The sequence below is a fragment of the Bos grunniens genome, chromosome 6 (genome assembly GCF_055505025.1).
Source record: "Bos grunniens cultivar Pamir isolate PY7600 chromosome 6, Bosgru_T2T1.0, whole genome shotgun sequence".
Taxonomy (NCBI): Eukaryota; Metazoa; Chordata; class Mammalia; order Artiodactyla; family Bovidae; genus Bos; species Bos grunniens.
Window position 1 is genome coordinate 97,025,620 of NC_141170.1, and position 144,179 is coordinate 97,169,798.

General features: G+C 38.0%; 1 protein-coding gene and 1 pseudogene across 1 annotated transcript; one reads left to right on the plus strand and one right to left on the minus strand.

The window, feature by feature from the left end:
• Nucleotides 1-993: 993 nt before the first annotated feature.
• Nucleotides 994-87,858, minus strand: TACR3 (tachykinin receptor 3). The gene is made up of 5 exons (XM_086407800.1): nucleotides 87,176-87,858; nucleotides 51,971-52,159; nucleotides 49,740-49,890; nucleotides 3,349-3,545; nucleotides 994-1,721 (listed from the first exon to the last, which is right to left on the minus strand). The coding sequence occupies exons 1-5, from the start codon at nucleotides 87,715-87,717 to the stop codon at nucleotides 1,409-1,411; spliced, it is 1,392 nt and encodes a 463-aa protein (XP_086263926.1). The 5' UTR covers nucleotides 87,718-87,858; the 3' UTR covers nucleotides 994-1,408.
• Nucleotides 56,006-58,988, plus strand: LOC147371061 (14-3-3 protein epsilon pseudogene; annotated as a pseudogene).
• Nucleotides 87,859-144,179: the final 56,321 nt, after the last annotated feature.

Sequence of the window (144,179 nt, forward strand, 5' to 3'; positions counted from 1 at the left end):
TTAGCATACACTCAAACAAGTACTTATAAGTAGTACATAGACTTTTGTCCTAAGGCTTTGCATTTAAGTGTATTTTCTGGTACCTTCTCCTAGTCCTTACTCTTTTTTTTTTTTTTTTCCAGTGGGGGAAGGGGAGAGAATAAGGGCACCGTACAGTTGTTAATACTCACCTTAAACTTTTCCCTTGGGTTATGAAGGAAAAATACATTTTCCTTTGGAGCTAATAGATGCTCTTGTCTGCTATCATAGCTATAAATTAGTATCTTTAATTCTTGCCTAAAAATTGGTAGTCAGTTTCAGAGATAAATGAGATTCTTCCCTTCTTCATTAGAAAGCCTCTTTACTATTATGTAATCTATTTTTTTCTTAAACCTACAAATATTTGTGAAAAATAAAATAAGGAGGCACTTTGGCCACCTCATGTGAAGAGTTGACTCATTGGAAAAGACTCTGATGCTGGGAGGGATTGGGGGCAGGAGGAGAAGGGGACAACAGAGGATGAGATGGCTGGATGGCATCACCAACTCGATGGACGTGAATTTGAGTGAACTCCGGGAGATGGTGATGGACAGGGAGGCCTGGCGTGTTGCGGTTCATGGGGTTGCAAAGAGTCGGACATGACTGAGTGACTGAACTGAACTGAACTGAGGGATTTGCTTTGTCATTTTAAAGTTCTATCTTTGACTATTTCTTAGTTTGGCTCTTTAAAATATGTAATAGTCAAAAACTAAATGATTATGTTTTTCTTTTGAAAACACTTTCCCAGAAAAATAAAGAGAATAATGTGTGCAGCTACCTAATAATTTGATCAGGTTTCTTTTTCAATTATATTTCATGGCGAATATCTTTAAATCTCAAAAAACTTTTATCCTACAGAGTTAATTCTCTTTAGCGAAGATTTTCATCAATTTTTACTCTAAGAGGTTAATTTCCCATCATTTTAGTTGTAAAATAAGTCATATAACTTTTTTCTTTAATAGCTATAGATGAAAATTTTCATTTTATATAGATTTTATTTTTATTCACTCACATCATTGTATTTTTATGGTTCTTTAATCTTTTGGGGAAATCATATGTCACCTTAATGTCATAAATATATATTGCAATTTTTCAATGAGAAAAATGAAACTCTTTACAAATACTTGTCAGAAATATTTTTCTGTTACATACAATTACTAAATTTTTCAAAGAATAAATTTAAAGCCCATTTTATTTTTGAGAGGGCAAATACCTTAATAGTGTCTTTGCTAAACTCAAATGCTACCTTTCTCAGTTGAAACACAGTTGCCTAAAAATTGCCCTCTTTTTTACAGAGACTATGTAGGACAGGGCTGACAATCAGGAGAGTGTGGACACTATGGTGACGCCTTGATGGCCTCACTCTACTCTTTCTGCTCAAGAAATGAATTTAAGAATATTCATCCACAGAAGTATAGGGTGAGCTTATGAAACTTGAAGTGGTGGAGCCAGATTTGGAATTCTGGCGGGAGCAACCATTGAAGCTTGGGTCTCTTGGAGGCACTCTCTTCTTCCGACTGGATCTGGTGTTATCTGCATCACTGGGGTCAAACACCACCGTCATGGACTCCATCCTGGTCACAGTGTACAGGCTGCTTTGCCGAGTCGGGTGAAACCTGGTAGTCTTGAGCTCCAGCTCATCATAGCTAGAAACTTCAATGAAAGGACACCAGCGGAATGCTCTCTTGAAGCCTGCTCGAAATCTGAGGAGAAGCAGGCCACAAGAAGAAAAAGTCATATTTTCAAGTGGACATTTCCTTCAACTTCTACAGAAAGCTCTGCTTAATGCAATTAAGCCAACTCATTTTTTATATTTAATTTTCTAGTCTAACTTTTAGAATTTATGCCACAGTATTGGTACTAGTTTTCTAAGTCCTTTTTGTTTGAATTGAATCTTAATTTCTCATTGATCAAAAGCAAGTTGTCAAAGAGTAAAAGTGCAGTATCAGTAATCAATATGCCAAAGAAGCAGTGTAGGTTTCTTCAATAACTTTATACATTTGCATAAGTGAATTAAGCTTTCTGGGTACCGCCCTGAAAAATGACATAGTTTGAAATAGATTCTTATGGTAATAATTACACATTTATAAATTAGTCTCATTTAATATTAAAATTAATTGCTCAGCTGGATGTTTTTATCTAATTGCATATGAAAGTGAAAAATCCTTGGCTTTGTAAGCCATTAAATGAAGTTGATTAAAAACATATGCTCTGCTTTTGGGTTATTTGAATTGATATATGGCTTGTGCAATTAGTGAAAAAAAGTAAGAATTAAATAATATTTTTAAGAAACTTAAGGAATGGTGTGGTAGAGGTCTAACTTAAAATAGAGCTGAGAATTTAGGTTGAGTAGTTACTTACACGAAGTCCCGTTTCTACTTGTGTACCATATTGGTTTATTAAGGAAATTATTCACCTTATGAAATTTAACACTACCCCCTCCATGTGCTAACCTTACAACTAAGGTGTTTTTAATCTGGAAACCAAAGTTTACCTTTTTTTTCCCAGTCTTAAATTTAATTGTGAATATTTCTCATTTTCTTTCCAACTTCACTTAAAAACTAGCTTCCCCTCTTCCAGAGGTTGCACCCTGTCTTACTCACTGACTTCATCATACTGGAGGGAGGTTTGGGATTCTTCTCTTTAGTGTTGCTTCTGTTACTCTTATGACACTTTCTATTTTGAAGTCTATTTACAAAACACCCTTCTTAATAGGGTCCACTCACATATGCCATCATCTCTCCATCTGTGCATTTTTACAAAGTGTCTTCATTTCTTTGAGGACTTGAGCACACCTTCACCTCACCTCCTTTAATAATAGGACATTTCTTTTTCTTTGACAAGTAAAATTCTGAAGAATTTGAAGAGAGAATTTGGCCTATATAGAAATCAGCCGTTTAGAACCCCCAAGAGCATTGTTTTGAGGGGGGAATTGTTAAGGTGAGATAGTTCATTAAATAGGGAGGAGTTGGGCTTCCCTGGTGTCTCAGCTGGTAAAGAATCTGCCAGCAATGCAGGAGCCCTGGGTTCGATTCCTGGGTTGGAAAGATCCCCTGGAAAAGGGAATGGCTACCCACTCCAGTATTCTGGCCTGGAGAATTCCATGGACTATGTAGTCCACAGGGTTGCAAAGAGTCAGATATGACTGAGTGACTTCCACTTTCACTTTTTCACTAGAAAAATACCTAGCTCTGTGCTTCTCTCAGTGAATTTTTCAATTTTCCATTCCTTTTGAATTTTAACTGGTTACCAAGAAGCTTAAACAATATTATATGCTTTCAGTGAAGCCAAAAGTGACACGGAACTTGCATTTGGTAATCTTGTTTTTACCTCTTATTCAGACAGCAGTAGATGATGGGGTTGTACATGGTTGAGCTCATTGCCAGCCAAAAGCTAGCCAGATAGACCTGCTGAATGTATTTCCACCTGTTTAGTTGTTGATAGATTGCAGTGAGGATGAAATAAATATGATAAGGCAGCCAGCAGATGGCAAATGTCACCACAACAATAATCATCATTTTTACAACCTGGAAAGAAAGAAAGAGGTCATTTTTGGCAAATATGGAAGTCATTATATTAGTTCTGATAGCTTACCGCAAATCATATTTTGCTACCGATACAGTTAAATATATGGCTTGCCTAAGAAATAGTCAATAAGTTAAAAAATGGCAAGGTAATATCGGGAGAGTTACCTAAGTTTCAAGAAAGCATTCTTGTGTCACCTCGTGAATGGGTGGCACTCACTCAAATATAAATATATTTTAATTGGCTTGAAGAAAATAAGTGTTTATAAAACAACAAAGAGCCTGGGAGCAGAAAGGAGAAAGAACTAGGATTTGGCTGTGCTAGCCCACACTATAAAAGACTGAAGACATTCTATCTAGAGAAACAGACTGTTGAGTGACAGTTGGGGTGTATCAGACTGTAGGGGTTGAGCAAGTTCCTCCGTATTTATTATTGCCTGAGTATAGCTCATGACTATTCAGATTTCTTTACTTTAATGCCATGCTCACTGGGAAACCTTCAGAATGTTAATTTGGTTTCTTTTGTAATTGGATATTGGGAGAGGTTTCTCTCGATAGTGATAAAGGATATTCACGTTAGTCTGAGAAAATATCACTAACTTTAAATTTGTAAGTAGGCAGTTGGCTTATACACCTGGTCTATATATCGACTTCTGTGATTTTGGCAAGCATGGATTATTTCCTCTTTCCACACTTTTGAACTACAATATGTTTGAAAGCTCCTGTCAAAGTAGAATACAATCTCTCCTCCACTAGTCTTTAAATTCCTAAAAAGCATAGAGAATTCTTAATTATCTTAATATCCCTAGCATCTAGCACAGTGTCTAGTATATTGCTAGAGATAGATAATTAGATATAAGATGAATGAATAAGGAACGACTATACAATTTGTAACAGGAAGTTGAGTGGGAGGATGTTTTGTATGTCTCTAAATAGGATAAAATAGGATAAAATTTGCTAGACTCAAAGTAATCAACACAGTGATTACTGTGATCACAGTGATCAATACAGTGATTAAGTGCATAGAAAGCCAAGTGGCTTGGCTTGGCTTTCTAAGTGAAAGGGAAAAGTTAGTAACAACATTCTAGAATAACCTCATTTAATATTTCTCACTTACTCAACCAATCTGTTGAGTAAATTTGTTCATACTTCTTTTGGGAATTTGTAAAAAGTTTAAAATAATGCATATTAAACAAAATAATTTTGAGGTTTACCCATAGTCATATTAGAACACAAATCAGAGAAAGTCCTGATGTAAATGACCTATGTAGCATCTTGAAAATATGAAAATACATTATTTAAGTACTGGGTTTATCATTTGATTGCAAGTGGGGTTCAGATGAAAGTTGACAAGGTTAAAAATCATGAGAGACAGGATTCTAGAAATAGACAAAGCATGAAATGGGTCAGGGTGGAAGGCAAAGCTTTCCCAAGGGTCTAATCATGGTAACATCTAGGTATCTAGTATTAGGTGATAAAAATTGGCCATCAGAGCTGAAAATCCAGATCAGTTCAGTCAGTTCAGCTGCTCAGTCATGTCCAACTCATTGCGACCCCATGAACCATAGCATGCCAGGCCTCCCTGTCCATCACCAACTCCCAGAGTCCACCCAAACCCATGTCCATCGAGTCGGTGATGCCATTCAGCCATCTCGTCCTCTGTCGTCACCTTCTCCTTCTGCCCTCAATCTTTCCCAACGTCAGGGTCTTTTCCAATGAGTCAGCTCTTCCCATCAGGTGGCCAAAGTATTGGAGTTTCAGCTTCAACATCAGTCCTTCCAATGAACACCCAGGACTGATCTCCTTTAGGACGGACTGGATAGATCTCCTTGAAGTCCAAGGGACTCTCAAGAGTCTTCTCCAACACCACAGTTCAAAAGCATCCCTTCTTTGGCGCGCAGCTTTCTTCACAGTCCAACTCTCACATCCATACATGACCACTGGAAAAACCATAGCCTTGACTAGATGGACATTTGTTGGCAAGGTAATGTCTCTGCTTTGTAAAATGCTGTCTAGGTTGGTCATAACTTTCCTTCCAAGGAGCAAGCATCTTTTAATTTCATCTTTTAATCACCATCTGTGGTGATTTTGGAGCCCCCAAAAATAAAGTCTGATACTGTTTCCACGGTTTCCCCATCTATTTGCCATGAAGTGATGGGCCCAGATGCCATGATCTTCGTTTTCTGAATGTTGAGCTTTAAGCCAAATTTTTCACTCTCCTCTTTCACTTTCATCAAGAGGCTCATCAGTTCTTCTTCACTTTCTGCCATAAGGGTGGTGTCATCTGCATATCTGAGGTTACTGATATTTCTCCTGGCAATCTTGACTCCAGCTTGTGCTTCCTCCAGCCCAGTGTTTCTCATGATGTACTCTGCATATAAGTTAAATAAGCAGGGTGACAATATACAGCCTTGACATACTCCTTTTCTTATTTGGAACCAGTCTGTTGTTCCATGTCCAGTTCTAACTGTTGCTTCCTGACCTGCATATAGGTTTCTCAAGAGGCAGGTCAGGTGCTCTGGTATTCCCATCTCTTGAAGAATTTTCCACAGTTTATTGTGATCCACACAGTCAAAGGCTTTGGCATAGTCAATAAAGCAGAAATAGATGTTTTTCTGGAACTCTCTTGCTTTTTCCATGATCCAGCGGATGTTGGCAATTTGATCTCTGGTTCCTCTGCCTTTTCTAAATACAGCTTGAACATCTGGAAGTGGGCAGTTCACGTATTGCTGAAGCCTGGCTTAGAAAATTTTAAGCATTACTTTATTAGTGTGTGAGATGAGTGCAATTGTGTGGTAGTTTGAGCATTCTTTGGCATTGCCTTTCTTTGGGATTGGAATGAAAACTGACCTTTTCCAGTCCTGTGGCCACTGCTGAGTTTTCCAAATGTGCTGGCATATTGAGTGCAGCACTTTCACAGCATCGTCTTTCAGGATTTGAAATAGCTCAACTGGAATTCTATCACCTCCACTAGCTTTGTTCATAGTGATGGTTCCTAAGGCCCATTTGACTTCACATTCCAAGATGTCAGGCTCTAGGTGAGTGATCACACCATCGTGATTATCTGGGTCATGAAGATCTTTTTTGTACAGTTCTTCTGTGTATTCTTGCCACCTCTTCCTAATATGCTTCTGTTAGGTCCATACCATTTCTGTCCTTTATCAAGCCCATCTTTGCATGAAATGTTCCCTTGGTACCTCTAATTTTCTTGGAGAGATCTCTGGTCTTTCCCATTCTGTTGTTTTCCTCTATTTCTTTGCATTGATTGCTGAGGAAGGCTTTCTTATCTCTCCTTGCTAGTCTTTGGAACTCTGCATTCAAATGGGTATATCTTTCCTTTTCTCCTTTGCTTTTTGCTTCCCTTCTTTTCACGGCTATTTGTAAGGCCTCCTCAGACAGCCATTTTGCTTTTCCAGATCAGTAGCTCACAAAATGTCATCATTAGCTACATTATGTAAAATGTTTTTATTTTTTCCTATTTTTTCAATTGCATTTTTTTTTCTGAATAACTGTGTTCAGAATCTGCATTTTATCTCTCTCATTTTAATTTATATATTTGTAGAATACAAGTAAGGGGCATATTTAAATATAATTTACATTTATACAATGCTTCACACATCTAACAACTTACTAACTGGTTTTCAGTTGGACTTTAGGAAACTAAGGCAAAGGCCAAAAGACTTGACCACTGTGATTCATGAAATCTAAGTTATATTTTTTAAAACCCAGACTCTTAAGTCTGTTTTTTCTGCTTGCAATTAATAACACTTACTGAATGTCTACTGGGTCTAAAAAAACATAATAGAGAAAGATAATGGGTAGAGAACCAATTCCTTATCCTGAAATAGATTATGATATAATGAAAAATATTGAAATATAAATTAAAGTACTTAGAAATCTGAATACAAACATGTGTAAATAAAGTAAAAAATAATATTTATGAGACCTTGAGAATGAAAGTCACTCAGTCCTGTCAGACTCTTTGCGACCCCATGGACTATACAGTCCATGGAATTCTTCAGGCCAGAATACTGGAATAGGTAGCCTTTCTCTTCTCCAGGGGATATTCAATCCAGGGATTGAACCCAGGTCTCCCATATTGCAAGCAGATTCTTTATCAGCTGAGCCACAAGGGAAGCCCAAGAATACTGGTGTGGGTAGCCTATCCCTTCTCCAGCGGATCTTCCTAACTCAGGAATTGAACTGGGGTCGCCTGCATTGCAGGCAGATTCTTTACCAACTGAGCTATCAGGGAAGCCCATTTAATCGTTTATTATAAGCAGGAATGACTCAATGCATGTTACCTGTAGATTAGGGGAGATTAGGCTGAATGACATGGGTTTGGTTGATTTTTTTTCGTTCTTGAGTATGTGAACGTCATACTGTTCTTCCAACATGGCGCACAGAAGTCCTGTCCAAGATTATTCTCCCTAGCTCCTCCCTGTCCCTAGTTTTCCCCACTCTCCCTAGCTCCTCCCTTCCCTCTTGCCCCAATTATTCTCATTGACTAACAACCTCTTCTCCCACAAACTTTTGCACAATTATCACTTTTTCTATGACCAGCCTATTCAAAATTGCAATCTGTCCTCCCAACACTCCCTAAACCCCTTAGCCTGTTCTTTATTTTCAGTGTATGTCATGTATATTCTTTACTTTGTGTCTCCTTATGCTAGAATACTAAAAAAAAAAAAAAAGCAAGTATTTTCTGCTTGTCTTATTTACTTACATATTTCAGTCATGTAGACTAGACTGCACACAAAATTGGTGTTCAGAGTTTTGAAAAATAAGTTAATTAAACTGAATAAAAAAAGAAAGAAACTAAAAGACATATAGTTGATTAGGTGATGCTCATGATTTTACTCCATCATGAATTACTCATATCATTTGTCCTCCAACTTTAGATGATCATATGTAATATATATAATAAAATGAGTTATTTCCTATTCCAGGCAAACAAATTCAAGTAATGTGTATGAGTGCACAAGTAATATTATCAATATATTATTTTTGATGCACGAATGCATTGCATTTCATTCTGAATAAATGTTAAGAGCAAGAAAAACTATTTATGACAGTGTGAACATGGTTCAAGCTACTATGTTAAATACAGTATCAGCAAATATACATAAAATTGCTTTTATACAGATTAACCGAAAACTCCCTTTGCATGAAATTGTTTTCCAACAATAGCTGAAGAGCTGCAAAGGCTATCAGAATCTTTTAATGTAACTGCCAACCATCAATGCAGAAGAAGTCCAAAAAGAAGGAAAATTAAAGTGCATGTGTAGAAACAGTATCAGATAACTTATAATTCACATACACATGGCCTTAAGGATTCTGTTGCAAGACATTTAGAAGCTTATTTGAAGATTTTTAGGAAAAATCTAAAAGAATCTAAGAGAATGGATCTTTTACAGTGAAACAACTGCTATATTTTATTTATTGCTATACAATGTTTCAATCATTACTGTGGGTCTCTGCTCATAAAATTTTGTGAAATGATTTCAGATATCAAACTCTCAGTCCTCCAGGTTTGATGTAAATGCAAAAGTAGTCTCTCAGGTGGACAGAATTATTTTGCTTTATGAAATACTGAAATCATGAAACTGTAATCATCTCCCTCATAAAAAGGCAAGGGAAAGAGCACTTGGAAGCACAAACCTTGAGGAATGATAGATGTGTAACTGCTCAGTTCCCCCCATGTCTCATGGCTAGAGAGTGGCACTAGCTCAGATAGGCTCTAAATGCTCTTCAGGAAAGTTGGTAGACTTAATATGTTTTAGGCAAGATAAGAGACTGGGATGGAGATTACTCAAATCTCTCACCATGTCTTAACAAATTTTATTGTGACTTGATACAAAGATGGGTTGGTGTGGGTATTTCTTGAAGTGGAAAGACATATCCAGCTTCTGAGGCAATGGGATTTATTTTCCATGGCAACATGGACACTTGTGGCCACCCTGCCCTTGGTAGGGGCACTTACTAGCAGAAGAAAAAGGGAGGTGGGACAAGTAGCTCTTGTAACAACACTGCCCCTCTTTAATAGTTTAGAATCCACTTGACTCACATAGGCAGGATTGAATGCGTATCAAAAGTTAGTGAGGATAAGCTTTGGGCACCTTTTATTCATGTATCTAAGGGAAAAATATTCTTTGATTTTCATATCTTGTGCAGGTTAGACTGGAATGCCTGCAGCTGTTCTTATCTATCATATTAAATTAATGCAGGATGGATGATTTTGAGGTTTTTAGTTGTAAAAGAAAAATGGATCAGGCTAGGAGATTAAATGAAATATTGCCAATGTTAAAAAAATCTGGGAATTATACTCTTCAAGGCAGAATTTATTCTTTGTAAATGTCTAGATTGGAAATGGTCAACCTGTAGTGAGAAGAAACATCCTGTTTTGATTAAAATCTCAGAGCATGTTTTAAAGAACCATCCCATGACTATACCCTACTACTTCTCTGTAACTTTTGCCTGCACAAATGTTCTTAAATTACAAATGTATCTCTTTAGGTCAAAATTACATGCTTGCTTATTCTAGCTTCATATTAGCAAATTATAATATTCTCAAGAATAATATACGGAAAAAATTAATGACAAACATCAAAATATAAAGTACTGCATCTTGGATTATTTAGGTGGGCTTTTCTGTGATTTCAAAGAACACATTTTAAAATGTCAATCCCAAGTGAGAAAATAAAACTAAGTAGTAACACTTGTGAAAAAAGTTGAGGGTAGTCCAGAAGATGAGTTGAATTTTCTCAATAATTTCAGAATTAAATGAGAATATTGTGTTAGTGTCATCCAAGAAATTTGACACTGTTGCCAAATCCAGCTACGTGACTATCCAGTTAACATTAGCTTAGAGCAATGATTGTATGGAATTATGTTGAGGCCAAACAAAAAACCATGTATGTATATGCATGCAAATGTGTAAAATGCTTCTCTGTGTGTGTGTATGTTTGTGTGTATGTGTGGTATTGTGTTTAGATTCCACTTCTTTACATTTCATTGGTTGTTTCACTTTTAATGTAATTTTAGTTTTCCAATGGAAACAGCCTTTTAAAGTATTATTAATTTCAGGTTAATGATGTTCTGAAGCCAAAACAAAAGGGAATGTCACATAAAGGAAGGCAAGAAGACATTAGAGAATAAAGTAAATTAAGGCAAGAGGGATAAAGACTGATGTTATGGGATCATGGCTAGAGATAGAACTTATAGAGGCTTACTAGGGACTGAATTATGTCCCCACCCCCACATTTTTAAAGTTTACTTATCCTTTAATTTATTAAATTTTTTCTAGATTTATTGAGATATAATTAGCTCATAACATTATGCAAGTTAAATTGTACAGCGTGATGATTTGATGCATGTACATATTGTGTCACCTCACACAGTTACTTGTGTGTATATGTGTGTATGTGTGTGTGTGTGCTTGTTGAGAACATTTAATATCTACTCTGGTGTAACATCTATGAGGCATCCCCAGTGGCTTGTGAACTGGCTTCCTGATGGGATCCATGATGGGTTAGTAGGATCTGAATGGCTTTGACATGTTCGGTTTGGAGCCCTGCCTACTTCTCTCCCAGCTCTCTCCATCCCCTAGTTGTGCAGATCTCCACAGTCCTCTGGATAGAGGGAGACAGAGATGGGCTCTTTGGCAGGGCTCCGCACATCTGAGAAAGCTGAGAACTCATCCCTGACATCCTCTTATCACCACCACCCCCTCCCTCAGGGAGAAATCACAGCTCAGAAGACCCTCTTGGTACCAAGTTGCCTTGCCATGGGAAGGATGTGATGTGTACAAAGTCAGTTTGTTCCTCTTACTCTTTCCAGGACATCCAATCTCAGATTTTTTTTTTTTTTGTACTGCAACTTCTCTATTGGAATCCCGGACTTCCACAAAGGTTCTCTGATCCATGGGTGACCATCTAAGTCAGTTTTTTCGAGGGACTCCTGGTTCACAGCTAAGGGCCACTCCAGGGTTCATGGAGTGAACAGGGTGCGAGGTCTGTATGTTTATTATCTGACTCCCAGTGGGCAAGACTCTTCCCAGGTTTGGTGCTGGTGACAGAACCAAAGCCAGATGGGGATGTGGCCAAGTCCTCTGAGGTGTGGAGTTGTTTCTGGGTCTATAGCTGGGACCATGGTAGGTAAGCCATCCTCCAGGGTGTAGGTCTAACTTCTCAAAGTGATTCTGCTCATTCTTGTACCGCACTGTGGTTTTAGTCTCCTACCTGGATCCCCCAGCTACCAGAAAGGCACTATTGTTTATGGATAGATTTCCAATTGTTGTTGTTGAGGGGGGTATGATGAGGGACATCTTATTTGGCCATCTTTCGGATGTCACTCCCCCAAATTCATATGTTGAAGTCCTAATCCTCAGTACCTCAGCATGTGACTGTATGTGGAGACAGGTCTTCTTTAAAGAGATAATTAAGTTAAAATAAGGTCATTAGGGCAGGACTTAAACCGATATAACTGGTGTTCTAAAAGGAAAAGACAATTAGAACACAGACACACAGAATGAAGACCATGTAAAGACAGAGGTTTGCAGCCATCTTCAAACATGGCTGACAAGTCTTAGAAAAACCACTCTTGATGACACTTGAACTTATACTTCTAGCCCCTGAATTGTGAGAAAATATTTCTGTTGTTTAAATAGCAGTCTATGTTATTTTGTTATGGCAACCTGAGCAGATTAATATTATGTTTGAAATGCTGAGGACAGTTTAATATGTATGGCTTCATTCCAGCAAAGTAGGAGGCAAAATACTATACATTTTCCCAGTGAAAATAGAGATTTCCAGAGAGATTCTGATTGCCTGAGAATTGCTTTCAGGGAAGTAAAGGACAGATCAGGATCTTTATTTCCATCAGTTGAGCCTCTCTTAGGTTATATATGGCCTTCCTCACAAGCGCTGTTTTCCATGATAATTCCTTTGCAACAGAAATGACAAGCACACAGAAAGCTTACTTGCTGGGCAAGGTGATGGGTTTTTCGTGGTTGTTATACAAATCAAAAATCCAATTGAATCTGTCACTTGAGCTTAGACTGAAGAGTGATTCCTTTGTTTAAGGCAAAAGCCTTCTTTGTTATACACTTAGATATTCTCTTCTGAAGGAGCAGATCTGGCTTGTTAGTATTTAGAGGAAAATAATCAAAATAGAAAATAGCCATAAAAAATTCTATGGTTTATAAAACAATAGAAGTAGATCTATTTGCCAATATTTCAGCTATTCAATTAAGCAAGATCAATTTCAACAGGGATTAACAAAAAACAAATTGTCACCTATTATGAATATTGGGGCCAAGTCATGTTTTTGAGGCTTCTTTTATGGTAGAATAGGGAAGAATGTTAAAATATGGTTTAAAATGTGGTTTACTTTAAAGGCATACATCCAGCAAATAACACAAAAATGTTATGAAATTAAAAGTGTGTGTGTGCTCGGTCTGTCCAATTCTTTGAGGCCCCATGGACTGTAGACTGCAGTGCTTCTCTATCCATTGAATTTCCCAAGAATACTGCAGTGGGTTGCCATTTCCTGCTCCAGTAAAGGTTTAGGATCTTTTGACAAACAGAAGGGGAGAGACTCAAGAAAATTTCTGCCTCAATTACCCTTCTATGGAAGAGGGTTTAAGAGAGGAAAGAACTGAAATCAACTGCCAGGTCACCTCATCTTTCTGTGTTCTAGAAGTTGCAAGGAGAGATCTGTTTTCTTGAGAATGGGCCTGGCCAGAAAAAGGACTAGGCTGATATCATTTGCAAAAAAAAAAAAAAAAAAACAAAAACAGATTTCATGTCTTGCTATGTGTTGACATAGCTTGTCCTTTAAAATATATTATTAATATGTTATTATTAATATATTGTGGTCCAAAATGTTGAGCCAGCCAGTGTCTTTTGCAGTTGACTTTTTATCTTGAAGGTGTGCATACTTTGTTTTTGTGAAATGGCATAGATCTGGAATATTTGAGATTACTCTTTTCTGTATTTCTGTAGAAAATATGATCAGTCACTGAAAATTAATTTTTTCTCTACAGTATATGACACACTAAAAAATATGATTTGTAAATGATGCTGTCCTTATTTGTAGTTACCTTGAAACAAATCTGCATGATTTGTACATGCTTACCCCTGGAAAGTCCCAATCCAGTTTCTTTCCCTGTAAAAATTTCTACCGAACCTTTGGGAGAGTAGTACCTCAAGCTCACTCTTGGAGTAGCTTCCCTCATATTTCTTCATGCAGGTAGGGTTTAGATACTTCCTAATTAGACCTAGTGAGCTTCCCAGGTGGCACTAGTGGTAAAGAACCTGTCTGCCAATGCAGGAGGTGTAAGAGAGGCAGGTTCGATCCCTGGGTCAGGAAGATCCCTTGAGAGGACATGGCAGCCCACTCCAATATTCTTATCTGGAGAATCCCATGGACAGAGGAGCCTGGTGGGCTACAGTCCATAGGGTTGCAAAGAGTTGAACACAACTGAAGTGACTTAGCACACATACATGCAGTTAATCCTAGCATATTATATCTTATAACACAGATACATATTATAGTCAAGCCTGTTTCTATTTCCTTCTCTCTGGATATGGGCACGTACATTATTAATCTTTGTGTCTCCAAAACTTAACATAGTACTTGACATTCAATAAATACCTTTTGATTGAGGATATCTTAACTTTACCATCCATGTTATGAAAATTTTGATTGCAAGAAATATCATTTATCTTTTTCTTACCAGTGTTTTGCCCTATCATGCACATAATAAGAATTCAAAAATAGTATTTAAGTAAACTTAAAAGCAAAAATTATTTCAAATGTTTTAAACCTAATTAAAATAATTGTTATTGCCCTTGGTCTTGATATTTAGCTGGACGTTTGGAAAGAACAGTTATATGAACCATGTAAAGGTAGAACCTTAAGAAAGAAGTTCAGTTATCTTTGTTTACTTAATCAATTATATCCTTAAATTAAAATTGTTCTACAATAATGCCATTTTTTCTAGAGAAACCTAGGCCCTACGCTCTAGAGATACAGTGCTAAATTAAAAAGAAAATATATTTTCTATTTTCACAACACTTACATTATACTAAGTTCAGTTCAGTTGCTCAGTCGTGTCCGACTCTTTGTGACCCCATGAATCGCAGCACGCCAGGCCTCCCTTCCATCACCAACTCCCAGAGTTTACCCAAACTCATGTCCATCAAGTTGGCGATGCCATCCAGTCATCTCATCCTCTGTCGTCCCCTTCTCCTCCTGCCCCCAATCCCTCCCAGCATCAGAGTCTTTTCCAATGAGTCAACTCTTCGCATGAGGTGGCCAAAGTATTGGAGTTTCAGCTTCAGCATCAGTCCTTCCAATGAACACCCAGGACTGATCTCCTTTAGGATGGACTGGTTGGATCTCCTTGCAGTCCAAGGGACTCTCAAGAGTCTTCTCCAACACCACAGTTCAAAAGCATCAATTCTTCAGTTCTCAGCTTTCTTCACAGTCCAACTCTCACATCCATACATGACCACTGGAAAAACCATAGCCTTGACTAGATGGACCTTTGTTGTCAAAGTAATGTCTCTGCTTTTGAATATGATATCTAGGTTGGTCATAACTTTCCTTCCAAGGAGTAAACGTCAATTTCATGGCTGCAATCACCACCTGCAGTTATTTTGGAACCCCCCAAAATAAAGTCTGACACTGTTTCCATTGTTTCCACATTTATTTCCCATGAAGTGATGGGACCAGATGCCATGATCTTCATTTTCTGAATGTTGAGCTTTAAGCCAACTTTTTCACTCTTCATTTTCACTTTCATCAAGAAGCTTTTTAGTTCCTCTTCACTTTCTTCCATAAGGGTGGTATCATCTGCATATCTGACGTTATTAATATTTCTCCCGGCAATCTTAATTCCATCTTATGCTTCCTCCAGCCCAGTGTTTCTCAAGATGTACTCTGGATATAAGTTAAACAACCAGGGTGACAATATACAGCCTTGACACACTCCTTTTCCTATTTGGAACCAGTCTGTTGTTCCATGTCCAGTTCTAACTGTTGCTTCCTGACCTGCATATGGTTTCTCAAGAGACAGTACAGGTGGTCTGGTATTCCCATCTCTTTCAGAATTTTCCACAGTTTATTGTGATCCACACAGTCAAAGGCTTTGGCATAGTCAATAAAACAGAAATAGATGTTTTTTCTGGAACTCTCTTGCTTTTTCCATGATCCAGAGGATGTTGGCAATTTGATTTCTGGTTCCTCTGCCTTTTCTAAAACCAGATTGAACATCTGGAAGTTCACGGTTCACATATTGCTGAAGCCTGGCTTGGAGAATTTTGAGCATTACTTTACGAGCATGTGAAATGAGTGCAATTGTGCGGTAGTTTGAGCATTCTTTGGCATTGCCTTTCTTTGGGATTGGAATGGCGGAGCATGTAGGAAGCATGGCCGAGAGGACCTACCCCATGCCCAGAATCAGGGGTGGTGACCCAGACTGCCAGGCTGGGAAGGTGCAGGGGTGGCTGAGAGGAGCTACCCCACGCCCCAGGAGTGGTGGCTGATATGGCGCAGGAGGGCTGAGAGGAGCTACTTCACATTTAGGTCAGGAGGGGTGGTGACTCCTCCAAGGTAAGGAGCAGCAGCTGCGCTTTGCTGGAGCAGCCGTGAAGAGACACACGTCCAAGGTAAGAGAAATCCAAGTAAGATGGTAGGTGTTGCAAGAGGGCATCAGAGGGCAGACACACTAAAACCATAATCACAGAAAACTAGCCAATCTGATCATATGGACCACAGCCTTGTCTAACTCAGTGAAACTAAGCCAAGCCATGTGGGGCTACCCAAGACGAACGGGTCATGGTGGAGAGGTCTGACAGAATGTGGTCCACTGGAGAAGGGAATGGCAAACCACTTCAGTATTCTTGCCTTGAGAACCCCATGAACAGTATGAAAAGGCAAAATGATAGGATACTGAAAGAGGAACTCCCCAGGTCAGTAGGTGCCCAATATGCTACTGGAGATCAGTGGAAAAATAACTCCAGAAAGAATGAAGGGATGGAGCCAAAGCAAAAACAATACCCAGCTGTGGATGTGACTGGTGATAGAAGCAAGGTCCAATGCTGTAAAGAGCAATATTGCATAGGAACCTGGAATGTTAGGTCCATGAATCAAGGCAAATTGGAAGTGGTTGAAAAGGAGATGGCAAGAGTGAACATCGACATTCTAGGAATCAGCAAACTAAAATGGACTGGAATGGGTGAATTTAACTTAGATGACCATTGTATCTACTACTGTGGGCAGGAATACCTTAGAAGAAATGGAGTAGCCATCATGGTCAACAAAAGAGTCCAAAATGCAGTACTTGGATGCAATCTCAAAAACGACAGAATGATCTCTGTTCATTTCCAAGGCAAACCATTCAATACCACAGTAATCCAAGTCTATGCCCCAACCAGTAACACTGAAGAAGCTGAAGTTGAACGGTTCTATGAAGTCCTACAAGACCTTTTAGAACTAATATGCAAAAAAGATGTCTTTTTCATTATAGGGGCCTGGAATGCAAAAATAGGAATTCGAGAAACACCTGGAGTAACAGGCAAATCTGGCCTTGGAGTACAGAATGAAGCAGGGCAAAGGCTAATAGAGTTTTGCCAAGAGAACGCACCAGTCATAGCAAACACCCTCTTCCAACAACACAAGAGAAGACTCTACACATGGACATCGCCAGATGGTCAACACCAAAATCAGATTGAGTATATTCTTTGCAGCCAAAGATGGAGAAGCTCTATACAGTCAGCAAAAACAAGACCAGGAGTTGACTGTGGCTCAGACCATGAACTCCTTATTGCCAAATTCAGACTTAAATTGAAGAAAGTAGGGAAAACCACTAGATCATTCAGGTATGACCTAAATCAAATGCCTTATGATTATACAGGGGAAGTGATAAATAGATTTAAGGGACTAGATCTGATAGAGTGCCTGATGAACTATGGATGGAGGTTCATGACATTGTACAGGAGACAGGGATCAAGACCATCCCCAAGAAAGAGAAATGCAAAAAAGCAAAATGGCTGTCTGGGGAGGTCTTACAGATAGCTGTGAAAAGAAGAGAAGCAAAAAGCAAAGGAGAAAAGGAAAGATATACCCATCTGAATGCAGAGTTCCAAAGAATAGCAAGGAGAGATAAGAAAACCTTCCTCAGTGATCAATGCAAATAAATAGAGGAAAACAACAGAATGGGAAAGACTAGAGATCTCTTCAAGAAAATCAGAGATACCAAGGGAACATTTCATGCAAAGATGGGCTCGATAAAGGATAGAAATGGTATGGACCTAACGGATCAGATCAGATCAGATCAGTCGCTCAGTTGTGTCCGACTCTTTGCGACCCCATGAATTGCAGCACACCAGGCCTCCCTGTCCATCACCAACTCCCGGAGTTCACTCAGACTCACGTCCATCGAGTCAGTGATGCCATCCAGCCATCTCATCCTCTGTCGTCCCCTTCTCCTCCTGCCCCCAATCCCTCCCAGCATCAGAGTCTTTTCCAATGAGTCAACTCTTTGCATGAGGTGGCCAAAGTACTGGAGTTTCAGCTTTAGCATCGTTCCTTCCAAAGAAATCCCAGGGCTGATCTCCTTCAGAAAGGACTGGTTGGATCTCCTTGCAGTCCAAGGGACTCTCAAGAGTCTTCTCCAACACCACAGTTCAAAAGCATCAATTCTTCGGCACTCAGCCTTCTTCACAGTCCAACTCTCACATCCATACATGACCACAGGAAAAACCATAGCCTTGACTAGACGAGCCTTTGTTGGCAAAGTAATGTCTCTGCTTTTGAACATGCTATCTAGGTTGGTCATAACTTTCCTTCCAAGGAGTAAGCGTCTTTTAATTTCATGGCTGCAGTCACCATCTGTAGTGATTTTGGAGCCCCCCAAAATAAAGTCTGACACTGTTTCCACTGTTTCCCCATCTATTTCCCATGAGCTGAAGATATTAGGAAGAGGTGGCAAGAATATACAGAAGAACTGTACAAAAAAGATCTTCACAACCCAGATAATCACGATGGTGTGATCATTGACCTAGAGCCAGACATCCTGGAATGTGAAGTCAAGTGGGCCTTAGAAAGCATCACTATGAACAAAGCTAGTGGAGGTGATAGAATTCCAGTTGAACTATTCCAAATCCTAAAAGATGATATTGTGAAAGTGCTGCACTCAATATGCCAGCAAATTTGGAAAACTCAGCAGTGACCACAGGACTGGAAAAGGTCAGTTTTCATTCCAATCCCAAAGAAAGGCAATGCCAAAGAATGCTCAAACTACTGCACAATTGCAAACTATACTAAAGAGGTAATTATTAAATAATAAATAGACATATATGTATAAAACTACAAATTATGATGAATTCTATAGAGAAAAAGAATGTCTAGGTTATAGAATACAATGGAAACTCTATTTGAAGAAGTAATATTTCATCTGGAATCCAGAAGATGTGCAGAGAGAAGTATCAAGTGTCTATGTCCTGATAACAGTGTGAATGAAGGAAAGGGCAGCTGAAAGCAAGCATCATTGGAACATACTATGGGAATAATGCAGCTGCATAGGATTAGAATGAGAATAAATAGTAAGATTTGCAAGATTCTGCAGGACCCCATAAATTGTTTTTGGAGTTCGCTATTTTTTAAATCTATTTTTCTTAGATATATTGGGGAACCACTATAAAGCTAAGCAGATTGCAAGAGTTGATTTAGAATTTTAAAACATCATTTTTCACAGCATGATGACTACTGTTAATAATACTGTATTGAATATTTAAAAACTGCTAGGAGAGTAGGATCTTTGAGATTCCCATAAAAAGAAAAAATTATATGTACCAATGGACTTATTGTGGTATCATATAGTGATATATACAAATATTGAATTTTATGTTGTACACCTGAAACTAATATAATGTTATATTATAAATTACATCTCAATAAAAATTCTTGGATGCTGAATAGAGAATAAATCTGAAGAGAACAGGTGGAGATCTGGGGAAATGTTGGAAAGGCTGCTCTAGTGGACCTAGTGGCTGTTGTAGTGATAGTATCTTGGAGAGTTTCAGTGGAAGTAGAGAGAAGTACAGAGATGGGAGGTATTTTTAGGGAGGAGAATCAATAGGATTTAGTGATGCATTAGGTGACAGTGAGAGGGATAGGGAAGTTTCAAGGATGACTCTTTGCAGAATTTAACATCTGGGTAAATGGAAGTAACAAGTACTAATATTTGGATGACTGGAGGAAGACTCTCCTTTATGCCAGATATGAAGACAAACTCAAAGATCAGTTTTGTATACTATAATTTAAAAATAGCTCAGAAATAACAAAAGCAAGGACATCAATTACGCAGCTGATTATTGTATAAACTTAGAGCTAATGGAGGAAGAACTGACTTGGAATAGACACATCAGAGTCAGTGATCTACAGATGATATTTAATGTCATGGAAATGAATGAGTATAGGAATGAATATAAAAATAGAATAATGAATATATTTTATATAATTGGTTCTCTTTCTATGGAGAACTCTAATATAGCTATAATATACTTCACAGTTCCCTATTATATACTCTATATGTTTCGCCATTCTAGAAGTAGTCCAATTTCTGGGCACTTTCATTTTAATATAAAAATATATTTGATCTAGGGGAGAATATATATTTTTCTGATCATCTATTCTATTGCTCATCAGTAGCTAATGCCATTTAGTTACTGCCTTTATAGCATTGCTTCATACTTTGTTAATCCATTGATTCTGCAAATGTTTATTGACCATTATATATATATTATTATATTAATTATATTATTTTAATTATTATAATTTATAATTATAATAATAATATAATTAACAATTAATTATATTATTATATTAATATATATTATATTATATTATTATATTATTATTATTATATATATATAGTATTGCCTCAAACAATTAGGAAGCCTGAGAATTTCCACAATTTGCCATCTGCAAGGTGGAGACCCAAGAAGGCTGGTGAGGAAAATTGATATAGCAACTCAAGTAGTCAGAGAGAGCAAATTCAACCTTCTTCTGCTTTTTAGTTGTATTCAGGCTCAATATGATGTCCACCTACACTGGGAAGGACCATCTGCTTTACTTAGTCTACCAATTCAAATGCTAATCTCTTCTGGAAATATCCTCACAGACACACCTAGAAATAATATTTAACCAACTCTCTGGGTACCCAGTGTCCCAGTCAAACTGACACATAAAATTAACCATTGCAATAGCATAGGGTTCCTTTATGCCATTGAATTGAATTTTAGTATATTACTGATCAGTTCAGTTTAGGCTCTCAGTCTTGTCTGACTTTTTCTGACCCCATGGACTGCAGCATACCAGGCTTTCCTGTCCATCACCAACTCCCAGAGTTTACTCAAACTCATGTTCATCACATCAGTGATGCCATGCAACCATCTCATCCTCTGTCGTCACCTTCTCCTCCCAACTTCGATATTTCCAAGCATCAGGGTCTTTTCCAATGAGTCAGTTCTTCACGTCAGGTGGCCAAAGTATTGGAGCTTCAGCTTCAGCATCAGTCCTTCCAGTGAATATTCAGGACTGATTTCCTTTAGGATGGACTGCAGTCCAAGGGACTCTCAAGAGTCTTCTCCAACACCACAGTTCAAAAGCATCAATTCTTTGGTGCTCTGCTTTCTTTATAGTCCAACTCTCACATCCAACCATGACTACTGGAAAAACCATAGCTTTGACTAGACAGACCTTTGTTGTCAAAGTAATGTCTCTGCTTTTTAATATGCTGTCTAGGTTGGTCATAGGAGCAAGCGTCTTTTAATTTCATGGGTGCAGTCACCATCTGCAGTGATTTTGGAGCCCCCCCCCCCAAAAAAAATAAAGTCTGCCACTATTTCCACTGTTTCTCCATCCATTTGCTATGAAATGATGGGACTGGATGCCATGATCTTAGTTTTCTGAATGTTGAGCTTTAAGCCAACTTTTTCAGTCTCCTCCTTCACTTTTTATCAAGAGGCTCTTTGGTTCTTCTTCACCTTCTGTCATAAGAGTGGTGTCATCTGCATAACTGAGGTTACTGATATTTCTCCTGGCAATCTTGATTCCATCTTGTGCTTCATCCAGCCTGGCATTTCGTATGATGTACTCTGCATATACATTAAATAAGCAGGGTGACAATATACAGCCTTGACGTACTCCTTTTCCTATTTGGAACCAGTCTGTTGTTCCATGTCCAGTTCTGACTGTTGCTCCTTGACCTGCATACAGATTTCTCAGGAGGCAGGTCAGGTGGTCTGGTATTCCCATCTTTTTAAGGATTTTCCATAGTTTGTTTTGATTCACACAGTCAAAGGCTTTGGCGTAGTCAATAAAGCATAAGTAGATATTTTTCTGGAACTCTTGCTTTTTCGATGATCCAACGGATGTTGGCAATTTGATCTCTGGTTCCTCTGCCTTTTCTAAATCCAGCTTGAATATCTAGAAGGTCATACTTCATGTACTGTTGAATCCTGGCTTGTAGAATTTTGAGCATTACTTTGCTAGAGTGTGAGATGAGTGCAATTGTGTGGTAGTTTGAACATTCTTTGCCATTATCTTTATTTGGGATTGGAATGAAAACTGATCTTTTCCAGTTCTGTGGCCGTAAGATAGATATTTGTCTGCATTGCTCATTGCATTCTATTTCAATGGTGGCCAGAGAAACTATTTCCATACACAAACTTACTTTTATAACATGTGTGATTGTGTCAGTGAAGATTTATTTATACCCTAGGGTAAATATAAGTCAAAAATACATATTCTAGAAGCTTGTACTTTCTTCTCTTAATAGAAGCAATGGTAAAAAAGAAAGAACTTGCTTTTTTATTTTTTAATTTTTGCAATGCTGTGTTGGTTTCTGATTGCAAATCAAAACTACAGTGAGGTATCAGCTCACAGCAGTCAGAATGGCCATCATCAAAAAATCTACAAACAGTAGATGCTGGAGAGGATGTGGAGAAAAGGGAATCCTGCTGCACGGTTGGTGGGAATGTAAACTGATACAGCCATTACAGAGAAGATTATGGAAATTCCTCAAAAAACTAGACCTTGCTTTTTATTGAAAGGAGTAACTCAGAAAAGAATAACACTATGTAGGTACATTTATTGTTATAAGACTATTTAAGAAAGAGGATAACAGATAGATAAATAAATAAATGATAAATAAAACCTCAAAAAGTAAAAGTAAGGGACAAACACTTGCTTCCTGAAGCAGAAGGGAAACTAAAACTTGTTGAGGCCCTTTTATGTGCAAGATGCTCTGCTTGCATTGTATGCATTATATGCTCATTTTAATTAATGCTACTGGTATATATTAGCAGTGCCTAGCTAGCCATGTTTTAATTAAATTGAAATGTCTAGTAGGTACAAATTTATTTTCTAATAGAGAGTGTTGTCAAGGAGTTGCAGAGGCTGATTCTGGCGGTAAAGGTAAATAGAGCATTTTTCTGTACATGAAATTCTATTCAAGTGAGTGACTCCACATTGCTAAGCTAGACCTCTCTTCTAACCTGTTATTTTTTGCCTTGTGATCCTTAGATACTTTGCAAATCTGTTTGTGTTTTGAAGTATTTCTTCACTTTTCCATGGTAACATCTTTCAACAACTGGAATTTTAAATTTGAAAATGATACATGTAATCTCCTTATTTTCATGCCATAATTAAGAGATCTTATCTTTTCTGTTTTAGTCCATGAAGTAAACTTAATCTAGGTACTCTTGTTCTTTGTCTTGTTTCTAGCAGGTAGATTCCTCAAGGCTTGTTTTTATTTCCTTTTTGTAAGTCCAGGCTCTATCACTCTTTGCCTGTAAAGATAAACTGAAAGTGTTCTTAAATTTGGACATCATAGAAGGAGCACAGGCTTCTCTCCTGCTGGACAGCTATGTGTCCTCAGAAGACGGAGCAATCTGCCCCATCTGTTCCTGCTGCTGCTGCTGCTAAGTCGCTTCAGTCGTGTCCGACTCTGTGCGACCCCATAGACGGCAGCCCACCAGGCTCTCCTGTCCCTGGGATTCTCCAGGCAAGAACACTGGAGTGGGTTGCCATTTCCGTCTCCACATGTGTCCCTAGTGGGTGCATCAGCCCTGTCACAGTCTAGGGAATAATGAGGTTGTTGTATAAAACCCTCTACTTTTCTCCCCTTGATTGCAGCACCCACTTGGCTTTACATGCTCCTCTGAGCTCTGCCCACTGTCCCATCACAGTTGCTGTTTCACTCAGGAGATCTGGCAAGTGGCAGATGAGAAGGTAGAATTCAGGCCACCGTCTTCCCCAAAGACATCAAAGTTTTATGTATTAAAGACATCAAAGTTTTATGTATTAAAAAAGCTCCCTTGATTCTCCTGTCCCCCTCCACCCCACCTCCAAAGCTGTTCTTTCCGTGAACTTCCCTATCTTAGTAAATGGCACCACCACCCATCTAGACACTTAGAAGTCATGCTTGTTTCTTTGCATCAGCTCATTTTCACTGCCCCTCTCAATACCTAGGAAAATCCTGTAGGCCATGTCACCAAAATATCTCAGCCTTTTGTCTTAGCTCTATTACAATAACCTCTGACAAAAATCATTATCTTTCTCCTGGACAAATGCAATAACCAGCAAATTGGATTTTACTGAAAGCGTGAACTTTCGCTTCAATTTGAAGCAAACTTTGAAGTCTGCATTGCACAGTGGTATACAGCAGTGTCAAGAGCACTGGACTCAAATACTTTGATTTAAGTCTAGGCCCTGATTGTAAATAGCTATGTAAAATTGGGTAAATGACTTAAATCTTTCTGAACGTCAATAATCTTGTTAGTAAAGAAGAGATAAGAACACTCATCACACAGGGGATTGTGAGGATTAAGTGGAAATGAGACTGCCAGGCTCATAAAATACTCAGGGCATGCTGAGGTATTCATTTTTACTTCATTCCCAGGAACTGACTAACTTATAAGCATATTTTAAAGTTATTGGTACTATGGCCTAAACTGATTATGAATTTTGTAAAGGCAAAGGAGGGCTCTGGTGGTGGGCTGGGGGACAAGAGGTAAAGTGAAGACTGGGTTTTGAAGAACTCAGGTTTTCTCTTAAATTTTGTGATAGAAGGTATACAGACAATAGGAGTTTTTAAAACAGCTCTTTTTAAGAATCATAATTCCTGCTCTCTGTGTTTATATGATTGTGACTAAAAGTAGAGATATATAGAGATGGCATCAAATCCATGTTTTAAGCCCAGTCATTTTATAGTTACAATGGCTTTATCACTTCTTCAATACAGCATATTTCTATAAAAGAGCAAGATAACTGATATTCCTTGAAAAGCATTTCTATAAGAAAAATGATTAAGATTTTTATAAGAGGGGGAAAAAGGAAAAATAAATATTCTTTTCTTGATATATATTTTAGTTTTATACTAGATAATTAGCAAATTAAAATTTATTTAATAAAATATTAATTTAACAACAAAAAGATTAACCATAAATTAACCATGAATATTTTTAAAAGTTAAAAATACTTAGATTTACCTGGCCATTTATTTATTATCTATAATATTTACAGCATAAAATTAATCCAAGGCATATAATCTCAGTATCTTTTTATTGGTATTTAAGATTTCAATTTGTTTGCAAATTTATCAAACAAAAATAAAAATTAATCTGTCTATATATTTATTCTTTTAGATACATGAATAATTTCTGGACAGAGAAATGTCCTATATTCTAACAATTCCAGAAATATATTTTAAAACATCAAATTTAAGTCCATGGGATATGACAGGAAAAATGGGGATGTTCCAGAAAATTAGCTCCTTGACTGCTCCTGCAATATGCAGGACAAAACTATGAGCAGTTAATTAGGTGAAAAACAGTTGAAACCTTTGAAGAGTGGAGATATTTTAGCAGCTACCCCTCATAAGGGAGATAGTATTTAGAGTTTGAGTCTCATCAGACTAGAGTCTCAGGAAACAACTTGAGTTTTCCTAGAAGTTCTGGGCCTTAGGAATAAATACTGTGCCAAGGATTAAGAGATTAACCTTAATACCAAGGGCAAAAGTAAAATTGATTCATCCTAAAAAAGTACCAAACCTCTGCAGATTTGAAAGATGAACTGGCAATTTAAATGCCTGCTAAGAGAAAGCACTGCATTTTTCAGATGAACAGCAGTCTGTGTCTTATCATGTCTCATAGTATTCAGTATACCACCTCAGATGGGCATATATGCAAAGGAATTAAAAATGTGACCATAATCAAGAAAAAATGAGTCAGTAGGTTTTGCAATTAATAGGTAAAGCCTTTAAATAACTATGCTAAATATGTTAAGTGAAGTATTTACAGAAACAGATGGTTATAGTGAATTAAAAGGTGGAGAATTTCAGGAGATAAGTGAAAATTGGAAAACTAAAAAATTCATGTGGAAATATTAGAACAATATCTGAAGTCATCTAATAAAGTCCTAGATGTTTCATTTCAATTCTGACTGTGTAAATATTGGATAATACATACTAGATAATGCTTGATTCATTTTGTCAGTATCTCTTATCACTTTCCAAGATTGTACTCCCAGAAAAAGACATTTCTTTTGTTTCCACTACTACTAGAAGAGAAAAACACTTTTTTAGGATCACTGAAGTGCTAAGTTCACATTAATTGATTCTTTTTCTGGCCAGCATCTATTCTTGCTAGCAAGTCACAAAACTTGGTACATTAATCAAAAATAACTGCTTCTTCTCAGGAAAGCTAGACAGGTAAACTGGTAAACCTAGACAGGGTATAAAAAGCAAAGACATCACTTTGCCAAGAAAGGTCTGTATAGTGGAGGCATTGGTATTTCCAGTGCCTGCAGTTGGATTGCTGCCATTTGAAGTGCAGAGTGACTGCCCAGTTGGGTGGGAACAAAACTCAGGTGATCGTGGCTGCAGTAGAATCGTGCCTGCAGGTTCATCTCATGGCCTTGGACACTAAGGCAGAGTGCCAAAGAATTGATGCCTTTGAACTATGGTGCTGGATAAGATTCTTGAGAGTCCCCTGGACTGCAGGTAGATCAAACCAGTCAATAGCTCCAATACTTTGACCACCTGATACAAAGAGCAGACTCATTGGAAAAGACCCTGATGCTGGGAGAGATTGAAGGCAGGAGGAGAAAGGGATGATGTTTGGATGGCATCACTGATTCAACAGACATGAACTTGGGCAAACTCTGGGAGAATTTGGAAGGACAGGGTGAAGGTGAAGGGAAGCCTGGTGAAGGACAGGGAAGCCTGGCGTGCTGCAGCCCATGGGGTTGTAAAGAGCTGGACACGACTTAGCGACTGAACAATAACAACAACAAAAATGAAAACCAGATTTGGAGAGCCAAAATGAGTCATGATCTTTTAATATTTTGAGTCATAGATGTTAGAAGATCATGAATCATTTGAGTTGTGGTTTAAGACAAGCAAACAAAGAAACTTAGAAAACTTTCATTCATTTTGAAATATTCCATCCTTCATAATAAGTGTGACCTTTCACATGCAATAATAATTCTTTTTAAAGTACTTGAGCCCTTAGGCTTTGTAAAATTTGTTGGAAGAGCTAGTTAAGCAAATTGATGTTTCCTGTATAATGTTGTAAGTTGCATGCTAGAGTTTGCCATGTGATATAATAGAAGCACATAGACAAACACTGAATGCAGATTGGGGGTGGAAGTTTGAAAGAGGCTTTCTAAAGGAAGAAGTGCCTGTGATACAGTTTTAAAGACAAATAGGAAATAGCCAGGTGAGAGAACCAGAAAAGGAGTGGGAGAAAGGGGAGAAGAGTGCCCTAGTCACCGAAATAAAATATGCAAAGCTCAGGCCTCCCTAAGTACTACAAAGTTTGACGGTGATTTAGTGCGTAATATTATTATGAGATATGCTGATGGAGAAAGTGAGAGAGATAGAAGTTAGACCAGGGAGGGCTAGAGAAGTTACTAAAGGACTTTTAAGGAGAGTATTAATAAATTTGGGGCTTCCTCGTAGCTCAGATGGTAAAGAATCTACCTGCAATGAAGGAGATCCTGGTTCAATCCCTGGGTCGAGGAGATTCCCTGGAGAAGGGAATGGCAACCCACTCCAGTATTCTTGCTTGGAGAATCCAATGGACAGAGGAGCCTGGTATTCTACAGTTCATGGGGTCGCAAAGAGACACGACTGAGCAACTAAACACACACGCATATTAATAAATTCAGATTTCAGAAAGATTACATTGAAGACAGTGTAGTATCAATTTTATTTGATCAGATTTAATGGATGCAGGAAGATCTTTAGTTGAAAAGCACATTAATCTAGGCAAGAAACTGTGGGTGTTTGCAAGTTGTGTCTGACGCTTTGCAACCCTATGGACTGTAGCCCACCAGGCTCCTCTGCCTATGGAATTTTTCAGGCAAGAATATTGGATTGGGTTATCATTTCCTACTCCAAGGGATCTTTCTGATCTAGGAATTGAACCCATATCACTTGTGTCTCTTCCATTAACAGGCAGATTCTTTACCACTAGCACCACTTGGGAAGGTCACTTTACTAGGCAAGAAACTATGTAGGTCTAAACATAAGTGAAGCAGGAGCTTAGGAAAGAAAAATATATATATTTGAGTGCTTTTAGAGTTAATTTAAAGGACTTTGTAATTAACTGGATTTCAGCTGAGGAAAGAGAGATGTTATAGATCATTTCCAGTTTCTTTTGTCTTTGGCTACTCTATGGAGTATTACTCACAGTAATATTACTCACAGTAATATTCTGTGAAATGCGAAGAGTTTCAAACAATTTTTTAAAAATTTTATTATTATTATTACTTTTTACTTTACAATATTGTATTGGTTTTGCCATACATCAACATGCATCCGCCATGGGTGTACACATGTTCCCAATCCTGAAAGCCCCTCTCACCTCCCTCCCTATACCATCCCTCTGAGTCGTTCCAGTGCACTAGCCCCAAGCTTCCTGTATCCTGCATCCAACCTGGACTGGCGATTCATTTCTTATATGATATTATACATGTTTTAATGCCATTCTCCCAAATCATCCCACCCTCCCTCTCCCACAGAGTCCAAAAGACTATTCTATACATCTGTGTCTCTTTTGCTGTCTCTCATGCAGGGTTGTTGTTACCATCTTTCTAAATTCCATATATATGCATTAGTATACTATATTGGTGTTTTTCTTTCTGGCTTACTTCACTCTGTATAATCAGCTCCAGTTTCATCCACCTCATTAGAACTGATTCAAATGTATTCTTTTTAATGTCTGAGTAATACTCCATTGTGTATATGTACCACTGCTTTCTTATCCATTCATCTGCTGATGGACATCTAGGTTGTTTCCATGTCCTGGCTATTATAAACAGTGCTGCGATGAATATTGGGGGTACACGTGTCTCTTTCAATTCTGGTTTCCTCGGTGTGTATGCCCAGCAGTGGGATTGCTGGGTCATAAGGTAGTTCTATTTCCAGTTTTTTAAGGAATCTCCACACTGTTCTCCATAGTGGCTGTACTAGTTTGCATTCCCACCAACAGTGTAAGAGGGTTCCCTTTTCTCCACACCCTCTCCAGCATTTATTGCTTGTAGACTTTTGGATCACAGCCATTCTTACTGGTGTGAAATGGTATCTCATTGTGGTTTTGATTTGCATTTCTCTGATAATGAGTGATGTTGAGCATCTTTTCATGTGTTTGTTAGCTATCTGTATGTCTTCTTTGGAGAACTGTCTATTTAGTTCTTTGGCCCATTTTTTGATTGGGTCGTTTATTTTTCTGGAATTGAGCTGTAGGAGTTGCCTGTATATTTTTGAGATTAGTTGTTTGTCAGTTGCTTCACTTGCTATTTTCTCCCATTCTGAAGGCTGTCTTTTCACCTTGCTTATAGTTTCTTTTGTTGTGCAGAAGCTTTTAATTTTAATTAGATCCCATTTATTTATTTTTGCTTTTATTTCCAATATTCTGGGAGGTGGGTCATAGAGGATACTGCTGTTGACAAGCTTATTTTGAAGTGTCTGTTATACATATCCCTGGTGTGAGAGATGGTTAATAGGACTTAAATCTGGAGCTCAGAGCCTGAATCTTAGAAGTCTAGATAGGAACAGAATGCTAATGTCAATTTGGAAGTAATTTTCCGAAGGTGTTAATGTCCTGGGAGTGGATGAATTTATCCAAATAAGGCTGTATTTGAAAGCTATAAAAATGTGGAGAATTGGCTTCTGTGGTAAAGAACAGCATTTATGTGGTAGAGGAAGGAAAGTGGGTAAAGGATACTAAAGAGGAGCGGCCTGAGGAGAGAAAGGAGGTAAATAACACGGGAGGAGAGACTTCTGAAGTGGAGAGTGATGAGAAGGTTTCTATTGTGCCAGTCTGGTCAAGGACTGAATATATCCAGTGAGGTTAGCAACAAAGAAGGCAAAGGTAACTTTGGCAAGACTGGTCTCAGAAGAATGGTATGTTGGAAGTCACCAGGCATTAACCAGAGGAGTAAAAGATTGGTAAACAGGAGAGAGCAAATGTGAGCAAAACAAAATGGAAGAGCCGTGCTTACATTTTGAAAGGGAAGTACAGTGAAATGAAAGAGGTCATGGTTCAGAAGAGAAATGGCTTAACTGAGGGATGACTGCTCTTGAGAAGGAGGTGCTAAGGATCTAGAACATAGGTAATGCATGAAGGTAATGGATGAAGAACATAAGACAGTGACAGAGGAAGAAGGCAGCCACTTGACGAGGTGTGTGGACAGTGAGCCTCGTCAGCAGTCCATGACCACTTGAACCCCCATTCCCACGCTGAAGGGAATCCAAATATAATACTGCAGAAGAGCTGTGTTGTCATGAAGATGTGGAGCTTAGTTGCAAGGAGCGATCAGACCCAGAAGAGACCAGTGTCAAGGTGACCGGATAAGGGTATTCATTAGCTTTAAGGAATCACACTTCCAAAAATAAAATGAAGCACATAGTTTTAACCAAAATGAATGGTAAGGAAAAATGATCAATGGGCATGTTGTGAATTCATTTGCTATATCTGTTGCTGCTGCTGCTGCTAAGTTGCTTCAGTCGTGTCCGACTCTGTGTGACCCCCTAGACGGCAGCCCACCAGGCTCCCCCGTCCCTGGATTCTCCAGGCAAGAACACTGGAGTGGGTTGCCATTTCCTTCTCCAATGCATGAAAGTGAAAAGTTAAAGGGAAGTCACTCATTCGTGTAGGACTCTTCGTGACCCCATGGGCTGCAGCCTACCAGGCTCCTCCGTCCATGGGATTTTCCAGGCGATAGTACTGGAGTGGGGTGCCATCACCTTCTCCAATTTGCTATATCTACCTGCTCTGAAACAAATACCTACAATCTCAGGATAAAGGATTCAAACTGAATAGATTAATTATTTTTCCTAATACTTAAAGCTAATATAAATAAAGCTATCAATATAAGCTTTTCCCCACTCAACTAGTATAACCTGGTACTTTAGTTTGGATGAAAAAAATGATTGTGTGTGAAGCAATCCATTTCAGAGAAGTGAGAATCTGATAAGTGCTGTTAAGTCACCCAAAGACACAGACTCTGTGACTTTCCTCTAAAACTTTAAAATGCTATTAACAAATTCATGTGTGGAAAATAGTTCCTTTTGTGTATATTTTTTTTGTTTTATTACCACAGAATATAATAGAGCAGCCATTGCTATACCTTTTATGTATTCAGAAATGAAATCATGTAGCAAAACTCTCCTAAACTATGCTTCTCATCTCAGGCTATGAGACTTGCTGCTGCTGCTGCTGCTAAGTTGCTTCAGTCGTGTCCGACTCTGTGCGACCCCATAGATGGCAGCCCACCAGGCTCCCCCGTCCCTGGGATTCTCCAGGCAAGAACAGTGGAGTGGTTTGCTATTTCCTTCTCCAATGCATGAAAGTGGAAAGTGAAAGTGAAGTCACTCAGTTGTGTCCAACTCTTAGCGACCCCATGGACTGCAGCCCACCAGGCTCCTCCGTCCAAGGGATTTTCCAGGTGAGAGTACTGGAGTGGGGTGCCATTGCCTTCTCCAATGAGACTTGAAGAAGGTATAGGTAAACACCTTTCCCTTTGAATCATTTGCTCGAAACTGCCTAAATTCTCAGATATAGGAAACAGATAAGAAAGCAAAAGAAATGGCATTGTAAGGTATAGTGTCTCTCATTCATTGTATTATAGGTGATACTTAAGCAAATGTGTCTCTTTTATTTATTTATTAACTCAAAGCACCAGAGTTTGTGCTCATTGTACTGAATACTTCCTAGTGAAAATATGTGGTCTGGTAATGAGATGTTCCAGGAGATGCCTCATGAAATCTTATGTCTAGAAGATAGACTGTGATGTTCCAGGTATTGTAATGATGGAGATCTGGTTTGTATTTTCAATCAAGTTAAGGATCTTCTAGTTCTCCATAAAGCCTTGTCTAAAACAAAATACTCTCCCTTGTTCAAGCTGGATTAACTGTGGCATACAAATTTATGGTCACCGATCATTGGTTTTCAATTTCCAAATGATGCACTGTGTATGTAGGGAATTATTATCACTTGATTTTCTGCTTTTTAATCAGCATGGGTGGCATTTGAAGGATGTTTATTCTAATGAATACTGGGGTTCCTATTCCCTTTGGTATGCAACTACTATTCTGTCCATTGTTTTCAGTTCTTTTAGGATGCTGTTTTCCTTTACAAATTTAATATGTGAAACATATTCCTTTAAGGTATCAGTGAAAATCCTTGTTTTCATCTGGGCTTAGATGGCTGTGACAAAAAGGCTTTAGAAATCCCTATTTCAGAGGCTTATGTAATTTGTATGATTTATATTTCAGAGCATGTTGGAGGATGATGAAATAATGAGGGTAATACCTGAGAATCCAAAGTTAAGAAGTATCCATGATACATTACTTCACCAGTTCTAAATATTTCCATTTCTCTGATAATGAGTGATGTTGAGCATCTTTTCATGTGTTTGTTAGCCATCTGTATGTCTTCTTTAGAGAAATGTCTATTTAGTTCTTTGGCCCATTTTTTGATTGGGCCATTTATTTTTCTGGAATTGAGCTGTAGGAGTTGCTTGTATATTTTTGAGATTAGTTGTTTGTCAGTTGCTTCATTTGCTATTATTTTCTCCCATTCTGAAGTCTGTCTTTTCACCTTGCTTATAGTTTCTTTTGTTGTGCAGAAGCTTTTAAGTTTAATCAGGTCCCATTTGTTTATTTTTGCTTTTACATCACTCATTATCAGAGAAATGCAAATCAAAACCACTATGAGGTACCATTTCACGCCAGTCAGAGTGGCTGTGATCCAAAAGTCTACAAGCAATAAATGCTGGAGAGGGTGTGGAGAAAAGGGAACCCTCTTACACTGTTGGTGGGAATGCAAACTAGTACAGCCACTATGGAGTACAGTGTGGAGATTCCTTAAAAAACTGGAAATAGAACTGCCTTATGATCCAGCAATCCCACTGCTGGGTGTACACACTGAGGAAACCAGAATTGAAAGAGACACGTGTACCCCAATGTTCATCGCAGCACTGTTTATAATAGCCAGGACATGGAAACAACCTAGATGCCCATCAGCAGATGAATGGATAAGAAAGCAGTGGTACATATACACAATGGAGTATTACTCAGCCATTAAAAAGAATACATTTGAGTCAGTTCTAATGAGGTGGATGAAACTGGAGCCTATTATACAGAGTGAAGTAAGCCAGAAAGAAAAACACCAATACAGTATACTAATGCATATATATGGAATTTAGAAAGATGGTAACAATAACCCTGTATACGAGACAGCAAAAGAGACACTGATGTATAGAACAGTGTTTTGGACTCTGTGGGAGAGGGAGAGGGTGGGATGATTTGGGAGAATGGCATTGAGACATGTATAATATCATATATGAAACGAGTTGCCAGTCCAGGTTCGATGCAGGATACAGGATTCTTGGGGCTGGTGCACTGGGATGACCCAGAGGGATGGTATGGGGAGGGAGTTGGGAGGTGGGTTCAGGATGGGGAACACATGTATACCTGTGGCGGATTCATTTTGATACATGGCAAAACCAATACAATATTGTAAAGTTAAAAAATAAAATTAAATTAAGAAGATAAAGATTTCCAAATAGAAACAGATTAAAGAAATGTTTGGGAGAAGTACAAATGTACAAATTTGAAAATCTGTAAGTTTGGAAATATACTGAGTGAAGCATATAGAAGAACAGAGAATCATAGTCCTTTGGGGATCTACTGCTTAAGCAAAGTAGTAGAAGAGGGTCTCTATGAAATCTTTTCATAAGTGAAATGAAAATGAAAACAGTAGAAGAAAAACCTATGGAAAGACTTGGAGCAAGTAGTTAGAATTACATCCATAAAGGGTTCACGTGCTACCTGGTATGACAGAAACAGTAACAACAGCGACGTCAGCATTAGTTTTCTATTTATAGTCCTCTCCTGACTTCAAGGAGAGTGAAAGTGGGTCTATGAAGATTATCTTGTTTGCTGAGAAGGGTAGTGGATATAGATGGAGATTGTAAGTTTGGAATCCTTTGAATCACAGGATCTGTGCTACTGTTTGAATTGTGGGAACTGTGCTGGATTTGTTTGGAAAATTATGGGTGAATGGTCTTTCTGAGGCAGAGAAATAGATCAAGGAGAGACTACAAGAAGGAAGTGTAAAGAGGGAGAAGGAAAGTGGGAAGGAGAAGAAGGGGGAAAGAGAGACATACATATTAATACAGTCGCCCAGGAGCAGACTAGAGAAGAAATGCCAGAGGAGTTTTGTGTTCTGAGAGGCAAATTCTTTGGACTAACATACAAAATCCTCAGTAAAATTTACATCTCTCATTCAGGTTACGTGAAAATGAAAAAAAAAAAAAAGTGATAGACATGAAGTTAGTTAAAATTTGGGTCATATAAATAAAGGTAAGTGAAAATAGGTTATTGGGAACTAGCTATCCTACAAAATTAAGGGTAAGACTCACATACAGCACTATGTGGAGGCAGACAGGTGTGAGTCTAGGCTCTTCTAAAGACTGCACTGTCCCCTGATGCAAAAAATAAGGAAAGATGGAAAGGCAGAATAATTTCAAAAAGAACTGTCTCCTTTAAGGCAGGAATGAAGAAAGAGGGGTCAAGGAGAAAGGGGAAATAGAACAGCTCTCAAAAGTAAATTGCCCACTGGGAATGAGATAAAGAAGTAAAACGTTCAAGTCAAACAAACAGAAAAGCAGTTTCGTCATTTTCTTTCTGCTCAAGGATATGCTGTTAGAATGAAGTGGAGAGGAGTGATACTGGTCTCTTGTTAAAGAGTGCTTGCGCAGGCCAAGGATCATGTACCTTTGTCGCAGAGCAGAAGTCCTCCTTGGTGGCCAGAAGCCCTTGACTCTATCAAGCCCTGTGTCCTCGCGGTCAACCAGGGGGACACTAAGAAAGAAATGTACTCATGTATTCTTTACGTTTAGAAAGGAGTTTTGTTTTCAGGAAAATTATTTACACCTGATGTTACCAGCTGAGGGGCTGGAGTAGAATGGGAGGCTCGTGGAAATATTTGCTAGGCTACTAAAACTGTTTTGGGGATACTCACCACTTAAGCCCAAATGTATAACCCCTGCGATCCATGATTCTGTTAACTGAACCTCTCAATTATTTTCTCAACTCAGATCAGATCAGTCGCTCAGTCGTGTCCGACTCTTTGTGACCCCATGAATCGCAGCACGCCAGGCCTCCCTGTCCATCACCAACTCCCGGAGTTCACTCAGACTCACGTCCATTGAGACAGTGATGCCATCCAGCCATCTCATCCTCTGTCGTCCCCTTCTCCTCTTGCCTCTAATCCCTCCCAGCATCAGAGTCTTTTCCAATGAGTCAACTCTTCGCATGACGTGGCCAAAGTACTGGAGTTTCAGCTTCAGCATCATTCCTTCCAAAGAAATCCCAGGGCTAATCTCCTTCAGAATGGACTGGTTGGATCTCCTTGCAGTCCAAGGGACTCTCAAGAGTCTTCTCCAACATCACAGTACAAAAGCATCAATTCTTCAGCATTCAGCCTTCTTCACAGTCCAACTCTCACATCCATACATGACCACAGGAAAAACCATAGCCTTGACTAGACAAACCTTAGTTGGCAAAGTAATGTCTCTGCTTTTGAATATGCTATCTAGGTTGGTCATAATTTTCCTTCCAAGGAGTAAGTGTCTTTTAATTTCATGGCTGCAGTCACCATCTGCAGTGATTTTGGAGCCCAGAAAAATAAAATCTAACACTGTTTCCACTGTTTCCCCATCTATTTCCCATGAAGTGGTGGGCCCAGATGCCATGATCTTCGTTTTCTGAATGTTGAGCTTTAAGCCAACTTTTTCACTCTCCTCTTTCACTTTCATCAAGAAGCTCTTTAGTTCCTCTTCACTTTCTGCCATAAGGGTGGTGTCATCTGCATATCTGAGGTTATTGATATTTCTCCCGGCAATCTTGATTCCAGCTTGTGCTTCTTCCAGCCCGGCGTTTCTCATGATGTACTCTGCATAGAAGTTAAATAAGCAGGGTGACAATATACAGCTTTGATGTACTCCTTTTCCTATTTGCAACCTGTCTGTTGTTCCATGTCCAGTTCTAACTGTTGCTTCCTGACCTGCATATAGGTTTCTCAAGAGGCAGGTCAGGTGGTCTGGTATTCCCATCTCTTTCAGAATTTTCCACAGTTTATTGTGATTCACACAGTCAAAAGCTTTGGCATAGTCAATAAAACAGAAATAGATGTTTTTTCTGGATCTCTTGCTTTTTCCATGATCCAGTGGATGTTGGCAATTTGATCTCTGGTTCCTCTGCCTTTTCTAAAACCAGCTTGAACATCTGGAAGTTCACGGTTCACATATTGCTGAAGCCTGGCTTGGAGAATTTTGAGCATTACTTTACTAGCGTGTGAGATGAGTGCAGTTGTGCAGTAGTTTGAGCATTCTTTGGCATTGCCTTTCTTTGGGATTGGAATGAAAACTGACCTTTTCCAGTCCTGTGGCCACTGCTGAGTTTTCCCAATTTGCTGGCATATTGAGTGCAGCTCTTTCACAGCATCATCTTTCAGGATTTGGAATAGCTCAACTGGAATTCCATTACCTCCACTAGCTTTGTTCCTAGTGATGCTTTCTAAGGCCCACTTGACTTCACATTCCAGGATGTCTGGCTCTAGGTCAGTGATCATACCATCGTGATTATCTGTGTCGTGAAAATCTTTTTTGTACAGTTCTTCTGTGTATTCTTGCCACCTCTTCTTAATATCTTCTGCTTCTGTTAGGTCCATGCCATTTCTGTCCTTTATCGAGCCCATCTTTGCATGAAATGTTCCTTTGGTATCTCTGATTTTCTTGAAGAGATCTCTAGTCTTTCCCATTCTGTTGTTTTCCTCTATTTCTTTGCATTGATTGCTGAAGAAGGCTTTCTTATCTCTTCTTGCTATTCTTTGGAACTCTGCATTCAGACATTTATATCTTTCCTTTTTTCCTTTGCTTTTTGCTTCTCTTCTTTTCACAGCTATTTGTAAGGCCTTCCCAGACAGCCATTTTGCATTTTTGCATTTCTTTTCCATGGGGATGGTCTTGATCCCTGTCTCCTGTACAATGTCACAAACCTCATTCCATAGTTCATCAGGCACTCTATCCATCGGATCTAGGCCCTTAAATCTATTTCTCATTTCCACTGTATAATCATAAGGGATTTGATTTAGGTCATACCTGAATGGTCTAGTGGTTTTCCCTACTTTCTTCAATTTAAGTCTGAATTTGGCAATAAGGAGTTCATGGTCTGAGCCATAGTCAGCTTCTGGTCTTGTTTTTGCTGACTGTATAGAGCTTCTCCATCTTTGGCTGCAAAGAATATAATCAATCTGATTTCGGTGTTGACCATCTGGTGATGTCCATGTATAGAGTCTTCTCTTGTGTTGTTGGAAGAGGGTGTTTGTTATGACCAGTGCATTTTATTGGCAAAACTCTATTAGTCTTTGCCCTGCTTCATTCTGTATTCCAAGGCCAAATTTTCCTGTTACTCCAGGTAAAAGGAAACAAGAGGGCATCGGAGGGCAAACACACTGAAACCATACTCACAGAAAACTAGTCAATGTAATCATACTAGAACCACAGCCTTGTCTAACTCAATGAAACTAAGCCATGCCTGTGGGGCAACCCAAGATGGGCGGGTCATGGTGGAGAGATCTGACAGAAGATGGTCCACTGGAGAAGGGAATGGCAAACCACCTCCAGGTGTTTTTTGACTTCCTACTTTTGCATTCCAGTCCCCTATAATGAAAAGGACATCTTTTTTGGGTGTTAGTTCTAAAAGGTCTTGTAGGTCTTCATAGAACCGTTCAACTTCAGCTTCTTCAGTGTTAGTGGTTGGGGCATAGACTTGGATTACTGTGATATTGAACGGTTTGCCTTGGAAACGAACAGAGATCATTCTGTCGTTTTTGAGATTGCATCCAAGTACTGCATTTCGGACTCTTTTGTTGACCATGATGGCTACTCCATTTCTTCTGAGGGATTCCTGCCCGCAGTAGTAGATATAATGGTCATCTGAGTTAAATACACCCATTCCAGTCCATTTTAGTTCGCTGATTCCTGGAATGTCGATGTTCACTCTTGCCATCTCTTGTTTGACCACTTCCTATTTGCCTTGACTCATGGACCTAACATTCCAGGTTCCTATGCAATATTGCTCTTTACAGCATCAGACCTTGCTTCTATCACCAGTCACATCCACAGCTGGGTATTGTTTTTGCTTTGGCTCCATCCCTTCATTCTTTCTGGAGTTATTTCTTCACTGATCTCCAGTAGCATATTGGGCACCTACTGACCTGGGGAGTCCCTCTTTCAGTATCCTATCATTTTGCCTTTTCATACTGTTCATGGGGTTCTCAAGGCAAGAATACTGAAGTGGTTTGCCATTCCCTTCTCCAGTGGACCACATTCTGTCAGATCTCTCCACCATGACCCGCCCATCTTGGGTTTCCCCATGGGCATGGCTTAGTTTCATTGAGTTAGACAAGACTGTGGTCCTAGTGTGATTAGATTGACTAGTTTTCTGTGAGTATGGTTTCAATGTTTTTGCCCTCTTGCAACACCTACTGTCTTACTTGGGTTTCTCTTACCTTGGGCGTGGAGTATCTCTTCATGGCTGCTCCAGCAAAGCGCAGCCATTGCTCCTTACCTTGGACGAGGGGTATATTTGATGTTGATAAAGTTAGTCTTGCAGAATTCTGAAGTGTTTTTTCCCCTCTAAGAAAGAAAGAGGCAATTTTTTTTCCCCCAATGTAGTTTGATGTTAAGGGAATTCGGAATTTTACAGTGACAAGTATATGCATGGTATAAATTCTTTTTACTAACTTAAATTTTCAGGTTACTGGAATACTATATCAAAAATTGTGTACAATGGGGAAGATCCTATATATTGTTTTACTTGTGGCAGGCCTAAGAAATGTTTTTATTTAATGAAATATAGAAAACTTTCAAGAACAGTTTAATTTATTCAGCAATAGATGAGTAAACCTCATTTTTAGTTCTGAGGGTATTAATATAATCCTGAAGACATGCATTTTGTCCTGAAGATTTAGACCAAAATCTTTCCTCTGTGTGCTGGGTCTAGGGGTAGAGCATCAGGTTAGAACTCAGGAGAGTTAGTTCTCCTCCTAATAATTTTTGACCTTTAGCAAATCATATTACATGCCTACATTTTCTCATGTAGAAAATGAGAAAGTAGCTGATTCACAAAACTTCATTCTTTCAATCATTTATTAATTCACCATCCATCCATCCATCCAGAAAGCATTATGCTAGGCACCAAGGAAACCAAGGTGAGTACAGCACATCTCTTGATCAGTAGTCTACAACAGATCTGAGAATTTACCTGTGATAAAATGCCCCACATTTCTTAGGGGTATTACCAAGCATCATTTTAATTTAACCTAATTTTAAAGTACCTTATTCTTTCCTCCTCTATTTTTTGTATACTGTAACAGTACTTGAACTTACTTGAAAATGAGGTTTAATTATAAACTGAAGAAGTGTCGATGGTTATTAGATGATACATTATTGTTGACATAGTGAAATTTCAATCATTCACACATAATCTAGTTAAAACTATTTAAATTTACTTTAAGAACTACTCAAGCAAGGCAAAATAGGAGAATATGATTAACACTTAGCAATGGGCATTAGTTTTAAGAGCAGGGAAAAGACAGCATGTTCGAGGAGATTTACTTTTATCAGATTAGAAGTGGAAAACATTGAAATGCATTTTGTCAAGAAGAGACTCAGAAGACCTTCACACTGCTGGGTTTCAAGGAAGATTTTCAGATGGACGTTTTTAAGGTCTTGGCGGCCATCCTATATCTGGGCAATGTACAGATTGCAGCAGTGGGCAACGAGAGATCGGTGATCAGCATAAGATATGTGACCTAAGTTAAGAATCTTGTCAACCGAAAACCTGCACTAAAAGCTCGTTGAAAGAACATGAACAAAGAAAACCACACATTAGAGTACAAAGACCAATCTATTCCCATATAAGAGGTTCCATTGGAAAGGCAGAAGAGCGTTTTAGCCTTAAGTACAAATCTAACAACTGGGCTTCCTGGGTGGTGCTAGTGGTAAAGACTCTGCCTCTTTCCACCTTGCTAGATTCTCCTCAAGTAAATTTATCTTCTTCATCCAAAACCGCTGTATTTTCTCACAGGCTTCATAATTCTTGTCAATAATGTCCTAATTTTCTCAGTGATTGAGTCTTTAAATAGAATTTGTCAATTTCCTCTCCCTCAGTCTTCTGATCAAACTGATGATTATTTTAAAAGTTTTTTTTTTTCACATAGTTCTTCAGTTGCTAAGTTGTGTCCTACTCTTTGACACCCCATGGACTGCAGCACGCCAGGCTTCCCCGTCCTTCGTTATTTCCCGGAGTTTGCTCAGATTCATGTCCACTGAGTTGGTGATGCTCTCCAACCATGTCATCCTCTGCCACCTCCTTCCCCTTTTGCTTTCAGTCTTTCCCAGCAGCAGCGTCTTCCAGTGAGTGGGCTCTTCACATCAGGTGGCCGAAGTATTGGAGATTCAGCTTCAGTGTCAGTCCTTCCAATGAATATTCAGGGTTTTCCAGACTGATCCCTTCTATTTTGCCATGAGCTTCTCTAGCTTCAACATTTCTGCTTATCTGTCTTTAAAATAAAACATTTTCCATCTATTCCAAAATATTATTATGAGGTAAAATAAAAAAATGTGTATAGATTGTATTCTATAAAAATAGAATTGGCAAAAAAAAGAAAAAAAAATGGAAAAAATTTTCCTCACAGATTCTGAGCTAGTTTTGGACTCCATGATTGCTCTCTTGCTTTTTCATCTAGGGCACATATATTTATTATGTGGATTTTACATGTATTCATATATACACATTTATAAAAGTAATGGATACAGAACTACTATATGTAAACAACATGATATTGCACTATAAATTGATGCTCTACATATTAATATTTCCTGTGATTTTACTTCCTGTTTCTGTCCCACTAGTGTGCCTATGAAACACCTACCTAAACATAGATCAAAGCATGTATTTTTTTCTTTCCTCAAACTAGATAGGGCTAGAGGTAGGATAAGAAGGATGTGGAGGGGTGGCTGAGACTGGAGAGAAAAAGTGTAGGAACTGAAGTCCAACAAAGTAGAAGAACAAATTTTATTTTTGAGTGGGGGGTGCTTCATGCTAAACTGACCTTAAGCATTGATCTTCCCATCCCAATCTCTGCACAGTATCCTTGCAAACAACAGTATAATGAGTGACTGGTTACTTCAGTCAGTTCAGTTTGGTCTCTCAGTCATGTCCGACTCTGCAACCCCATGAACCACAGCATGCCAGGCCTCCCTGTCCATCACCAACTCCCAGAGTCCACCCAAACCCATATCCATTGAGTCGGTAATGCCATCCAAAAATCTCATCCTCTGTCATTCCCTTCTCCTCCTGCCCTCAATCTTTCCCAGCATCAGGATCTTTTCAAGAGTCAGCTGTTCGCACCAGGTGACCAAAGTATGGGGTTTCAGCTTCAGCATCAGTCCTTCCAGTGAACACCCAGGACGATCTCTTTTAGGATGGACTGGTTGGATCTCCTTGCAGTCCAAGGGACTCTCAAGAGTCTTATCCATCACCACACTTTAAAAGCATCCATTCTTTGGCATTCAGCTTTCTTTATAGTCCAACTCTCACATCCATACATGACCACTGGAAAAACCATAGCCTTGACTAGACGAACCTTTGTTGGCAAAGTAATGTCTCTGCTTTTCAGTATGCTATCTAGATTGGTCATAACTTTCCTTCCAAGGAGCAAGCATCTTTTAATTTCATCTTTTAATCACCATCTGCAGTGATTTTGGAGCCCAAAAAAATAAAGTCAGCCAGTTTCCACTGTTTCCCCGTCTATTTCCCATGAAGTGATGGGACCGGATGTCATGATCTTCATTTTCTGAATGTTGAGCTTTAAGCCAACTTTTTCACTCTCCTCTTTCACTTTCATCAAGAGGCTCTTTAGTTCTTCTTCACTTTCTGCCATAAGAGTGGTGTCATCTGCATATCTGAGGTTATTGATATTTCTCCCGGCAATCTTGATTCCAGCTTGTGCTTCTTCCAGTCCAGCGTTTCTCATGATGTACTCTGCATAGAAGTCAAATAAGCAGGGTGACAATATACAGCCTTGATGTATTCCTTTTCCTATTTGGAACCAGTCTGTTGTTCCATGTCCAGTTCTAACTGTTGCTTCCTGACCTGCATACAGGTCTCTTAAACTTATGTTGGGTCAAAGGTGTGAAGGAAAATTTTGCCTCCAAGTTAAATCAACTATACAGAATCCATTAGAAAATTTTCTGTAAGCTTTGCTCACTAATATTTATGACCTGAAATACATCCTCTTTTATAGGATTTTATAAAGTTTAAATAAAATCACTTGTGCACAATGCCTGGTCCACATTATATGTTAAATAAATATTTGATGATCTCAATCATGGATATGTATAGCTGAAAGAGAACTTGGAAGTGATCTGCTTCAATCTTCTCATTTTACAAATATGACAATGAGCCCAGAGAAAAGTGATGATTCAAACAAAGTAAGTCTGAAATAAAATATCATGCCCGGAACTCAACTGTCCAGAGTCCCAGTTCTTCCACAGTAGTATCTCTTATATCTCTTTTGTTTTGTATCATATTTATCACTCTCTTTCCTAATATGTCTCTCTCTCTCTCAAGCACACACAAGACATTGTGCTCATTTGGCTTTACAAATTTGAATTTTCTCCAGATATGAGAAACAATTACACTTATATCTGTCTATTGATATTTGGCAGTGGCGATGTAATTATTGTGGAATATTTTTAGTTGCAGCAAAACCATTAATATCATTATGTGTTAGGGTGTTATATTAATTGAGGAGAATTTGTTAAGGGAGGTTGTGTATGTTTTTATTCAGCATATGTTAGAGGAGCTTTAAAGTGTTTAAAAAACTCATTTGAACTAAAAATAAAAAAAGTACTCAGTTGAGCTGATTTATAATTTTTAACAATCAAAACCAGGTTTTAGTGTATATTTTTGCAGGTAAAATAGATGCCTCCTCACTTTGGTAATTGCATGCAGTTCTAGTGTACAGATAAACTGTTTTTTAGATGTAATTTTTAAGTTGATTGCTGGTACTAGAAATAAGTGTTAAGTTGACTAGTGGTACTGGAAGATAATTTTTTCTTAAAAACAACATTATGTATTTTGGTCAGTTTAATCTACAAGAGCCTTTAAACTCAGAATGTATCAATAAATAATACAATAATTTATTCAATTGTACTCCTGGTAATTAAACAACTAGAAAGATAAGAAAATAATTACTTTATCTTATTATCACCACCACCCAGCAAAGTACAGAAATGATCATTAAAATATAGAAATTATGATCACATTCTCTAGAATTAGACTTTCTGGGTTTATATCCTGACTCTGTCATTCAACAGATTAGGCAGTTACTTAACCCAGCTAATGACTGTTTCTTCATCTGTCAACTGAAAATAACAATGCCTCCCTTATGTGGTTGTCAGAATTCAATTGGCTAAACTATTTAAAGCACCTAAATCAAGTGTCTGGCACATAACACGCACAGTAAATGCTTGTTGCTTATATAGAGCTATCACAAGCATTGTTCTTTATATTAATGATAATAATTAGGTTTATTTTTGTCTCATAAATAGATGAAGATACATGCAGATTGGAATTGCATGTTTATGACATTAAGTACCAGACACATTAATACATACATTATCTTGATTAGCCCTCATCAAAAAACTTTCAAGAAAAGGGAAAATAAGTTCATATAATGTGAATGAGAAAATGGACAGGAGATTGGCTCAAGGTAGCTGCCAACTCTTTGCAGTTCAGTGTAATGGAAAGAATGTATTCCACAGGACTGAAAGGGCTTATTTATGCTATTACAGGCTGTATGAATTTGGGTCCCATTCACCTTCCCAGACCTTCAGTTTCCTGATTTGTTAAAAATGGAAGAAAATAATTTTCACTATGCCTACCTCCTATTGATCTGTTGGATTGTATAAAAAGCAAGAGAGTTCCAAAAAAATATCTACTTCTGCTTTATTGACTATGCCAAAGCCTTTGTGTGGATCATAACAAACTGTGGAAAATTCTTCAAGATATGGGAATACCAGACCACCTTCCCTGCCTCCTGAGAAATCTGTATGCAGGTCAAGAAGCAATGGTTAGAACTGGACGTGGAACAACAGACTGGTTCCAAATCTGGAAAGGAGTATGTCAGGGCTGTATATTGTCACCCTGTTTATTTAACTTATATGTACAGTACATCATGTGAAATGCCGGGCTGGATGAAGCACAAACTGGAATCAAGATTGCCAGGAGAAATATCAATAACCTCATGCAGATGACACCACCCTTTTGGCAAAAAGTGAAGAGGAACTAAAAAGCCTCTTGATAAAAGTGAAAGAGGAGAGTGAAAAAGCTGGCTTAAAACTCAACATTCAAAAGATGAAGATCATGGCATTTGGTCCCATCACTTCATGGAAAATAGATATGGAAACAGTGACAGACTTTATTTTCTTGGGCTCCAAAATTACTGCAGATGGTGACTGCAGCCATGAAATTAAAAGATGCTTGCTCCTTGGAAGAAAAGCTATGACTAATCTAGACAGCATATTAGAAAGCAGAGACATTCGCTGACATAGGTCCGTCTAGTCAAAGCTATGGTTTTTCCAGTAGTCATGTATGGATGTGAGAGTTGGACCATAAAGAAAGCTGAGCACCAAAGAATTGATGCTTTTGAAGTGTGGTGCTGGAGAAGACTCTTGGGAGTCCCTTGGACTGCAAGGAGATCCAACCAGTCCATTCTAAAGGAAATCAGTCCTGAATATTCACTGGAAGGACTGATGCTAAAGCTGAAGCTCCAATACTTTGGCCACCTCATGTGAAGAACTGACTCATTGGGAAAGACCCTTGATGCTGGGAAAGACTGAAGAAGGCAGGAAGAGAAGAGAGTGACAGAGGATGAGATGGTTGGATGGCATCACTGACTTAATGGACATGAATTTGAGCAAGCTCCAGGAGTTGGTGATGGACAGGGAAGCCTGGTGTGCTGCAGTCCATGACGTCACAAAGAGTCGGACATGATTGAGTGACTGAAGTTATTTACTTACTTACTTAGACATACCTCTTGGGACTACTGTGATGTTAGTACAGTCTATGTATGAGAATGCACTTCATATAATATAAGTAATACTTGGATTTAAAATATCATTCTGAAACCTATTCCTTTGAGATAGCTCTCTGAAAGAACTCTAAAAACTTTGTTTAGGATTCAAGTCCAAGTTCTGCCACTTGTTAATTTTGTGAATTTGGGGCTCAATTTCATTTTTCTGTAAAACAAGAAAAAATCACATAGATAATGTGAGAATTCAATAATATTCATGTGAAAGTTATTTACAAACTGTGACTCATGTTAAAATGTAGGTCAATATTATGTTTAAATAGATAAATGACCCGTTTTATACCTCTTTACTTTTCTACCACATGATGCTTTCTGATCTTCATAATAAAGTGCTTTATATATTCAAAGTAAAGTGCCTATTTAATAAAGTGCATATATATACAAAGTGCCTTAAGTAACAGGTACAATTTACTGAGAACAGTTCTATGTGCCAAGAAATTTTTGAAGTGCCACTGGTATTATTTTCAAAGTATGCATATTGTTAGGCAGGACAAATGTAAATGTTGAGTGGGGGTGGTTAATCCTCATTTTTCTGACAGCTTCATGTTAGTTTAACTTTTAGACGTATTAGGTTCTATATAGCTTAGACATGGAATTTATTTCCACTGGCTGTTCTTCATAGAATTTAATCTACAGGACTCAAAACTGAATACAGTTCCTGAAGACCTTAAGAAAAAAGAGAAATGGAAGCAATGCTTCTTAGTCGTTGCAAAGATCTTTTCAGTGTTCTGACTAAAATTTCTTAAACTTTTTTTTATTCTTATTCACATGTATGGGGAGCTCAATCAGTAACTGCAGTTTTTTTATTAATAGTACATTGACTCAGAGTTGTTTATGGAGTTATTTTTTCCCAGCAGTCATGATGAATTTGCTCTCTTGTAACCAATACTGTCTTGTTTCTCAAGTCCAATCTGTAATATCAAAGATGTAATCTCCCATCCAGGGTAAAATTCATATCTTTCACCTAAACAGTCATACTGATATAAGAAAAGAGCATAATTACTAGAAATAACTGTATTCCAAACTATACTAGACAATATTCAAATTTTAAATAAAAAAATTAAGAGAAGAGCTATTTATATTTTGAAATTTTAAATTTTGGGGCAAAATGAGGGTTACTTTCACAATACTAATGGTCATATCGGTAAGTGACTGTGAAAGAAACCTAAGGACAGGTGATTTATTATGAGAAGCCCATGTCATAGATGTAATTTTATACTATTTCAGCCAAGATCACAACCTGAGAAATAGAAATATGGATTAGAACTTTTATATATCTTAATTTTTGAAATATGCTAGAAGAGTCAATCTCTCAGTTTGAATTGATATTTATACTTTGAGAAGGAAATGGCAACCCACTCCAATGTTCTTGCCTGGAGAATCCCAGGGATAGGGGGAGCCTGGTGGGCTGCCGTCTATGGGGTTGCACAGAGTCGGACATGACTGAAGCAACTTAGCAGCAGTAGCAGCAGTAAAAATGAAATATGTATGCCATATTCTCATCTGCTATAGAGGGGCAAATGCAAAAATATTCCCTCTTTCTTTTTTTCCCTCTGGGATTCAACTCAAAAATAAAAAGAAACACTCAGATTAAATTTTTATCTCTTTCTAGAAAAATATTATGTCAATATTAAGGAAAAGGAGCTATAATCTATAATTACTGAACTTATTTTAAGTTGTGTAGAATTGAACAGGGGAAAAGTATTTTAAAAATGCTTAAACTAGTAGCAAAGAAATAAAAGACAAGAAAGTAAGCAGGAAGTACAAAGACAAGTGATTCTGAAATACAGCACGTAGAATATTGGGCTCCCCTGGTGGCTCAGTGGTAAAGAATTCTCCTGCCAATGCAGGAGATGTAGGAGCCATGGGTTTGATCCCTGGGTCAGGAAGATCCTTTAGAGAAGAAAATGGCAGCCCACTCCAGTATTCTTGCCTGGGAAATCCCAGGGACAGAGGAGCCTGGTGGGCTACAGTCCCTGGGGTCGAAAAGAGTCAGACAGGACTTAGCAACTGAACAACAGCCAACTATGTAGACTATCACATCAGTTATTTAATGTGATTATGCCTAAAACATGTTAGAGAATATGCCCCCTGCCAAGAGTATCTTGCAGCATGATCAAGATGTTAGAAAGTGAGAATCAAAATAAAGGAGAAGGAGAAACTGTTCACTTAAGATGATCATGTTACTGAAGTCCTGCTAGTTCTACGATTCTTTTTTTTTTTAAATGTGGTAAAGACATAGTTTGCTTGTTTGTGCACTTCATTTTTAAATTTTATCGAAGTACAGTTGATTTACAAGTTTTGTTAATTTCTACAACAAAGTGATTCAGTTATACATATATACATTCTTTTCCATTAGGTTTTATCACAGGCTATTGAATATAGTTCTCTGTGCTATACAGTAGGATCTTGTTGTTTATCCATTCTAAATGGAATAGTTTGCATCTACTAACCCCAAACTTCCAGGCAATCCTCTCTCCCTCCCCCACTTTCCCTTGGGAACCACAATCTGTTCTCTATGTCTGTGAGTCCATTTCTGTTTTGTGTGTGGTTGCCTGCATTCTAAGTCACTTCAGTCATGTCTGACTCCATGCAACCCTGTGGACTGTAGCCCAGCAGGCTCCTCTGTCCATAAGATTCTCCGGGAAGAAATACTGGAGTGGGTTGCCGTGCCCTCCTTAGATAAGTTCATTCGTGTCATATTTTAGATTCTACCTATAAATGATGTCATATGGTATTTGTCTTTCTCTCTCTGACTTACTTCACTTAGTATGATCATTTCTAGGTCCATCCATATTGCTGCAAATGGCATTATTACTTTCTCTTTATGACTTAGTAGTATTCCATTATATATATGTCCCACATCCTCTTTATCCATTTGTCTGTAAATGGAAAATTAAGTGGTCTCTTGTCTTGGCTATTGTAAATAGTGTTGCAGGGAACAATAGGATGCATGTTTCTTTTTGAATTATAGTTTTCTCTGATATATATGCCCAGCAGTAGAATCGTGTACTTCATTTTTAAGGTTTTTTCCCAAAGAGAAATAAAATGAAATTATATATATTATAGGCTGAAATAACTAAATTGATGTGAAAAAATATTTGCTTTCAAATACTCAACCTAATGATAAAATGCTAACCAAACATAAAATCTTATCTGTTTGTCAACAGAGAAAAACCTATTAATGTTAAAATAAAATCTATTTTCTATATTAGATTTTTAAAACCTGATTGATTGTTGTTAAGTGAGTATAGGTAAGTAATAGTTCCACATAAATAAATGAATCATAAATGGAATAATAATAATTGACATCATCACTTGGAGAGAGAAAGATGGAATAGAGATTCTAAGATTCCTTTTAACTATGCAAATTTATTATAAAAAAACTCACTCACTGAGTCACATAATAGTAGTCAGAAAAGGAAACAATGAAAAAATAATCCTGCTAAATAAAATATCACTATGATAATTTTTATAGGTTTTCTTGCTTAATGTCAATTGTTCAGAAATAAGTTTTATCATGTGACCCAGTAAGTTGTACAACAGTATTAATGTAACTTCATCTGTTAATCAGATGGCTGTGTAGAAACCAGATAAAGGATAGGGGTGGAATGTGGGGAGATGTGGGGAAGAGAAGAAGAATGGGATACATAAATGGATATTACAGAATTATAGCACATACTAAGAGAGATGCCTTTCCTGGGATAAATAAAACTTCTGAAAGATTATATAGTACATCAGAGACATTTTATTTAATAAAAGACTAAGATAACTAGAGCTGCAGAAATACAACCAACTGTGACTTCTACAGTGAAATTTCAGAAGTTTCTGGTGGTATAATTAAGACTATTCTGCAAAAGGTAATAGTCTTTCTGTAGGGAAGTGACTACTCTTATCATAAACTACTATTGTACATGACTAGTGGGTTATATAGACGGACAAGGCAATGGCACCCCACTCCAGTACTCTTGCCTGGAAAATCCCATGGATGGAGGAGCCTGGTGGGCTGCAGTTCATGGGGTCGCTAAGAGTCAGACACGACTGAGCTACTTCACTTTCACTTTTCACTTGCATGCATTGGAGATGGAAATGGTAACCCACTCCAGTGTTCTTGCCTGGAGAATCCCAAGGACAGCAGAGCCTGGTGGGCTGCCGTCTATGGGGTCACACACGAGTTGGACACAACTGAAGCAACTTAGCAGAAGCAGCAGCAGTGGGTTATAGAAGATATAAAGAAAGCAAAATTTAAAAAAAAAGAAAAGGAGAAAAATAAAAGTAGGAGTAAAGCATCAAGTTATATATTAAAATGCCGTAACTAGATTTTTTTTCCCTTCTCTGATGCACCACAATTTACGCAAAATGCTGGGAAAGTTATACAGAACAGTACCTTTCTTTTAGCCTTTAGCTGCTCATGATACTTGTCACAGGTGTCCCCCGGGATCTCTCCTCCCCAGAGGGTGATTCCAACGATGGTATATGTGATACCCATGACAAGCAATGGGAAACAGTACACCAGTATAATAACAATAATATGGTAACTGCAAGAAATAAGAAAAATACATGCTGAAGAGCATATTGGAGTAAAATAAAGAGACTTTGAATTCATTCCATTTTAAGTCATAATTGAAAATGCCAATGCTTAGCCCACATTTTCTCTTCTAAGTCCTCATTTCACAATTTCACCAAAACACCTAGCTATTGTCACCTGTGCTGTGTGCTGTGCTCAGTCGCTTCAGCCGTGTCCAACTCTTTGCAGCCCCGTGCATTGTAGCCCACCAGGCTTCTCTGTCCATGGGATTCTCCAGGCGAGAATACTGGAGTGGGTTGCCATGCCCTCCTCAGGGATTGAACTCATGGCTTCTGCGTCTCCCACATTGCAGGTGGATTCTTTACCACTGAGCCACCAAGGGAAGGCCTAGCTATTGTCATCTACAATCATCCATATACTACCAGTTTAACTTTGTCAATTTTTACTTCACATATGAAAACTATAGCATTCTTACAGAGCTCGTTTAAACTGCACATTTCCCCTTGCCTAGAGGCTTCAAGATGAGTACTTTTCCTTTGCTTGGTAATCACTAGGCTAACCTGATTAAACAGATAATCAGAGGAAAAGAGATGGCACAGAGTAAACTGATCAACTGATACATTTTCTTCTGTGTAAATCTATTACATACATCTTGCAACATCAGTCATATTTGAAATAAATCATTTTTCATCCAAAGGGAAAAAATGTAACTAGATGTTCTGAGTCATATTAGAGTTTTTTCAAAGTCTTGGCACATTTTGATTGCATCATTAAATTTGGTAAATAACATATGGAGGTATTGCTGCTGCTGCTGCTAAGTTGCTTCAGTCGTGTCCGACTCTGTGCGACCCCATAGACAGCAGCCCACTAGGCTCCTCTGTCCCTGGGATTCTCCAGGCAAGAATACTGGAGTGGGTTGCCATTTCCTTCTCCATATGGAGGTATTAGTCACGTCAAAGTCATTATACTATAAATTATCAAACTAAATTTTGGGATTTCATAGCTTTCAATAAAAATTATAAAAATATTACTATGGTGGACTAAGATGGTGGCCAATAATATAATAGCCAAATTAGAATTTGTATAAACTTTTGAGTGACTTCCACTGTCTTAGGAAGGCTTTAAAGTAATTAAAGATTTTGGTATACTAATCTCAATATCTGTGTTTATTTGGTAAAGCTGTCTTCCTGATAGCTTATTAAGTGTTAAAGTCAGTGGCGAATTGATTCAGTCAACAAATAATTTAATTTTATTATTATGAATAATTTTGTTTTGCTATCATACAAACAAGATATATTAGTATTACATAATGGAAAGAATGCAGTCCTCAGTTTAATAACTGCTGCCTGCTTTTCCTTTAATAAACACTCCTCAATCTTTTCCTTTAAAAATCTGGACTCTGAGTAGAGCAGAGTTTGATAAAATATCTGCTTTAAAAGATGATCATTGTATTTGCATTATGTGTTAGTTTGTAAAGGAAAAAAATAGATCACTAAATAAGAATTTTATTTGAAATAAAATTTAAATGGTCAGAATAAAAAACAAAATGGAAACAATTATTTTGCTAATTTGCTTTTTTAAAGGTGTGTCCAAAATATGAAATACCAAATTCTAACATGTAGCATTCCTATCTCCTTTCCGACCTAAGTGTTTAAGTTTTTAATGCTAAAACAAAGGAACACAACCAGGAACATACCAAGACTCCCTTTCCTTTCAGCCGGGCTTCTTACAAGAGCAATCCACACCTTTGGGTTTCAGTTCCACCCTTCTCACTCATTCCTTAATCCAGAACAATGCTTTCATCTCCAGTTATCTTATCATCTTCTCCGGAAACTCTCCAGAGCTACCCCATATAAAGGTCATCACATTTTTCCAGTTAGAAATCATTGTAACTTATACAAACTAATTGATCATATCATACTGTACTATATATAGATAGTATAGTATTTTTATGTGTCTTTTTTCCCAAGTAATGTTTGAGCCCTTGAGGGAACTGTCTATGTCTTATCTACTTAACTGTTGTTCCCAACCTATAGTTCCTTAAGTGTTCAATGCATTTAGTTGAAGATTATAATAGATAATTAACTTACGTGAAATGTTGTTTGGGGCCTTCTGGCCATTGCACGTAGCAAAGAGTACGGCCCGGCATGACTTTGGTTTTGGAATAAAGACACTGAGGGAGTGCAAGTAGAAATGCTAGAATCCAAATGCCTCCAATGACAATCTTGGTTGCGGTGGCAGACAGTCTGGGCTTCAAGGGGTCAATAATGGCCATATACCTGTATAAAAACAAACAAAACCATTTTGTTGGGTCTCTTGTTAGTGGAATTTAAAGTGAGTTTCAGAGGAGTTTCAAGGGCCATGGTTATCTCTTTTCTAGTAAACAAATTGATAAAAATTTCACTTGCTTAGAGTAATTATGGCATAGTCTTATCAATCAGACAGATCAAGGTTCAAATCCTATCCTGTCACTTATTTAACTTTTGAGCTTCAACTTTATTATTTTTAAAATAGAAATAAGAACACCCCCTCCTAGTGGTGAAGTCAAGATCAATAGAAATAATACAAGTGAAAGGTATCGATTATTTGGTGTTGTGCCTAGCACATTATCAGAACTCTGCCGAATGGAATGGGAAATGTATGCATTAATCACTTAAATATATGAGTTCTGTACTCCAAGACTCCCATTTTTCTTGTGTATGTTTAACTTTATAAAAAGAAAATTCTAAAGAACTAATATGGATAATGTCTACATGATTGACAAAGATGAGGAATCCCTAGAAAAGATATTGTCAACATATCCATTGAAAAGCATCCAGAGACATCATTCAGGATTTAGAGGAGGATGAATAAATCAAGTTTGACTAAGGTTATGCTGTTACCTCCAAAACTGAGTTCATACTACATCATATAAATCTTCATAGTGTCTATGTAACTATATATAACATAATTGTCATAGGAAAATATATTTAAGGCTCTAAGAAACATGCTGCTGCTGCTGCTAAGTCGCTTCAGTCGTATCCGACTCTGTGCGACCCCATAGACGGCAGCCCACCAGGCTTCCCCGTCCCTGGGATTCTCCAGGCAAGAACACTGGAGTGGGTTGCCATTTCCTTCTCCAATGCATGAAAGTGAAAAGTGAAAGTGAAGTCGCTCAGTCATGTCTGACTCTTAGCAACCCCATGGACTGCAGCCCACCAGGCTCCTCCATCCATGGGATTTTCCAGGCAAGAGTACTGGAGTGAGGTGCCATTGCCTTCTCTGAAACATAAGCACGTATTATTTTTACAGTGCAACTTTTTGGGAAATTAGAAACTCTTTGAATATGGTAACAAAAGTCAAGCTTTATTCACTTGGTAAAATAGTAACACTATGTCTGGGAGAATCAAATTCTAGTTTTAAATTGGATAATATGGCTCATTGCCAACTTATGGCCAATAGTCAGGGTAGAAAATAATGTATGCTAAATCAATTGTATCTTGGCATTTCTCTCAATAAAGCATATTATTTAATCATACTACTTTTACTATTGACCATTTTGTGTTTCTCAAAGGTAACAGTTTTATCAAAGAATGAATATTACTTAAACCAAAAAAATTTACTCTTATGAATAAGTATTTCAAAATAAGAGTAGTTCGTTAATTTGCTTATTGCTCTTTGCTTTTGCAACTATTAGGTAGAACTAGATCTTCAGTGATATATTGGTACTTATATACTATTCATAATATTAGCTTTAGTTGTAATTTACTTAGAGGAAATACTCTTAATTTATTATATATGACAGCTAATGTGTCCGATTCTTTACGATCCTATGGACTGTAGCCCGCCAGGCTCCTCTCTCCATGGGATTCTCCAGGCAGGAATACTGGAGTGGGTTGCCATTTCCTTATCCAATGACAGCTAATAGGCAAAAGTGAATGTTAGATATGACAAAAGTAACCGTAAACAGTACCTTGGTTTAAGCAAATACACTGCCTAAAAAAAGAAAATAAAACGCATATGTTTGAATCTGAAAACCGTTTAAAATTCACCTCTCATGCTTATGTTGGTAAAAATTAATTCTAGCAATGTGTACTGATTGCTAAGCATAACCAGGCAACTTATTACACACACACACACACTGTATATATATATGTGTGTATACATATATATATATTTAACATCCAGAAAAGTTCAATAAATCAAATAATACTATCTCTATTTTACGGAAAAGAAAACTTGAGGCTTAAAGTTTAAGTACATTGTTTAAAAATGTCCTAGATGGTAAGAATTGGAATTCTAAGCCAGCTCTGCCAATGCTTGAAGTCTATATAGGTACAGATTATGGCTTTGAATTTAACTATTCACATAAGGAAGAGAAAGAGAAATATGTAAGGTAGATGTCTTCCAAAGAATCAGAAGTCACATTTTGTTTATAAATTAAAACATTTATGTGTAACATTAAAGACAAAAGTCAAATATATAAAGGCAATAATTTTGGTTGGTTATTTCTGTTCTGCCTGCCGTGGACTGTAGCTCACCACGCCATTTCTCTTATTATATTGAAGTGTTGCTTTATGGTATTTACAGAGTCAGACACAGAACTTATCAGTAAATGTTGTACTGAACTGAATATTCCTCAATCCTATTGTAATCTTTGCTTTTTTTTTGCTTGTACTGGAAATTTATGAATCCAGTTCGAATGTTTAGACAGTTGCTATGTTGAAACTAAAATGAGAAGTTGAGTGACATGAGTAGGTTTAAAGTCCTGTACAGCCACTTCAGCATGGATAATTCAAAATAAACTGCAAAGTTCTCACTGATCTTTTTTTTTTAATCTATTAGTTTAGTGTTAGAGAAATTATTTCCTATAGGTAGAATACTGTTTCACTTAAACTGTATGAAAGCAAGCAATCAATTTATGTTCTCACCAACACTTAAGTGAAAGTAGAAATTTTGAAACTTCAAGCTGACATTTTTGTCATTTTTGGTTTGATCTATTATTCATTCATTCAACCAAATATTTATTGGATGCCTGCTGTAACATTCCAGACACTGTAGTAATACAACAGTGAGAAAAAATGATCTTTGCAGAACTCACAGTCGAGTGAAGTAGGCAGATACTAATCAAATAATCTCAAGAATAAGTTTAAAATCACAAATATAATAAGTGTTACAAAGGCAATGTTTATGGCTGTTTTAGTGCATTTACTGTAAAAAGCATTTAGATGATCAATCAGTTCTCCCTGAGAAAAGAGTTCTGGGTTGAAATCTGAAAAGGTGACTAGGCAAGGTAGCAGAAGGGTGAGAGTTGTAAAAAAGATTTCTGGGAGAACAAACAACACGTGGAAAATTCCTGTGCAAATGGTGGGTTTTTCAGTTCTGTTCAGTTCAATTGCTCAGTCATGTCCTACTCTTTGTGACCCCACGGACCGCAGCACGCAAGGCCTCCCTGTCCATCACCAACTCCCGGAGTTTACCCAAACTCATGTCCATTGAGTCGGTGATGCCATCCAACCGTCTCATCCTCTGTCATCCCTTTCTGCCACCTTCAATCTTTCCCAGCATCAGGGTCTTTTCCAGTGAGTCAGCTCTTTGCATCAGGTGGCCAAAGTATTGGAGTTTCAGCTTCAGCATCAGTCCTTCCAATGAACACTCAGGACTGATCTCCTTTAGGATGGACTGGTTGGATCTCCTTGCTGTCCAAGGGACTCTCACGAGTCTTTTCCAACACCACAGTTCAGAAGCATCAGTTCGTCAGTGCTCAGCTTTCTTTCTTTTCTTTTTCAACTCTCACATCCATACATGACTACTGGAAAAACCATAGCCTTGACTAGACGGACATTTGTTGGCAAGGTAATGTCTCTGCTTTGTAATATGCTGTCTAGGTTGGTCATAACTTTCCTTCCAAGGAGTAAGCATCTTTTAATTTCATGGCTGCAGTCACCATCTGGAGTGATTTTATGGGTTGAATTATGTCCCCCTAATAAAAGATACATTCAAGTCCTAATACCCAGCATCATAGGAGGTGACCTTGTGAGGAGATAGGTTTATATAGGTAATCAAATTAAAATAAGGTCATCAGGATGGGCCCTAATTCAATATAAGGTATAAAGGAGAATTCTGGAAACAGAAAAACAGAAAGAATGCCAGATGAAGATGGAGGATTGAGTGATGTGTCTACAAGCCAAGGAATGCCAAAGACACCAGCAATCCACCAGAAGCTAGGAAGGTCAGGCAGAATTTCCTCATAGGCCTCAGAGGAGCATGACCCTTGCCAACCCCTTGATTTCAGACTTCTAGCTTCCAGAAATGTGAGAAATAAATCTCTGGTAAGTCACCCAGTTTGCTCTGGTTTGTTACAATTTGATAGGTAAGGGTGGGAGAACCATGTGCACTTGAGGAACTGCAGGCTAAAGTAATTGAAATGCTGAAAGTGAAGGGGGAAAGTGATTTGAGATGAAGTTGTACTATAGGTCATGGAATTTTGTCCTCTCGAAAGTAATTGAAGTGATTCAATCAGGAAGGGAGAGTAATCAGATTTTAGCCTGGAGAATGGATTGAAAGAGGGAAAGAATGGAAGCAGGGAAGTAAGTTACCTCGTTACTGTTTTTGTTTGGGAGAGAGATGATTGCTGCTTGGGGCAGAGTATTACCACTGGAGACTGAATTACATTAATGCCTGAGGAAGATAAAGAAATGTTGAAATATTGTAGAAAGGGAGAGCCAGTTGGCCAAAAAAATAGGTGGAACTGCCTATTCAGCAGTACCTAATAGGTACTGCTGAAGAAATTGGTGATTAGGAATTCACTGTGGCATCGATATTTCCTATTCTGCAACTCTCTCTAGAAATAATAATTCATTCAACAGTGACATGAAGAAAATGGAGCCTTAGGGTCTGCAAATAAAGACACTTTGGACCTTAAGGAGAAATGATCAAATCCAGGATATAATTTTACTCAAATGATTGTCAGTACTTTATTATTCCTTTAATAAATATATATCTTTGATATGATCACATTTGACTTTTCTAGGTGTTTGTTTGAGCTCACTACCATTCTTCCCTCACCAAACAGATTCTCAGTATATTAGACCCCCTTAGTATGACTTGTTTTCCAAAAAATAGCTATGATTGGATTCTTCACTCTTCTGCTTAGCATATCACCTAAGGAAGTTTTAAAGTCACTTTTTTTAAAAGATTTTTTTTTTTGATGTGGATGACTTTTAAAGTATTTTTTGAAGTTGTTACAATATTGCTTCTGTTTTATGCTTTGTTTTTTTTTTTTTTTGGCTGCAAGGCATGTAACTTAGCTCCCTGACCAGGGATTGAACCCGCACCCCCTGTGTTGGAAGGTAAGGTCTTAATCATTGGACCACTAGGGAAGTCCCTATATCCATCAGAAGCTCACATTTAATGCCATCTTTTATTAGTTTTCTTTTTCACTGCAATACTAGATCACTTTCCTTTATCATTTACTTCTTTTTCTGATATGATTCAAGGGGTCTTTTTCATCAGAAAGATGTCTTTTGCAAAACAGAATTATTTGACATAACTGCTTACTTTCAGTAAGTAAGCCTTTCCATTTTGTAATTGTTCTTGGTATATGGTATAATTCTTCCTTTTGTTAACCTTTTTATAAGCTCTGTTTCTGGATCTTTATATGCTTATACACACTTAAACTTTTGGGTATAAAGACAGTACAGCCTTCAAATGTTTGCTTGCTTATATTAAGTATTATTTACCTGAAATAATACAGATTTTACTATTTTCTACTTTGCTTCTGGCCAGAGTAGACACTGTTTTGGTATGTAAATTCAGGACCCTCTAATCTGAAGTGAAGAGATGAAGCCTTAGGAAGAAGTACTTGGTAAGAAATATGTGTACAGCTGGAGACTTAGCCAATTTGTAGCAAAACTGAAAGGCAAGAGTGGTACATATATCTCAGAAGTTATGTTCTTCCTGCCATGCCCTCCAGGGGTCTACATTAGGTAAAGCCAAGAAGAGGCCAAAGAACAAGGGATGCTATTGATATAGTCAGTCTATAGTAGTCAGCCTGGTAGGCAGGGTCAGAAAAAAGAGTGGAATAGACAGTGAGTAGATCTGAATTGAAAAATGGAAATTATCCAGCTCAGATAGTAATTTCAGGTTTTTTCACATGCTGGTTTCCTTGCTGAAGTGATTTTCTCTTGCTCATACATTATTCTAAAGTTCTACGGCTGGAAAACTTCTATCCATCCTTTAATTTCCACTCTGATTACAGAACGACACTGCAGACTCTTTTCCTCTCTCTATCCAGAGCTTATTTTTATGTCTACAGTGCTGCAACAGAATTATGCTCATACTTTGATTTTAGCTCATCAGAGATGTGATTTATTCTTCAGTGTTCTCTAGCACCTAACAAATTATCCATAGTAGTCAGCTTGATTGTTGAATAGTGACTGCAAATAGTTGTTGAATATTTGGACAGATAGATAAGTGAATAATTGTTTATAAATGAAAACTTCAGAGTGTACACAATTTTAAAAAGGAAGAAAGAAGAAAACAAGGGAGGAGAACACAAACTAAAAATGATTTGGGAATATCAACAAATGGTTGAGACTGAGCTAAAGTTAATCTGTTGTGACAATCTGGATGTACTGGACACCTCATTCCAGCAGCTAACACTGGTGAGTCCAAGGTTTTCTATTATAAAATGAAAGGGGACTACCACAGGTGTCAGGCTGAATTTGCCACAGGAAATGACAGGAAGGAGGCTGCAGAGAACAGCCTAGTGGCTTATAAAGCTGCTAGTGATATTGCAATGACAGAACTTCCACCAAAACATCCCATTTGCTTAGGTCTTGCTCTCAATTTTTCTGTATTCTACTATGATAGTCTTAATTCCCCTGACTGTGCCTGCAGGTTGGCAAAAGCAGCTTTTGATGATGTAATTGCAGAACTGGACATGCTGAGTGAAGAAAGCTATAAGGACTCTACATTTATCATGCAGTTATTACGTGATAATCTGACACTATGTACTTCAGAATAAGGAAGCGCTGCAGGATGTGGAAGATGAAAATCTGTGAGACATAAAAGTCAACAAGAGAAACCATCTCTGACCACCCTAGACCTTCCCATCCTACCCCTCTTGGAATTCCCCCATTGTCACTGAGAACCACCAAATCTGACTTTTACATTTGGTCTTAGAATTTAGGTTCCTGCCCTGTTGGTTTTCTTTCTTTCTTTTTTTTTTTTTTAACAGTTTTCAAAAGTGCCGGGAGCCAGCATGGGAGTCCCCACCCATGACAAGGTCATGTGGGAGAGCTCTGATGGGCAAGGCGAGTCAGAGTTCGAGGCCCCCGCCCCCCTGGACCTGCCTGAGTGTCTACCCCAAAACCAGAATCTGTCTGTTTTATTATTTCATGACCTTCACCAACTCCTCTGACATTTACGGGGGCTATCCCCGACCACCTTTCTCTGTAAGAAAATCAACTTAGAGCTCTAGTTAATAAGTCTCCAGGGTATAATGGGTGTGTTCCAATTCAAATCCCTTAGAAAACTTTCTAACCTGCCTGAACAGGTTTCCGGACTCTTACAGCTACGCATGTGATTGTTCGCAGCCTCCCAACCATGAGAAGCACAGGAAGTTCAAGATATCCTAACAATGCAGAGCCTCTCGGGGAGTTAGAAACGGTTATAATAGAACTAATAGAGGATTTCTTTGTTGAACCAATGCCTGCTGCCAAGTTTCCATATCTCCTACCCACTCACTGTACCCCTGGGAGTGTATTGATTAATATAGTTAGTATATAGAAATATAAGTAGTAACTTTAATGTTAATAACCTTAGACCTTTGAGCTAATAAATTCTTTCCTTGATTATCCCCCACTGCACCTTTTGACCTATAGGAATGCAACTCTATCTAGTGTGCTCAGGGAGTGGCGCTAAACTCTATGAAAAATCACCTGAGGAGAAAATAAGTTTTTCTAGTTAATTAACCCTTATCAGAAGAAGAATGTTAGCAGGTCTCCTGACCAGAAGATGATGTAAATCACCTAAAGCCTTTGTTTATGATAAGTTTGTAGAAAGAAAGCCTGGTTTCAATAATGGTCAAGGTCTGCTGACCTTGCATGACTCTGCATCCCCTATTATCTTCTATGTATAACTTAGGGTATAAAAGCTCCTTTTGAAGATAAAGTTGTGGACCTTGCTCAACAGGCTTGGTCTCCCTGTGTCGTTTTTGCTTCCTTTTCTCTCCTTTTCTTTTCTGTTCTTCTTTCAGGCCAAAATAATTGGAGCGTGGGGGTCCTCTGAGACCACTTACTTGCCTGGGCTTCTAAGACCCACTGGAGAAGGTGCCTAAGGTGGGGCATCTTCCGCTATTCGAGAGGGCGCCTGCAGCCTCTGTGGTCAGGGCAAACCTGGTGTCACGGGTTTTATTGATTTTCCACGTAAACCAGTTATTATAGGCCTCTGATCTCTCTGCTGTGATATCCCTTTAATCGCCAACGCCGTCCTCCCGAGGGAATCCCTGGATCCAGTTGGGGCTGGACCCCAGTACAAAAGTTCTTAAAAGCAAGAGTGAATTTCTGTGGATTTTACTAGTTCCAGCTTTTAGGTTAAGAACACTAACAGGACTGCATAGAGGCTTTTTCAGCATTACTGTGTTGTCTCCTGCCAGACGTGGCAAGATCACCATTAGAATGGAAATTACATTCATTCGAAAGCCATTAGAATTTTACCTGATGCACGTATCTAAGAGAAAGGTTAATTGCACTATAGAGGTTATGTGGTATCATTTCCCCTTTTTCTAATTGTTTAAGTTGAATTTTATACCAGTGTTTAAAATTAATTGGATGTTAACTTGAGGTGGTAAAAGGTTGTTTGCGGAGTTTGTTGTAATAGTTTTGCTGTGTTTCAAACTCTGCTGAAATGTTGCTGAAAAACATGGTGCTGGTAACAGTTCAACAGTCCATGGCTGCTCATTCTTGCCTACTTTTACTCTCCCTCTGACGCAGGTTAGCATTGAAGGTGGTATGGAAAAGCCTGCATGCATGTTCAATTCTTCGTTTCTTTTCTTTACCTCTCCCCCTGGGCCCTGCCCCTCCCCTCCTTGCTCGTTCAACGTCTGTCTTTTGTTCAATATGTGTAATGTGAAGCTAATTTGTACTGCTGGATATCTGACTGGAGTCACAGGTACAGAATCTGTATCATACTGAAATATAGCATGGATTAACATTAAACAAATAAAACAAACCTAAATTAAAAAGGAATAGCTTTCTTTGTTGCTGTTCAGTCATTAAGTCGCTTAGGTTTCTTAACTTTGCTAAATGGGAATAATAAACATAATGTAGAGTATAATTGTGTGGTAAAAATGACATTAAATAACATAGTGTATACAAGGAGACTTAGATAATATCAGGCACAGTAGACCCTCAAATCACGCTAAAACTATGTTGAATACAATTAAATTAACACTTGAAACTTAAAAAGCAAGATGCTATGGTAAGCTTGAGATAAAACCAAGCAAAGATAACACATCTAATGTGGTTCTTAGCTAGTTGTGAATAGAGTGGAAAGAAAAATAAGTTCATGCCAAAATTCTGACCTAAGGATTAAAACAATTTCTTTTGATATTATCCTAGCTCTTCAACAGAAAATATTTAACCAGGGTAGTGCATTATGGGTTATTTCTCTTTCAAATCTCTCCCTTAGGCAATTTCCTGTATGGAGACTAGTAAGGTCTTTGCACCCTCACGTCAGGGCAACTAAAGCTCAGTGGTTCAGTGATTAAATAGAAAGGTTCAATGTTATATTTGGAGACTCTGTAAGTTCTTTGGGTGCAGTGGGAATTAATTTCCTTCCCTCAATTTTGTTTAATATGCATCTATACCATCTTAAACTCCTTTTTGAAGTGGCCTGTGGCAATTCTCGGAGAAGGCAATGGCACCCCACTCCAGTACTTTTGCCTAGAAAATCCCATGGACGAAGGAGCCTGGTAGGCTGCAATCCATGCGTTTGAGTAGAGCTGGACACGACTGAGTGACTTCACTTTCACTTTTCACTTTCATGCATTGGAGAAGGAAATGGCAACCCACTCCAGTGTTCTTGCCTGGAGAATCCCAGGGACGGGGAAGCCTGATGGGCTGCCATCTATGGGATCGCACAGAGCCGGACACGACTGAAGCGACTTAGCAGCAGCAGCAGTGGCAATTCCACTCTGTTATCTTTAACATTAGAGAGACGGTGTTGTCAATCAAGCATAAGGACTTATACATCTTCAGGTAATTTGAGTTGTGATGATGTAAATGCTTACTTAAAAGAAGTATAGATAACTGTTGCAAAGAGTTGGACTCGACTGAGCCACTGAACTGAACTGAAGAAACTAGAATAATAATAATATACTCTTGGATATCATGCTCATGCTCAGTCGTTTCAGTCATGTCCGACTCCTTGCAACCCTGTGGACTATAGCCCACCAGGCTCTTCTGTCCATAGGATTCTCCAGGCAGGATTACTGGAGTGGCTTCCCACGCCCTCCTCCAGGGGATCTTCCTTACCCAGAGGTCGAACCCAAGTCTCCTGTGTTGACTGCATTGCGGGCAGATTCTTTCCCTCTGAGCCACTGGAGAAGCCCATTCTTGGATATATACTTAGATTATAAATATATTCATAACATCTGGGATAATACTGCATATATTTGGCACCCATAACATATTTATTGGGGGTTCCCTGGTGGCTCAGTGGTCAAGCACTCACCTGCCAATGGAGAATATGTAGATTTGATACCTGTATTGGGAAGATCCCTGGAGCAGGAAATGGAAACCCACTCCAATATTCTTGCCTGGGAAATCCCATGGACAGAATAAGCCTAGTGGGCCACAGTCCATTGGGTCACAAGACTCTAACACAACTTAGCAATTAAACAACATATTTATTATATGACTAAATTAATGAATGAATGGAGGTAATTTTAAAAATTGTTTTTCTATCATTGAAAAATTTGTACTCAAATTAACTTAATAAGGTATTATGAATATATAATTAAAAAGAAAAATCAGCTAAGAAAATAATAGCAAACAGTAGCAACAATAACAGCTACAAAGAAAGAAAGAAAAGGCATCCAGATTCAACAGGAATACTGTGTTTATTACTGACAGGAGTAATACTAGCAGAAGTAATACTGCTTTTCTTAGCAGATGAAATGATCTTCCATATTTCCATTGCCTACTCCAATTGAAAATCCTAACGAATCCACAAAACTCAAAACCCATTAAAATTAATAAATAAATTTAGCATGGTCACAGGATACAGGTTAAATCAACTGTATTTCTATATACTGGTTATGTCTTGCCCACACTAGTAGTAGATATGTGCAAGACATAACTAGTATATAGAAATACAATTACATCTATTACTGTGGGCAAGAATCGCTTAGAAGAAATGGAGTAGCCCTCATAGTCAAAAAAAGAGTCCTAAATGCAGTACTTGGGTGCAATCTCAAAAATGACAGAATGATATGTGTTCATTTCCAAGGCAAGCCATTCAGTATCACAGTAATCTAACTCTGTTCCCCAACCACTAATCCTGAAGAAACTGAAGTTGAACAGTTCTATGATGACCTACAAACTTCCTAGAACTAGCACCAAAGATGTCCTTTCCATCATAGGGGACTGGAATGCAAAAGTAGGAAATCAAGAGATACCTGGAGTAACAGGCAAGTTTGGCCTTGGAGTACAAAATGAAGCGGGGCAAAGACTAATAGAGTTTTGCAAGAGAACACACTGGTCATAGCAAACACCCTCTTCCAACAACACAAGAGACGACTCTACACATGGATATCACCAGATGGTCAACACCGAAATCAGACTGATTACATTCTTTGCAGCCAAAGATGGAGAAGCTCTATACAGTCAGCAAAAACAAGACCAGGAGCTGACTGTGGCTCAGATCATGAACTCCTTATTGCCAAATGCAGACTTAAATTGAAGAAAGTAGTGAAAGCCACAGGCCCATTCAGGTATGACCTAAATCAAATCCCTTACAATTATACAGTGGATGTGAGAAATAGATTCAAAGGATTAGATTTGATAGACCAGGTGCCTGAAGAACTTAGGAGAGAGGTTCATGACATTGTACAGGAGGCAGTGATCAAGACCATCCCAAGAAAAAGAAATACAAAAAGGCAAAATGGTTGTCTGAGGAGCCTTACAAATAGCTGAAAAAAGAAGAGAAGCTAAAAAGAGACAAAGGAGAAAAGGAAAGACATACCCATCTGAATGCAGAGTTCCAAAGAATACCAACGAGAGGTAAGAAAGCCTTTCTCGGTGATCTATGCAAAGAAAGAGAGGAAAACAATAGAATGGGAAAAACTAGAGCTCTCTTCAAGAAAATTAGGGACATCAAGGGAATCTTTCATGGAAAAATGGGCATAATAAAGGACAAAAACGGTATGGACCTAACAGAAGCAGAAGATATTAAGAAGAGGAGGTAAGAATACACAGAAGAACTATACAAAAAAAAAAAAATTCGTAATGACCCAGATAACCACGAGGGTGTGATCACTCACTTAGAGCCAGACATCCTGGAGTCTGAAGTCAAGTGGGCCTTAGGAAGTATCACTATGAGCAAAGCTAGTGGAGGTGATGGAATTCCAGCTGAGCTATTTCAAATCCTAAAAGATGATGCTGTGAAAGTGCTGCACTCAATATGCCAGCAAATTTGGAAAACTCAGCAGTGGCCACAGGACTGGAAAAGGTCAGTTTTCATTCCAATCCCAAAGAAAGGCAATGCCAAAGAATGCTCAAACTACTGCACAATTGCACTCATCTCACACACTAGCAAAGTAATTCTCAAAATTCTCCAAGCCAGGCTTCAATAGTACTTGAACCAAGAACTTTCAGATGTTCAAGCTGGATTTAGAAAAGGCAGCAAAACCAAGGATCAAATTGCCAACATCCGTTGGATCACTGAAAAAGCAAGAGAGTTCCAGAAAAACATCTACTTCTGCTTTATTGACTATGCCAAAGCCTTTGACTATGTGGATCACAACAAACTGGAAAATTCTTCAAGAGATGGGAATACCAAACCACCTTCCTTGCCTCTTGAGAAATCTGTATGCAGGTCAAGAAGCAACAGTTAGAACTGGACATGGAACAACGGACTGGTTCCAAATTGGGAAAGGAGTATGTCAGGGCTGTATATCGTCACCCTGTTTATTCAACTTCTATGCAGAGTACATTATGCAAAATGCTGGGCTGGATGAAGCACAGGCTGGAATCAAGATTGCTGGGAGAAATATCAATAACCTCAGATATGCAGATGACACCACCCTTGTGGCAGAAACTGAAGAGGAACTAAAGAGCCTTTTGATGAAAGTGAAAGAGGAGAGTGAAAAAGCTGGCTTAAAACTCAATATGCAAAAAACGAAGATCATGGCATCTGGTCCCATCTCTTCATGGTATAAGATGGGGAAACAGTAGAAACAGTGACAGACTATCTTCTTGGACTCCAAAAATCACTGCAGATGGTGACTGCAGCCATGAAATTAAAAGACACTTGCTCCTTGGAAGAAAAGTTATGACCAACCTAGACAGCATATTAAAAAGCAGAGACGTTACTTTGCCAACAAAGGTCCATCTAGTCAAAACCATGATTTTTCCAGTAGTCATGAATGAATGTTAGAGTTGGACTATAAAGAAAGCTGAATGCCAAAGAATTGATGCTTTTGAACTGTGGTGTTGGAGAAGACTCTTGAGAGTCCATTGGACTGCAAGGAGATCTATCCAATCCATCCTAAAGGAAATCAGTCCTGAATATTCATTGGAAGGACTGATGCTGAAGCTGAAGCTCCAATACTTTGGCCACCTGATGCGAAGAACTGACTCATTTGAAAACATCCTGATGCTGGGAAAGATTGAAGGTGGGAGGAGAAGGGGATGACAGAGGATGAGGTGGTTGGATGGCATCACTGACTTGATCGACATGTGTTTGAGCAAGCTCCAGGAGTTGGTGATGGACAGGGAAGCCTGGTGTGGTATAGTCCTTTGGGTCGCAAAGAGTCAGACACGGCTGAGCGACTGAACTGAACTGATACTAGTTATGAACAATCTGAAAATGAACTTCAAAAAATTGTATTCAGTAGCACAAAAAAGTAACATTTAGTAAAATTTAATAAATATAGGAAGAAATGTAAAAAAAAATTGATACCTGTATATTGAAAACTGTAAATCATTGCTGAAAGGAATTAAAGAAGACCTCATAAGTAGAAGTCCATGTCCATGGATTGGAAGACTCAATATTGTTGAACTGATAATGCTTTCCAAATTCATTGAAAGGCTTAAGACAATCCTTATAAAAATTCTTACTCTAATTCCAGAATTTTAAAAACTTACCCTAAAAGTAATTTGGAAGTACAGTTCTTTTAGAATAGTCAAAAATTTTGAAAAATAAAAAGTTGAAGTACTTATACTTTCTGTACTTCAAAACTTACTAGAGGGCTACAGTAATCAAGATAGTGTAGTACTGGCATAAAAATAGTCATGTAGATCAATAAATCAAAAATATCAAGAGTCTAGAAATAAACACATTTGTGTTCAATTGACTCTTGGCACATATACATCCAAGGCAATTTAATGGGATAAATAGTATTTTTTTCAATAAATAGTGCGAGGACAGTAGCTATCAAAAAAAAAAAAAAATGTACAAGGCATGCCAAAAGACACACAGAAAAATTGAAGAGATCAAGCAATCTTCAGAACCAGTCATAGAAGGGATGTTGGAATTATCATACTGGGAATTTAAAACAATTGGATTAATATCCTAAGGGCTCTAATAATAAAGTAGATAGCATGTAAGAATTACTGGGCAATGCAAGTGGAGAGACAGAAATCCTAAGAAAGAAAGAAACAAAATTAGTAGGCTGAGCATGGCTGAAGAAAGAATCTCTGAGCTAACTTATATATAAGGTTCTGAAAACCTTAACAGACACCTCAGCAAAGAAGATATACAGATGGCAAATAAGCATACAAAAATATGCTCCGCATCATACATCATCAGGTAATACAAATGAGAACAACAATGAGATACCAGTAGACATCAGTTAGAATGGTGAAAACCCACACCACCAGACGCTGGAAAGGATGTGAAGCAACAGAAACTCTCATACATTGCTAGTGGGAATGCAAAATGGTACAGCCATCTTGGAAGATAGTTTGGTTGCTTCTTAAAAAGCCAAACATACTCTTACCATAAAATCCAACAATTGTGCTCCATGATATTTACTAAATGGAGTTGAAGACTTATGCCCCACAACAGCTCCCCCCACAGCAGTGTCACCCCCACAAAAAACCCTGCACATGGATGTTTATCACAGTTTCATTCATAATTGCCAAAAACTTGGAAGCACCGAAGATGTCTTTCATTAGATGAATGAATAAACAAACTATGGTGCATCAGATAATGAAATATCATTCACTGTTAAAAAGAATTCTATATCAAGCCATGAAAAAGCATTAACAACATTTAATCCATAATTGATAAGTGAAAGACGCAATCTGAAAGAGGCTACACACTGATTCCAACTATATGATTATGGAAAAGATGAAACTATGGACACAAGAAGAAGATCAGTATTTGCTAGGGATTCAGGGAAATAGGGTTGAATAGGTAAAGGACAGAGAATTTTCAGGGTCCTGAAAATACTCTGGAGGAGACCATAATGGTAGATACACGTCATTATACATTTGCCTAAATGCATTGAATGTATAATACCAAAAGTAAAGCCTAATGTAAATGACAGGGTTTGGGTGATTATGATGAGTCCGTATAGGTTCGTCAGTGCTAACAAATGTACCAGTCTAGTGGGAGATGTTGATAACAGGGAGGCTGTGCATAAGGGGGATGGGCAGAAGATATATAGGAAGTCTCTGTACCTTCTCTTCATTTTTGCTGTTAAACAAAACTTTCTCTAAAATAAACCCTTAGAAAAAAAAAGTCCTGAATCTGAATATTGTTTACTTTATTCTTTCGTATAACATATACAGAGCCAGCATATTTTTTTTTTGTACCTTTGTGAGTTTGAATTGACTTCAACATTTTATTCTTGAACTTGGAAAACGTTGAAATATCTCTGAGAGGTTTTGTTTTGTTTTTTAACATGACGATTTTGGCCAGTGTCTCCTCCTCTCAGATATCTTCCTCATTTGTCAGTATCATTTTCCTCATTTATGTTGATAAATTCACCTTTACTAATTTCCCCTGGCTGCATACTTTGAGTCTCTTGTTAAGTGACTGTCAACATTCACATATGCAGCTATTCTTCTTTATCTTCACCTATATTGAACTTGAATTTCACTTTTGGTGTTAATACTTTTTATTTCTTCACTACACCTTCTTCTTTGTTGGCAAGTCTTTCTTTTGATTAGCCATTTTTCTAAGATGTCATTTGAGGTTATCACTGAAGGACAACGAGGCAATGCAACTATGTGCTTTGCTGTGTGTGCAGGAAGCAACTAACAGATAATCAGTGACCAGTCAGTAACAGATTTTGAAAAATAGGAATATGATTGACCACTGATTATGAAGTGCATATGTTATTTGTGGAACAATTCATGGACTGAAAAGCTAACAGCTTTACTTTATGCAAATACAGTTGATATGACATGGTAACAAAAACTTGAGCTTGCTCTTGAGGGGACTGGTATTGTTATATATATATATATATATATATATATATATATATATATATATATAACTATTATGTCTGTTATATTACTATATTATAAATAAATGTATAAATATATAACTAAATAATCTTGGTTAATTGAAATTCGTGCAAAGCAAGTTCATGTATAGAATTGTGCACGCATAGAATTTGTTGCATATGTGTGTGTTCTTTGGCATATGTGTCCTATTTTTGAGCTGCTAAAACTTTAAAATGGTATCCTTTTATATGTTTCTAAGGAGACCTGTTTCATTCATTTTCATTAAAGATAGTCTCTGCAATGGTTTTGTGACTAGTCAATGGGGATTGTCAGTAATTTCTTAGGTAGAAAAAATTAGTAATCTATTATTTTAAACATATTATTATACAGTTTTGTTTCTGAAATATCAGAGCCCTCAACATGAAATTTAGAATATGTTAATTTTTGTTTAAGAGATATTGAAAATATTTATATTTTTGGAGTAAAACATTTTAAGCTAATGAAACAAGAAGGATGTTTAAAAGTTTTGAATTTATTTTATACCATGTAGTTAACTTAATGGAGAAAATAGCCTTCATATATCCCTTTAGTTTGAAGGTTTAAAACTACGGTACTGGCAGTGCTCTATGGGAGTGCTGCTTAGATCCTTCCAGGTCCTGGGCCAGTGCCTCTGCCCAGGTCCGCCACCATCTTGAACTGAGCTGTCCGAGTTGGGTGCAGACGTTTCCACTTGGAACCCTGGTCTGAAGTGTCCAGCGCAACGCCTCCACATGCAGTTCCTTAGGAGGAAGTGAAACTAGATGAAGCAGAGGGAAAAAAAGAGAGAAGAAATACAGCTCCACTCACCAGAACCCCGACACAAGCTTCCCTAACCAAGAAACCTTGACAAGCCACCTGTACAAACCCACACAGAGCGAGGAAACGCCACAATAAAGAGAACTCCACAAACTGCCAGAATACAGAAAGGACACCCCAAACTCAGCAATTTAAACAAGATGAAGAGACAGAGGAATACCCAGCAGATAAAGGAACAGGATAAATGCCCACCTAACCAAACTAAAGAGGAAGAGATAGGGAATCTACCTAATAAAGAATTCCGAATAATGATAGTGAAATTGATCTAAAATCTTGAAATCAAAATGGAATCACAGATAAATAGCTTGGAGACTAAGATCGAGAAGATGCAAGAAAGGTTTAACAAGGACCTAGAAGAAATAAAAGAGAGTCAATATATAATGAATAATGCAATAAATGAAATTAAAAACACTCTGGAGGCAACAAATAGTAGAATAACAGAGGCAGAAGATAGGATTAGTGAATTAGAAGATAGAATGGTAGAAATAAATGAATCAGAGAGGAAAAAAGAAAAACGAATTAAAAGAAATGAGGACAATCTCAGAGACCTCCAGGACAATATTAAACGCTACAACATTCGAATCATAGGGGTCCCAGAAGAAGAAGACAAAAAGAAAGACCATGAGAAAATACTTGAGGAGATAATAGTTGAAAACTTCCCTAAAATGGGGAAGGAAATAATCACCCAAGTCCAAGAAACCCAGAGAGTCCCAAACAGGATAAACCCAAGGCGAAACACCCCAAGACACGTATTAATCAAATTAACAAAGATCAAACACAAAGAACAAATATTAAAAGCAGCAAGGGAAAAACAACAAATAACACACAAGGGAATTCCCATTAGGATAACAGCTGATCTTTCAATAGAAACTCTTCAAGCCAGGAGGGAATGGCAAGACATACTTAAAGTGATGAAAGAAAATAAGCTACAGCCCAGATTATTGTACCCAGCAAGGATCTCATTCAAATATGAAGGAGAAATCAAAAGCTTCTCAGACAAGCAAAAGCTGAGAGAATTCAGCACCACCAAACCAGCTCTCCAACAAATACTAAAGGATATTCTCTAGACAGGAAACACAAAAACAGTGTATAAACTCGAACCCAAAACAATAAAGTAAATGGCAACGGGATCATACTTATCAGTAATTACCTTAAATGTAAATGGGTTGAATGCCCCAACCAAAAGACAAAGACTGGCTGAATGGATACAAAAACAAGACCCCTACATATGTTGTCTACAAGAGACCCACCTCAAAACAGGGGACACATACAGACTGAAAGTGAAGGGCTGGAAAAAGATTTTCCATGCAAATAGGGACCAAAAGAAAGCAGGAGTAGCAATACTTATATCAGATAAAATAGACTTTAAAACAAAGGCTGTGAAAAGAGACAAAGATGGTCACTACCTAATGATCAAAGGATCAATCCAAGAAGAAGATATAACAATTATAAATATATATGCACCCAACATGGGAGCACCGCAATATGTAAGACAAATGCTAACAAGTATGAAAGGAGAAATTAACAATAACACAATAATAGTGGGGGACTTTAATACTCCACTCACACCTATGGATAGATCAACTAAACAGAAAATTAACAAGGAAACACAAACGTTAAATGATACAATAGACCAGTTAGACCTAATTGATATCTATAGGACATTTCATCCCAAAACAATGAATTACACCTTTTTCTCAAGCGCACATGGAACCTTCTCCAGGATAGATCACATCCTGGGCCATAAAGCTAGCCTTGGTAAATTCAAAAAAATAGAAATCATTCCAAGCATCTTTTCTGACCACAATGCAGTAAGATTAGATCTCAATTACAGGAGAAAAACTATTAAAAATTCCAACATATGGAGGCTGAACAACACGCTGCTGAATAACCAACAAATCACAGAAGAAATCAAAAAAGAAATCAAAATTTGCATAGAAACTAATGAAAATGAAAACACAACAACTCAAAACCTGTGGGACACTTTAAAAGCAGTCCTAAGGGGAAAGTACATAGCAATACAGGCATTCCTAAAGAAACAAGAAAAAAGTCAAATAAATAACTAACCCTACACCTAAAGCAACTAGAAAAGGAGGAAATGAAGAACCCCAGGGTTAGTAGAAGGAAAGAAATCTTAAAAATTAGGGCAGAAATAAATGCAAAAGAAACAAAAGAGACCATAGCAAAAATCAATAAAGCCAAAAGCTAGTTCTTTGAAAGGATAAATAAAATTGACAAACCATTAGCCAGACTCATCAAGAAACAAAGGGAGAAAAATCAAATCAATAAAATTAGAAATGAAAATGGAGAGATCACAACAGACAACACAGAAATACAAAGGATCATAAGAGACTACTATCAACAATTATATGCCAATAAAAATGGACAACGTGGAAGAAATGGACAAATTCTTAGAAAAGTACAACTTTCCAAAACTCAACCAGGAAGAAATAGAAAATCTTAACAGACCCATCACAAGCACGGAAATTGAAACTGTAATCAAAAATCTTCCGGCAAACAAAAGCCCAGGTCCAGATGGCTTCACAGCTGAATTCTACCAAAAATTTAGAGAAGAGCTAACACCTATCCTGCTCAAACTCTTCCAGAAAATTGCAGAGGAAGGTAAACTCCCAAACTCATTCTATGAGGCCACCATCACCCTAATACCAAAACCTGACAAAGATGCCACAAAAAAAGAAAACTACAGGCCAATATCACTGATGAACATAGATGCAAAAATCCTTAACAAAATTCTAGCAACCAGAATCCAACAGCACATTGAAAAGATCATACACCATGACCAAGTGGGCTTTATCCCAGGGATGTAAGGATTCTTCAATATCCGCAAATCAATCAATGTTATACACATTAACATTGTGTTTACACATTGTTAACACATTAACACATTAACTCATTAACAAATTGAAAAACAAAAACCATATGATTATCTCAATAGATGCAGAGAAAGTCTTTGACAAAATTCAACATCCATTTATGATAAGAACTCTCCAGAAAGCAGGAATAGAAGGAACATACCTCAACATAATAAAAGCTATATATGACAAACCCACAGAAAACATTATCCTCAATGGTGAAAAATTGAAAGCATTTCCTCTAAAGTCAGGAACAAGACAAGGGTGCCCACTTTCACCATTACTATTCAACATAGTTTTGGAAGTTTTGGCCACAGCAATCAGAGCAGAAAAAGAAATAAAAGGAATCCAAATTGGAAAAGAAGAAGTAAAACTCTCACTGTTTGCAGATGACATGATCCTTTACATAGAAAACCCTAAAGACTCTACCAGAAAATTATTAGAACTAATCAATGATTATAGTAAAGTTGCAGGATATAAAATGAACACACAAAAATCCCTTGCATTCCTATACACTAATAATGAGAAAACTGAAAGAGAAATTAAGGAAACAATTCCATTCACCATTGCAACAGAAAGAATAAAATACTTAGGAATATATCTACCTAAAGAAACTAAAGACCTATATATAGAAAACTATAAAACACTGGTGAAAGAAATCAAAGAGGACACTAATAGATGGAGAAATATACCATGTTCATGGATTGGAAGAATCAATATAGTGAAAATGAGTATACTACCCAAAGCAATTTATAGATTCAATGCAATCCCTATCAAGCTACCAACGGTATTCTTCACAGAGCTAGAACAAATAATTTCACAATTTGTATGGAAATACAAAAAACCTCGAATAGCCAAAGCGATCTTGAGAAAGAAGAATGGAACTGGAGGAATCAACCTACCTGACTTCAGGCTCTACTACAAAGCCACAGTTATCAAGACAGTATGGTACTGGCACAAAGACAGAAATATTGATCAATGGAACAAAATAGAAAGCCCAGAGATAAATCCACGCACCTATGGACACCTTATCTTTGACAAAGGAGGCAAGAATATACAATGGATTAAAGACAATCTCTTTAACAAGTGGTGCTGGGAAAACTGGTCAACCACTTGTGAAAGAATGAAACTAGAACACTTTCTAACACCATACACAAAAATAAACTCAAAATGGATTAAAGATCTCAACGTAAGACCAGAAACTATAAAACTCCTAGAGGAGAACATAGGTAAAACACTCTCTGACATACATCACAGCAGGATCCTCTATGACCCACCTCCAAGAATATTGGAAATAAAAGCAAAAATAAACAAATGGGACCTAATTAAACTTAAAAGCTTCTGCACAACAAAGGAAACTATTAGCAAGGTGAAAAGGCAGTCTTCAGAATGGGAGAAAATAATAGCAAATGAAGCAACGGACAAACAACTAATCCCAAAAATATACAAGCAACTCCTACAGCTCAACTCCAGAAAAATAAATGACCCAATCAAAAAATGGGCCAAAGAACTAAATAGACATTTCTCCAAAGAAGACATACAGATGGCTAACAAACACATGAAAAGATGCTCAACATCACTCATTATCAGAGAAATGCAAATCAAAACCACTATGAGGTACCATTTCATGCCAGTCAGAATGGATGCGATCCAAAAGTCTACAAGCAATAAATGCTGGAGAGGGTGTGGAGAAAAGGGAAGCCTCTCACACTGTTGGTGAGAATGCAAACTAGTATAGCCACTATGGAGAACAGTGTGGAGATTCCTTAAAAAACTGGAAATAGAACTGCCTTATGATCCAGCAATCCCACTGCTGGGCATACACACTGAGGAAACCAGAAGGGAAAGAGACACGTGTACCCCAATGTTCATCGCAGCACTGTTTATAATAGCCAGGACATGGAAGCAACCTAGATGCCCATCAGCAGATGAATGGATAAGAAAGCAGTGGTACATATACACAATGGAGTATTACTCAGCCATTAAAAAGAATACATTAGAATCAGTTCTAATGAGATGGATGATACTGGAACCTATTATACAGAGTGAAGTAAGCCAGAAAGAAAAACACCAATACAGTATACTAACGCATATATATGGAATTTAGAAAGATGGTAACAATAACCCTGTGTACGAGACTGCAAAAGAGACACCGATGCATAGATCAGTCTTATGGACTCTGTGGGAGATGGAGAGGGTGGGGAGATTTGGGAGAATAGCATTGAAACATGTATAATATCATGTATGAAACGAGTCGCCAGTCCAGGTTCGATGCACGGTACTGGATGCTTGGGGCTGGTGCACTGGGACGACCCAGAGGGAGGGTAGGGGAGGGAGGAGGGAGGAGGGTTCAGGATGGGGAACGCGGGTATACCTGTGGCAGATTCATTTCGATATTTGGCAAAACTAATACAATATTGTAAAGTTTAAAAATAAAATAAAATTTAACAAAACAAAACAAAATAAAAAAAAACTACGGTACTCTGATATATGGTACTGTGACATCTTTTAAATTCAGTTAAGTTTATTCATCTAAGAATTCTGAATTGTGATTAAGAGTACTTATGCAGAATAAACACTCCATTTGTATTTTAATTTCTTCAGAATTGTTCCCTTTGCTCATTTGAAAATCTAATCTTTTTCTTTATAGATAATTCAGTTTAATATGATAGTTACATATTAAGCTGTATAGTTATTTTAAATGTTCCATTTTTATTTAAATAGTAACTACTCATAGCAAATTTACTAGGAGAAATTTTCTATACTTTTGTAAAATAACTTTAAAAATGTATCTAGATATACTCCCAGTACTGGGATTGCTGGGCCATATGATAGTTCTATTTTTATTTTTTTAAGGAACCTCCATACTGTTCTCCACAGTGACAGTATCAATTTACATTCCCACCAACAGTGCAAGAGGGTTTCATTTTCTCTACACCTTCTCCAGCATTTATTGTTTGTAGATTTTTTGATGATGGCCAGGATGGGGTTGGGGTGGAAGGAAGGAACAAGAAGCAGCCAATATATGTATACATATAGCTAATTCACTATGTTGTACATTGTAAAGCAATTATACCCCAATTAAAAAAAAATCAGTGTTTCGCAAATAAAGGTGATCACCATGTGAAAAAAAGTGCTTCTACATTTCTGTGTTTTTCTGCTCTGCTGCTGCTGCTGCTGCTAAGTCGCTTCAGTCGTGTCTGACTCTGTGCGACCCCACCAGACGCAGCCCACCAGGCTCCGCCGTCCCTGAAATTCTCCAGGCAAGAACACTGGAGTGGGTTTCCATTTCCTTCTCCAATGCATGAAAGTGAAAAGTGAAAGTGAAGTCGCTCAGTCGTGTCCGACTCTTAGCGACCCCATGGACTGCAGCCTACCAGGCTCCTCCGTCCATGGGATTCTCCAGGCAAGAGTACTGGAGTGGGGTGCCATCGCCTTCTAGTGCTTTCCCCTGCTATGTGTTCTCATACTTACCATAGACTCTATTATTCATTTACTTCATAGAGATGAGCTGATTATATAGTATTTTAGGAGGTGATACAGATACATGTGACAAAGAAAAATTTAAAGCAATTAAAACAACAGAGTGCTCAAGGTCCAAAGTAGTATAGGTAATGAACAATGTGGCTGTCTGGAGGAAGTGTTTCACACAGAGTATAAGATTCTGAGGCGGAAATATGCTTAGCATATTGATGTAACAGAGAAGTCTAGAGATGGTTGAGCAGAGCTGTGACATGGTGAGTAGTAGGAGATAAGATCAGAGAGAAACAAAGGACCGCTTATTATAAAATCTTATAGACCATTGTAAGACTTTGATTTCTACCCTGAGAGAACTGAGGAGCCACTGGAGGACTTGCAGAGGGGATAAATGATCTGACTCATTACAGGATCACTTTGATAGTTGCATTGAGAAAGGGAAACAAGAGCAGGGATAGAAAAAACTGTTCAGTTCAATTCAGTCGCTCAGTCGTGTCCAATTCTTTGCGATCCCGTGGACTGCAGCAGGCCAGGCTTCCCTGTTTATCACCAATTTCCAGAGCTTGCTCAAACTCATGTCCATCAAGTTGGCGATGCCATCCAACCATCTCATCCTCTGAGAAAACTCTTAGGTGAGAAACAGGATTGACTTGGACAATGGCACCCCACTCCAGTACTCTTGCCTGGAAAATCCCATGGATGGGGGAGCCTGGTGGGCTGAGGTCCATGGGTCGCGGGGGGTCGGACACGACTGAGTGATTTCACTTTCACTTTTCACTTTCATGCATTGGAGAAGGAAATGGCATCCCACTCCAGTGTTCTTGCCTGGAGAATCCCAGGAACGGCCGAGCCTGATTGGCTGCTGTCTATGGGGTCGCACAGAGTCGGACACGACTGAAGCGACTTAGCAGCAGCAGCAGCAGCAGGGAGGAAACAGTAGACATCTTAAGGAGTGATTAGATTCCATATATATATTTAAAGTAAAAGTGGTTAGATTTGCTAATTGATTAGACACAGAGTATGAAAGAAGAGATGACCTGAGAATACTTCCAAGAGTTCTGACCTCAAGACTGTAGGGTGAGTAAGTTTTGGAGGAATGTAGGGAACTCAGTTTGAAGCACGTGACTTCTGAGATGATTATTAAACATTCAAATGATGAAGTCCAATAGATTGTTGGATTTAGGACTATGGAATACAGCCAAGGGGTTCAAGTGGAGATGTTAATCACAGTTTCATTAGAATAGGGGACATGTCCTTCTTGTTTATCCCAGTGTGCCCTCTTTCTACACAGTGTTAATACTTACAAGGTTCTTATGAAATACCTTCTGAGTGAGTGACTACAAGAATAGTGATTTGTGTGCTGGTAAATGTTTAACCACAGGCTCTCTAAAGAAAAAATGAACAGAACAAAGCAAAATTCATGATTTCTAGCATTTGCAGATTTCTGTGATGCAAATATTCCTACTATGATTTCAGGCTACCAAAGTAACATCACTGACAGCAGAATTGAGAAGAAATATACACAGTTGATTCCCTCTAACAAGTAATAAAGCAGCTCCAGAACAGAACTGAGCCCTTTGTTGCTTAGTGATATAATCAGATACATATTTTCCTTACTTATAGGTATGGAAAATATAAATAATCCTTGACACTTGGGCAGATTTGAAGGTAAAGAAATTCATAGATGATAATTCATACGAGCTCAAAATCGAGGACTTGAGCAAATATTTAAAAACCTTTGTCATATACCAGACTGAATAGTAGAAATACTGAGCTAATTTATCCCTGTGCCTTTAGGTAGTCTTCTAAATTACTCCACACAGATGTGATATCTTTACATAACTCCTGAGAAAAAAATTTCAATTTACAAATTAATCCAGTGTAATATTAACAGTACTCTCTTGCAAGAGTGTCTTCATGATTTCTAAGTTAGCCTAGAAAGTATGTTAAAAATGTTGCCATAAAACATTTATCAATACAATATCTATACAAAGTTTAATCAAGTCACTATCTTCTTGAGTCCAAACTCTTTGGCTTGACTTTTTCAGAGTCATTATTGGGTTTTTAAACATTGTTTACTTATTTAATATTTAAAAAATTTTATTGTGGTCAAATATACCAAACATAAAATTTACTAGGTAACTATATCTAGGTGTACAGTTCAATGATACATTCGCATTGTTGTGCAACCATCAGCAACATACATCTCCAGGGCTTTAATTATTATTTAATTTTTGACTGTATTTTGTTTCATGTAAAAGAAGCACATTTTGTTGTAGATAATTAGAAAAGGAAAAGTATAAAAGAAAATAAAATTACCCCAAATCTCACCATTCAGAGCAAATCAAATCTACATCTACCTTATTGTACATATAGAATTATATCAGACTGTTAAATTTATTGTCTAACAATTCCTCAGATCCTGTTAAGTCTAAAATGCCTTTCAGATTCTGACTGTATGACCTGAAGTGGTGGGGCTGAAAATCCCAGTTGTATGTTTTGCAGCATTTATTTAATGTACCAGTGAGCGAGCCTTAATTAGAATGGTTTATTCTCAGAGCAATGAAGCATAGGGAAGTAGGACAATCCCTCATCCTGGACATATGCTTTAGAGCTGAGCCCCAGGGAGAGAGAGTTGCAAGTAGATGAAGGAACACTGGTCATTAAGAAATTGTTAATGGAGCGAAGCTTAGGGACAAGATAATTTCTCTGAATTCTATATGGAACACAAATAGACATCACAAAAATATCAGGCAGAGGGTAGTTTGTAACTTAAGACTTTTGCAGGTTTGGCTGCAATATGCCCAAAACAGCCACCGGGGAAGGGCATGGCTTATTCCCGACACACTGTTATGCTCTGTACCAAAGTGTTGACATTGCTTTTCCTTTTTTGTCTCTTTCTCTGTCTCTGGCCAGAGCGGAGTAGGGAGAATGGAAATGCTAAAGAAGACTACGGATAAACTGTTATCAGACCTTTCTAGGGATTCTTTGAAATACTGGAGACTAGTTGTCTTTGAAATAACTAGCAAGAACAGTCTTATGGACTCTGTGGGAGAGGGTGGGAAGATTTGGGAGAATGTCATTGAAACATGTGAAATGTCATGTATGAAACGAGATGCCAGTCCAGGTTCAGTGCACGATGCTGGATGCTTGGGGCTGGTGCGTTGGGAAGGCCCAGGGGGATGGTATGGGGAGGTTGGGAGGGAGGAGGGTTCAGGATGGGGAGCATGTGATTTTTTTTTTTAAAAATAAAATTATAAAAAAAAAAAAAAAAATAACTAGCAAGAAATGGTTTATAAGTAAAGGTTATGGACTAAAAAATGTTGGGTATGTTAATGTTAGCACATTTATATATATGTACCTAGAGACTTGATTGGGATTCCTTGGTGGCTCAGATGGTAAAGCATCTGCCCACAATGCAGGAGACCCGGATTCAATCCCTGGGTGGGGAAGATCCCCTGGAGAAGGAAATGGCAACCTACTTCAGTACTCTTGCCTAGAAAATTCCATGAATGGAGGAGCCTGGTGGGCTACAGTCCATGGGGTTGCAAAGAGTCGGACACGACTGAGCAACTTCACTTCACTTCAGAGACTCGATAAAATTGATGTTATATTCAAATGTAATTTCTAATTTGCTAGGTAAAATTTGATTTTTAAATGCTTCAACATGAATTTTGATTTGAAAAATGTTTTTGAACCTGTTGGAAAATTGCACCCCTGCAATTTGACAATACATATCCAACTACTAGATTAAATCATATAAAATAATGACATTTTAAGCTATAAAAATTGGCAGTTACATATGGTTCAATCTAAAAGCATGTGTAAAAATGTCATATTTACTACAATATAGCAATATCTGTAAATTTTAATGGAAAAAGATTGTATCTCATCACTTTAATTTTTATTTGATTACTTTTATGATTATTTTATTCAGTAGTCTGGATTGTGTGCTTACCATGTGCCAGCTGGTATGACAGACGTAAGGACACAGTAAGGGCTAAGCACAGAATAAATATATTTTGATAACTCTGTGAATGGTAAATTTAAAATGACACAATAATGTGATGCTATTTTAGTTAAGTTTAGTAATTAAAAATGTATCTTTATTTATGCATATGTATAATGTACTATGATCCAGCGGATGTTGGCAATTTGAACTTCCAGATGTTCAAGCTGGTTTTAGAAAAGGCAGAGGAACCAGAGACCAAATTGCCAACATCCGCTGGATCATGGAAAAAGCAAGAGAGTTTCAGAAAAACATCTATTTCTGCTTTATGGACTATGCCAAAGCCTTTGACTGTGTGGATCACAATAAACTGTGGAAAATTCTGAAAGAGATGGGAATACCAGACCACCTGACCTGCCTCTTGAGAAATTTGTACGCAGGTCAGGAAGCAACAGTTAGAACTGGACATGGAACAACAGACTGGTTTCAAATAGGAAAAGGAGTGCGTCAAGGCTGTATATTGTCACCCTGCTTATTTAACTTATATGCAGAGTACATCATGAGAAATGCCAGGTTGGAAGAAACATAAGCTGGAATCAAGATTGCCAGGAGAAATCTCAATAACCTCAGATATGCAGATGACACCACCCTTATGGCAGAAAGTGAAGAGGAACTAAAAAGCCTCTTGATGAAAGTGAAAGTGGAGAGTGAAAAAATTGGCTTAAAGCTCAACATTCAGAAAACTAAGATCATGGCATTCAGTCCCATCACTTCATGGGAAATAGATGGGGAAACAGTGGAAACAGTGTCAGACTTTATTTTTTTGGGCTCCAAAATCACTGCAGATGGTGACTGCAGCCATGAAATTAAAAGATGCTTACTTCTTGGAAGAAAAGTTATGACCAACCTAGATAGCATATTGAAAAGCAGAGACAGTACTTTGTCAACAAAGATCCGTCTAGTCAAGGCTTTGGTTTTTCCTGTGGTCATGTATGGATGTGAGAGTTGGACTTCTTTGGAAGGAATGATGCTAAAGCTGAAACTCCAGTACTTTGGCCACCTCATGTGAAGAGTTGACTCATTGGAAAAGACTCTGATGCTGGGAGGGATTGGGGGCAGGAGGAGAAGGGGATGACAGAGGATGAGATGGCTGGATGGCATCACTGACTCGATGGACGTGAGTCTGAGTGAACTCCGGGAGTTGGTGATGGACAGGGGGGGTTGCAAAGAGTCAGACACGACTGAGCAACTGAACTGAACTGATAATGTACTATGCAAGAGTTGTATATACATACACACACATATATATATATATATAAAATACATACATGTGAGATAAATATATCACGACAAATGAGAGTTAAAATGTGAATGTCAAGATCATAGATTGGCTATATTTGGGGTGTAGGACAATTATGGATAAATTTAACTTTCTAATATATATGTTTAATTTTTTCCCTATGCCTGTATACTCGTTATAATTAATCAGGGGAAAATACATTTAAATAAAAGATTGGTATAGAGGACGGATTAGGATCAGAAATTGGGGACTGGAATGAGAATGATTTACAGAGCTTTTACCATATGTTACAACTTTGAATTATTTGATTCTTAAGCTATATCCAAAGTTCAGGTAAAAATATACTTTTGGAGGAAATGCATTTTATCCTTTCTGGCAGTTTTTTCAATTCAACAAATCAGACCATCTGGAAATTGTGATCAGATAGAGGTTTTACAGCTTCATTCACTGAGTTTGCTTTGGGATATGCCTGGGCTTGCCCGGTGGCTCAGTGGTACAGAATGGGAAAGAACCCACCTGCCAGTGCAGGAGACGCAGGAGATGTGGGTTCAGTCCCTGGGTGGGGAAGATAACCTGAAGGAGGAAAGGGCAAGCCACTCCAACATTCTTGCCTGGAGAATCCTGTGGACAGAGGAGCCTGGAGGGCTACAATCCATGAGATCGCAGAGTCGGACACGACTGAACTACTGAGCATGACACCAGGTAGAGAAGAATGAAGACGTTGGTCAGGCACAAGACTGATAAAGGCATTTAAAAAAATTTACTGAAGTATTTATAGCCATAATATTTAAAGCAATGGTAAAATTTACTGCAGTACATTTAGATAATTTGTTATCAGATTGAGGCCTCATGATTTATGATTATATATTTTTATCTGTCCACAGTAAATTTCAAAAGAAATCAAGGTTCTATGAATACTTTGCATAACAGCTCTATGAAAAGCAAAGTTTAAAAAGTATAGCATACAAGGTAAAATTTTAATTTATTTGGATAAAACAGAAATTATTTCAGTTAGATTAAATATTTATTTTAATAATTATTTATGTCAGGTGTCCCTGGGTTTGAAAAATATAAAGAATTTTTTGCTGTGTTTGTTAAGGCTTTGGGACTATTAAATAAAACACATTAAATTACATCCTTAAGGTTACCAGGTAAAAAAACAGTGACTGTCACTTAAAAAAGTCTTTAAATATTTTAATTGATACTGGACTCTATGCTCTGAAATTGTCCTTTCAGTTCAATTCAGTCGCTCAGTCGTGTCCGACTCTTTGCGACCCCATGAATCGCAGCACGCCAAGCCTCCCTGTCCATCACCAACTCCCGGAGTTCGTTCAAACTCATGTCCATCGAGTCGGTGATGCCATCTAGGCATCTCATCCTCTGTCGTCCCCTTCTCCTCCTGCCCCCAATCCTTCCCAGCATCAGAGTCTTTTCCAGTGAGTCAACTCTTCGCATGAGGTGGCCAAAGTACTGGAGTTTCAGCTTTAGCATCATTCCTCCCAAAGAACAACCAGGGCTGATCTCCTTTAGAATGGACTGATTGGATCTCCTTGCAGTCCAAGGGACTCTCAGGAGTCTTCTCCAACACCACAGTTCAAGAGCATCAATTCTTCGGCACTCAGCTTTCTTCACAGTCCAACTCTCATATCCATACATGACCACTGGAAAAACCATAGCCTTGACTAGACGGACCTTTGTTGTCTTTTACTGTATATTAATAAGGGCTTCCCTCATAGCTCAGTTGGTAAAGAATCTGCCTGCAAAGCAGGAGACCCAGGTTCAATCCCTGGGTCAGGAAGATCCCCTGGAGAAGGAAATGGCAACCCACTCCAGTATTCTTGCCTGCAGAATCCCATGGACAGAGGAGCCTAGCAGGCTACAGTCCATGGGGTCACAAGAGTCAGATACGACTTAGGGACTAAACCACGTATACTAATACACTTTTCTAGAGTTTCTAACTTAACTTGAAAATGTGCTTAGAAAATGGAAGAAAATATTTTCTAATATCCCTATATATCAAGTGGTATACCATATACTTAAAAAGATAATAACTGTTCTATTAATAATTTTCTAACATCTTAAAATTCTAGCATTCTCAATTAAAACATGTAAATATATGTGAGATGTTTTATATATACATGTGAAATAGATAGCATAGACAAGTGCTAAATTTTAATATTAACCTATAGTTATCACAACTAGTTAGGAGTCATAAGAAAGTGTAGAGGTTAAGAACAGTAGGGGTCCTGGAGTGGACTGCAGTGGTTTGAAGCGCTACTGTGTGATCCTGTGAGAGCCAAACATCTTTCAGATAAAAGTTGTGTTCAAATGTTACATTTCAAAATGCCAAATTTGGGAAGGATAGTGGAGAGAAACAGTGACTCTTCATTGGCACTAATTCCACTGTGTGTGTGTGTGTGTGTGTGTAAGGATGGTGAAGTAGCCTTATAGGCAAGAAGGAACTGTGTAGAACTTAAAGATGATGTTTTGGTCTATAGAACATATATAAGATTTGCAAGAATTTCTAACAAAGCAAATACATAGGATGTTTCAGGATAAGATCAGAACCTGTGAACTCACATTCAAATCTTTAGTAGAATTATTAATTACATTAAAAATGTGAAGTTAGAAGTCAAGCAATTCTTCCAGTGCAGAATGAGTGCAAAACATTTAAAGGAAAACACAGTGTTTTTATTTAAAATGTGGGACTGTTGGTTTGAGGTTTTCCATGTGTAAAATACAAATGTTTATTAGGGAGGATCTGCAATCCTTTTCAGGTCTAAGATTTCTGAGGTCAGAGGAGGTTGTAAGCATTTTGCTACAGCTGAAGCAAAGCTATAAGTGCCTGCCTCAAAGCTGAAGTAGTTTTAAACCTCAGAAGATCTTTTTGATTTTAGGCAGACGGACACAAGGGCTTCCCAGGTGGCGCTAGTGGTAAAGAATCCATCTGCCAATGCAGGAGACACAGAGATGCAGGTTGGATGCCCGGGTCGGGAAGATCCCCTGGAGTAGGAATTGGAAGCCCACTCCAGTATTCTTGCCTGGAAAATCCCATGGACAGAGGAGCTTTCAGGCTATACAGTCCATGGGGTCACAAAGAGTCAGACACGACTGAGCGCACACACATGGAGAGGGACACAGTGAGTTCAATACATTTTTCATTTAGGCTGGGAAGACGCAATTCAATTTATGTTAAATGGGAATAGAGGGGCTTCCCAGGTAGCACTAGTGGTAAAGAACCCACCTGCCAATGCATGAGACATAAGAGACATGGGTTTGATCCCTGGGTTGGGAAGATCCCCTGGAGGAGAGCATGGCAACCCACTCTAGTTTTCTTGCCTGGAGAATCCCATGGACAGAGGAGCCTGGTGGGCTACAGTCCATAGGTTCCCAAAGAGTCGAACATGACTGAAGAAAATTAGCACAACAAAGCACATGGGAAATTATACTCAATATCCTGTAATAACCTATAATGGAATATAATCTAAGAAAAAAATGGGAATAGAAAACACTCACAATTCAATAAGCCAAGTGTTACTATCACAATTTAAATGATGTAATCCTTTACCAATTAAGACCCAATTAGGGCTTATGTAATTTTATGGTTATTTCAATAAAGCATTAATTATATTGGAAACTAAAATTTCTTCAAGCATATTGCACTGAATATGCCTCAGACTTTATTGCAAATTGTATGATCCTTAATTTTGAGTAGTTTTGGTAATTGAATAATGTTTTCTAGTAAGGAAATAGTAAGGTGTAAGTAGTAAAACATTCATTGATTTCAAACCAGTGAATGTGATGAAATAGCATTACATTATCAATTAGAATAACTCCAGTGTTATTTCAGATTTTACATAAATATTGGCAGAAAGTAACTGGGAAAATGACCTTTCTTCCCCCTCACATACTTGAAACACTAAATTTTTTTTTCCCTCACAGCCTTCACACACTAAATTTTCATCAAATTTCATAATGTATCATTAACATTTTAAGAACATTGTGAGAATCTTACAACCTGATATGCTAATGCATATCTCCTCCAGATTAGAGCAAAGAATAAATCAAACCATAACAAAACTAAAGACAGATTCCAAACCAAAGAAACATTCCTTTCTAGATCAGTGGAGCAAGATTAGAGGTGCTTTCACTTGTTTTCCAACTTGGAACTGACTTTGTTTCTTCTTCGTACTCACCATTGTGCCTGCAAAAATGAAGGAGTGAGATACTTGAAAACTAGACATAGAGGGGAAAAGAAGACTGGCAGTGTCAGAGGCTTTAAAAAAATATGGTTTTGTGCTTACAAATCCTAGTCAGTGGGAACTAACCACTGCTCCTTCAATTTAACCCCATGGGCCTGGCATTTGAAAATTGTTTCTAAAGCTTGATGCCTTCAATACCTTCAATTTCAAAACAATAAAGACAGAGGATGGACTGATGGAAAAAAGCCATTTTTTTTTCTTATTTTTTTTCATAATGGTGACTTACTGTAGTAAGAATTAATATTAAGCTACATTTTATTTTCAAACAAGTTTGTTAATATAGAAAAAAGTATTCTTTCCTTTTCATGGATGAGAACATTAATACTTGAAATTAAAGTCACTTCACCTCCCCTACCCCCATCAACCCCATGCAAACTGCCAATCACAAAATGGAGACTAAAAGCCACTAATGTGGTTCATTTTTAGCATACTATTGAATTAAAGTGTAACCATCAGTAACAGGGCTTCCCTGATAGCTCAGTTGGTAAAGAATCTGCTTGCAATGCAGGAGACCCCAGTTCAATTCCTGGGTGGGGAAGATCCACTGGAGAGGGGATAGGCTACCCACTCCAGTATTCTTGGGCTTCCCTTGTGGGTCAGCTGGTAAAGAATCTGCCTGCAACTTGGGAGACCTGGGTTCAATCCCTGGGTTGGGAAGATCCCCTGGAGAAGGGAAAGGCTACCCACTCCAGCATTCTGGCCCGGAGAATTCCATAGCCTGTATAGTCCATGGGGTCTCTAAGAGTCCAACCTGATTAAGTGCCTTTCACTTTCACTAGTAACAGGTAGATATTTACCATTGTCTTAACACAGTCTGCATTGTCCATAATATTCAATATGAGGAAGCAAACACACACTGAAATTTCATAAACTGGTTTATGAGAACAAGTGTTGGATGTCTCTCCAGCTTCTTATAATTGCTTAAGAATCTTGGGATTCCCAAAGTAGATGGGGGAACATTCTAAAAGATTATCTTTAAACAGTTATCAAGCGGCATGCCTCATTTCCTAACCACTTAGTCTTTGGGCTTTTTCTTGCCTATCATCTGAAAGAGTCAGATACCATCTTCCAGGCACAGGGTCTCCACAGATTACTGGAAGTGAAAACTAACCTGGAGAACTGGAGAAACTGCTGGCTGCTAGCAATCATTTGGAGGGAGCTTACTGCCTCTGTTGGATCCTCCATAACTGGGAGACCAAACCGGTGCTGGCCTTGGGGCAAGGATCGGGCACAGGATGGATGGCACTAAGAATCAGCAAACCAGAGAGAGGAGGCAGGTAGCATTCATTTTTCTGACAGAATAGTGACTAACGGAGAGGAGGAAGCCTCCAAAGTACAAGTTAAAGGTCACATAATTTTTGTGGCAATTGTTTGAAGCCATTTGAGAAAATGTACTAGTGTTAAGTGTTTTTAGTTGAGTTTGTCCTACTTGGAATGACAGGTTTTCCCATCTCTTTCATTCACCTTCTTCATTCTCTCTAGATGACCTCAATGGGGATTAGGGGTTTAGGGTGGGAGTGGGGAGGCCATAGAAACAGAACAAGTTCAGCCATTGATGGACCCATTTGTAAATGGGTTCATCATCATCAGTGTTAGTCACTCAATCGTGTCTGACTCTGTGACCCCAAGGACTGTAGCCCTCCAGGCTCCTCTGTCCATGGAATTTTCCAGGCAAGAATATTGAAATGGGTTCCCATTTCCTTCTCCTGGGGATCTTCCCAACCCAAGAATTGAACCTGGGTCTCCTGCATTGCAGGCAGGTTGTTTATTTTCTGAGCCACCAAGGTTAGTGACCTGCTTTAAGAACTTTCACCCAGTCCCTTTCCTTTCATCAGATCCATTTCTTTTTAACCTTATCCCACTGCCCAGCTTCTCTGTCTGTCTCCTCCTCCTCCTTCCTCCCAGTGTTCTCCTCACCTGTCCACCGAAATGGCTGTCATAGAGTAGATGCTGGCGAACACCGCTGTGATAGGAAAGAAGTTCTGGAAGCGACAGTAGTTGGCGCCGAAGTACCACTCGCTGTGCAGCGCATAGATGAAGTTGACCAAGGTGTTGAAGGCGGCCATGGAGGCGTCGGAGAAAGCCAAGTTCACGAGGAAGTAGTTGGTGACGGTCCTCATGCGCTTGTGGGCCAGGATGATCCAGATGACGATGAGATTCCCGAAGACGGCCACGGCCACCACCATGCCGTAGGCGAGGGACCAGAGCGCGATGCGCCAGGACGGCTGCACGAACTGGTTGGTGATATTAGACCGGGACTGCGAAGGCGCAGGGGAGGCCGCAGCCAGACCCAGCGGGGAGAAGGAAGCGGAAAGATTGCCGGCTTGGACGAGCAGTTGCAGCCACTCAGTCTCAGCCTTTCCCGCGGCTGCCCCAGGCTCGAGCGCACTCAGGTTCCCGATGTCCGCGCCGGCCGTTCCCCCGTTGGTCCAGTTCGCGGCTACGGGGAGAGAGGCCATAGCGATGGGTGTGCAACCTGAGTCCCCTCGCTCACCCACCGTCAGCCCGGCCCGTCTCCCGCGAAGTTCTTCTCCGCCTCCCAGTCGCTTCGCTGCTGAGCGGACCTCAGCCCCGCCCCGAATCGAGGTGGAGAAGGTACCACAGCCCTTGCTGGTTAAGGGATGCTTTGACCCTGTAGGTGATGGGGAGAAAGGAGGCGCTTTCTCCAAAAGCGACTTTGAGCATCTATCGGGCAAGAAGGATGAGACAGTCTGAAAAAAGTGATGTTAGGGACTGGCGCCAGCGGAGACCCTCCGGGAATCACTCCTGCTGGAGTTCCCGGGGCACCAGCTGAAGCGCTGAGGTTCAGGAGCCGCTGCGATCTTTATAGTCTCTTACAGGGCTCTGCTTCGGTGACGTTGTGGGGGCCGCGGAGCTGACAACCCCTTTTTGGAAGACGACTGCGCTCCTTTCCTCCACCCCCGCCCTCTGGGTTTCATTCATTCGCTACTCGCTGGAGCTTGGCGGGTTGACAGGCTCAAGGAAGGGCTGCACTTTCTTATATGTAATTAAAATCTTGACAAGATTGTTTTTCGTCTTTTAACTTCAAGATATTTTGCTTAAGTCCCTGCTTTCAGCTGTATTGTGGACTTTTATTTTCTAAACCAATTAAACCATTCACCCCTAAGGCATAGGCAAAGTCCCAGAAGATTTTCTGGCAAGATCGCCTGTGGGTGCAGTTAGCTGAGGACTGTGAGAACCGCTCGTTTGTTCACTGGCTTTTGGAATTTCACTCAAATTTCTGCGTGTGTGTTTCTGTTTTCCCTTCTCAGATCCCGTTGCTTTTCCCGCTTCCCAAATCCACCCATTCCCTCTCTTCCTGTAATCTCAGTCACCAGAAATTTGTCCCCTCCTCTCTCCTAACCCCCAGACAGAGAGAGACTTTGGCCCAGAGGATTCTCTCAGCTTGGAATGCCATAACATACTGAGGGTAAATCAGAAATATTGAGATGTAGGTCTTCTTGAAACACAAGGACAAGACTTAAATTTCACCATTTCTCAGCAATGAATGTATCCTATGAACAATCTACATAAGTACACAGGGCTATAGTGTTTTGAACATTTGGAGCCTTGGCTTTTAGGGCCTGATCATGTGGATACACTGATGAGAATGAGACAAATGAGCTTTGGCTGTCAGCAGGTGAGCTGGAGTGTTCTGTGGAGTGTGAGCTGGAGTCTGTGCTTAGGTGGATCTCACCAGCCATTTATCAGGAGAGCCAAGACTCTCTTTTATATTAGTCTCTTGTGGAAGGGATTTAGGGCTACATGTATTTTAGCAATCTCCCCAAAACACTTGAAATCTTTTTCCCCCTACTTGAGCTCTTTTTTCCCCCACTTGAACTCTTTGTGCCTTGATTTCTTTACTTGAAAGTGAAGATTATTTTTTTAAATCTACATTTCAGGGTAAACAGGGGGATGATAACAGCTTTTCAACAATACCAAGCAGGAGAGAGACCTCAATAAATGTTAGTGCCCTTCTCTCTTGTTACAATATGCATTACATAAAACATTTTCAGGTAAGATGTATTGGAGAGCAAGTTTGATTTGCTTCAAGAGAACGTAGCTTGTGATTTGTGAACACTATTCTTTGGTGTAAGTATCTATTCCTTAAAAACCCTAATTATTGCATATATGGACTTAGAGTGATGAATAATATTCTTTTTTTTTTAGTTTTTATGACAAAAAGTTAGTGTATAGAAATAAATTTGAGGCACCCTAATAATAATTCTATGGACACAGCACTGCTTCAAAATAAATGCATGCTGAAAATGATAATTATCAAAGGTTATTATTTTCTATTTTTTCCCAGAAAGACCTGAAAAACATGTGATAAATCATAAGTTAACAGATTCCACACTTCCTGCTAATTAATTCTAAATTAAATTGTTTTCTTTTGAAAGGCAAATTACTTCTGTCAATTTACCATCTTGAAATTACTTAAGTTAAAATGAAAGTCTTCCTTCCCTAATGAAATGAAGGAAGAATTTTTTTTTAAAGTTCTTTCACATGACACACACCATTTATCAAGATTATGAAATGGACCACGTTGTGGTTTGGTAATTATAACTTTAAATATTTGATCAAAATATGCATGCTGCTGCTGCTGCTAAGTTGCTTCAGTCGTGTCCGACTCTGTGTGATACCATAGATGGAAGCCAACCAGCCTCCCCCATCCCTGGGATTCTCCAGGCAAGAATACTGGAGTGGGTTGCCATTTCCTTCTCCAATGCATGAAATGAAAAGTGAAAGTGAAGTCACTCAGCCGTGTCCAACTCTTAGCGACCCCAAGAACTGCAGCCTACCAGATTCTGCCACCCATGGGATTTTCCAGGCAAGAGTACTGGAGTGGGCTGCCATTGCCTTCTCCACAAAATACGGATAAAAGTTACTTATTCGTGTAAAAATCTATTCAGTTTACACTACTGTTTTACTTTTTTGTGTTAGTTGCTTCAGTCGTGTCCAACTCTTTGTAACCCCATGGACTGTATCCTGCCAGCCTTCTTTGTCCATGGGCTTTCCCAGGCAATAATACTGGAGTGGGTTACCATTTCCTTCTACAGTTACTTGTCCATACAGATCATCATAAGTCTGTAATTTTGTCCTCATTGTACTTACACAGAAGTAGAAGTGATATGACAGAAAATGATTGACAATGGAATTAGGAGAAGATACAATAACAGGCATTTAAAAGGTTGATATATGGCAAAACAATACAATATTGTAAAGTTAAAAAAATAAAATAAAAACAAACAAAAAAAGTTGTTTTCTTTCAGAAGAAGATAGGGATCCAATCATAGCTTTCCTTTTAGATCTGCCTTACATGGAAAGACTTTCCATGTGTCCTAGTAGAGTAGTTATTGTTCATGCATTGCTTCAATCATTCCTTTAATGTGTATTGAGTGTACTTCTTTCTAGTTCAGTTCAGTCGCTCAGTAGTGTCCGACTCTTTGCGACCCCATGAATCGCGGCATGCCAGGCCTCCCTGTCCATCACCAACTCCCGGAGTTCACTCAGACGCACGTCCATCGAGTCGGTGATGCCATCCAGCCATCTCATCCTCTGTTGTCCCCTTCTCCTCCTGCCTCCAATCTCTCCCAGCATCAGAGTCTTTTCCAATGAGTCAACTCTTCACATGAGGTGGCCAAAGTACTGGAGTTTCAGCTTTAGCATCATTCCTTCCAAAGAACACCCAGGACCGATTTCCTTTAGAATGGACTGGTTGGATCTCCTTGCAGTCCTAGGGACTCTCAAGAGTCTTCTCCAACACCACAGTTCAAAAGCATCAATTCTTCAGTGCTCAGCTTTCTTCACAGTCCAACTCTCACATCCATACATGACCTCTGGAAAAACCATAGCCTTGACTAGATGGACCTTTGTTGGCAAAGTAATATCTCTGCTTTTCAATATGCTATCTAGGTTGGTCATAACTTTATTTCCAAGGAGTAAGCATCTTTTAATTTCATGGCTGCAGTCACCATCTGCAATGATTTTGGAGCCCCCAAAATAAAGTCTGACACTGTTTCCACTGTTTCCCATCTATTTCCCATGAAGTGATGGGTCCAGATGCCATGATCTTAGTTTTCTGAATGTTGAGCTTTAAGCCAATTTTTTCATGCTCCTCTTTCACTGTCATCAAGAGGCTCTTTAGTTCCTCTTCACTTTCTGCCATAAGGGTGGTGTCATCTGCATGTATGAGGTTATTGATATTTCTCCCGGCAATCTTGATTCCAGCTTGTGCTTCTTCCAACCTGGCATTTCTCATGATGTACTCTGCATATAAGTTAAATAAGCAGGATGACAATATACAGTCTTGATGTACTCCTTTTCCTATTTGGAACCAGTCTGTTGTTCCATGTCCAGTTCTAACTGTTGCTTCCTGACCTGCATATAGGTTTCTCAAGAGGCAGGTCAGGTGGTCTGGGATTCCCATCTCTTTCAGAATTTTCCACAGTTGATTGTGATCCACACAGTCAAAGGCTTTGGCATAGTCAATAAAGCAGAAATAGATGTTTTTCTGGAACTCTCTTGCTTTTTCAATGATCCAGCGGATGTTGGCAATTTGATCTCTGGTTCCTCTGCCTTTTCCAGCTTGAACCAGCTTGAACATGTGGAAGTTCACGGTTCACGTATTGCTGAAGCCTGGCTTGGAGAATTTTGAGCATTACTTTACTAGCGTGTGAGATGAGTGCAATTGTCGGGTAGTTTGAGCCTTCTTTGGCATTGCCTTTCTTTGGGATTGGAATGAAAACTGACCTTTTCCAGTCCTGTGGCCACTGCTGAGTTTTCCAAATTTGCTGGCATATTGAGTGCAGCACTTTCACAGCATCATCTTTCAGGATTTGAAATAGCTCCACTGGAATTCCATCACCTCCACTAGCTTTGTTCATAGTGATGCTTTCTAAGGCCCACTTGACTTCACATTCCAGGATGTCTGGCTCTAGGTCAGTGATCACACCATCAAGATTATCTGGGTCGTGAGGATCTTTTTTATACAGTTCTTCTGTGTATTCTTGCCACCTCTTCTTAATATCTTCTGCTTCTGTTAGGTCCATACTATGTCTGTCCTTTATCGAGCCCATCTTTGCATGAAATGTTCCCTTGGTATCTCTACTTTTCTTGAAGAGATCTCTAGTCTTTCCTATTCTGTTGTTTTCCTCTATTCCTTTGCATTGATCGCTGAGGAAGGCTTTCTTCTTGGTATTCTTTGGAACTCTGCATTCAGATGCTTGTATCTTTCCTTTTCTCCTCTGTTTTTTGCTTCTCTTCTTTTCACAGCTATTTGTAAGGCCTCCTCAGACAGCCATTTTGCTTTTTTGCATTTCTTTTCCATGGGGATGGTCTTGATCCCTGTCTCCTATACAATGTCATCAACCCCATCCATAGTTCATCAGGCACTCTATGTATCAGATCTAGACCCTTAAATCTATTTCTCACTTCCACTGTATAATCATAAGGGATTTGATTTAGGTCATACCTGAATGGTCTAGTGGTTTTCCCTACTTTCTTCAATTACAGTCTGAATTTGGCAATAAGGAGTTCATGGTCTGAGCCATAGTCAGCTCCTGGTCTTGTTTTTGCTGACTGTGTAGAGCTTCTCCATCTTTGGCTGCAAGGAATAAAATCAATCTGATTTTGGTGTTGACCATCTGGTGATGTCCATGTGTAGAGTCTTCTCTTGTGTTGTTGGAAGAGGGTGTTTGTTATGACCAGTGCATTCTCTTTGCTTCTTTCCAGAAGCTATACCAGATACTAGGGATATAGCAGTGAAACGACTAGATACGAACCCTGTCTTCACAGAACCTGCAGTCTAGTAGTATTTTTGACATTGAGGTGAGAATCATGAGTAATAGAATGGGAAGGCACAGAGAGCAATGGAACTATGTCACCAAGGAAGTGGATGCTGTACCCACTGGATTCTTTTAACTTTGTTTAAAACTTTTCTTTGTGAGGATAAAGTGAAGTGCTAAAATGAAGATAGACTTAGCAGAAGCTTATGCCTTGAAAAATAGGAAGGCTTAGGAGATAAAGGTTAAGGAGGAAGTTTTCCAACTAAGAGAATTTGTTGAATAATCTGGCCATCATAGCTCCAGAATCTGAATCCTGCTTTTATCTAAGCCCACTCTGCTGATTTCCTAATTCTTCCTCATCCTCTTTCTGTTAAGAACTCCAAAAGTCTGAGCCTTGAACTACCAAGGAAAGAGGCCAAGAGGCCAAGATGCACCTTCTAACACACTAGAAGGTGACTTAGAGAGGTATCCAATGCTCCCACAGCTAGAATCAGGAAGTATGTTTGAGTATGTGCCTATGGAAATATCTGAGGATCCTGGGAAGTAGGCCAAGCATGGTACCGAGGGAGACATTAATAGGTTTTAGATTTAGTGTGTAAATCTTGGTTTGATGGAATAAATGTAATACAAATTATGATCGTTTATGTGAGTGTTTATAGTTTGTTCCTAAGAACCAAGAAATGTTTGCCCATTTTACTGTGCATAATAGATTACATTTTTCCAAATTTTATTTACTCTCCATATTTTTATTTATAATAGTTACTGGTGATGTGCCTCATTAATTTGCTAACAATTTATATTAATAGAATGGATCCTGGCCATGTATTATTTTTTTCCTCTCTTACAACTCAAGGAAACAATATGGCATATTTCATGCTTCTAGTTTTATTTTTAACAGGCCTCCCCAAAATAAACATTTCAGGATAGAATTTCAGGCACCGTTGCTGGCTAGTGAAGGAGTTATTTTCAGAAAGGAAAGGTTGTCAAACTTCCAGATTTCTGTCTCTGGCAATAATCTGTTTGACAGTTCTCCAGCACTTTTAGTTTCAGTATGTTCATTATTCCCCATTATGTTGAGATATTATTTTTCATCAGTATCATTTCCTGGTAAGTCTACTCTTTGACTCTCGCTTTATTGGTTTCCCTTTATTATTTCATTGTACCTGCTTGGCAGTTACACTGAGGTCATTTCCACCCTCTGAGTTTTGGGCTCCTAAAATCAGAGGGCTCAGTATTGCTGGCAACCCACCAATTAATCAATAGTAGATCATCTCCACTTAATTGTGCGGACCGCTACTCAGCAATATTTGCTGTCTACCAGACACCCTTTCTATGATTGGTCTATGATCGGTTCCCAGCCATTCTTCAGTTCTCTTTCTTCTCCATCTTCCTCTTTGTGTTTAACAAATTATGTTGTTTGCAAAGTATCTGACAGAAGAATTTCACATTTCTGTGCATTCCATCCATCTCTTAGGAATTTATTGTCTCTGTGAAAGTGGTTTATCTTCTTTCATTTGTGCTATGCATTCTTTCAACAATTCCTATCCTCTCTCTCTCTTAAACACTTGACTTTTCTTTAAGACTGAGGCATATTTAAGAATCTATATGAAATAGCCCTTTTCCTGATTACATTCCATTTTGGTTACCACTGTTCTCTCTCTTCTTTTGTTTCTAGATGAAATTTTTAAACAAAATGTCTAAATTTAATATTTCCACTTCATCACTCACAGTATCTTTAGGTATGAAAATACTTAATACTGTTGTGTCAGTGTTTAGTCCTATCAATTCAGTTCAGTTCAGTTCAGTCACTCAGGTGTGTCCGACTCTTAGCAAATTGCATATTAAACAATTTTTCACTTTCCATCCTGAACTTTCTTGATCTCTCTGTAGCATTAGCATTTGACATTTGCATTAATTTCTTAGGGTTGTCATAACACATTACCACAAACAGAATGGCCTACAACAGCACTTATTTTCTCACAGTTTGAGAGGTTAGAAATCTGAAATCAGTACATGAACAAGGTCGTTTTTTCCTTCCTGAAGCTCTGAGGGAGACTGGGTTCCATGTACTCTCTCCTGGTATCTGTTGGTTGTTGTCAATCTTCAGTGTTTCTGGGCTTGTAGATGTATTACTCCAATCTCTGCCTGTCATCACATGGTAAACTTGTGTGTCTTTACATCACATCCCTGTATGTTGTTCTGTGTCCAAATGATCCTTTTCTTATAAAGACATTAGTTATTGGCTTAAAGGCAACCCCAAGCCAGCGTACATCATCTTAACTTGCTTACATCTGCAAAGCCCCTATTTCCAAACAATGTCTTCACCTGTATAAATATATTCATTTTAACTCAACATGCCCCAAAGTTTTACCTATTCCAAGGTCAAGTCCAAAATCCTATGAAATATTAACTCAAAAAGCTCCAAATCTTATCATTATCAGAAATGCATAAGATTCTGTGTATAGTCTGTCATGCAGCAAAATTCCTCTCCATTTATGGATCTTTGAAACTAGAAAGCAAGTTATCTGTTTTTAAGATACAGTGCTGGGGGCTTTCATAGTAGCTCAGTGGTAAAGAGTCTGCCTGCCAATGAGATAGGTTTGATCTCTGGTCTGGGAAGAATCCACAAGCTACGAATCAGCTGTCACTGTGCCACAACTGAGTCTGTGCTGTAGAGCCCAAGACCACAACTACTGAGCCCATATGCCACAACTACTGAAGTCCGTGTGCCTAGAGCCTGTGCTCTGCAACAAGAGAGAATGAGAGAAGCCTGCACCACAATGACAGAGTAGTCCCTGGTTACCACAACTAAAAGAGACTCGTGCAGCAGTGAAGACCAATACACCCCCAAATTAATAATTATTTAAAAAACACAATGGTGAGGCAGGCATGAAATAGGCATTCCCCTCCGAAAAGGGAGATAATGGAAGGAATTAAGGAATCACAGTTTTAAAGAAAATTCACAATCAAGCAAGGCAAAATCCATTAGATATAAGGCATGAAAATTACTTTCTGTTGCTTGATGCTCTGTCCTCTGGGTCTGCAGATTCCATCAGTCCTTGCTTCTGGGTCAACCAAAGCCCTATTTGTTCCTGCCTTGGGCTCTTAGTGGTAGTCCTGCCATTTTAGCTTGAGGTTTTCCCATCCTGCGGGCCCAAGGACGGGGGTAGCCCTATCCTCTAGAAATGAGGAGGTGCCATTTTGTTGACCACTCAACCAGCAGGATGGTTAAACAATGTTTCTCCTTTTTTGGAAAGACAACACACATTTACAGTCTAGTATCTCTACTAGTTTATTTCTTGTTTCCTACCAACAGAATTCCAAAAGTCCAAATGCCCTTCTTCATGTCATCCTGTCTCTCTCTGCTTCAGTCCAAGATGGCAGTGTTTCTGCTAAGATGACTGTTTGTATCCATCACACGCCTAGTCTTTCCAAAAGTTTGTCAGGCTGCACTCTTGGTGTTTTCTCCAAAGCACAGTATTCTCATTTTTTACCATATGGACAGGCTAAGAATTTTATAAACTTTCTCAAGTTTTCTAGCTCCTTGTGACTTAGCAGGGCTTTCTCCAAGGTAACACTTGCATTTTATTACAAGTAGCAAGTAGAAACCAAGGCTGAACTTCCATGCTTTGCTTGGAAATCTCCTCAGATAAACATCCAAGTTTGTCGGTTACAAGTTATACTCTCCACTCAAAAGCAAATCTCCAGTCAGCCAAGTTTATAACAAACATAACAAACTGGAAACTTTCTTCCAGTTTCCAGGAACTTATTCCTTATTTTCTTCTGAGATCTCATCAGAATCGCCTTGTACAATCATATTTCTTTTCTTTTCCTTTTTTTTTTTTTACCATTTTTGAAGTCTTTACTGAATTTGTTACAATGTTGCTCCTATTTTTGTGTTTATGTTTTTTGGCCAAGAGGCATGTGGGATCTTAGCTTCCAGACCAGGGATTGAAATGCCCCCTATATTGGAAGGTGAAGTGGTAACTACTGGACCGTCAAGAAGTCTCTTCAACCATATTTCTAACAGTCTCTTCAAAGCAATCGAGGTTTTTACTACCATATACCTCAAAATTTCCTGAAGAAGAGAATGGCAACCCACTCCAGTATTCTTGCTTAGAGAATTCCATGGACAGAGGAGCCTGGTGGGCTATAGTTCATGAAGTTGCAGACACGACTGAACAACTAACACACACACACACACACACACACACACACACACACACCCCTCAAAATTATTCCAGCCTCTATCACCCAATTCAAAGCCAATTTCACATTTTAAAATATTTTTGACAGCTGCACCCCACTTTCTCACAATGTAACCTAAAGCATCATTATTAATTTCTTCATTCTTAACTTCCTCTCCCTCTATGAGGCTGTGGAACAACTATCTGCTGCTTTCTCCTCCCTCCCTACATCCAAACAATATGTAAAGGCTTTACTTCCTCTGACTGCCATTTATTTTTGGTGTTTTCAAGGATTACTGTCTTGATCCTTTGCTTGTGTTTCTCTGTATACTGTCTCTGAGATATCTACCTTATGCAAATACAAGTCTTTGCTGCCATTAGTCATGGTATCTACCAAACCTACTTTTCCACGCTTGCATACTCAGCTACCTACTGGACATGTCCCTTCAGATGTTCTACAATCACTTCAGACTCTTCAGTACCCAAATCGAACTCACCCTTAAGGTCTTAAACCCATTCGCTCCATTTTTCCCATGTTGATGAGGAAACAAATATGGCTGAATTTAATTTTTCAAAGTACAAACTGGGAAATTATTCTAGATTTCTTTGCATTTCTCTTTCTCCCCTGATTCCACTCCTAATCACTTACTGACTTCGGTTTAATAGATTCAGCATTCTTAGGAGTTCTTACATCCATGGAATCATAGAGATTGAAAGACTGAAAGTATCCACTGGTGGATTCCTACTTTCAATCTTATTATTTCTTCTGTGGATTCTGTGACAGACTCATAATGGATAACTCTAGTGAATGGATCACTGCTGATTTTAGTTAACCCTCTTCCTGTCAACTATTTTTTACAATGGTTTAGAGAGACCTTTCTAAATCTGGTGGCTCAGACGGTAAAGCGTCTGCCTGCAATGTGGGAGATGGGGGTTTGATCCCTGGGTTGGGAAGATCCCCTGGAGAAGGAAATGGCAGCCTACTCCAGTACTCTTGCCTAGAAAATTCCATGGGTGGAGGAACCTGGTGGGCTATAGTCCATGGAGTCGCAAAGAGTCGGACATGACTGAGTGACTTCACTTTCACTTTCTAAACATAAATTAGGTCAATCATTTCCCTGCTAAAAAATCTTTCAGTGGAAAGCAACAAGACTCTTTATTATTGGGGTCCCGTTTGCTTCTTCAACTTCACCTTTTAATTCTCCCTTGTATGGCTCTTCTCTTTAACTATCGAAAAGTACTGGTAATTCTTCCAACATGTCTTACTCTTTTACACATCATGTTTTCCCAGTCCTTGTCTCTCCCCTGGAATATTTCTTCCCTTTCTGTACTTTATCCCCTATTCTTTAGATTTCATTTTGATTATTTTGAAGAGGCTTCCTATGATGGAGGCAGTCCACCATATTATCCTTGTTTATGTCATTAGCTTGCCTTTTTTCACAGGATCCTGTAATTACTGATTTACCTGGATGTCTTCCCAACTAAACTATGAAACATTCAAGAGCCAAGTATGGACTTTGTTCAGCAGGCTAGCTTAGAACCTATAACAAGTGTATGTGAATGGAATAACAATGCTGAACAGGCCAGTTCTTTCTATATATAATATGAAAGTAACAACCTTAAATTGGACATTGAATTATTTAAGAGCACATTTGACTTCTAAAAATGTGACCTTTCAGAAATAAAGTTTTATTTTATTGGGTTTGTTGTTTATAGGTGAAATTTATTTTGCATTGAAAATGGCAATTTTAGAAGTTAATTTGTGTAGTAAATGATGTTAGGAAGAAATAATTGCTTTATTCAGGAAGATACACTGTGACATTTTACATAAGAAATGATACACTGGCCTTTTCCCCTTATCCCAGAGACCTTGAGGTTAATACTGTCTGCCATTATTACTATATTTATAGAAGATCATATTAGATTGTATTTTTATAATAAGTTCATAATTGTCTCAAGATATATATTCATGTGTGCTTAATCAAATAGCATAGTTTTATGAATTCATTCAGTTTATATGCACACACACAGGGTATTCAAATACCACATTCATTCCTTGTAACAAAATATCATATTCACAAAATTTTAGTTTTTGTCCCCTTTTCATATAAAATATATTGAAAATGAGAATTTTCTTCTATCTGAGTGAGTTCATTAGAAACATTGAAACATTTGATTATATATCAAATACTGAAATATCCTCTAATAGCATATTAATAAAAATAAGTAATATGTGACTAAAATGACTGATTCAATTTATCACTGTTACTGGTTAACATCATCAATTCTTTTGTATATTTACCCTGTCAAATTTCAGGCAAAGAAATGCAATACGGATATATATAGTTTACATTTCAAGCAATAAGTTTGAGAAAACTTTGGCTTTGCATATTAAGTCAACTGAGAAAGTTTTGTAAAATCTCAATAAAGAAAAAGTGTACAATTCCACTATACTGATTGGGAATGTAAGAAATTAAGTTTGGAAGTCCAGTTGGTTTCCTGGAATCTACAAATGAATCACTTGTGGAAAAGAGACACTAATAGTTTATGATACATGAATCAAAGAACTATGTTAATTTTATATTATAATTAACTTTCCTTGAAAATGTACTATTTTCATAAAAGAGAACCTTAATTTTTCTTATTTTATTTTTGTCATTTTGTATTATGATTCAGTTCTATGTTCATATTATGTGGAGTGAATTTCCACAGAATATGAACATAATGAATGAATCATGCATAGAGTTACTTCTTTTTCTGCTACTTTTATATAAAAAACAATGACCCATATAGCTTAGGTAAAAAGAATAGTGAGATCTTTGCAACATAAGAAAATACTTTGGAAGCATAACTCTCATTTTTGGAGTAGCTATGATTTAAAGACTGGGGCCGTGGACGAGAGCATATGGATATGAGCCATAGTGATGACTCAGAAGTGATTGATATCCTCATTACCAATGTTTTTAACCATCCACATGTACAGCATAATCACAGGTTACATGAGGATTAGCTCTTACAGTTTGAAGAGAAAGTCATATTATTGAAGTCACCCTTGAGAATCCTCTATATCACTTATATAGTATAATATGTACACACACCATATTTCCTAAGGGTTGATATAGATGGTCTTCAGGCTGGAATATATTGCTGCTTCTTCAGTTTAGCACATGATAAAGTATTAGATTGTATTTAGAGTCCAATAGTATAAAATACACATTTAAACACTAGAATCACACTTATTTGTCCAAAACCTTTATACAGAGAGTTGAGAATGACTGAATAGAAGATTCATGTCTCCCGTTCCTCTTTCCCCTGGGATTATGCTAAATGAATGAAATGAGAAGTGTATTATATAAATAATGCAAATTATTTCTCTCCTTTCTTTCTTTTCTCCCTACCTCTCATTCCCACTTTTATATTCTTTATTTTCCAAGTATATCTATTGGAGTCTTAGGAAATTAAATGCATATTTAATGTAATTCCATAGATTTATATAGTGATGATGATTTTGCCACCTGCATTTTAACTCAAGTAATTTGGAGACAATTTTCCAAAGAAATAAAGAACATTTTCATACAAATGAATTACAAAATAGTTGTAGTAACATTAGAATTTGTTTATTTTTGTGTAAGGAGAGAAAGTGTTCTATCAAGTAAGTATAGGGTGGTAAGTTAGACATCTGTTGATTATCTGCAGATATTGGGATTTCCCGTACTGATTCAAGAGATACAGGTGACATAATTAAGAAAAAAATTAATCTTTCAAAACCATTACAGTACATATTTTTCTAAATTTAAGAACTGCTGAATTTGAGGGGGAGTAGTTAGTTGAGCTTTCCTGATAGCGCAGTTAGTAAAGAATCCACCCGCAATGCAGGAGACCTTGGTTCAATTCCTGGGTCAGGAAGATTCTGGAGAAGAAAGGATAGGCTACCCACTCCAGTTTTCTTGGGCTTCCCTTGAGCTCAGCTGGTAAAGAATCCACCTGCAATGTGGGAGACCTGGGTTAGGAAGATCCCCTGGAGTAGGGAAAGACTACCCACTCTAGTGTTCTGGCCTGGAGAATTCCATAGACTGTATAGTCCATGGGGTCACAAAGAGTGGGATGTGACTGAGCGACTTTCACTTTCACTTTCAGTGGAATAACTCAGCTGCTTTTTAATCCTCAAAATGAGAGCTCCTTGGAGAGCTCCTATCTGGTAATTGAATCAGAGTTAATCAGTACAATTATAGGATTTCGTGATTGGTATACAATTTCTGTGCCATGCATTCATTTACTATCATTTAAAGGGAGAATCACAAACTATTAGGTACAGGAGGTGCTGATATCTTTTTTCAGCGCATATGGTTGGCATAATTTTTCATTTGAAATATGATCACTGTATAAGCTCCACAAAATGGAAGTATATTAAAGAGAAAATAGGTCAAATTTACTCATAGTAGTGCATGAAATTTTCTGGATACACATTTATTCAGAAATGTTCTTAGTGGTCTAAGAAGATTTCTAAGAAGATAATCTATAAACAAATCAACATTTGACATCATTTAATCTAAACATGGTTTAGATGGTTTAGATTAAAAATTCATATATAACATTCTCTCAGGTATAAATTATATTCTTTTTTAAAAATATTATTTATTTTTGGTTGTGCTAGGTCTTTGTTGCTACGTGGACTTTCTTTAGTTCCGGAAGAGTGGGGCCTACTTTCTAGTTGCGGTGTGTGGGCTCCTCATTGCAGTGGCTTCTATTGTGGAGTACAGGATCTAGGGCTCCTGGGCTTCAGCGTTCGAGGTACAGGGGTTCAGAGATTTTGGTTCCCAGGCTCTAGAGCACAGGCTCAACTGTTGTGACATACAGGCTTAGCTGCTCTGCATATGGTATCTTCCCAGATGAGGGGTTGAGCCTGTGTCTCCTGCATTGGCAGGCAGATTCTTTACCTGTGCAACACCTGGAAAGCCCCACCTAACTGGTATGGGAATATAAATTAAATGCAAATTAATTGTAAATAATTTAAAAATATGTTCCCCTTTATTTTCTTTTTCATTCTGTTAGCTTTTAAGAAATATCAGTACATATATATATTTTTTTTGTCTCACCTTATTTTCCACCCTTTGTGTGATGTAAAACTAGATTAGCTTCTTCCAGTGACTTCCCAATTAAACTGAGGCCGGAGAGTAGGTGAATAAGACTATAGATTTTCCTGTTGAAACATCTGGATTTCAATCCGGGTCCTGCTAGTTCAGTCTCAAATTACCTCTCTCACTATTTCCACTCATAGAGATGTTAATAACAATTATGGCATTCTTAAAAGTTACATATGAAAAAACAAAATTACATTTAAAAAAACAAAGTTACATTTGAAAAAACAATGGCTGGGGGAAATACCAGTGACACCTCTTCATTTCAATTTGGAGGTTTGACCCCTGGGTGGGAAATGGCAACCTACTCCAGTATTCTTGCCTGGAAAATTCCATGGAAAGAGGAGCCTGGTGGGCTAAGGTCCATGGGGTCGCAAAGAGTCAGACACGACTGAGAGACTGAGCACATAGACACACATAGGCACATACCGATTAGATGCTTTTAATGGAAATAAGTTCTTATCAATTTCCCACAAAAACAAAACACCTATGAGGATATTTTACTTGATAGTTTCATTATTAATCTGAAAAATCAAATTCCTAATATAATCAAGTTATTTAACAGAGAAAGATCAGGGATTTCTAGGAAACAGGCCAAATATCTAATGTGGTAGAATCTAGGAATTATAAAGTTCTCTGGTCAGTGGCATAAAATATTTTTTTCTCTCTCTCTTTCTTCTTAACAAGAATACCAATCTTAATTTTATAGGTAGATTTTAAGAAAAACACACTTCCTAATCTGTGAAGTAAATTGATTTTAATTTGATACTTAAATATAGGAAAATTACATTAATTTTGAAACAGCTCTCATGGTCTCATTATTTTTATGTTTTCTATGGCAAAGCAAAATTCTCAGAGTGGTTGATTCTCTAGATTCAAAATTCTCATAGGGTTTTGAAAAATGTACTAAGCTTATATGAAATAAGCCAGTATGAAAATCTGAAAATGCCAAGAAAATTAACATTTAAAAATCTCTAGGAATAATGATATTCATAAAATGATGAAATGGGAGGCATTATTCCATCTAAATGAATATGAATGGTTCTAACTCTAGAATCTGTCTTTTATTGTTGGTCTCCAAGGGAGGTACATATATACTACATGCAGTGCTAGAGATGATTCATTAGGAAATGAGAAGACCTATTTGAATTTTTATTATTTTATAATTTATCTTGTCCTTTAAAGATTTTATGTTGTTAGTACATTTTAAAATTTACATTTTAGTAAGTAGAACAAAAATATAAATTGTACATTGACGACTGTGTGTGTGTGTGTGTGCGCGTGTGCATGCATTGCATGCATTAATGTTTCAATTGGTGGAGATCTCTTATAAAAGATCTTTATGCTGTCCTTCCCTTTCCTATCTAATTTCTCCCCTGACACCTCATTCCCCAGCCAGAGAGAAGGTGCCTTGGTTTCTGCCCCTGACAGATATCTCCGTTCGTTTAATGTAGAAGCACTGTGAAGATGCTGAGGTAACAGAAGACCACATCTACCCTCTCGTTTGTGCCATCTTCCTGAGTCTCAGTGGTGGTGTGAAAATTCAGTTCAGTCTCTCAGTTGTGTCCGACTCTTTGTGACCCTGTGGACTGCAGCACACTAGGCCTCCTTGTCCATCACCAACTCCAGGAGTTTACTCAAACTCATGTCCATCAAGTCGGTGATGCCATCCAACCGTCTCATCCTTTGTTATCCCTTCTCCGCCCACCTTCAGTCTTTCCCAGCATCAGAGTCTTTTCAAATGAGTTCTTCCCATCAGGTGGCCAAAGTATTGGAGTTTCAGCTTCAACATCAGTCCTTCCAATGAATATTCAGGACTGATTTCCTTTAGGATGGACTGGTTTGATCTCCTTGCAGTCCAAGGAACTCTGAAGTCTTCTCCAACACCACAGTTCAAAAGCACCAATTCTTCTGCACTCAGCTTTCTTTCTTTTCCTTCTCAACTCTGACATCCATACATGACTACTGGAAAAACCATAGCTTTGACTAGACAGACCTTTGTTGGCAAAGTAATGTCTCTGCTTTTTAATAGTCTGTCTAGGTTGGTCATAACTTTTCTTCCAAGGAGCAAGCATCTTTTAATTTCATGGTTGCAGTCACCATCTGCAGTGATTTTGGAGCCCAGAAAATAAAATCTATCACTGTTTCAACTCTTTCTCCATCTATTTGCCATGAAGTGATGGGCCCAGATGCCATGATCTTAGTTTTCTGAATATTGAGCTTTAAGCCAACTTTTTCACTCTCCTCTTTCACTTTCATCAAGAGGCTTTTTAGTTCTTCTTCAGTTTCTGCCATAGGGGTGGTGTCATCTGCATATCTGAGGTTATTGATATTTCTTCTGGTAATCTTGATTCCAGCTTATGCTTCATCCAGCTCAGCTTTTCTCATGATGTACTCTGCATATAAGTTAAATAAGGAGGGTGACAATATACAGCCTTGACGTGCTCCTTTCCCTATTTGGAACCAGTCTGTTGTTCCATGTCCAGTTCTAACTGTTGCTTTCTGACGTGTATACAGATTTCTCAAGAGGCAGGTCAGGTGGTCTGGTATTCCTATCTCTTTAAGAATTTTCCATAGTATGTTGTGATCCACACAGTCAAAGGCTTTGCCATAGTCAATAAAGCAGAAATAGATGTTTTTCTGGAACTTTCTTGCTTTCTCAGTGATCCAACGGATGTTGGCAATTTGATCTCTGGTTCCTCTGCCTTTTCTAAAACCAGCTTGAACATCTGAAAGTTCTCGGTTCACATACTGTTGAAGCCTGGCTTGGAGAATTTTGAGCATTACTTTACTAGCGTGTGAGATGAGTGCGATTGTGCAGTAGTTTGAGCATTCTTTGGCGTTGCCTTTCTTTGGGATTGGAATGAAAACTGACCTTTTTTAATAATATAAATTTATTTATTTTAATTAGAGGCTACTTACTTTACAATATTGGAAATATGGTAACGAAAACTGACCTTTTTCAGTCCTGTGGCCACTGGTGAGTTTTCTACATTTGCTGGTATATTGAGTGCAGCAGTTTCACAGCATCATCTCTTAGGATTTGAAGTAAGCTCAACTGGAATTCCTTCACCTCCACTAGCTTTGTTCGTAGTGATGCTTCCTAAGGCCCACTTGACTTCAGACTCTAGGATGTCTGGCTCTAGGTGAGTGATCACACCATCATGATTTTCTCGGTCATGAAGATTTTTTTTTTTTGTATAATTCTGTGTATTCTTGTCACCTCTTCTTAATATCTTCTGCTTTTGTTAGGTCCATACTATTTCTGTCGTTTATTGTGCCCATCTTTGCATGAAATATCGCCTTGTTATCTCTTATTTTCTTGAAGAGATCTCTAGTCTTTCCCATTCTATTGTTTTCCTCTATTTCTTTGTATTGATAACTGAGGAAGGCTTTCTTATCTCTCTTAGCTATTCTTTGGAATTCTGCATTCAGATGGGTATATCTTTCCTTTTCTCCTTTGTCTATTTTTAGCTTCTCTTTTTTTCTCAGCTATTTGCAAGGCCTCCTCAGACAACCGTTTTGCCTTTTTACACTTCTTTTTCTTGGGAATGGTTGACCCCTGCCTCCTGTACAATGTCATGAACCTCTGTTCATAGTTCTTCAGGTACTCTGTCTATCAGATCTAATCCCTTGAATCTATTTTTCACTTCTACTGTATAATCATAAGTGATTTGATTTCAGTCATACCTGAATGGTCTAGTGATTCCCTACTTTCTTCAATTTATGATAATTTGGATTATATAATAGCTTTTTTTTTTTACCTTTAGGAGATTATTCTCATAATTGCTATTCTGCCTGGCAGAAGTTTAATCCAACCCTGATGTTTTACATTCTATCAAGTGTTAATCCTTTATCCAGATAGTTTAAATTGTTTTTCTGGGAATATTAGACTAATAGACTTATTGAGATATTTCCTTGTTTATTACTATGTTAAGATAGGGGTTTTCCCAATGGCTCAGCAGGTAAAGAATCCACTTGCAACACAGGAAATATGGCTTTCATCCCTGGGCTGGAAAGAGCCATTGGAGGAGGACATAGTTATCCACTGCAGGATTCTTGCCTGGAGAATACCATGGGCAGAGGAGCCTGGCAAGCTATAGTCCATGGGGTTGCAAAGAGTCAGACTTGACTGAAGTGACTGAGCACATACACGTGTTAGGATAGATCAAATGTAGTGAGAGGGAAAAGTCTGAGTAAACCATTCTTAAAATGGGAAAATTGTGATCTTAGCCTTTGCTATTATTACCACTTTATTGTTTGGTTGCTACAATTTGTTATTTGACAATAAAAAATATCCACTGAGCTATAAATAAGGCTGTGTCTTTGAAACCTTAGAGAGTGAGCTTATAAAAAGATGCAGCTATTTATAGAAGTGTCTCTTCAGACAGGCATTTATAACTCTTCAGACAATTGTTCTCCCTGGGCTTAAAAAAACTGATTGGTTATCTCCATAAATAATTTCCTTGGATGGCTGAAGAAATAAAATCAAGGGAGAGAAAAATTAACTCAAAAATATTCAGAAGTCTCTTGTTTTAGAGGGACAGTTGTAATCAATTAATCCAAATCTCTTAGACAAGAAGCAGTTGAGTCACCAGGAGTTGACAAGTCATTTGCGTTCAGTTTAGTTCAGTTGCTCAGTCGTGTCCAACTCTTTGCGACCCCATGAATCGCAGCATGCCAGGCCTCCCTGTCCATCACCAACTCCCGGAGTTCACTCAGACTCACGTCCATTGACTCAGTGATGCCATCCAGCCATCTCATCCTCTGTCGTCCCCTTCTTCTCCGGCCTTCAATATTTCCCAGCATCAGGGTCTTTTCCAGTGAGTCAACTCTTTGCATGAGGTGGCTAAAGTACTGGAGTTTCAGCTTCAGCATCATTCCTTCCAAAGAAATCCCAGAGCTGATCTCCTTCAGAATGGACTGGTTGGATCTCCTTGCAGTCCAAGGGACTCTCAAGAGTCTTCTCCAACACCACAGTTCAAAAGCATCAATTCTTCGGTGCTCAGCCTTCTTCACAGTCCAACTCTCACATCCATACATGACCACAGGAAAAACCATAGCCTTGACTAGATGAATCTTTGTTGGCAAAGTAATGTCTGTGCTTTTGAATATGCTATCTAGGTTGGTCATAACTTTCCTTCCCATAGTAAGCATCTCTTAATTTCATGGCTGCAGTCACCATCTGCAGTGATTTTGGAGCCCAGAAAAATAAAGTCTGACACTGTTTCCACTGTTTCCGCATCTATTTCCCATGAAGTGATGGGACCGGATGCCATGATCTTCGTTTTCTGAATGTTGAGCTTTAAGCCAACTTTTTCACTCTCCTCTTTCACTTTCATCAAGAGGCTTTTTAGTTCCTCTTCATTTTCTGCCACAAGGGTGGTGTCATCTGCATATCTGAGGTGATTGATATTTCTCCCAGCAATCTTGATTTCAGCTTGTGTTTCTTCCAGCCCAGCGTTTCTCATGATGTACTCTGCATAGAAGTTAAATAAGCAGGGTGACAATATACAGCCTTGATGTACTCCTTTTCCTATTTGAAACCAGTCTGTTGTTCCATGTCCAGTTCTAACTGTTGCTTCCTGACCTGCATACAGATAAAATGACTTAGAGGTAGTGCAGAAACTATGCTAGTATTGCTGGACACTGGTGCTCAATATACTGTCATACCTAGTTAGCAATTGCTGGAATCAAAATTTCTGGGAGAAATATCAATAACCTCAGAAATGCAGTGACACCACCCTTATGGCAGAAAGTGAAGAGGAACTAAAGAGCCTTTTGATGAAAGTGAAAGAGGAGAGTGAAAAAAACTGGCTTAAAACTCAACATTCAAAAAATGAAGGTGATGGCATCTGGTCCCACTTCATGGCAAATAGATGGGGATACAATGGAAACAGTGACAGACTTTATTTTCTTAGGCTCCAAAATCACTGCAGATGGTGACTGCAACCATGAAATTAAAATACGCTTGCTCCTTGGGAGAAAAACTATGACCAACCTAGACAGCCTATTAAAAAGCAGAGACATTACTTTGCCAACAAAGGTCTGTCTAGCCAAAGCTATGGTTTTTCCAGTAGTCACGTACGGATATGAGAGTTGAGAAGGAAAAGAGAGAAAGCTGAGTGCAGAAGAATTGATGCTTTTGAACTGTGGTGTTGGAGAGGATTCTTGAGAGTTCCTTGGACCGCAAGGAGATCCAACCAGTCCATCCTAAAGGAAATCAGTCATGAATATTTATTGGAAGGACTGATGGTGAAGCTGAAACTCCAATACTTTGGCCACAAGATGGGAAGAGATGACTCATTGGAAAAGACCCCAATGCTGGGAAAGATTGAAGGTGGGAGGAGAAGGGGGCAACAGAGGATGAGATGGTTCGATGGCATCACTGACTCAATCAACATGAGTTTGAGCAAGGTCTGGGTATTTGTGATGGACAGGGAAGCCTGGGGTGCTGCAGTCCAGGGGATCACAAAGAGTCATGCAGGACTGAGTGACTGAACTGAACTGAACTAGTTCTTTGGGTTTAATCAGAACTTCTATTGAATAATGCAATTATTATGAGACCTGCAGTACCTATTGCAGCCTATGTTGTAGCAGATCATCATCCCAACAGAGCAGGAAGTGCATGGAGTCTTTACATGCAACAGGGGAAAGCACTGCGGGCACCAACCAACCAAACCAATGAACATGAGTGCTAAGTCACTTCAGTCATGTCTGATGCTTTGCAACCCCATGGACTATAGCCTGACAGGCTTCTCTATCTGTGGGATTCCCCAGGCAAGAATACTGGAGTGGTTTGCCATTTCCTTCTCCAGGGGATCTTCCCCACCAGGGATCGAACCAGCATCTCTTACATCTCCTGTATTGGCAGGTAGGTTCTTTACCACTTGTGCCACCTGGGAACATGTGACTGTTATTCTTTGGGTTTCTCGTTAAATTTTCCTGAGGAACTATCTAACATTCTGGTTAAATGGAAATTTCTCAATAATCAGTTACCTGAAGATGCTAAGAATGCAACACAGTTTACAGATGTCTCAAGAGAGGAGAAAGTGAAACTGAAATTTGCTCAGTTGTGACTGACTCTTTGAGATCCCATGGACTATACAGTCCATGAAATTCTCCAGGCCAGAATACTGGAGTGGGTAGCCCTTCCCTTCTCCAGGGGATCTTCCCAACTCAGGGGTCAAACCCTGGTCTCCTGCATTACAGGAGGATTCTTTACCAGCTGAGCCACAAAAGAGGCGGGTTAACCCTTAATCTGGAAAGCATCTATACTGTGACTGGTCAATAATAAGATATTACTAGAATAGATATTTAACATTTATAGGACAATAGTCAATGAATCAGCAATATATTTATTTAAAATGAGCCTTTGATAAAAAGACTGTCAGTAGTGCTGTTATAGAAAATATTATGAATGTCGAAGGGGAAAACTTGCTTATTCATGCATCTCTGATCATTTTTCCATCATCTAGGAGGCTATGGAAAAGCTGGCAGGCTGTCAAACAAGATTGATAGATGCTGCAATCTCTTTCTCCTCACTCTCTTCTATTCTCATCCCTCTTCAGTGTTGCTCCAATTTCTTTGTTTGATAGGTAGTTTAGTAATTTTGATCTTTAATTTAATTTAATTTTTTAATTTTTTTTCATGACTTTCATATTTTTTATGAGTACAAGTCATTTACTTTGTATAATTTCCCTCAATTTTGGTTGATCTGATATATATATATATATATATATATATATATATATACACACACACACACACATACACATGATTTGGCTCATTGTTCACTCTTGAAAGTGAAAGGGAAAGTCTCTCAGTCATGTCGGACTCTTTGCAACCCCATGGAATATGGACTACGGACTACACAGTCCATGGAATTCTCCATGCCGGAATACTGGAGTGGGTGGCCTTTCCCTGCTGCAGGGTAATAATATTGGTTCATCCCGTTACTGACATGAACTTTTATCACTTTCCATTAGATTTCTCTGTTGGAAAGCATTATTTTCTTTTCTTAACTAGTTATATTGTAATCTGTGTACATATCCTATTTCTGATCAAGTATTTACTCACTAGTTTTAGAATCCTTTGAAGGAAGCCTGCACCACTACCCATCAATGACCCAAAGTTAATAATACTGTCTGAGGACATGTGCACACACACATACTCAACTGTAAATTTATTTGTAATTTTTAAATGTTTCACACTAAAGATGTCTTAAGTTATCTATTTCTCACATTTTCTAAAAATAAATGTTTTTAATTATTTTTAATCCATACACACACATATTTTTAATCCATATCCATATTTTTAATCCACATGTGGATTAATTATTTCTAATCCACATATTTCTCAGTAAAATATTGTCTTGAATCTCTCTAATTCATTTTCAGTTTCAAAATATATCTTACTCAGGACACTTCAGTAATCAGAAACTGATCATTTTTTCCTACTCTTTTGATACCTAAGCTATCATTACTTCATAGGATTTTTTTTTAATTATTTAACTATAACTTATATACTATAACATATTATCTTTTTGGAAAAAAAACATAAAATATTTAAAAATATGTATTTTTTTTGGTGATGGTTAAAGAATAGCAAGTAGTTTCTTCCAGAGAATTCAAGCATGTGGAGATAAGAATGTACCTTACCCATCTGAAGATTGTGCCTTTTTCTCTTAATGCATATAACAACAATCACAGCAATAGTAAAAAGAGAGCACTGAAGAAATCACTAGCACTAGACTTCTCTCTGTCTATGCAGGGGACACAGGTTTGATCCCTGGTCCAGGAAGATTCCATGTGCCAAGGGGCAACTAAGCCCGTGTACCACAATTACTGAGCCTGCACTTTACAGCCCATGCTCTGGAACAAGAGAAGCCACTTCCCTGAGAAACCTGTGCACTGCAACTAGAGAGGAGCCTCTTCCTGCTGCAACTAGAGAGGAGAACCCACCTGCTACAACAGAAAGCTGGAGTGCAGCAAAAAGCCAAAAGTATGTAAAAAAATAAAAGTTTAAAAAAATCGCTAGCACCAAAAAAGTACTCCAATTTTATAACATTCTAATAAGTATTTATTTTATTTTATTTTGTGTGTAATAAAGTTTTATTAAAGTATAAAGGAGATAGAGAAAGCTTCTGACATAGGCATCAGAAGGGGGCAGAAAGAGTACCCTAATTTTATTTTAATATCCACTGAAGTATGTGTGTGCATGTGCTCAGTTGCTCAGTCATGTCTGACTCTGTGCCACCCCATAAAGTGTGGCCCAACAGCCTCCTCTGTCCATGGGATTTCCCAAGCAAGAATATTGGAGTGGGTTGTCATTCCTCCTCCAGGGGATCTTCCTGACCCTCGGATTGAACCTTCATCTCTTGAGTTCCCCTGCTTATCAGGTGGATTCTTTACTACTGTGCTACCTGAGAAGCCCAAATGTGATTTTGTGCAGTTGAACTAATTGATAATTAAACTAATTCTCAATTTTAATACACATTATTTGTCTTTTGGTGAATATTTTTATCTCATTTTATATATATTGTAAAATTTATTTTTTTGTGGTTTTTTTCTTTGTTTTCTCCATCTTCAAGAAGTTTCATGGATTGCACCCCACTTTCATAGTAGTTTGTAGATACTATTCATTTTTTAGGTACCGATATGGGTTTCCTCAGTGGCTCAGTAGGGAAGAATCTGCCTGCCAATGCAGAAGACATGAGTTTGATCCCTGGGTCAGGAAGATCTCCTAGAGAAGGAAATGGCAACCCACTTCAATATTCTTGCCTAGGAAATCCCTTGGCCAGGGGAGCCTGATAGGCTCCAGTCCTTGGGATTGCAAAAGAGTTGGACATGACTGAGCGACTAAACAACAACAAATTATAAATAAAGAATTCCAATATAAATTTTATTTTTTTATTTTTGTAGATAAGCATTTGACTTCCACTTGTAAACTTGTGTAATTATTTTTTTATTCCTAAAGTTCAGGTTTTTTAAAATTCAGAAATGACATGACCAGCTGTGAGCTTTTGTCAGTCTTCCAGCTTTGTTTCTCTTCATCTTGAGGACTTTCTTTTTCTATTCATAGCTTAAGTTTTATTTCTCTGCATCTATGACACGACTGAAGTGACTTAGCAGCAGTAGCAGCATGCCTTCATTTAAAACAGTTAGCTACTCTTATTTATACTTCATGTGCATTAATATATCCTCCAATCTCCTCATCTTTCTTTTCATTACATCCATTCCAGCTTTGCTCTGTGATTTAGTTATTTCTTCAACTTGATATTTCAATCCATTAACTTATGTTACAACCATTTCTGTCTCCTCGTTCCATTAATCTATTGACTTTTTAAGCTGGTAAATCATGGTTTTTTTTTGTTTGTTTGTTAGACTTAAAAAGATTTTTTTCATGCCACAGCACATTTTTGTTAATTTGCATCATCATCATCATTTTTTAGTTCAAGTTTCTCTTGAGTTCAGGAGCCTCTTGCATCAACTCTGTTTTGCTGGATATCCTTCTGTTTAACTCATCTTTCTCTCCTTAGGCAACTCGATCTTTCTGAGATACTAGAAGAAAGCCTGTTTCCTTCTTCTTTTCCATCTTAGGAAGCAGAAACAACAGAGTAACTCCTTCAGACTTTTAATTGCCTTCCTGGGGCCAGAGAGACTAGGCATAGTCAAGCTGCCAATAATATTCTATTCCCAATGACACCTGCAGGTCTCTTAGAATAAATTTATTTCCAGATAGTGAATTGTAGCTTTGCAATATAGTATCTCTTTTAAACTGGTCTCCAAACATATCCCCTTCCATAGATCAGATTACCTGTTTTCAGAGATTCCAGAATACCTGAATGAAACACTCCAAAGTCATCAGAAATTTAGTTTAAAAGAGAAAGATGGAATGGAGAGAAACCAGGGATGAAGGAAGATCTCCTTTTCCAGTTAGTTTTGTTCTCAGAATCCTTTTACACCTATCTCAGTAGGTCTGTTATAACTGAAATGCAAAACATAAATTCAAGAATATGTTAGTAACCTTTCTGAAGGTAGCGAATGAATTTTATAACATTAAAAATTTTTCTTCAGCAAAGGAATGTAGGGGGTAAATACATATCTAATTGATTACAGAGGCCAGCATTTCAAAAGAGTACACATGAACATCATTCTGTGTTTTATGATATTTTAAGAAATTGTTAAACCTCTGCTACCTGTGCTATCTGAATGTGAAGCAAATTTCTTTCTCATAAAATATAAATCCCTTTAACTTTTGCTTTTCTATGAAAGGTTAATAATTTAAAGGAAACTCTTATGTATAGACAACTATTTATATGTAGAACTTTTATATTCTGATTTTTATTTCAAAGCACAACAAAAACATGAAAATATTATATTTTATTATTTTTTTAAATTTTATTTTATTTTTAAACTTTACATAATTGTATTAGTTTTGTCAAATATCAAAATGAATCCACCACAGGTATACATGTGTTCCCCCTCCTGAACCCTCCTCCCTCCTCCCTCCCCATGCCATCCCTCTGGGTCGTCCCAGTGCACTAGCCCCAAGCATCCAGTATCATGCATCGAACCTGGACTGGCATCTCGTTTCATACATGATATTTTACATGTTTCAATGCCATTCTTTTAAATATATTTTGTATATTTAAATTCATACCACAATGTGAAGAATGGTCCTCAGTATTTTTATTGAAAAATGAATTGAGTATGTAAAACTCTTTCGCTCATTTAAATTATTATTTATTTATTGGGTGTGCCATGTGGCTTGCAGAATCTTAGTTTCCCAACCAGGGATTGAACCCGCATCCCTTGCAGTGGAAGCATGGGGTCCTAACCACTGGATTGCCAAGGAATTCCTTAAATAATTTTTAAAAAATCATTTAAAAGTATTTCTTTATAGATTTTTTTTGATCCATGAAATTGGAACTAATAGTATTTTGAACAAAACATTTCCGCTAATTCACTAAAATAGCTCTATCTACTGCAGGGAGTCACATAGTGAAGAAAAGATTGTCTCCTATTGTAGTCAGTGCCCACCCAAGAGTATGAATGTAGCTTGCTTGTAGTGGTAAGGTATTTTCTCATTAGTTTTCAGAAGCATACGACTGAAAAGCAATATGTCAAGAACTATACTACAAAAAGCAAGATAGCAAGAAGAAAGAAACTGTGATAATGCTGTGTGAACTCTATTTCTACAAATATTCAGGGTTTTCAGTATAAATTTATGTGGAAGCATAACCTAATGAAACATAAAAATAGCTCTACAGATTATACTTATGTTTAATCAACTAGGATCTGCTTTTGGATAGCGTAGGTAATTACAATGGCTATTAGAGGATGTGGAGGAAGATAAAGATTTTCTCTGTGTGTGTGTGAATTTCTAAGGTTGAAGAAGTAGGAGAGAAAATAATTCAGAATTTGAGTGTGACTATATTCTTAATTATATTAATTCTTATTACTCTTAATTGCTCTAAACTGTTTTATAACTGTGTTTTTTACCACCATAGGGATGCCATAGAGAATTTCTCTGAAGCCTCAGAGGGAAAAAAATAAGAGAAAGTGGTTGAGATACTGTTTTCTCTCTTCAATAAAATTAGATTTTATTTAAAGGAAAAAAATCCATCATTATAAAGCTTAAAAACACTGCTCAGGAGGGACTGGTAATCTCAAATGAGAGAGGTCATGGTGACCAGTTCCAGTAAGAGACTGTTCAGATTGAGTTGAGTAAGTATAAAACCTATTGGTCATAAGTACACATATTAGAAAGCTAAATTATTAATTTGCATTTTGAAGAGTTAAATGAACTCAAATTAGATCAAATTTATTCTTCCTGGAAAGTGATTCCAAAATAAAACCAATTAACTCTTTCTTGCAGGAGGATGTTTGAAAATGTTATTTAGAAGTGTTTCATAGGATTATTACAAGATTGGTTATTAGTTTTTCCACTAAAAAGTAAGTCATTTATTTCCAAATTATGTAGACTAAAAAAAAAAAAAAGTACAAAGAATGCCACATCCACTAAAGAGTAGCACAAATATAAGATGTAGCTCTCAGATATAGAAAGGCAGAGGGCTTTCAACAAACAAAAGTGATTTCATTAACTGCAAAGCAGTTAAGTATCTTGAATTGCAGAGTTTCTTCAGTTCAGTTCAGTTCAGTCGCTCAGTCGTGTCCGACTCTGCAACCCTGTGAATCCCAGCACACCAGACCTCCCTGTCCATCACCAACTCCCAGAGTTCACTCAAACTCACGTCCATCGAGTCAGTGATGCCATCCAGCCATCTCATCCTTTGTCATCCCCTTTTCCTCTTGCCCCCAATCCCTCCCAGCATCAGAGTCTTTTCCAATGAGTCAACTCTTTGCATGAGGTGGCCAAAGTACTGGAGTTTCAGCTTTAGCATCATTCTTTACCTGTGGTGGATTCATTTTGATATTTGGCAAAACTAATACAATTATGTAAAGTTTTAAAAATAAAATAAAATTAAAAGAAAAAAAAAACAAACAAAAAAAGAACACCCAGGGCTGATCTCCTTTAGAATGGACTGGTTGGATTGCTTTGCAGTCCAAGGGACTCTCAAGAGTCTTCTCCAACACCACAGTTCAAAAGCATCAATTCTTCTGCGCTCAGCTTTCTTCACAGTCCAACTCTCGCATCCATACATGACTACTGGAAAAACCATAGCCTTGAGTAGACAGACCTTTGTTGGCAAAGTAGTGTCTCTGCTTTTCATTATGCTATCTAGGTTGGTCATAACTTTTCTTCCAAGGAGTAAGCGTCTTTTAATTTCATGGCTGCAATCACCGTCTGTAGTGATTTCGCAGCCCCCCAAAATGAAGTCTGACACTGTTTCCACTGTTTCCCCATCTATTTCCCATGAAGTGATGGGACCGGATGCCATGATCTTCATTTTCTGAATGTTGAGCTTTAAGCCAACTTTTTCACTCTCCTCTTTCACTTTCATCAAGGGGCTCATCAGTTCTTCTTCACTTTCTGCCATAAGGGTGGTGTCATCTGCATATCTGAGGTGATTGATATTTCTCCTGGCAATCTTGATTCCAGCTTGTGCTTCTTCCAGCCCAGCGTTTCTCATGATGTACTCTGCATATAAATTAAATAAGCAGGGTGACAATATACAGGCTTGATGTACTCCTTTTCCTATTTGGAACCAGTCTGTTGTTCCATGTCCAGTTCTAACTGTTGCTTCCTGACCTGCATATAGGTCTTTCAAGAGGCAGGTCAGGTGGTCTGGTATTCCCATCTCTTTCAGAATTTTCCACAGTTTATTGTGATCCACACAGTCAAAGTCTGCTTAGTGTAAAGCAAAACTTTGGTAGATATCAGGGGCAGAACAAGGCAACAAACAACAATACTTAAAGGCTTTATTTTGAGCAAGAACATAAGCAGGTAGACACTTAAGTCTATTCTGTCCAACATAGTGGCCACTCGTCATATGTGGCTAGTGAGCCCTGGAAATGTGGTCTATCTAAATGGAGGTGTGTGTGAAGTATAAAATATACACCAGACTGACTTCAAACACTTACTATGAGAGAATAAAGTAAAATATCTCATTAATAACTGTATATTGATTACACATAGAAGCAATAAGGACAATAATATTGGTAAAGGATTATTACTTGTGTCTTTGCAAGGTTAGAAAGAGAATACAGAAGAACATATTGATGATTATTTTATATTGACACATAAGAAACTACATGTAACTCAAGTGCTAGAATTTGGTTCAGTCACTCTCAATAAATATTGTCTTATTTTTAATAGTCTCTGTAAAATGAGTCTTTTGGATATTGAATTGGGTGAAACTTACTTGGTTATTAGAATCAAAATTTTCAGGTCTACAATGAAGTAAATGATGTGAGCAATTTACTGCCAGATTTTGGTCAAATGAGAACGTTTCCTGTTTACAAGGGGTCAAAGTTTTAATACTAATGCCGGAGCAATATATGGCACTTTTGTGTTTCTCATTAAATAAATTAAATTGAACAAATTTTATTGAATATGATTAGGCATATTGCATATGTCCTTAGAGGAAGTGAAATTAAGTAACATCTCAATAAATGCACAATTAATTCATTTTTGCAATAAATATATTTTTGGAGCATCTATAGTATTTGTGGCATTGCTTTAGGAAATATAATATTAAAAGGCCAAATGTATTGCAGACCAAAAGAGGTCACTATAGGAATCAGAGGAGTGGAAAGTCACATTTCTATTACTTAAAAGATACTTTGTGGCATTCATGAAGTATTTACTTCATGTGTGTCGGGTATTACCATGTGTTCAGTATTAAAGTTTTATATTTATTAGTTATTATCATTATAGCAGTTTTATGAATTAGGTACTTTTATTATTGTCATTTCATAGATGAGAAAGTTCAGGCTAAAAGATTAAGTAACAATTCATAGCTATTTAGATGGATGAGGAAGAATTCAAACTCAGCAGCCTGGCTAAAGCAACATGTTTAACTCTCTGTATATTAGGAGAAAGAAATTTATGAGGGAGGGGACAGCATGAGTGAGTAGGAAAACGAAAAAGTGCATGTGTATCTCCAGAATATGAACTCGGATTCCTTGGTTGCAACAAAATCAACTCTTGCTAGCTTAAGCAATGATGTTGTTTTGTTTTGCTCTTTGGAATGATATTGGTTTGTTCACAACATTGATAGAAATGCTTGAGAAAGAAATTCAGAAATGAACAATAGCAGAACTGCTCTAGTTGTTCCAGATTTTGCTGCCATTATTAATATACTCTTGATTTTCCCCTTGCATAACTCCAATAACTTTGAAACAATATCAATAAAGATTTGAAGTATTTGTCTCTAACTGTGAACCTTTAGTGAGATAAACTATAAGGACAAAAATAACTGCAAAGAAAATTTGAATTTTACATAGTAGATTTGGTTGTAGTAGTGGTGTTAGTGTATTAGTGTGTAATTATGCACAGATGCACACGTGGAACTATACTTTAACTGTCAGAGGTAGAAAAACAAGTGTGAAATATATTTGGAATGAGGGTTCTCATAATTTAAGAAGGGTGGTACAAATATTGAATGCTAGAGAGTTAAGAAAGACTCAGAATGTTGGATTTGCATTGGTGGTATCTGTGTAAACTCATGACTTAAATTCTTAGCTTTGTTCACTGAGGGAGCCTAGAAACCATTATATCCCTCTATCAATACATACAACTAGAGGTTAGATCTTCGTTTCTAAATACTGTTCTCCACTAAAAGAAACCAAGCGTTGTTAGAGGCTTAACAGCTTTCAGAACTGGGACAGGGAAAGTACAAGAGAAAAATTGATCTGTTGTATTCTGGTGAAAACAAGGAGGTATTTAAAGATTGATAGAATCAGAACAAAATGACAGAGAGCCAGCTTAAGTGGTCATCCATTGGTCAAACTGGGTCAAATCAGCATCAGAAAATAATAATGATAGTATAACACTACATAGCTATTGAATACAAGGAAATCACGTGTCCTGTGTAATACTAAAAAAATGATGGAAGACATGAGACTTTACAGAAAAATGTCACTAACCCACATATGAGGAATCATACAATTAGAAAAAAATCATTTTGTAATCACAGTGTAATATTTAATTCAGGCAGCCATTATTGCTTGATGCTCAAATGCTCACAAAAAGGAAAATTTACACCATGTTTAACGCTTTTATTAACGTGTACATATTCTTTTAGTATTTCTTATATTCAATTTACTGTATCATAAAATTAATTCCTTGGGAGCAACATGAATTGAGGGAGGAATATTCAATGACTATTCTGTAGTTTTTGGAGACTTGATAAACCATGACAATAACTATATTCAACAAAAGCAAAAAAAAAAAAAAAAAATCCTCAGAGAATGATTACTACCAGATTGCCTAATGATACATGACAATGATATTATCTTCTACTGCACTTATTTCTTTCAAAAGGAAGAAGCCTCAGACAGAGATGTAATTCATAAGACAGAAAAAAAAAAATAAAGATTTTAATAGAACAAATGTTCACATAAGTAATGTAATCATTAGTCAACTAGCTTGGGGTTGCTTTTGTACCATATGAAATCACTAGATTTTTGAATATGTGAGCTAGTAACCAAATCTGAGCATTAAGTTTTTAAAAAATTGAAAGTTATAACTTATTCTTTAATTACTGTTCTAATGAAGAAGCTGAAGTTGAACAGTTATATGAAGACCTACAAGACCTTTTAGAACTAACACCTAAAAAAGATGTCCTTTTCATTATAGGGGACTGGCATGCAAAAGTACAGAATGAAGCAGGGCAAAGGCTAATAGAGTTTTGCCAAGAGAACGCACTGGTCATAGCAAACACTCTCTTCCAACAACACAAGAGAAGACTCTACACATGGACATCACCAGATGGTCAACACCGAAATCAGATTGAATATATTCTTTGCAGCCAAAGATGGAGAAGCTCTGTACAGTCAGCAAAAACAAGACCGGGAGCTGACTGTGGCCCAGATCATGAACTCCTTGTCGCCAAATTCAGAATAAACTGAAGAAAGTAGGGAAAACCACTAGACCATTCAGGTATGACCTAAATCAAATCCCTTATGATTATACAGTGGAAGTAAGAAATAGATTAAAGGGACTAGATCTGATAGATAGAGTGCCTGATGAACTATGGATGGAGGTTTGTGACATTGCACAGGAGACAGGGATCAAGACCATCCCCATGGAAAAAAAATGCAAAAAAGCAAAGTGGCTGTCTGGGGAGGCCTTACAAATAGCTGTGAAAAGAAGAGAAGCGAAAAGCAAAGGAGAAAAGGAAAGATATAAGCATCTGAATGCAGAGTTCCAAAGAACAGCAAGAAGAGATAAGAAAGCCTTCCTTAGCAATCAATGCAAAAAAATAGAGGAAAACAATAGAATGGGAAAGACTAGAGATCTCTTCAAGAAAATTAGAGATACCAAGGGAACATTTCATGCACAGATGGGCTTGATAAAGGACAGAAATGGTATGGACCTAACAGAAGCAGAAGATATTAAGAAGAGGTGGCAAGAATACACAGGAGACCTGTACAAAAAAGATTTTCATAACCCAGATAATCACGATGGTGTGATCACTGACCTAGAGCCAGACATCCTAGAACATGAAGTCAAGTGGGCTTTAGAAAGCATCACTGCGAACAAAGCTAGTGGAGGTGATGGAATTCCAGTGGAGCTATTTCAAATCCTGAAAGATGATGCTGTGAAAGTGCTGCACTCAATATGCCAGCAAATTTGGAAAACTCAGCAGTGGCCACAGGACTGGAAAAGGTCAGTTTTCATTCCAATCCCAAAGAAAGGCAATGCCAAAGAATGCTCAAACTACCACACAATTGCATTCATCTCACACGCTAATAATGCTCAAAATTCTCCAAGCCAGGCTTCAGCAATACGTGAACCGTGAACTTCCAGATGTTCAAGCTGGTTTTAGAAAAGGCAGAGGAATCAGATATCAAATTGCCAACATCTGCTGGATCATCAGAAAAGCAAGAGAGTTCCAGAAAAACATCTATTTCTACTTTATTGACTACGCCAAAGCCTTTGACTGTGTGGATCACAATAAACTGTGGAAAATTCTGAAAGAGATTGGAATACCAGACCAGCTGACCTATCTCTTGAGAAACCTATATGCAGGTCAGGAAGCGACAGTTAGAACTGGACATGGAACAACAGACTGGTTCCAAATAGGAAAAGGAGTTCGTCGAGGCTGTATATTGTCACCTTGCTTATTTAACTGATATGCAGAGTACACCATGAGAAAGGCTGAGCTGGAAGAAGCACAAGCTGGAATCAAGATTTCTGGGAGAAATCTCAATAACCTCAGATATGCAGATGATACCACCCTTGTGGCAGAAAGTGAAGAGGAACTAAAAAGCCTCTTGATGAAAGTGAAAGAGGATAGTAAAAAAGTTGGGTTAAAGCTCAACATTCAGAAAACTAAGATCATGGCATCTGGACCCATCACTTCATGGGAAATAGATGGGGAAACAGGGGAAACAGTGTCAGACTTTATTTTTGGGGCCAACATCACTGCAGATGGTGATTGAAGCCATGAAATTAAAAGACGCTTCCTCCTTGGAAGAAAAGTTATGACCAACCTAGATAGTATATTCAAAAGCAGAGATATTACCTTGCCAACAAAGGTCCATCTAGTCAGGGCTATGGTTTTTCCAGTAGTCATATATGGATGTGAGAGTTGGACTGTGAAGAAAGCTGAGCACAGAAGAATTGATGCTTTTGAAATGTGGTGTTGGAGAAGACTCTTGAGAGTCCCTTGGACTGCAAGGTGATCCAACCAGTCCATTCTAAAGGAGATCAGTGGTGGGTGTTCATCGGAAGGACTGATGCTGAAGCTGAAACTCCAATACTTTGGCCACCTCATGGGAAGAGTTGACTCATTGGAAAAGACTCTGATGCTGGGAGGGATTGGGGGCAGGAGGAGAAGGGGACGACAAAGGATGAGATGGCTGGATGGCATCACTGACTCAGTGGACATGAGTTTGGGTGAACTCCGGGAGTTGATGATGGACAGGGAGGCCTGGCGTACCGCAATTCATGGGGTTGCAAAGAATTGGACATGACTGAGTGACTGAACTGAACTCACCATCAGACATCAATTTACTTATCTATTCAATTTCATTATACTTATATAGAAATTTCAGAATTGTTAAGTTGCTGTGATAAAATAATTTTACCATTTAGAGTACGGGTGTTTATGTGGTCTTTTTTTACCTTTAAACATACAATTTCCTGTTTTTTCCAATGGTGCTTAGCTCAGAACTTTCTCTCCCACCCTCACAAATGAGGTTATTTGGTATATTTTTGAAACAGATTCTTTTGTCACAGACTACATTCCACCTGTGGGATTCTCCCAACCTTGTAAACAATTTTTAAATTTGCATATATTAAGATTTACCTGTGGCAGATTCATTTTGATATTTGGCAAAACTAATACAATTATGTAAAGTTTAAAAATAAAATAAAATAAAAGATTTATTCTATACTTATAAATTATCATGGGTTTAGACAAATGCAAAGAGTCATGTTATTCAGTATTACAGTATTATATATCATAGCTTAACCACTCTAAAAACATCCTTCTTCCCTAAAACCCTGGCAACCATTTCAACCACTGATTTGTTCATTAGATTTGTAGTTTGCCTTTTCCAGAATGTCATAAAAGTGAAATCCTGTGGCACTTTCAGACTGACTTTTTTATAAAGACTTTTTGATGTGGACCATTTTTAAAGTCTTTACTGAACTTGAATTCACTTCTGTTTTATGTTTTGGTTTTTGGCCCTACGGCATATAGGATCTTAGCTCCCTGACCAAGGAATGAACCTATACCCCCTGCGCTGGAAAGCAAAGTGTCAACCACTGGACCACCAGGAAGTCCCTAGACTGCCTGCTTGCACTTAGCAGCATATGTTTAAATTCACCCATGTTTTTGTAGGGCATGATAACTTATTCCTTTTTATCACTGAATATTATCCCATCATGTGGATATCTCACAGTTTGTTTATCCACTTTCCTGTGGAAGTGATTTCTTCCAGTATTTGATGATTATGAATAAAGCTGCCATAAACCTTTATGTGCTGCCTTTCATGTGGATATGAGTTTTCAAATCAGTTGTGTAAGTTTCTGGGAGTGCCATTGCTAGATCACAGTAAGAGTATATTTAGCTTTGTAAGAAATTCCCAAACTGTCTCTCAAATTGGCTGTACCGTTTCACATTCCCACCAGCAAGGAATCAAAGTTCCTGTTGCTCTGTATCCTTGACAGCAATTCTATTGTTATTTGTTTGTATTGTATCTATTGTAACATTTGTGTAATGCTTTATTTTTGGAGAAAGGATCTGGACTCTTGAGTAGTTAAGTCATGTGGCTTCATGCCCGTGTGACTGATTTCCAGTAAGAACTCAAGACATCAAGGCTTGAGTGAGATTCTCTTGTTGGCAACACTCCTCATGTGTTTTCACATATTTCTGGGAGAATTAAGGGCAGCCCTGCATGAATCCTGGGGGAGGACACCTGGAAGCAAGTACCTGTTTTCTCAGGAAATTTGCCATGTGGTATCTTTGCATTTGCTGACGTTTTAGTCTTTCACTGTAATAAACCTTAATTGTGAGTGTAACAGCTTTTTCTGAGTCCTGTGAGTCCTTCTAGGGAATCATGAGCCTGAGGGAGGTCATGAGGGCTCCATCACAAGTCCTTAACATTAATCATAAATCTTTTGATTTCTTTTCTGGTAACACCAACATGTGTGTAATATCTGAGTCTAGTTCAATTGATTGTGTTGTCCTTTCTGACTGAGTGTTTTTGCCTTTTTGCATACCTAATGACTTTGTTGAGAGCTGTATCTGTTGTATTGAGTGTGTGTGTGTATGTGTTAGTTATTCAGTCATGTCCGACTCCTTGCTACCCCATGGACTGTGGCCCGCCAGGCTCCTCTGTCCATGGAATGTTCCAGGCAAGAATATTGGGGTGGATTGCCATTTCCTCCTCCAGGGGATCTTCCCAACCCAGAGATTGAATCTGGGTCTCCCGCATTGCAGGCAGATTCTTTACTACCTGAGCCACCAGGGAACCCCTGATGTATTGAGTAATAGGCCCTTGATGTATTGAGTAATAGTACGTACAATGAATAGGCTTCTAGTGGGAGGATTTACGTTCATCTGTCTTGCAGTTGAGCTGTGTTTAGTGTTTGTTGTAGCTATATGTACCACAGCTTCAAAATCCTCTAATGTCCTTATTTTAGTCTGTTCTCCTGGCCTAGACGCTTCTCTGTGTATAATTTATTTTCTGTTCTTTTAAAAAATATTTATTTTTTAATTGAAGGATAATTGCTTTACAGAACTTTGTTGCTTTCTGTCAAACCTTAATTGTTCCTCAGAAGAAGTCAGCTTTGCAGCTCTTTCAGTTGTTGCTATTAGTACACGGGAGCCCTTTTGCTGGCATGGTAAGGTATAGGAGAGGGAAACTTTCTATAATCTTTTGATTAAAACTCAGTCTTTTCATGAGACTTTGCCTAGGGCTGTGGCCTTCACAAGTGTTCTTGATCCTCTTCCAGGTTACAAGTTTTTAAAAAAATTTTGTCCCTTATTCCTTCCCTGACTAAATAATTCCTAATTTATATCCTTAAGGCCCTGTTTCCTGTTGATTTCAGGTTTTCCCCATAGGTGAGATAGGAAGATGGAAAAAGCTGGAAAGAAAGTGAAAAGTGAAAGTGGAAGTTGCATCTGATTCTTTGTGACCCCATGGACTATACAGTCCATGGAATTCTCCAGGCCAGAATACTGGAGTGGGTAGCCTTTCCCTTCTCCAGAGGATATTCCCAACCCAGGGATCAAACCCAGGTCTCCCACATTGCAGGTGGATTCTTTACCAGCTGAGCCACAAAGGAAGCCCAAGAATACTGGAGTGGGTAGCCTATCCCTTCTCCAGAGGATCTTGCTGACCCAGGAATCGAACCAGGATCTCCTGCATTGCAGGTGGATTCTTTACCAGCTGAGCTACCAGGGAAAAGCTGGAGCAGGCAGGAATTCCCTTCATCCTGCTGAAACAGGATTTCATAATTGTGCTTCGGGGTTGCACAGAGCTGGACACGTTCACGGTGGATACTCCTCTTCTCACGCTGACAGAGCCACAGAGAGATCTTTCCTGGAACTTTACAATGAATACTGGGTATTCATTCTTGGGGGCTTCCCTTGTGGCTCAGTAGTAAAGAATCGGCCTGCCAGTACAGGAGATGTGGGTTCGATCCCTGGGTCAGGAAAATCCCCTGGAGAAGGAAATGACAACCCACTCCCGTTTTCTTGCCTGGAGAATTCCATGGACAGAGGAGCCTGGAGAGCTACAGTCCATGAGGTTGCAAAGAGTAGAGCGCTACTGAGCAACTAAACAACAACATTCATTCTTGGAGGGGAAGCCCACAAATGTGTGAGTTCCTTTGTGACTGTAGCCCTACTCTCATGCTAGTCCATCCTCAGTCTCCAACAATTGTTACCATATGTTTCTTCAACTTTAGAGCTCTGTATGCTTCTGTTCCAGGTAAGCAAATCTTGGTTGCTATATCTCTCTGGATACACAGCTCTCTCCACATTTGGGAGGCCTCTACCTTTGCCCTATGACCTCAGTTCTCTGATAGGTCCAAATCTTGTTGTCAGTTTTTAGTTTATCCAACTATTCTTCATTGTAAGGATAGAAATGAAGGCTTCCAAGATCTTTGCTTGTCACACGTGAAACTTGGAGTCTATTAGTGAACTTTTAGAACCTCTATTTCATATATTTCTGCCATGGTTTTGTATACCATCAAAGTAATGATTCTTGCTATGTACTGTTTTTTTCTTTAATGCTTATATCACAACACTCAAGTACTTTATAGTGTGTTTAGTAAACACTGTCATGTTTTTAAATGATTAAGTGAAATTAGAATAGACTATATTTTATACAGGATTATTAAATGTCTTCTAAAATGGTACTGTGAACCTATTTGTAGGACAGCAATGGAGATACTCAGTCATGTCTGACTCTTTGTGACCCCATGGACTGTAGCCCACCATGTTCCTCTGTCCACAGGGGTTTCCAGGCAAGAATACCGGAGTGGGTTGTAGCTGATAAAAAATCCACCTGCAGTGCAGGAGACCCCAGTTTTATTCCTGGATTGGGAAGATCCCCTGGAGAAGGGAAAGGCTACTCACCCCAGTATTCATGGGCTTTCCTGGTAGCTCAGATGGTAAAGGGTCCATCAGCTATGCAGGAGACCTGGGTTTAATCCCTGGGTCGGGAAGATCCCCTGGAGGAGAGCATGGCAACCCACTCTAGTACTCTTGCCTGGAGAATCCACATGGACAGAGGAGCCTGGTGGGCTGCAGTCCATTCGGTCACGAAGAGGTGGACATGACTGAGCGACTAAGCACACACAGCAATGGAGATGTAGAGATAGAGAACAGGCTTGTGGACATAGTGGGGGAAGGAGAGGGAGGGATAAATTGAAAGAGTAACTTTGAAACATATACACTACCATGTATAAAGTAGATAGCCAATGGAAGTTTGCTGTATGACATAGGGAGCTCAAACCTGGTGCTCTGTGACAACCTAGAGGGATGGGCTGAGGTAGGACGTGGGAAGGAGGGTCCAGAGGGAGGGGACATATAGATAACTATGGCTGATTCATGTTGATGTATGGAAGAAATTGATACAATAGTGTAAGCAATTATCCTCTAATTTATAAAAGTGTCTTCTAGAAAGTTTATGTTGAATTGTGTAAACTTGAAATAGAAATAGAAAAGGTGCTGTGTGTCTTAATAATTTGTTTTACTTATCATGGAAGTAAAGGAATGGACAGGGTTGTTTAGTGAGAAATACAATTAGAGTCTGCAAATGCACATAGTCCAGAGGAAGCAAATGAGGTTCTTTTATTTGAATCACATTTTGACAATACCATGCCAGATGGGAGAGTGCAAAATGTAATTGCATAAAGTAGCAAGAAGGTTAAGAGGAAAACAGGACTTACCATATAAACAAAAATTTTAATGGTCAAGGGAAAATGATATCAAATCTTGGTGGATAAAGCTAGCCTGCTGAGGATCGATTGTTTCAAAAATAGCCTGTTGGCTGAGTCATCTTATCTGTGGCTCAGTGTGCTTTGTAATCCTTAGATGTGTTTCATAAGCAGAAATAACTGTTCAATACAGAAACATCACTCTGTTATGTAAGGGATTTTGATTTTTAAAAATTTGATATAATTTCAGTCGTTTCATTTTTATATGTGAAACTTTACTACTAATCTACTAATTAATAATACACTTAGCTAATATATTCAGAATTTTTAAGACAACAGTTTTCTGTTATAAAAATTGATTTTTTATATTTATATTTTCTATTATAAATTGATTTTTTGAGAGTTAACTCATCTTTACTAACTTTTCAGGGAAAGAATGCTATTTCTGGCAACTGATATTCAGAAAATATCTTTTCTAAAGTGAGTTTTGAATCAGGCTGGCTGGCAAGATTTTTTTATCTTACTTTCCAAGTTAAAGATACTCAGAAAGTATTGTCTAAAAGGTATTTAACATGAACTGGAACAATCCATTCATTGATGTTCTTTCAGTGAGGAGTCTTTGTTTTTTATCTTTATTTCTTTAACCTTGGATTTTTGTGAACCTGAGAATTTTGTTCCTTCCCATAATTAAACAAAGTTTTGTATTAGCTATATTAATAAAATTGTTATTAAGTTAATAGCTATGTTTTAGTCTGCTTTGGGCTTCCTGGGTGGCTCAGACAGTAAAGAATCCACTGGCAATGCAGGAGACCTGGGTTCAATCCCTGGGTTGGGAAGATCCCCTGTAGGAGGACATGGCAACCCACTCCAGTATTCTTGCTTGGAGAATCCCCATGGACAGAGGAACCTGGGGAGCTACATGTAGTTCATGGGGTTGCAAAGAGTTGAACATGACTCAGAAACTAAGCACAACACAGCACACAGTCTTAAATGTTCTGACCCTCGTATTGGGCATTGTCAATAATACCAAAGTTTTCTTCCTCTTTTAAATAGTAACTCTAATAAAAAAAAAATTGGCTGAGTATAATTTGTTCTAAAGGGAAAATGAAGACCAGCTGGGCATTGATTTTTTTTTTTTTTTCTGAAGTTGATAGGAATTGTTAAAGGATACCACATCTTTAAAGGTCCAGTTCAGAGCAAGTCTCCTCTATAAGGTTAATTGTTCCTAGAGTAGCTTTCATTGATACCTACAATTCCTAAGATTCATTCAGACTCATTGTTCAATCACTAAGTCATGCTCAATTCTTTGTGACCCCATGGACTGCAGCATGCCAGGCTTCCCTGTCCTTCACAATCTTCCGGAGTTGACTCAAACTCATGTCCATTGAGTTGGTGATGCCATCCAACCATCTCATCCTGTCATCCCCTTCTCCTGCCCTCAATCTCTCCCAGCATCAGGGTCTTTTTGAATGAGTTGACTCTTCACATCAGGTGGCCAAAGTATTGCAGCTTCAGCTACAGCATCAGTCTTCCAATGAATATTCAAGTATTTAGTCAATCTTTTATGATTGACTGCTTTGATTTCCTTGCAGTCAAGAGACTCTTAAGAGTCTTCTCCAGCACCACAGTGTGAAAACATCAATTCTTTGCTGCTCAGCCTTCTTTATGATCCAGCTCTCACATCTGTATGTGACTACTGGAAAAACCATAGCTTTGAATATATGAACCTTCATTGGCAAAGTTATGTCTCTGCTTTTTGATATGCTGTCTAGGTTTGTCATAGCTTTCCTTCCAAGGAGCAAGTGTCTTTTAATTTCATGGCTGCAGTCATTGTCTGAAGTGATTCTGGAGCCCAAGAAAATAAAATCTGTCACTGTTTCCATTTATTCCTTATTTATTTGCCGTGAAGTGATGGGACCAGATGGCCATGATCTTAGTTTTCTGAATGTTGAGTTTTAAGCCAGCTTTTTCACTCTGCCTTTTCACCTTCATCAAGAGGCTCTTTAGTTCCTCTTCACTTTCTGCCATAAGGGTGGTGGCCATCTGCATATCCGAGGTTATTGGTTTTGATTCTGACTTGTGCTTCATCCATCCCAGCATTTTGCATGATGTACTCTGCAAAGGAGTTAAATAAGCAGGGTGACAATATACAGCCTTGACGTACTCCTTTCCCTATTTGGAACCAGTCTGTTGTTCCATGTCCGGTTCTAACTGTTGCTGTTTTGTCCTGCATACAGGTTTCTCAAGAGGCAGGTAAAGTGGTCTGATAGTCTCATCTCTTTAAGAATCCAAAATTTGACAATAAATTTGTTCACTTTTTAACATGATCTATGTTATTCATGTATTGTACTACTATATCTTTGTGACAGATGATAGTTTTCAAAGATGTTTGAACTGATATTTCCCATTTATACATTCTTTGACAATTTGATCTTGACATCCTTCTCTTTCTCTCCCCTTGAATTCTGAGTGGGCTTGTGAGTCAATTATAACCAATAGAATGCAGTGGAAGTAATATTGCATGACCACCAAGGCTATTTCAAGAGAAATGATTAACTTGTCACCAGGGCATTTGCTTTTGGCGCCCTGAAATGTTATTTAAGAAGTCTGATTACTCTGAAGCAGCCATGTTATGAGGAAATTAAAGCCTCATGAAAGGTGATGTGGAAGTCTCAGTTGAGGTCCCCCCGGACATCCAGAATCAATTACATGATGTATGAGTAAATAAACTTTTAGTTGATTACAGTCTCAGGCTGTTGAGTCAATGTCAATCATCTAGTCTTCCCATCAGAAGTGAGCCATAATTGCTTCCTTCATCCACAGAATCCATGAGGAAAAAAAAATAGTTTTAAGCAACTAAAATTTGAGGTATTTTGCTATGCAGCAATAGTAATTTGAACAATCTTAAATTATATGGTAAGCTTAGAGGGAAAGAGATATGTATTACAGTGATTTTATTCCTGTGTAGTCTTCTGTAGCAAGTGAGGGGGGAAATTTTGCTCTATCTATCTTATTAGTCCTTCAACCAACTAGATGAGTCACTACAGATGGTCAGATTTGAAGTCTCTGACTGAGCCGTGATTGTAAATTGATAGAGCTGCTGAACTACAACAGAGAAGGCAATGGCATCCCACTCCAGTACTCTTGCCTGGAAAATCCCATGGACGGAGGAGCCTGGTGGGCTGCAGTCCATGGGGTCACTAAGGGTTGGACACGACTGAGCGGCTTCACTTTCACTTTTCACTTTCATGCATTGGAGAAGGAAATGGCAACCCACTCCAGGATTCTTGCCTGGAGAATCCCAGGGACAGGGGAGCCTGGTGGGCTGCCGTCTATGGGGTTGCACAGAGTCGGACAAGACTGAAGCGACTTAGCAGCAGCAGCAGCAGCAGCAGCAGCTGAACTAGAAAGTCATGCACAAAGGTATGGAACTCTCTTTCCACCTCCCCAGGCTGCTCCTGCATAGGATAACACCCAGCCATCTTACTTACTTTTTACTCTCTTCAGTTCAGTTCAGTTCAATTCAGTCGCTCAGTCGTTTCCAACTCTGCGACCCCATGAATCACAGCATGCCAGGCCTCCCTGTCCATCATCAACACCTGGAGTTCACTCAGGTTCATGTCCATTGAGTCAGTGATGTCATCCAACCATCTCATGCTCTGTCGTCCCCTTCTCCTCCTGCCCCCAAACCCTACCAGCATCAGAGTCTTTTCCAATGAGTCAACTCTTCACATGAGGTGGCCAAAATACTGGAGTTTCAGCTTTAGCATCATTCCTTCCAAAGAAATCCCAGGGCTGATCTCCTTCAGAATGGACTGGTTGAATCTCCTTGCAGTCCAAGGGACTCTCAAGAGTCTTCTCCAACACCACAGCTCAAAAGCATCAATTCTTTGGCACTCAGCCTTCTTCACAGTCCAACTCTCACATCCATACATGAGCACTGGAAAAATCATAGCCTTGACTAGATGGACCTTTGTTGGCAAAGTAATGTCTGTGCTTTTAAATATGCTATCTAGATTGGTCATAACTTTTCTTCCAAGGAGTAAGCGTCTTTACTCTCTTCAAAGTTACTCAAAAGATTCTGGTAAATTTCAAAGATGTGGGCCAAAGCCTAGAAGAGAGAGAAGTTCCTTAAAACCCTTACTTAAGCCAATACTGTAGCTCCTCTCTACATTATTCCTAAGATTGGAGTTTGATGATCAAATCCAAGTGGACTAGACTGTGCTTTATTTTTTTCTGTCATTCAGTGTCCTGTGCTTTCAACTCTTTTGAAGTCTTCCCTTTCTTGAGGCAAGGAATATGAGTGCCAAAATTTAAGTGGCCTTTGCGGATCTATTAGTTCAATACTACTTACTAATTCTAATTTGCATAAGTAGGCAGAGATGACCTATTAACTTCTAATTAGAGAACTCAAAATGCTGGTTAATTAGTTGAGCATCAGGAAACAAGGTATATTACTTGGAAAGCAATTGGTAATACAAAGAAGAATGACAAAATAATATCATCTGTAATTTATTGAGAAGTTTATATGTACTGACCCCTTTCCTTTGCATGTGTTCTCTCTTTTAATGGTTCTATCAGACTTGTAAAGTAGATATTAGATAATAGTTTAGAGGGCATATTTCTATTTTGGACATGAGAAGGCTGAGGAGCAATTGTTTATTCTAGGTCAACAGCTAGTGAGCAATGGCTCCAGAATAAACTCAGGTATCTTACTGGAAGGAATTACTTCCTCAATCTACATTTTGCTGAAACTGAAAGTAGATTTCTTGGGAGATTGTATTTTTGTTGTTGTTCAAGGACTTTTCAAATATTCAAGAACATTCATGGTTACTAGAGTCTTATCCTACTGGAAGACTAAATTTAGAGTAAGAAAGTACTTTCAGTTCTGAAGTACTTTTACTATTAAAAGTTCAGATTTTAAAAGTTTTAGTATAAAGCATATGAACATTTTTATTGCATAAAAGAGCTTACCCAGACTAAACAACTAAACATAAAACCAGTTTGTTTTGGTATAAGTCCAAGCTTTTGATCCGTAAGTTTATTATATCTTGTGACCTATGACTTCACTGGTTTAGTACCTTTGATTGACCTACAAAAAGGAATTTTGTTTACCTAACCTCAGCGTGAAGATAATATTTATTCATATAAAATACAGACAACTATAGAGTTCAGTGAATTTAGACACAACATAGAATGGAATTAGTTATTAATACTTGGAGGCAAGAGATATTAATAACTATATCAAATACATAGTCACCCACCACAATAATGAGGCAAGCCCTGATAAAATATCTTATAGATTAAGCAGAGATGCCAAAGACAAAGATATCACAAGATTATATCTTGTGGTTCTTTTTTCAAGTGTAAATACTGCTTCATGCCTCAATATATTGACCACTGCCAAAGCAGGAGATGTGGGTTCATAAAGGCTGCTTTTGTCATTTATTGCACAAACTAATTTAAAATTTTAATATCATGTAAGAGACTTTGAGCGACTTTAAAGTTTTTTTCTCTACTACATGGAAATATTTTTTTTTTTCTGTATTTTTTGGCTATGTTTATTCCTAGTAGACTTATTACTGCAGAACATGGTTTTTAGAAAAATTTGAGAAATGATTGTTGTATACACAATTAAAAAAAGAACTGTTATTAGTGGAATGCTTTAATTATAAATAACATTAATTTAAGGATTTAATAAACAGCTAAAGCAATAAAAATTTGAAATTACATATAAAAATATTTAAAGGCAAACTTTCAAAATAATGATATTGATACCACATTTTCATAATAAAAACAAGAGTGCACAATTATATATTTTTGATAGAGTGATAAATTGGCTTACATTTACTACATTTTAAAAGTGCTACATATGTAAGAGATTTTTTTAAACTTGTAAATTGAAAGTTATTGTTAATTTAAATACCCATCAAAGATGTAATCAATGAAGATAACTGATTATCAAGAGTTGTGAAGTTTCAGCAAGAATATTTGCCTAAATAACCAATTTTAAATTGGCTTCTCTGCTCCTGTTTTCTTTAGAAGTCATAATAGGGCTACTATTTGGACTTCAAATTCAGTGTAAGGGGTGAGACAGAAATAATTGCACCCTTTAGTGCATGTGAAAATTGTCTTACTTTTAAAGTGAGAAGCTTTATTCCACCTCTATTTGTGAAGTTCGGACAGACGAGTGTTTCCCATAAGTTCTTCCCCAGTCTTTCCCACTCCAATGCAGCTTTACTGTATTTCCTAAATGCTCTCTTAATTATCATTTTCTCTGCACTTAATTCTTGTACCTTTTCCTCTTCTCTGTTTATTAACTCCACTTGTTCTCCTTGTGTACATCTTTATGGTTAAAAATAATTCATTATAATAAAACAAGTCAAGTATTACTTTATATTCACTACTATAAAATGAGAAAAGAAATTGCTCTTTACTGAATATAGAGTAATAACATAAACACAAAACACTATTATTAATCACTAGAGATAGCTAGTGGGGAAAAAAAGGAGGTCAGGGAAGTGAAAGGATTTTGAATTGTAAATTGAATTTCATCCTCTAGTGTAAAATAATGTTGGTCTATTGATAATAGTGAGCAAGCAAAATAATAATTTAGTATAATGATTATAATAAATCATAATTTAGAGAACTTAAAACTTTAATAAACTCCAGTTAATGCTTTGTTTGGTGCTGCTAAATTAGGAATTTTTTCCTAATCTCCAATTAATACGAAGTTATTGGCATAGTCACTCTTTTCTTACAGATGTTGAATACAATTTAAATAGCTACAATATTCTGACACTGGTATTTCTAAAGATATTTTCCATCTGTCTTTCTGCTTGTTGACACAGACAGCAAGTTTTTATTGTTCCCAGAATAGCCAGAATTTTCTAATAATAGTGATGAGGAAATCAGTTTTGTTCAATTGTATTAGTCTAGTGTGAGTCTCATAATGTATTCGTTTATTGAAAATTGCATCCATTCAGCTAGTATTGATTAAATGTCTCCTTTGTGGTAGAAATACAGTGCATAGCATAGCAACGTCTACCCTCTTGAAATAAGAACTGTGAGCTTCCTGCAGGCAGTCACAATTGGGAGGATTATCACAGGAGTACATGTAAGGTTGAGTTGGGGAATAGTCTATGACTTCTTGTTTTTGTTGTTCAGTCTCCAAGCCATGGCCAACTCTTCTCCATCCCATGGACTGCAGCACGCCAGGCTTCCCTGTCCTTCACCATCTCCTGGAGTTTGCTCAAACTCATGTTCATCGAGTCGGTGATGCCATCCAACCATCTCATCTTTTGTCCCCCCCCACCACTTCTCCTCCTGTGCTTAATCTTCCCCAGCATCAGGGTCTTTTCCAGTGAGTCAGCTCTTCACATCAGGTGGTCAACAATATTCACTATTACATTTATGTGTATTGCATATATACATCACATGTATCACATATGGTGACATATGTAGTAGTGTATATATATGTATATATATACAGTGCATATTACTTATACATATATGTAATATATTATCCTATTATTGCTACAAAAATTCTAAAAGTATGTAACAGTGTATATATTATATATGTAATATATAATCCAACTTTGGTTGCATTTCAAATTCATCTGTGTCACCTCAAGTCAGGCCTACTGAATCAACATTTCCTGGATTAAGCTCAGGGATGTATATATTTATGAAGATCCACCAATGATTCAGATCTATAAAGAGGAATGAATTCATCCAGTGTGGTGCCAAAGGGCATACACTTCAGAATGACATAGCTCTGGGTTGTGCACTGGACCGGGCCTCTGCACTTCACCAAATAAAAGCTTCTCTAGCCTTAGTGACCTTAATTATAAAGTCAGTATGATACCTTTATAATCATGATCTAGTGAGGTTAAAATTCATGCATTGCTTTAACTAATATAATTCTTACTATGTGTAAAGCACTATTCTATATACTTTGGATACAGTATCTTAAAACAGGCAAACAAAAAGGGATAAATCTCTGCCCCAGTGGGAGAAAAAAAACTAAAAATTAAAAAAATTAAAGTCAAGTTATAAGATACTCAGTAAAGAAAAGGAATGCAGGGTAAGGTGATAAAGGTTTCTCTTTCTGAGAAGATGACGTTTAGCAAAAACCAAAGGAAGAAGGTTAGCAAATCACGGAAATATTTGGAGCAAAAGCATTCTAGGTTGAAGAAATTGACACAGGCCCTGAGACAGGGAAATGTTTAAAGCATCTCAAGGTGGTCTGTCAGGTTGAAGTAGAGTAAAATGTTAAAACTGAAGTGGTAAATTGATTTTGAAGATACAGTAAAATGCCAGACAAAAAAGACTGTCTAGGTCTTCTTTTATTTTAAGACAAGTTTAACTTATTGGAGAAATTTCAGCATTAAGTGATATGATCTGAACTTATGCGACTTGCATTTTATCAGAATTACAGTTTGCACAGTGAAATAAAGGAGACCATACCTGGGATGATAGCCTAGGCAAGGATTGTTGGTGACTGGAACTTGGTAGACAAGGTAGAGATCCTGACAGTTCATCAGATTTCAGATATATTTTAAAAAGTAGCGTCAGCAAGACAAAATAGATGTGAAAGTTCATTGTAATATTCTGACATAGTTTCTTTTATTATTTCCTTTCTACTGTTCTTGTAACATTTTTATATACTTCATAGAAAAAAAAAATCATAGCTTTCTCTACCAACCCTAACATCAGTTTAGAAAAAAAAAAACTTATTCAGTATTTAACAGACTGTTTAGTATTTAACAGACTCTTCATACTTCAAGTTAAATAATAGAGCTTTAATAAAACATTTTAAAATTCAGAACATTAAAAATCATTATGACAGAAGCATCAATGTATTTGACAATAAATATACTACATACTTTTTGTGATTATATAAGTTAAACACAGCAATTTTCAAGCACTAGACCATGAAATCTTAGTAATTCTGTTTGTTTTCTTTATTCACTATGATGAAATCATCACTCCTATTAAGTTGTTAGTACAAAAAGAAAACTTTAAGCCTATTAACTTTATGATGGAGAAGAGGGAAACAAAGCCAACATCAGTAGTTTTAGTGGAAGCAAAACAAGTATAATACATTATATACATATAGCTGTCATGTTTTGTTGCAAAGAGGTTCCCAGAAGCTTTGTTCTTTGTTCTCATATAATTTTCCTCTGAAGATTTATTTTGGTTGTTTTATTTCTAAAATTTGTTAACATTGCAAAGTATAATAATGTTTTCTTACATGTCCATATACATGTAAGTATACATATATACGTATACACATAAGTTTGTGTGCATTGCCTTGTTTCACTCTCTTAATTTATTTAGCTAAAATTGATTAATCATCTTGCAACTATTTAATACTTATTTTCAGCCATTATAGATTATATTAAGATGAACATAGTTATACATAAATCTTAATTTTTTTTTCTGTTTTACCTTAGTTTTAATTATTTTTCATAGAATTGTGAGTCAAAGTTTTGAGCATCTTTAAGGGGATGACAGAGGATGAGATGATTGGATGGCATCACCAACTCAATGGACATGAGTTTGAGTAAGCTCCAGGAGTTGGTGATGGACAGGGAAGCCTGGCGTGCTGCAGTCCATGGGGTCGCAAAGAGTCAGACACAACTGAGCTGAACTGAAGGATCCTGATATATATTATTAAATTGCTGTCCAAAAAACTGACATGAATCATGAATTTATGTATCTACCAGCCATGTGTGAAAGTGTTTGCCTCACTTCATTTTCCATTATACAAGTCATTAAATGTAAGTCATTATCCTATCTCTGGGACCTTGTGAGACTACTAGCTGTTTACATAAAGTATAAAGTATTTTTATCAGCTCTAGCACAATACGCCATGGACATGGGAGGAGGGAGTGCAAATTCATGTAGGTTGAATATTTACAATCTTATTCTCCTATACTTAATAAATTGGAGTCAGTGTCAATGTGATTGGATTAATCAAATTTATAATGCTTCTAACTTATAACAAGTTAAATTGGTGTTAGTGTTTTTTGAGTCTGTTCAGTCACTAAGTATTGTCCAATTATTTTGCAACCCCATGGACTGTAGCCTGTCAGGCTCCTCTGTTCATGGGATTTCCCAGGCAAGAATACTGAAATGGGTTGCCATTTCTTACACCAGGGGACCTTCTCAACCTAGGAACTGAACCCCCATCTCCTGGGTCTCCTGCATTGGCAGGTGGATTCATTACCACTGAGCCACCTCAGAAGATATTTAATGTTTAGGATGATTCACTTAAGAATTAATATTTAGGAGAGATCAAGATGGTGAGTAGGATGACACTGGGCTTACCTCCCTTCACTAAGATATCAAAACTACAACTAAATATAGGGTAACCCTCAATAAAATTGATTGGGAGACTAGCAGAATAGAGTTTCTATAACCAAGGCTATAAATAAAGGGCCACATAGACTCTGGTAGGAAGGAAGAAGTGATCTAATTGGGACTTGCATCCTGAGTGGGGCCCACAGAAAATGGGATATCAAAAGCTAGAGGATCTTCCCTGGGGAGCAAGGGATTTGAGCCACATGTTAGGCAGCCCACACCTGGGGCCTGACACTGGGGAAATGGGCTTTCTTAGTTGGTTTGAAAACCAGTCAGGCTCACTGGAGAGCTGTAAGAAACCAAGACTCTGCTCTTGAAGAGTGCACACTTAGAATTGCTTTCTCCCTTACCCAGAGCAAAGGCAGCATATTGAAAACTGCCTGGGACTCTGGCCAGCTTGCAAGGACTACCCCAGTGTTCCCCCCACCCCAACCTGCACTGGGCTCTGGCTTGAGCCCCTGTTGCTCGGTGCTAATCCCCACTAGGATGAAGTCTGCCATTGCCAATGAGAATGTGCATAGTTGGAAGGAATGGTGCCAGCTTGGACACCAGCCTTACCTCTGACCAAGGTGGAGGTAGACATTGCCAGCTCACATGTCCCTGCACACACTCTAGAGGAGGGAGGCTAGATCTGATGTGGAGACTGCCATCACCAGAACCAGCAACCCCATGCACTACTGGGAGGAAGTGGGGTCAGCTCATGTGTGGAAACAACCCCTGTGGTCTGAACCAGCCTGCAACTAAAGAATGCACATCAGGGAAAAAGTGAAACATGGACAAGATTGTAATTGCAAGCCCTCAGGCCTCAGCACACCCCAAACCAAGGCAAAGAGTGCCTGTGCACGTGGGGGAAACAACTGCTTCAGGCCGGACTCCGTGCTCCAGCCCTTCAAGCACCAGCCCCTCCCCTGATAGGACAATGATGCCTCGAGCAGAAGAGAAACCCCAGCTTGCCCCTGGCTCTGGCTCTAGCCCCTTAAACTTTAGCCCTACCACCCACCAAGGTGGTGGCTTCCAGCACATCCTGGGAGAAGACATAGTCCATGCTCACGTCAGGTCCAGCCCCCTCCTCACAGCCACTGGGCACATGCAGACTGCATAAGGATACTCCCATGCAAGAACATACCTTCAAGATTGGGATAGGTAATTTTTCACTTAATTTCATACAAATGGAGAATGTTAAACCAAATGATAAAGACAGATGAATATGTTTCAAACAAAAGAACTAAGAAAAAAAAACACTGAGGAAAAATGCTAATGAAACAGATAATTTGTTTGATAAATGTTCAAAGTAATAGTAATAGGAATGCTAATTGAACTGAAGAATAGAGGAACACAGTGAAAATTTTGCCAAAATTTTTACAAAAGAACTAGAAAATATAAAAAGGGACTGGTCAGAGCTGAAGAAAGCAATAACTGAAAGGAAAACACTGCAAGAAATTAACAGCAGGTTAGGCAGTTCAGAAGAATGTATGTGTGATGTGGAAGACAGAATAATGGAAATCCCCCTGGCAGAAGGGGGAAACCAAAAATGAATTTTTAAAAATGAGGATAATTTAAGGGGCCTCAGAGACAACATTAAACATCCTAAAATTTGCTTTACATGCTTCCTTCCCCTAGGAGGAAGTAAGAAAGAAAAAGGGGTAGACAATGTATTTGATGAAATTATGGCTGAAAACTTCCTAAACTTAAAGAACGCAGATATCCAGGTATAGGAAGGAAAGCGAGTTTCAGCCAAGATGAACCCAAAGAGACCCACACCAAAACATATCATAACTAAATAAATTGAACAACCAGTAAGAAATAGATAAATTTCTAGAAACATAGTTTTCAAGATTGAATCAGGAAGAAACGAATAATCTGAACAGACCAATCACTTGTACGGAAATTGAATCAGTAATCAAAAACTGTCAACAAACAAAATTCCAGAACTAGACTCCTCACAGTGAAATTCTACTACATATATAAAGGATAATTAACAACTATCCTTTTCAAACTATTCCAAAAAAGTGAAGAGAAGGAAACACAATCATTACTCTATTTACAAAACCATATAAAAAACACTACAAAAGTAAAACTATAGGTCAATATCTCTGATGAATATAGATGCAAAAATCCTCAAAAGAATATTGGCAAACCAAATTTTACAATATATAAAAAGGATCATACACCATAATCAAGTTGGATTTACTCCAGTAATGCAAGCATGGCTAAATCCAGAAATTAATCAATGTGATACATTACATTGACACAATGAATAAAATAACATGATCATCTCAATAGGTGCATAAAAAGCATTTGACAAAATTCAACACTCATTCATGATAAAAACTCTCAACAAAGTTGCCACACAGGGGAAATATCTCAACAAAATAAAGTCCATTTATAACAAAGTCACAAATAACATCAGATCAGATCAGTAGCTCAGTCGTGTCCGACTCTTTGCGACCCCATGAATCGCAGCACGCCAGGCCTCCCTGTCCATCACCAACTCCCAGAGTTCACTCAGACTCACGTCCATCGAGTAAGTGATGCCATCCAGCCATCTCATCCTCTGTCGTCCCCTTCTCCTCCTGCCCCCAATCCCTACCAGCATCAGAGTCTTTTCCAATGAGTCAACACTTGGCATGAGGTGGCCAAAGTAGTGGAGTTTCAGCTTTAGCATCATTCTTTCCAAAGAAATCCCAGGGCTGATCTCCTTCAGAATGGACTGGTTGGATTTCCTTGCAGTCCAAGGGACTCTCAAGAGTCTTCTCCAACACCACAGCTCAAAAGCATCAATTCTTCGGCTCTCAGCCTTCTTCACAGTCCAACTCTCACATCCATACATGACCACAGGAAAAACCATAGCCTTGACTGACGAAACTTTGTTGGCAAAGTAATGTCTCTGCTTTTGAATATGCTACCTAGGTTGGTCATAACTTTCCTTCCAAGGAGTAAGCGTCTTTTAATTTTATGGCTGCAGTCACCATCTGCAGTGATTTTGGAGCCCAGAAAAATAAAGTCTGACACTGTTTCCACTGTTTCCCCCTCTATTTCCCATGAAGTGGGGGACTGGATGCCATGATCTTCGTTTTCTGAATGTTGAGCTTTAAGCCAACTTTTTCACTCTCCACTTTCACTTTCATCAGGAGGCTTTTCATACTCAGTGTTTAAAAGTTGAAAGCCTTTCCTCTAAAATCAGGAGCAAGACAATGATACCCACTAGTGCTATTTCTATTTAGCATAGTACTGGAAGGCCAGTCACAGTAATCAGACAAGAAATAGGAATAAAATAGTCTAGTGGGTGAATAATATTATACCCTTGTTTTCAATTTGTATCTTCCTTCTAAGAAGTAAAGTTGAAATTCTTATTTTATTAGCCAGTTGTATTTCTTTGACTATTAATACCTGGACCATAAACTTTATATATTTATCTTTTGATCTTTTTTTCATTTATCTATTGTAGCATTTATCTTTTAGTTTATATTTGTAGGAGATTTTTCATAGATTATGGATATTCATTTACATTGCAAATATTTTCGCATTTGCTCCTTTGTCCATTAATTTTGTGCTATCTTTGTTATAAAGTTTTAATGCTTTGGTAGTCAAATTTGACAATCTCACCTCTGATGCTATTGAAATTGTTCGTAGGAAGTTTTCTGACTTATAGTATTTTCTTTGAATGCTTTTGTAGTTGTGTGTGTGTGTGTGTGTATTTAAGGTGAATCTTGAGTTTGTCTGCTGCTGCTGCTGCTAAATCGCTTCAGTCGTGTCCGACTCTGTGCGACCCCATAGATGGCAGCCCGTCTAGAATGTGACAAATGCTTTGAGACAGAAATCTAATATTATTTTTCCAAATGGACAGCTATTTGTCCCACAACCATTTATAAAATACTGTCAAATTTCATCTACCAAAAAAAAAAAATGCCCTATTTCTCTTACATGAAATTCTCACATTAACTGAAATGACTATGTATTCACCATTTTTGATCCATTGATCCCATATGTATTTGTATACCAAAACCACATTTATGTTTTTAATAACCTGCTAGTTGCTTTACTGCCCTATTATTTTTAATTTTCTAAATTAGTTCTTCTTGAACTTTTTTCCAAATTAACTTTAGAATTCATTTTCAAGTTCCATGAGGAGTTTTGTTTGGAATCATTTTGATTTCCTAGACTGTGTTTAGCAGAAATAATTTATTTATAATATCAAATCTGTCCATAGAGAAACACGAGATATCTCTACATTTATTTGTGATTTCTTTTATATCTTTAAATACTACTTCATGATTTTTTTAGGGGGAATGTTATTTTATTTTAACATATTTAGTAGGTTCATTACTTGCATTTTTGTAATTTTTATGGATTCAGAAAGATAAAAGGAAAACTTTCTGTTTTAGTTAAGTAGCTTGAATCAGAAAAACTATTATGTGTCTTTTTGGTTAGAAATGGCATAAAATATTCACCTTCACAGGATTTTTAAATGATTGAGATGATATATGAAAACACTTTATCTACCTGAAGGATTAAATAAGTATAAGGTGACTTTACTATGAGTGTTTGAAGGACCAAAACTAGACTTTTGGTGTATGTAAATGTTATTCACTTGGTAGTATATATATTAATATATACAATATATAGTTATAATTTATATGATAGATACACTTTAATTTTGATTGTCCAAACTTCTAGGAAGTTGGACAGTTTCTATATTAATTGTTTCTCGTTTCATTTCCCATATTAAGATAATAATAATGAGTCCAAAAGTTCTAAATATAATGTTAAAATAAATAATGTATGAATTTATGCTATCTGCTTGTCAGGAAAGTAAAATGTATCAGTTGGGTATAGGGCCTGACCTAAGAGAAAGACACAAACAATAATTCCAGTTACGTTTTTTTCACATGAAAGATATTTATATTTTAGTCCTTGGTAATGTTAATATCCTTGCTAGATCCATAAAAAGACCTAGATCAGCTCCATCTTTATGCTCTGTCATTCTTATATGATGATCTGTATTCATGATTGATTATAGACTGGTGATTGACAGCCTATAGATTGATAGATCTATAGACTGGTGTTCTCATTCAAGGCAAAAAAATGTAACATTCTTCCAAAAATAAATCAAGCAAAGAAAAATAAAGTAGCATCTATATGTTTATCAGGAAAGTAACAGCCTTCTCACTGGAATTGTTCCCGGTGCAAGGCTATGTCACATAGATAACCTTAGGTTTGAAAGGAGACTAAGAAATGATACTTGTCTTTGCTAGCTGCATGGTAGAGACAGGCAATGATGAAGAGGTTTAAAGTGTTTCATAATGTGTTTTGGGTCAACCACTCTATGTTTCCAGCCAAATAAATCTGAGAGGAAATGAGCTATGAAAATAAGATGTTCATTGACTTATGATTTATTATTCCAAATGATATTTACTTTCATTATTTTAAATGTACCCTTATTTTTAGTAGGTCAAATGACTACACACAGAGAGCTGTATGACATTTCTCAAAGAATCACAGATAAATAATTTTTTTTAATGTAGAGGTAACATGGGCCATCATGAATCACATGTTAATACACAATTTCCATAATTCGTTCTTCTCTCATGTATGACTCATCTCTAAAGCTGGGAAACATTTTTATCTATTAAGAGTAAACTGAATTATATGAAGGATGAAATAAAAAGCACACACATAAATAGATTTAGATTTTAATGGATAGTCACAAGAGTATTCTAACAGAGTGTCTATTATTTGACAGGCAGTATCCTAGGCACCGTGGATAAACTCTGCAACAGTATAGATATGATCCCTGCTTTCCTACAGCTTATTATTCAGTAGAACAAATAGGTGAATAATTCTGTTTTAGGAATTTACACACATGGTAAATAATCAAGGCCAAACGGTAATGGAGGCATTGTTAATCCCTCTCTTTGTGTAAGGGGGAAAAAATGATGTTTAGGATTAAAAGTGACTTAGACAATGTCATAGAATTTTAAAAGGATCAAATAATAGTCAAATTAATGTAAACACAAATTTACTATATTCCTATATACTACCAACTAGTACTAAGTTTATATTACACTAAAGTTTATTTATACTTGACCTCATTAAAGTGTTTTTAGTATTCACTCTACTGAAACAGTAGAATACATATTCTTTTCAAGTGTGTAAGACTTTTGTAAGACGGACTATATTTGAAGCCATAAGACAAGTTTCAATAACTTTAAAAGAATTCAAGTTATATAGAGTTGTTTTCTGCTCCAAATGGGATTAAGATAGAAGTCAATAATTGAAAGATATCTAAAAAATCCTAAAATATTTATAATTAAGAAGAACTGTACAAAAAAGATCTTCACGACCCAGATAATCATGATGGTGTAATCACTGACCTAGAGCCAGACATCCTGGAATGTGAAGTCAAGAGGGCTTTAGAAAGCATCGCTATGAACAAAGCTAGTGGAGGTGATGGAATTCCAGTTGAGCTATTTCAAATCCTGAAAGATGATGCTGTGAAAGTGCTGCACTCAATATGCCAGCAAATCTGGAAAACTCAGCAGTGGCCACAGGACTGGAAAAGGTCAGTTTTCATTCCAATCCCAAAGAAAGGCAATGCCAAAGAATGCTCAAACTACTGCACAATTGCACTCATCTCACATGCTAGTAAAGTAGTGCTCAAAATTCTCCAAGCCAGGCTTCAGCAATATGTGAACTGTGAACTTCCTGATGTTCAAGCTGGTTTTAGAAAAGGCAGAGGACCCAGAGATCAAATTGGCAATATCCACTGGATCATGGAAAAAGGAAGAGAGTTCCAGAAAAACATCTACTTCTGCTTTATTGACTACGCCAAAGCCTTTGACTGTGTGGATCACAATAAACTGTGGGAAATTCTGAAAGAGATGGGAATACTAGACCACCTGACATGCCT

What these genes read in the sequence shown, in the direction of transcription:
- TACR3 (XM_086407800.1), bottom strand. Translation starts at nt 87,717, where the DNA reads ATGGCCTCTCTCCCCGTAGCCGCGAACTGGACCAACGGGGGAACGGCC. An exon ending in GGCCCCAAACAACATTTCAC is followed by an intron (nt 49,891 to 51,970) that starts GTAAGTTAATTA and finishes TATTTCTTGCAG; the next exon opens with TTACCATATTATTGTTATTA. An exon ending in AGCTAAAGGCTAAAAGAAAG is followed by an intron (nt 3,546 to 49,739) that starts GTACTGTTCTGT and finishes CTTTCTTTCCAG; the next exon opens with GTTGTAAAAATGATGATTAT.